The sequence below is a fragment of the Onychostoma macrolepis genome, chromosome 25 (assembly GCF_012432095.1).
Source record: "Onychostoma macrolepis isolate SWU-2019 chromosome 25, ASM1243209v1, whole genome shotgun sequence".
In the NCBI taxonomy this organism is placed as follows: Eukaryota; Metazoa; Chordata; class Actinopteri; order Cypriniformes; family Cyprinidae; genus Onychostoma; species Onychostoma macrolepis.
In genome coordinates this window covers 22,642,542-22,786,720 of record NC_081179.1, presented here as the reverse complement: position 1 = coordinate 22,786,720, position 144,179 = coordinate 22,642,542, and the positions used below count along the sequence as shown (strand labels likewise).

At 37.6% G+C, this 144,179-nt stretch overlaps 5 protein-coding genes across 13 annotated transcripts in view; 4 read left to right on the top strand and 1 right to left on the bottom strand.

Moving 5' to 3' along the window:
* dus2 (dihydrouridine synthase 2) overlaps positions 1-2,938 on the top strand; it is a 7,537-nt gene extending 4,599 nt beyond the window's left edge. For all 4 annotated transcript variants that reach the window (XM_058767136.1, XM_058767137.1, XM_058767135.1 and 1 more), the window contains 5 exons: positions 1-89; positions 308-451; positions 534-621; positions 2,098-2,171; positions 2,261-2,938. The exon at positions 1-89 is cut by the window's left edge and continues 33 nt beyond it. In XM_058767136.1, the coding sequence (XP_058623119.1) occupies positions 1-89; positions 308-451; positions 534-621; positions 2,098-2,171; positions 2,261-2,522 (657 nt within the window). In that variant the 3' untranslated portion in view covers positions 2,523-2,938. The remainder of the gene's footprint in view (positions 90-307; positions 452-533; positions 622-2,097; positions 2,172-2,260) is intronic.
* Positions 2,939-3,286: 348 nt separating this feature from the next.
* On the top strand, positions 3,287-19,268 carry nfatc3b (nuclear factor of activated T cells 3b). The gene is given in 11 exon segments (XM_058767103.1): positions 3,287-4,146; positions 7,510-8,400; positions 8,403-8,649; positions 9,848-10,010; positions 10,944-11,143; positions 11,459-11,631; positions 11,796-11,936; positions 12,092-12,147; positions 12,296-12,422; positions 15,811-16,620; positions 18,588-19,268. Coding segments are annotated over 11 exon segments (2,958 nt in total). The 5' UTR covers positions 3,287-4,064; the 3' UTR covers positions 18,656-19,268.
* Positions 19,269-19,645: 377 nt separating this feature from the next.
* amfra (autocrine motility factor receptor a) lies at positions 19,646-33,583 on the top strand. 4 transcript variants are annotated; one of them, XM_058767113.1, is made up of 14 exons: positions 19,646-19,716; positions 20,211-20,564; positions 20,654-20,746; positions 21,719-21,883; positions 23,347-23,499; positions 23,638-23,678; positions 23,767-23,899; positions 25,182-25,315; positions 28,613-28,723; positions 28,805-28,995; positions 30,288-30,391; positions 30,490-30,624; positions 30,722-30,912; positions 31,552-33,583. In XM_058767113.1, the coding sequence occupies exons 2-14, from the start codon at positions 20,313-20,315 to the stop codon at positions 31,727-31,729; spliced, it is 1,881 nt and encodes a 626-aa protein (XP_058623096.1). In that variant the 5' UTR covers positions 19,646-19,716; positions 20,211-20,312; the 3' UTR covers positions 31,730-33,583. The 4 variants fall into 4 exon arrangements, with proteins under 4 accessions (XP_058623096.1, XP_058623098.1, XP_058623095.1 ...); XM_058767115.1 differs by having other exon boundaries at positions 19,674-19,716; positions 20,244-20,564; XM_058767112.1 differs by having other exon boundaries at positions 19,702-19,716; positions 20,188-20,564.
* An 18,018-nt stretch (positions 33,584-51,601) lies between these two features.
* Positions 51,602-54,794, bottom strand: irx5b (iroquois homeobox 5b). Its single transcript, XM_058767143.1, has 3 exons — positions 54,335-54,794; positions 53,234-53,639; positions 51,602-52,429 (listed from the first exon to the last, which is right to left on the bottom strand). The coding sequence occupies exons 1-3, from the start codon at positions 54,554-54,556 to the stop codon at positions 51,912-51,914; spliced, it is 1,146 nt and encodes a 381-aa protein (XP_058623126.1). The 5' UTR covers positions 54,557-54,794; the 3' UTR covers positions 51,602-51,911.
* A 549-nt stretch (positions 54,795-55,343) lies between these two features.
* Positions 55,344-142,979, top strand: LOC131534311 (uncharacterized). 3 transcript variants are annotated; one of them, XM_058767139.1, is made up of 10 exons: positions 55,344-55,907; positions 56,586-56,635; positions 61,688-62,044; positions 81,142-81,318; positions 93,105-93,164; positions 105,171-105,293; positions 118,404-118,490; positions 126,504-126,576; positions 142,521-142,616; positions 142,762-142,979. In XM_058767139.1, the coding sequence occupies exons 1-10, from the start codon at positions 55,757-55,759 to the stop codon at positions 142,908-142,910; spliced, it is 1,323 nt and encodes a 440-aa protein (XP_058623122.1). In that variant the 5' UTR covers positions 55,344-55,756; the 3' UTR covers positions 142,911-142,979. The 3 variants fall into 3 exon arrangements, with proteins under 3 accessions (XP_058623122.1, XP_058623123.1, XP_058623124.1); XM_058767140.1 differs by lacking the exon at positions 105,171-105,293; XM_058767141.1 differs by lacking the exons at positions 126,504-126,576; positions 142,521-142,616; positions 142,762-142,979 and adding an exon at positions 118,819-119,270.
* Positions 142,980-144,179: the final 1,200 nt, after the last annotated feature.

Genomic DNA, 144,179 nt, shown 5'->3' with positions numbered 1-144,179 from the left:
AAATACTGCTTGTGCCAGATGCTCAGAGACAGAGTTGAGTCTCCGTTTGGAAAACGGTTGCATGCAGCTCAGACCAGCGAAGAAATATGGTAACCTCATGCATTGCACATGTGGATTTTTTTTTTTTAATGGTTTATTTGATGCACAAAACAGAAAACACAGTATTTAAGATAAATATGACACTAATGACTATGATAAAGAGTCTGAGATTTTATTAAATGTGCTTAATTGTCAAAACATTATAATAAAAAAAGTTGATTTCTTGTTTTCATGAAGTTTGACCCATTTGCGTGTCTGTGTTTTGCAGTGAGGTGTTTGGCATGACTGACTTCTACAACAAGACCAGAGCTGAACTGGAGGCCAGAAAAGCTGCTCTGCAGACCAACGGCGATCAGCCGCAGCTCCCGCGACTGGAGGAGGGTGTCCTCACAATGCCTGTCCGCTTCGAAAGGTGGAGTGACCCTTCGTGGCCCGTTAAAACAGACAGGACTTTAACATGTTGATATTTATTGTGTTGTGTCTGCGTTTTCCAGGCGAGATTACCCTCCTCAGATCACGCCAAAGATGTACCTGCTGGAGTGGAGCCGCAAGGAAAAGCTTGATCAACCTGTATATGAGACGGTCAGTTCTCAGCTAGAGATGAATTCAGATGATTCACAATAAGACAAAACCAGCATTAAAATAAATTATTTTAATTCACCACCTCAAAAACTAAATAATGTTATTTGTATTGGATGAATCCCCTGAAGAATCTCTAGACCACTCTAGGCCTTACTTACTGACCGTATTGACCCGAATATAAGGCGACCCCAGATGTACCTTTTTGAAAACCAAATCTTTTTTTTTTTTTTTTTTCTCTCTAAAACATTTTTTCTTAAATTATTTTCATATTGCATATTTTTCCATTTTTAATTTTTGTTTTGAAAGTATGGTAAATACTGGTAAAATGTACCAACAATGACATTTAAAAAGATATACACTTTTTGATATACCATAAAAATAACAGGTAGCCCATCTGAATTATATAACATTTAGGCTATCCATCTCATAGTAGCCTACCAAAATTTTATTAACAGTAGAAGTGAAATCTTATTGTAGTCTTCAAATCTGGGTATTGTCTTATGTTTTAAAATCACTTACAGAGGAAGTTTGGTTCTGAAAAACAATGCTACAGTCAGTTATTCTCCTTTGATAATGTGCATTCAGGCCCGGAATGTCTGTGTTTGTTATGGTTTGTGAAACCCGCCCACTGCCAGTTTACCCAATTGTATTTCAGCACCGCGGGTTGCCAGTTGGCAGAAAACGCAGCGTATTTAATTTCATTCATTGGCATGTGCGCTCGTTTCTGTTGATGTCGTTAATCTGGCATCCTGCGTGTGTGTCAAGTCTGAGGAGGAGGCCGGGTGAAAAAAAACATCTCCAATATTTTGAATTTGGACTGCAATACCTAGTTCAACCGCTCGGTGTCAATCCTACATACAGCACATTTAACTTACTGACTTAACTTATTTACTTAACTTACTAACTTAACTTGCTGACTTACTAACTTACTGAACTTACTTACTGACTCACTTAACTTAACTTACTTAGTTAAGCAAGTAAGTTATATAACTAACTTACTTCCATAACTTACTCTCTTAACTAACTTACATTATTTGTTTTAGTGTTGTCAAGCGATTAATCGCATCCAAAATAAGTTTTGTTTGCATAATGTTTGTACTGTACACACACATACAGTATATATTTTGAAAATATTTATGCATGTGTGTGTGTGTGTGTGTGTGTGTGTGTGTGTGTGTGTGTATATATATATATATATATATGTGTATATATATATATGTACACAACATGTTCCATAAATATATACATGCATGGGTGGGTGTGTATTTATATATACAAAATAAATATACACGGTACACACACATTATGTAAACACAACCTTTATTTTGGATGTGATTAATCATTTGACAGCACTAATTTATTTATATTTATTTATTTAATCCATATCCAGTAAATCTTGATAAACTGGAAAAGTTTCTTGGCCTTAGGATATTAATCTTTGACAGGCTATTTAAACGCAGTTTGTTCCCTTCTCAGGAACAGCGAACTCAAGATCGAGCTTTTCAGTCTACGGTTATCTTGGACAATAAGAAGTACCGCTCTACTCTGTGGTGAGTTTGGTTTGTGATACAGTTACACACTGCAGTAATGCAGAGAGAACGACTGTACCATATTTCTGTCTCTGCTTTGCTCTCCTCAGGGAGAAATCAAAGAAGTTCGCAGAGCAGGCTGCGGCTATAGTGTGTTTACGCAGTCTGGGGCTTCCAGAGGGTAGAATCGGAGAGGAGCACAGCGGACTGGTAAATAAACGCAAGAGGGACGATAAAAAATGTGCAGCATTAGATGCCAATGAGTCAGCAGCACGAAAGAGACATATAAGTGAAGTCCCACAGGAAGAGGAAGAGGAAATGATATGCAGGACGAAAGTTGTGAATGGTGTCTGTGGTCAGACCACACGTTAACATTAGCCAAACACCATCTGAACTCACTATTAAAGACATGCATTCCCTTTCATTAAAGTGCAGAGTGCAGTTTTATCTGACAAATATGGGTGCACTTTGTATTTGCCTTTCATGTTTGTTAAATTCAGTGTTCCAAGTGCCATCTCTCTTATTGCACACTAGTGCTGGTTTCTTATTTGCTTTATGCTACTGTTTTTGCCTGGAAGAATGATGAGATTTTTATTAAACACACTTTTAAAATTATGGTTGACGGATTTCCACCCTTCACCAGAAGGGTGCAGTGTATCTCCAAGTACTGACTGTACAAGGAAGTACCAGAAGTGCCAAAACATTTCATAAAGCTTTATTTATTTTAGGTGTTTTTTTCTTTGTTTTTTGTTTTCAGCATTATTGTGAAATAAACCATTTTAACTATGCATTTCATTTATTTATTTTTCCCCCATGTACTGTACAGTGACTCACAAATGTCAAAATCTTGTAAGCTACATAAGACAGCATTTTGGACATTATAATACACATATGATGTCTGTATATATAGGCAGGCAGACCTTTATTAAAAAAACAAAAACAAATAAAAAGGTAAAAAATGTCAGCCAAAACGGCCTTCTATAGTAACTATTGTAACTACAGTGATATAATAGTAATAATAATGATTACACTTTTTAAGATGTCCTTAGTACAGTGTAATTATACATTTAAATACTGAGTAATATTACGTTCTTACTATATGGTTAGGGATTGGCTTAGGGTTACTTGCATGTAATTATGCATAATTTATTGTTATAATAATAGTAAGTACATGTTTTTAATGAACGAGTCTCGTCTAAAACGGGACCACTCCAACAAAGCATGCTTTGTGTTGAGACTTCGGGAGAAAGTCGCTAAGAAAGCTTCTTACACCGTTGTGAATGTGATACCATAATTTGCTGCTTATTTTACAGTATTAGCATGAACTGTAATGGAAATTATTTAAGCGGAAACTGTGGTTACCATGGTATTTTTCTGTTTAAAGGCGCTTCGTGTTTTGAGTCACAACCATATTCTGACCTTGCAAACGTAAGTGTGTTAACCGATACAATCCGCGCGCGTTCATATCGATTGAGTTAACCTGCTCTCGTCGTCTCGCGCACTGCTTAGTTACATTGTTGCGTGTGTTTGTGCGCGCGCTGCCAGTGTTTGTAGTCTGTCAAATGTCGTGACGTCACGTCTGGAGTCGCTGTGTAACATGTAACTTTACTATAGCGATCTACATGTGCGCGAGACTCCAGATCAACACCAAACCCAGCATGGGATTATTAAACACGGCGGGAAGTCTACAAAGTCCGAGAAGAAACGACATCAAAGGCTCGATCTAACCAACTTCTGAGGGGAAAAAAGGACATTTTGGACCGTGTGTTCCGGGTTTTGACACCATCTCTGTTTTGTCAACCAAAGTGACGCGCGCCCAGAAAGTTGGAGTGATATAGTTGCGTTTGCGCGCGCATGGACTTGTTTGTTTTTGTCATTTAATAGAAGAAAGTAGAGCTCCAGGTCTCTAATGCGATGACTGCTAACTACACAGAGGAGCTGGACTTCAGACTGATGTTTGGGGAGAGCGGTTATCCGTCTTCGCTGGGCCACGCAGGTTTGTACGATACTTTCACTGTACGCGACGCGACGATTATAATCAATGAAGTGCGTGCGAGCGTGCGCGGTTAACATGGGAGCGATAGTTGCGCGTCTCTTTGCGTCAAGAATGTTTTACTGAAGTGGCCATGTTTGGATCTGTTTGTTATGAATAAATGAAACTGTGTTTCTTAATACTAAAAGTCACTTCCTTATCTTTCGACATCAAATGTAGAAGTTCGTGTAGTTGACGCGCATAAAGAGGAAGGTCAAAGTCTTATCATGCGAAACATCTTTCAGAACCGTGCATGTATTTACTGTATGTATGAGAATAATTTCGCTGTTTTCGTGTATACAGCAGTAGAAGTAAAACTGCTATGATTGGCTTTGTATAGGCCTATTTGTTATTGGCACTGTAAGCATATGTTACTGTACTTCCCTACTGTAGGCTGCTCTTATAAATATTAATGCAAGTTACTCTGTCCACTGCAATCCATTGGTAGGTAAACTCAGCTGATATGGTTAAACTCACAGTAAATCACCTTTCAAGTTTTTATTGCTGGACTGTTGAAGCGTGAGTGCAATAAGGGTCTATAACTACATTATGTTAGACAGATAGTCTTATCAGTGTGACAGCATCCCTAGCTCGTGGATCTGTGTGAGTGTGATATTTATGGTTAGCTACTGTTGCACTTCTGGCAGCTGTCAGTTTGCTTATGTGTCTGAATGAGCCATAAGAGCATCTCTCGAAATGCATTTGCTCAAGTACCTACAGTATGCCAAGTACGTAACCTATGCGGCCTTGCTTTGTTGGAGTACGGTGAAGATTTCCTCATGCTCTTGGGAACATAATTTTCTTGGTTTTGGTTTGTCTGGAGGATTATTATAGTTTATTTATTTAAAAAAAAAAAAGAGTACATTTTGCAGCAGGACTTCACTGACTTAGCTTAATAAAGTTATTAGATTGTTTTTATCCTTACAGAAATCAAGTGGTACTGACCTTAAAAATTGTACACAATCCATCAGTGCATGTTGTAATAAAGTTTGTTTCATAATCTTTCAATAAAAATAAGAATTCAGTCCACCTCTTCATCTCATAAGTAGTCACGTCGTCACCGTAGGCTTCAGGAAAATGTTAAACAAAGTAGACACCGCTTGAGGGGTAATCATTTGGCACAGGAAAAAAAAAAAAAAAAACTTCACTGAGTAGGGGAGTCTGGAGTTGGGTAAGTTAGTCTTATCTCCTCTACAGCTCACTATGGCTCATGTCCTAATATAATAAGCCACTTTAGAAATACAAGCAATTGATCCTTCGCAAAAACCAGCCATGTGGCTCTCACACACATCATGTTCTCACGCAGTGAAAAATACCTCATGGTGCAAAGAGGAAACTGACAACACGCCGTCAGACAAGACAGAGCAGTTACTTCTGGTATGAAGCATCGCCTCAGCTTTCAAATTTTGCCATTTTGTAAGAAATTCAAATAATAAATACCATTTTGTGGCTCTTTAATGTGTCGTGACAGATCGCTGTCAGATCTGCTGATCACAGATCGCTGTCACTCAAGCTCTTTGCAAAGGGTCAATTCCCAATGGACAAAACAAAGCCTAACTTCAATACAAAAATAAGGGGATATACAGATGCTGGTCATATAATTAGAATATCATCAAAAAGTTGATTTATTTCACTAATTCCATTCAAAAAGTGAAACTTGTATATTATATTCATTCATTACACACAGACTGATATATTTAAAATGTTTATTTCTTTTAATTTTGATGATTAGAGCTTACAGCTCATGAAAGTCAAAAATCAGTATCTCAAAATATTAGAATATTACTTAAGACCAATACAAAGAAAGGATTTTTAGAAATCTTGGCCAACTGAAAAGTATGAAAATTAAAAGTATGTACAGCACTCAATACTTAGTTGGGGCTCCTTTTGCCTGAATTACTGCAGCAATGCGGCGTGGCATGGAGTCGATCAGTCTGTGGCACTGCTCAGGTGTTATGAGAGCCCAGGTTGCTCTGATAGTGGCCTTCAGCTCTTCTGCATTGTTGGGTCTGGTGTCTCTCATCTTCCTCTTGACAATACACCATAGATTCTCTATGGGGTTAAGGTCAGGCGAGTTTGCTGGCCAATTAAGCACAGGGATACCATGGTCCTTAAACCAGATACTGGATACAGGTGCCAAGTCCTGCTGGAAAATGAAGTCAGCATCTCCATAAAGCTTGTCAGCAGAAGGAAGCATGAAGTGCTCTAAAATCTCCTGGTAGATGGCTGCGTTGACTGTGGACTTCAGAAAACACAGTGGACCAACACCAGCAGATGACATGGCAGCCCAAATCATCACAGACTGTGGAAACTTCACACTGGACTTCAAGCAACATGGATTATGTGCCTCTCCACTCTTCCTTCAGACTCTGGGACCTTGATTTCCAAATGAAATGTAAAATTTACTTTCATCTGAAAAGAGGACTTTGGACCACTGAGCAACAGTCCAGTTCTTTTTCTCCACAGCCCAGGTAAGATGCTTCTGACGTTGTCTCTGGTTCAGAAGTGGCTTGGTAGCCCTTTTCCTGAAGACGTCTGAGCGTGATGACTCTTGATGCACTGACTCCAGCTTCAGTTCTCTCCTTGCGAAGCTCTCCCAAGTGTTTGAATCGGCTTTGCTTGACTGTATTCTCAAGCTTGCGGTCATCCCTGTTGCTTATGCACCTTTTCCTACCCAAATTCTTCCTTCCAGTCAACTTTGCATTTAATATGCTTTGATACAGCACTCTGTAAACAGCCACACCTTTCAGTAATGACCCTCTGTGACTTACCCTCTTTGTGGAGGGCGTCAATGTTCGTCTTCTGGATCATTGTCAAGTCAGCAGTCTTCTCCATTATTATGGTTTCAAAGAACAAGAGATACCCGGAATTTATACTGTAGGGATGGTCATTTATTGAAACTCAAATGTAAATATTCTAATATTTTGAGATACTGATTTTTGACTTTCATGAGCTGTAAGCTCTAATCATCAAAATTAAAAGAAATAAACATTTCAAATATATCAGTCTGTGTGTAATGAATGAATATAATATACAAGTTTCACGTTTTGAATGGAATTAGTTAAATAAATCAACTTTTTGATGATATTCTAATTATATGACCAGCACCTGTAAATCACGTCATGCAATCAGAGTCTGTGCCCATCATACGCTCCATAAAAAAATGGAGTTTATGGCTCTGACTTTTGCCAGCTGTAAATTGAGGCAAGAATCTGTGCAAAAGTCTGTAGTGTATTCCCACCTTAAGTAAAATGTCATATGGCATAAACCAGGATAGGCATATTAAGTGGTCTTGTGTTAAAAATAACTTTTTCCCTGTTACTCTAGAATCCAGATCAGATGATGATGCCAACTGCTACCCTCTCTTTCCTCCTGGGCCTCACCATCCCCCAGAACAGCAGGGCAGCTATGCAAACCCGTCTTATGGCACCCCTCACCCTGGTTCCCTCCAACCCATGGAGTCTCCCAGCAGGGTATTTGACTGTCCTAGCATCCAAATCACCTCTATCCCAGCCAACTGCCACCAGGACCTGGGCACGCACCAGTTGGACGAGTTGGCAGGTGCATGTGGGGAAGCCGGTGCTGGGTCTCTATCAAGGGACCAGCTCTTTCTGCCATTGGATGCTTCCTACAGAGACACGTCCTCACTTTGTCCCAGCCCCTGCAGTAGTTTGTCCTCCCGCAGCTGGTTGTCTGATGCCTCGTCCTGCGAATCCTTCTCGCACATCTACGATGACGTGGAGGCAGAACTGAATGAGGCAGCCGCTCAAGTTCTGCTAGCTTCTCCTCTAGTGTCACCGCTGGCGTCTCCTCTGCCGTCCCCACTTACTTCTCCCCAGGTGTCTCCTCAAGTTTCTCCACTTGTGTCCCCCTTTGGTTCTCCTCTGGCTGCATATGGAGATGACCCTTGGTGCCGTTACCAACAACATCATCAGCAACCTCTACAATATTATTACCCCCAATCGCTGTCACCGTACCAGTCGCCCCGCACCAGTATCACTGAGGAAACTTGGCTCAGTCCCTGTGCACAGTCCTCATCCTCGCGGCCCTCTTCTCGGCCAACCTCGCCATGTGGAAAAAGGCGACATTCCAGTGCAGAGGTCATTCCCTGTTTGGCATCTCCGCACCTTTCCCCCAACATAACACCGTCTCACTCTCCTCGGGGAAGTGTTACTGAGGAGACATGGTTGGGAGGTGCCACATTTGCCCCCTACCAGAACCCCCACTGGAGGTAGACATCCCGTCCAAAACGAGAAGAACGTATCAGACCAACCACAACCAGCATCAAGTGGCTCTGTTGCCAGAGGACTCAAGTCTTCAAGACCCAGGTCTTGCAAATCCATTACTAAACTCAGGCATAGCCGTGTCCCTCCCCAGCTTAAAGAAAGAGGATATAGTGGAACATTTCTTAGCCGTCCCAACACACCCTTGGGTTAGACCCAAACAAGTCAGCACTCCTTTATACAGGTAAACTGCATGTGCATATTGGACTCAATTGTTCACCTTTTGGTTTTGAACAAGTGCCAGTTACATCAGGGGTCTCCAAACTCGGTCCTGGAGGGCCGATGTCTTGCAGAATTTAGCTCCAACCCTAATTAAACACACCTGAATCAGCTAATCAATCTCTTGCTAGGCATGCTAGAAACTTCCAGGCAGGTGTGTTAAGGCAAGCTGGAGCTAAACTGTGCAGGACACAGTTAACTGTGCAGGAGTTTGAAGACCCTGTTGAAAAAAACAGCATATGCTGTGTAGGTATGTTTTGAAGCATGGCTGCTGGTTTGAACTGGTTTAAGCTGGTCAAGTGATGGTCATGTGCTGGTCCTAAGCAACTAGCTCCTGCTTAGGATCGGCACATGACCAGCACTTGACCAGCTTAAAGGGTTACTCCACCCCAAAATGTTGTCATTAATCACTTACCCCCATGTCGTTCCAAACCCGTAAAAGCTTTGTTCGTCTTCAGAACACAGGGAGGCTTTTGACTGTCCCATTGACTGCCAAACAATTAACACTGTCAAGGCCCAGAAAAGTATGAAAGGCATCGTGAAAATAGTCCATCTGCCATCAGTGGTTCAATCTGAACTTTGAGGCGATGAGAACACTTTTTGTACGCAAAGAAAATAAAAATAACAACGTTATTCAACAATTCGTCTCATCTGCGTCACCGTAGCACCATTTTGGAGAATATCCCGTGGACGCAAATAGTGTATGCTGTTCTGTCAGCTGCGCCACACGGAAAAGTAAATAATACTGTCAAGGCCATACTTCTGGGCCTTGATAGTGTTAATTGTTTGCCAGTCAATGGGACAGTCACAAACTTCCCAGTTTTCATCCAAAATATCTTAAATTGTGTTCCGAAAACGAACAAAGCTTTTACGGGTTTGGAACGACATGGGGGTAAGTGATTAATGACAACATTTCCATTTTGGGGTGGAGTAACCCTTTAAACCAGCTAAGGACCAGCAGCCATGCTTCAAAACATACCTAACCGGCATATGCTGTTTTTTTCAACAGGGGACCCCCTGAGTTACATAAGTTTTTGGCCTTGTTGTTCCATCATTTATGAACCTGTTAGGGCTATAACAATGGGTGTTCTGTTTCATTGGCCAATGTTCAAAAACAACAGCCACACTTGTTTCAGCCGCTGCTGTTACTTTTTCTTACTCAGGTCCACATCTTTACCTCCACTGGACTCTCCTCTGCCCAGTCAGTGTGGCCAGTGTGAGTTAAAAATGGAGCTTCAACCTAAACCTCACCACAGAGCCCATTACGAGACGGAGGGCAGTCGAGGGGCCATTAAATCAGACTGCGGAAGGCACCCCGTTGTAAAGGTCAGACTTTACAACAGATATCAGATTAGCCTTTTATGATTTCCCCCACAGTTGACAATGGTTTACGTTTGAGGCCTGGCCACCTGTTTTTCTGAAAAATGGAGTGAAAGCCATTTGGAAACAGTCATTTTTACTGTTCCATTTGGTGTCGCTAGTGAATTATACATGGAATTTCTTACATGTGATTTATTGATTAAGTTTAATTATTGATGGAGTATTTCATCCATCATTACCTACTGTTCTATGTTGTTTTTGTTCATCACACAGCGTACAGACTGTATTGTGCGCAATTTGAACAGTCCACTGAACTTGCACAGCGGTTTTCATTGTTCTGATAAATTGAGAAAGGGTTCCATACCTAAAGGTTTGTTGCTCATCTGACATCTGCTCTAGTACAAGACAAAAATACCAGATTGTTGTTTGGGTGCATTTAATTATTTATATTAATATTATAATATTAATTAACATTATTCTACATTATATTTTTAAAGCTGTTTTAGATATTACTGGATTGATGATACTAGAATCTACCTATGAGAGTAGGAGAGCTATGTGATTCATGTGATAAATATCAGCCAGTCTTTTGATCCAGTCAGCTTGTGGTATTTTTAACAGGGTACAAGCTAATGTTACATGTGTTGGACTGTTTGTTTACCCTAGCTACCTATGACACAACCATTCCTGACATTAAAGGAACAGATGTTGCGAGCTTTTCAGGGATAATCGAATGTAAAACTAGAAAAGGGAAGATCCGTCAACAAACTTTGAATGTTGGTTTGAAATGTCAGTCTGATATGGGCTGCTTTGAATACTTTAAGAGCTATAGAGCGTTAAAGTTTTGATGGATGATGGTTAGGCAGATACATCTAGGAACGATCCAGTTGAAATAACCGGTTAAATGTTTACTCATATCGTTTCTTCTTGTGTCTGCAGCTAATAGGGTTTAGTGAAAAACCCATCAGCCTGCAGATGTTCATCGGGACAGCGGATGAGCGTTACATCAGGCCACACCCATTCTATCAAGTGCACAGGATTACTGGGAAAACTGTTGCGACGCCGAGTCAGGAGACAGTGATATCCTGCACCAAAGTTCTCGAAATTCCTCTCCTGCCTGAAAACAATATGTGTGCCAGGTACCTGTCGAACAAACCTCTGATTTACATGCACCCTGCCCTGCATGCACTGTAGACAGAGCTTTTTTGCATAAACGATGTATTGACATTGCTGACAGTTCAGTCTTTATATCAAGAAGATGTCAGCGCTAAATGGAAAATATGTGAAATTCAGAACAGTTTTAAAGGTGCAATCTTTTCAATTTTACTATTCAAGAAGTGAATACTACTTTTAATAAATATGTTTATATTGATTTACACTCAATGTTATAACTCTAAGTGCAATTTTATTAAATAAACACAATTGAACTGACTTTTATCATCTTTCCTTGAAAGCATTGACTGTGCTGGGATCCTGAAGCTACGTAATTCAGACATCGAGCTGCGGAAGGGAGAGACGGATATCGGGCGTAAAAACACACGTGTGCGTGCGGTGTTTCGTGTTCATATCCCTCAACACAATGGAAAAGTGCTGTCACTGCAGGTGGCGTCCACACCTATAGAATGCTGTGAGTTCTTCAATGTAAACCGTTTTGGTGGAGCATTTTTTGGATACAAAGTGCATATGCCCTTTGAACAAGATGATATCGCCATGATTTTGAAAATGTTACCAAGCCATATTGATGAACATTTCCTCAGCAATTTACAGCCATTTTCTTTCTCTGTTGACTAGCTCAACGATTAGCTCAGGAACTTCCCCAAATCGAGAGCTTTAGTCCCGCCTGTGGTTCTGTGACTGGAGGAGAAGAGATGCTTATAACAGGCCAAAACATCAATCCAGAGTCAACAGTTGTCTTCCTAGAAAAGGGCTCTGGTGAGTGAAATCATCTATTACATTAACTGTTCTCACAGCTAGTTCCTCTGCTGTAATTAGAGGTGGTTGTTAGATCAGTAGTCTTGCAATAAATTTTGGATGACAGTTTATGTAATAACAAAAGAGCCTTTGTTGTCTTTCTTTTTCCATTCCAGATGGTAAAACACAATGGGAGGTCGATGTGAGGGCTTTACAAGAAAAGAGTCAAAATGTAAGCACAGTATGTTATTGATTTTGTAATAAAACACTAAAATTCCTCAATTTATTTTAGCATCATAACTTATGTTAAATACACTTCCCATTGAGATCTGTAATTACAGGTGTCTCTGACGTTTTCTTGTGTTCCCATTCCTGTTTAGACAAGCATAGTGGTAAAGATTCCTCCGTACTACAAGAAAACCACGGCTTCCTCCTCCCAGGTGCAGTTCTATGTTAGCAATGGCAAGAGGAAGAGAAGTGCCTCACAGTTCTTCAACTATCTTTCAGGTATTTACCACACTATCAGCAGTCGTCTGGTCCACTTTGGTGGCAAGAACTGCCAGTTATGGCGCTTTTCCACTGCATGGTATGGCACGGTACGGTTCACTTTTGGGGGGTTTTCCACTGGGTACAGTACCTTGTACCTGGTACTTTTTTTAGTACCACCTCGGTTGAGGTTCCAAGCGAACCGTACCATTACCAAAACGTGACGTGTAAACCCTGCTGATCGCTGATTGGCCGGAGAAAATCGTCACTGCCTGCACCACTGAACTTGCGACACGAGACACAACAGACCCGCTAGCTTTAAATCAGCACAGCCAGCAAAGGATCGAACACAACTGAATGAGCGCAACTTTTTTAACAATCAAAAAATGTCTGTTTCGTGGTTGAGGAAGTACAGATGTTCCTCTCATTGATAGCCAAAGAGCGGATCCAGCGAGAGCGTGATAGAGCGACGCGGAATGAAAAAGTTTTTCAGGAGTCACGGCAGTAGAGGCGGCGCAACTGTAACGACATGTAAATAATCCCGACCAGTCTAAAGCGTACTAAGCTGCATTGGAAACGCAAACTGAGCCAAGCCGAGCCGAGTCGTACCACACAGTGGAAAAGCGCCATTAGATAGCAAGAGGAAGTCCAAGTAATATCAAAGACCAACTACAGTTAAAAATCAACAATATCCAACTGGTTCATCAAGGCAGTAGCTCATTCAGTCTCTATGAAGGTTTATACAGTCTGCCCAGAAGCAATTAGTCAAGTCAAGTCACCTTTATTTATATAGCGCTTTTAACAATACAGATTGTGTCAAAGCACTTAACAGTATCAAATTGGAGGATAGAGTGTCAGTAATGTATAATGATAAGATTAAACACTCAATTTTCAGTTAAAGGCATTTCATTATTGAATTCAGAGATGTCATTGTCTAGCTCAGTTTAGTTTAAATAGTATCTGTGCAATCAAATCGGCGATAATCGCTAGAAATTAAGTGTCCCCAACTGAGCAAGCCAGAGGCGACAGCGGCAAGGAACCAAAACTCCCTCTGAGACAGAATGGAGAAAAAAACCTTGGGAGAAACCAGGCTCAGTCGGGGGTCAGTTCTCCTCTGACCAGACGAAACCCGCAGTTCAAAAGTTTATATTTCTATTTTAATTTTGTTGCAATTTCTAACAATAGTAGTATTATGTAGTTAGGTATTTTATTATATTTTAGTTATTTTGTTATTTTTGGTTGATATATCTGGGGATATATCTCTGGGGGTCATCTGGGTGTCCTGGTCTCCGCTGACGATCAGGGCTGTAGACATCATCTCTTGGTGCTGATCCACCATCTGATTGGATACGGACTGAGAAACAGAATAGGAAAGAAACAGACAAATATTAGCGTAGATGCCATTCAACTTACGATTCAACTGTATGAGACATAATCCTTATTCTTTTATCATTATTCTTTTGTTTTTATTCAGCCATTATCAGCCTTTCAACTGGCAATAAAATGTTTACCAAGCCACATCGCTTCAATCCCAGTATACATTTACCCAACTATTATCAAAAGTATTTCTAAATAAATACAACAAAACATTTATTGCGTCCTTACGTGAAGTATTATGACAAAATGCATTATGAAGAAGAATTGGACCTGTTCTGCAGGTGCATTAAAGCTAACATTAGCATCATGCTACATAAGACTATTTATGAGATTAATAGTACACTTTTACTCAGAACTCACTTCAAATCACCATCAAGTGTTTGTAATAACTTCCTTTTACGATCACATGTGGAATTTGGTCGTTTAATGTTGTTGAAATATGCTATTTATAGCCTTTTATATCGCTGCACAAATTAGCATTTCAGATGTATACATTCATCTCGAGAAAATTGCATACAAACCATATCCTATTGTAATTGTGTGTTTATTATCTTATATAATCTATAGTGGCTGTTGTCATGTTTATTTCTGCTGCTCTGGTTGAAACTCACGTTGTTTGTGATGTTACAACCGCCTCTTCGTTCTTAAGTTGTCAGGGATACATTCCAAGTATAATACACATTAGTAAAAGTAGTTTTAGTAGTCTATATACACTTTGGGCGGCCGTGGTACATTATAAAGTAGCCCAAAAAACCGCAACCCATGGCTTTGTAATTTTTCCCGCAACTGTATTTTCAAAATAGCCCACTTGGGGAAGTTGGGGTCAAACCTTATCAAACGATTAATTTGCGTTAAAAAAATATTAACGCGCTAATTTTTTTTTTGATTAATCGCATGCGTTAACACCCTGAAAAGTTTAGCTCTAATCAAACACACCTGCAGCAGCTAATCAAGGTGTTCAGGATTTATAAGTAACAGGCAGATGTGTTGGACCAGGGATAAGATCTGCATTAAGTTTGTGAGTGGCTACCAGTGTAGAGACAAACCCAGGGCTGTCCAAACTTGTTCCTGGGGACACACTGTCGTGCAGAGTTTAGCTCCAACCCTAATTTAAAGGCATAGTTCACCCAAAAATGAAAATTCTGTCATTAATTACTCACCCTCATGTCGTTCCAAACCCATAAGACCTTCTTTCACCTGCAGAACACAAATTCGAGAGCTCTCTGATCCTCCATAGTGCACAAAGAAAACCAAAAAACGACTTCAACAATTCTTGTGCTCCTCATCCCGTCTGCCATTGTGGAGAGGGCATCACGACGTATGCCCTTGCTTCCTCTTCATGTAAACGATGCATGCGCGTGTCCAATGTAAGTGTCAGCATGCACATTTCATTGTTTATATGAAGAGGAAGCAAGCACATGCATCACGATACTCATAGTCATTATTTCTGTTTTCTTTGTGCACAAAAAAAGTATTCTCATAGCTTCGTAAAATTACGGTTGAACCCCTGGACTATTTTACCAATGTCTTTGCTACGTTTCCGGGCCTGGGAACATTTCATTTGTGTTGCGGTCTTTGCAGAGTCGGAAAGCTCTCGGATTGCTTCAAAAATATCTTAATTTATGTTCGGAAGATGAACGAAGGTCTTTCAGGTTTGGAACGACATGAGGGTGAGTAATTAATGACAGAATTTTCATTTTTGGGTGAACTAACCCTTTAACACACCTGAAGCAGCTAATCAAGATCTTTAGACTCACTAGAAACTTTCAGTCAAGTGTGTTTAAGCTGGTTGTAGCTAAACACTGCTGGACGTTGGCTCTCCAGGAGCACTCCTGGGCTAACCAATCTGTTATTTTGCAGTTTGGATTTGTTTGTGTGTATATTACACCATGTTGTCTGAGATTACCGTAGAACTGGACTGATTTAGGTCTCAGTTGGTCAAAATGGTATATCAATTTTCAAATGTTTTCAGAGATGAAGAAATGCTCATAAAGCTTTTCTGTAATGTGCTGAATGCCCTTCTTCCAAGCAGCGCAGGTCAAGCAGGAGTTTGGCATAAGGACGGACCTTCACACCAATGACCTTGCAGGGCGGCATCCTACCACCTCCCCAGCAGGTCTCACCACTTTTGGAGACCCAGTTGCTTCGGACGAGGTCCAGCCTCTCGAGCAGTGGCTGCTGTCTGAAGGGACAGTATGTGCTCCATCTTCAAACCATCTCATTTACTCACCTCAGGATCCTCTGTATCTGAGCCGCTCTCATCCAGCAGACAGAAGCCTCAATGCTGGAGCAGACCTGCACCCTATGTTCCACCCCTCATTGGTGGATTTCAACAACTCTTTGTTCCAGAAACCTCAACAGGATCTGTCTTACAAAGGACAAGCTAGTCTTCCAATGGCTAGTGGTTCACTGCAAGGCTGCAAGTCACTCCAAATCTTACCAAGGTCTCAACTAGGCAAAGGATACCAAGGCATTCCTTCAGAACACAATCATAATCTCCACAACCTTGGGCATACCTCAGTGTCCAATACACCCATGATAACTAGCCCAAATGTGAATACATCTGGTCTGCATGCAGTGGAACCGGTGCAATTCCCACAGTCCTCGTCTTCCCAGGTGCTTCCTCTTTCCCATCAGCCTACTCTTGACAAAGTGCCTTCTAACTCACCATCTGCCGGAGAGAGCTTGATGGACCCTCAACCTTTAGGTGCATCTCTTCAGGAGTCCAGCAAAAGTCACAGTATGTCACAAGGAGAACGCCTCAACATTAAACGGGAACCAGAGGAAGAGAAAGAGCTAGCCTTCCGGTCCATAGGCCTACAGGATATCACTCTTGATGATGGTAAGACTCCAAGGAGAACCATTTTAAAGCAATGAAGATAACTGGACAATGTTGATTACCACAGATATTTGTTTTGACAAGCAAAACTAGTCTATAGAACGGGGGTCCTCAACTCTGGACCTCGTGATCCGCTGTCCTGCAGAGTTTAGCACCAACTCTAATCAAACACACCTGAACAAGCTAATCAAGTTCTTCAGGATTACTACAAATTTGCAGGCAGTTCGGAGCTAATCTCTGCAGGAAAGGTCCAGAGTTTGGTAGAACAAGGGATTCTCCAAAATACATAAAATTAAAATTGTTTCAAAGGTCTAGGCATAAGAACTAACACCAAGTTTTCTTCTAAGCCACCTGAAACAGTAATCCCAATGCTAAAAACAAGATTTAGACAATTTTACTGCCGAAGCAACACATACAAGCTTCACATTTCTGCTTTTAAATTTGGTAATCAAGATTATGCCAAAGATGTTGACAAGTCCTCCTTTAGTGATCCAGAAATAAAGGAAACCGTTAACATTTTCACTTCAACACCAACTATTATTATGATTTGGATCTGTTTATTCCAGACCATGTTATCTGTTTACATGTAATACACCCTTACTGTGTCTAATGCTGGGTCAATAACTCACCCCAAGCTGCAATACCAAAATATGCGCTAGCTTTGTGGCATATGCTAACCAAGCTTTTTGTTTACTCTCAAGAAAAACTAGCAGCTGCCACCCCTAGTGTCTGGAAGCCTGTTTAGTTTGGGCCTAATTATAGCCCACTGTCCCGCAGTGCAGTGGGAAAGAGGATACTGGCATTGCATGGAGTCACCGAAAGAGCTAAATATACCTCGAAGGCTAATCCACCGCTAGTTTTACGCAGCTGTATTGTGACAGTCATACATAGGCTACTTCACATAAGATGTTGCTGCCATTAACCTAGAAGAAGAAACATGGAAGAAGCACATGGCCTTGACTGAACTTGATCTTTGATAATGAAAGCTGTCCATTCCTTGCGTTTATTTTTCTATGGATAGGTTAGCATAGAATGCATTTATTAAGTTACTAGTTATTCATTTTTACCAGAATGAGATGCATAGTAGAATATACTTAGATGTTATGAATAAAAAAATACATAACAAAATCAAATAAATTACATTTTAAAATGACATAATGAAAATAAAATTATTATTATTTTTTTAGATTAAATATTAAATTATATATTGTACATTTTAATCATAAATGTTTACGCTCATAATTATCCAAACCCTAGGACAGACTGTGTTATTTTTGTTTGTAGCACTAATTTTTTTACCTGGCCCACTGTTACTATGTCTCAGCACTTATCCGTGTTAGAGAGGACAGGTGCAGTGGACTGGAATACCCCTGTTGAGTGAGTGCTGTTGTCCGGCATCATGCTCCCCTCACTGCCAGGGTGTGTGTGTGTGTGTGTGTGTGTGTGTGTCATCTTCGCTCAAACAGATTCTTGTCCAAATGCACAGCTACCTTTTCTGGCTTAGATATATTTATAGCCCAGACTGTATACTCTGTTTCCCATTTCACATGCTTAATGGATGCCATGTTGTAAATAACATCTTGTGTATTTAAAGTGTATTAATAGATTTGCTTGGTTATTGAAAAGTCAAAGAAACTAGTGGTATTTCAGAAGCTAGGTTTGAGGTATTAAAAACAGCACAACAGTCTACCGTATTAGTTGAAACTCAGTTTCAGCATTTGCGGTTTAACACCTCTGAGCGAATGCTTAAGTGTGTTTTGAATTAGAATAAGACCTGCAGGAAAACCTCTATGTACAATGCTGCCCTCAGATGGTTTTAATATACTGTAGATGGGCAAAAATTATTTATGCATTATTAAAATTAGTTAGATGTTATATGTGTGTGTTTTATATACGTTTGTGTGTGTGTGAGAGAGAGAGAGAGAGACTAAGCATTTTGTATTAAATTGTTTGCTGTATTTCCTTTGCAGTAAGTGAGATCATTGTAAGAGACTTGTTCGAGACTCCAGATTCAGAGAGTGCCAACGGTGTGCCGTAGCTTCACTCCTGGACAAAATGCCCCACCAATCAGAAGATCGATGGAAATGGTGCATGTTGCATAGGACATCACTGATAATCAGAGAACTGGACATCTCATTGTAACTGTTTTGGTCTCAGCATCTTGCATTACTGCACATGTAGAAAAGATTTGCTATGAGCAATACCCTGTACATAAAGTTTTCAGCCTAATAGAGGATGCATTCAATCATTATTATTATTATTTTTATTGTTATTATTATTTAGTTTTGACTGAACATATCAAATGTGAATGTAAAATATTTACCAGTCATAGTTTTTGATTCAATATGTGCCTTAACCAGACAAGCCTTTTATTATCATTTTGATAATTTGATTGTAAATGTAAAATCTATTCTTGAAATTTCTGATAATCATAAAGCTTAGAATAAATTCTTAAAACAAAAATATGCAGAATCGCGCATATAAAGCACAATCCCATGTTTGAATCTGCTGAGTTTTCACTTTATGGAACTGTTACCTGTTTGGCGTTTCAGTAGTTCTGTTTCTCAAACTTTTACTGTTGCTTAGTCTTTTGAAATGTCTTTGTATTTATGAATTTTTACTGAACATAAAATAAATTTTGTGACAATCTTCATTGCTCATGGACTCCTAATATATATGTATGTATGTATGTTTTTTTTTTTTTTGGACTATACACATTCGTTTCTATGGTTTTAAAATGTATTTAAAAAGCTATATATATATATATATATATATATATATATATGTATGTATGTATGTGTACACACACACAGACAATTTAATTTGAGTTTGCAAACAATGAGCTTCTAGTTAAAACATTGTCCGTTATTTGTGTGAGAAGTACCATAGTGATATTTTAGTCCCAATACCTGTTATATAAACAATAATACATAATACCTAGGCTATTTTGACAGGCCTTGAGTGTGGTTATGTGTTGTAAGGCTAATGTGGCTTGTGCTATTTTAAACGTTTCATATTTGTTTACACGAGAAGAAGGGCCGCCTTTCGTCACATAATCACCGGAAGTGCACAGAATGACGTCAGAGGCAGCGGAAACAGGTATGAGGGACAGAAAGTGCCAGAAGCAGCCAGAGAAACAGACCTAAACATGATATTTCACCGTTTTGTTTAAACCAAGCCGATATCAGACTGATCGTCGAGCAGCACGGGGCGGATTTAAAGACCGTCTGTTGAGTTCATGACACCGTTTATCGTGTTTTAACGATTACGTAGCCGAAGCAGATTAGCTTCCATGCTAATGTAAAATCATAATATGCTCTTTAAATATAAACATTGGTTTTACGAATCAAAAGAACTGAACTGTACCTGCCGTAATGGGGTTTAAACACAATACATAACGATATATTGTCTTTTCGGGTTTGTTTATAGAGTCTCGTGCATGTAAACAGAAAAGGACACGTAGCTACAACAAGAGAGCAGTGCTTGTATTTATATAAACAGCCTTTCTGTTTGAGCTTCCTGTGTGTATTCATAAATGTATTTAAGAGGAGTTTCAATTTGATTGTGAAGGACTTGTTGTCATCTATAATAAGGACACCTGGTTTCCTCTGCACTGGGATTGGTAGATCAGAAGAGGAAAACTGCTTTGGTTTGGACGGTTAACCCTATAAAGTCGAAGCTGAGCAGCAGTCAGGATGCCTCTGCTGTTTCTGGAGCGCTTCCCCTGGCCCAGTTTACAGACATACACAGCCCTGAGCACAGTTCTGCTGGCCGGGGCCATATTAAGTGCCTACAGCACAGTCAGAGACTCAGAGTACTCGTCTGCACTGACAGAGGACTCGCACAGCGCGCCTGATGAGGAGCTCAAGCTGGACCAGCTGGACCACATCGGGAGTGTGGCCACTAAAGTGCTGCTGCACCTCATCATGGACAGTCTCTTCGTCTGGGTGCGTGAGACTCGAGTGGTGCAGATTTAAAACCCACAAGGGTCGATCCGTGTCTTTCTTTTGTTAAAGAAGTTGTCATGTTCCCACAGGTGATGGTGAACACGGCGTGCTGCATCCTCATGTTAATAGCTAAAGTGATCCAGTGCATTGTGTTTGGACCGCTGAGAGTCAGCGAGAAGCAGGTAAGAGTCATGTTTGAGGAGAACACTGTTGCAAACGACCATAATGCATCTTGTGTTAGGCAATAAAATGCAGTCTGTCTTTGCTGCAACATGTTTAAATAATAAATAAATGGAAAAAAATATGTAATAACGACATCACAACATCCTTGGTTACTTTGTCGGTTCCATATAGATACATATAGTCAGTCTTCATTATCTTGGTGCTTTCTTAAATTTATATTAATTAAGTCATTGTTTATTTATTTTTTTTAAGTTGAATTTGTTGTTTTTAATGGTTGAATGACATGCTTTTCAGTGACCGATGGAGACTATGCTCAACTAATATAATGCCAGGGTTTACATATTAAAACAGAAGTTTATTAATCACATATTGTTGTTGGTAGACTTTGAAACTGTAAAGGGGGATTTAACCATTCAAAACAATGCTGTAGTTACAGACAGAAGACTATAATCTAATATACGACAAAGAATAAGCATAATAAATAAAAAAAAAAAAAAAAAGAAATCAATGCTTTTATTCAGCGAGGTTGAATTAAATTGGTCAAATGTGACAGTACAAAAACCATATGGTTCCCACACGCAACTGTTGAACACTGACAGAAATAATAAATGTTTCTTGAGCTGCAAATCAGTATATTAGTGATTTCTGAAGCATCATGTGACACTGAAGACTGGACTAAATTGTAATCACAGGAATAAATTACATTTTAACAATATATTCAAATAAATCACAGCTATTTTAAATTGTAATAATCTTTCACAATTGTACTGTTTTTACTGTATTTGTGATCAAATAAATGCAGCCATGTAGAGCAGAGGAGACTTCTTTGAAAAACATTTAAACTTTTGATCACTAGTGTATATTTTTGTAAGTTCCTGTGAATTTGAAGTGTTCAGCATGTAAAGGGTATATTGCCTGTACTGAAGATGTCTTGATGTCGGTCTGCTCTTGTGCTCTTCTCTGTCCGACAGCATCTGAAAGATAAGTTCTGGAACTTCATCTTCTACAAGTTCATCTTCATCTTCGGCGTGCTGAATGTGCAGCGGGTGGAGGAGGTGGTGCTGTGGTGTCTGTGGTTCTCCATGCTCATCTTCCTTCATCTGATGGTGCAGCTCTGCAAAGACCGCTTTGAATATGTGAGCAAAACGTCTTTACCACATCAATAAACACTTAATGTTCGTGAAGAGTGGAAGCTTTTATTTTTAGTAGTAGTACTATTAGACAAATTTATTCAGGAAGCCATTTACTTCACATGACATACTTTCATCATTTCCTGTTTTGACAAACATTACCATTTGCTTAACTGCTAAAACATTCACTCTGAAAAGCAAAATCTCAAGATATCTTTTTTGAGAATCTGAGTACAGTTAAGACATTTAATTTAGTTTTTTCTTGGCTCAAAATATTGATTTAATTACCTAAGTTCCGTCTTTCCTTACCCGCTTCTTTTCTTACTTTCTTTCCTATGTCCTTCACTTCCTTATCTGCTCTCTTCCATCCTGATGTCCTTCTTTCTCTCCTCCATTCATGCTAGTCTTCTTCCTTTCTTATTTCCTTCCTTCCTTCCTTCCTTGTTTCCATCTGGTTCATCCATTCACACTTCCTTTCTTGCTTCCTTATTTACTTCACATCTCTTTCCTTCATTTCTTCCTTCCTACCTAAGTTTATTCCCTTCCTACTTCCTTCCTTTCTTTCCTCCTTTACTTTTAATTTATTCCCCCTGCTTCATTCATGTTTCTTTCTTTACTTCCTTCCCTCCTTTATTTTATATTCTTATTTACTTCCTGTCTTACTAGATTTATTCTTTCCCTCTTCTATTCATCCTTCCTATCTTACGTCCTTATTTACTTTGTGTTTTTCCCTAACCTCCTCCCCCTTTCCTTACCTTTTTATTGACTTCTTTCATGTTTCCTTCTTTACTTCCTTCCCTTTACATTCTTATTTACTCCCAACATTTTCTGTTTTTTCTTTCTTGCTTGCTTCCTCTCCTCTTATTTACTTTTTTCATTCCTTTGTTCACTTTTATTTACTTCATTCCTTTCTTGCTTCTGTCTGTCTTACTTCCTTCCCTCCTTCATTTGCATTTACTCCTACCTTCTCTTCTCACTTCCTCATTTCTCTTCTTCTTTTTTTTGCTTGCTTCTCTTCTTCCTTCGTTTTGTCCTTCCTCTACTCTTCCTTCCCTTTTTTCTCTTTCCTTCTTACTCACTTCCTCGCTTCCCCTACTTCTTTATTCATGTATTTATATAAGTGCTGTCAAACGATTAATCCCTTCCAAAATAAAAGTTTTTGTTTAAATAATATATGTGTGTACTGTGTATATTTATTATGTATATATAAAAACAAACGCATGCATGTATATATTTAAGAAAAACATGTTATGTTTATATATTAAATATTTATATATATATATATAATAATATCTAAATGTATATACAAGTAAATATTTTCAAAATATATACTGTATGTGTGTGTATTTATTTTTATGTACATAATAAATAAACGCAGTACACACACACATATTATGTAAATAATGCGATTAATTACGATTATTCGTTTAACAGCTCTAAATGATATATTGTGTTGTTCTCTCTGGCAGCTGTCGTTTTCTCCCACTACTCCGATGAGCAGTCATGTGCGAGTGTTGGCTCTGCTGGTGTCTGTTTTGACGTGCTGTGGCGGTCTAGCAGTGCTCTGCGCTCTAGTCGGGCATCTTCACGGCATGCACACTGTCGCTTTCATGGCGGCTGAGGTAAGAACTCTTTGCAAACCCTTCTAAGTGACCGTAAAGAGAGACATAGTTGCTCTCATTTATTATTCCGCATTTTGGTCGTCTCTTTTTGACAAATGCGTTCTGAATCAAGCCCAAACCTTGTCTCCTGTCCTGCAGTGTTTGCTGGTGACAGTGCGCACAGGACACGTCATCATACGGTGTGTGCTCTGTTGAGAATGCCATCAGATTTCTTCATCGTGAGGGAGCAGAAGCATGAATCTGAAGGTTTTGATCTGTTATTTACAGGTATTCCATTCACTTGTGGGACCTGAACCATGAGGGAACCTGGGAGAACAAGAGCTCATATATCTACTACACAGACTTCGTCATGGAGTTAGCCATCCTCTGCCTAGACCTGATGCATCACATACATATGCTGGTGAGAGAAATACTCGTGAATGGACAAACAGGGTTACATACAAGGAGGAGTGTGTGACTGGCCCATAGCGATTGATGAACCTGGCCTGATAGGACTCATTTGACTTTTATTAGAGTGCTGAATCTAACATAATGTTCACTGATCAGCTGTTTACAGTTATGACCTTGATTTGGCATGTGATTTGTGGCCCAAACGTCCCGTGATTTCTTTCTCCTCTCACTTCTGTGTTTTATCTTCAGATGAGTTTTTTTAATAATTCAGAGTAGCTCTGGGCGATATTTTCAATTGTCAGCCTGTGAGATCGCGATACATGATATTATCGTGCTGATTTGTTTATGTATTTATGTGCTTAGTTTCATTATCGGAAATTCCAGCGTAAGGCTAAAAGCAGTCTAATGTTTTTAATATGACTGAATTTGTATTTAACATGATCATTTAATAGAAGCACTGTAAGGTTCTAATTATAAGGCTTACATTTCCTCAGTTATTCAAACAGCAGCTACAGAGAACGAGCAAAGAGCATTTACATTACCAAAGAACTTCTCTGACTTCAGTCTAGTGTGACTTTATGCACTTTAAAAAACACTCCCATTTAATCAGTGAGGCTGTTTACATTGTATGATGAAAAAATCTTATACTTACTTCGCACATACAGCCCTTTGTTGTTGATGGTGAGAGAATTTGTGACAGAGCTGAATTGTGACCCTGGACCACAAAACCAGTCTTAAGTCGCTGGGGTATATTTGTAGCAATAGCCAAAAATACATTGTATGGGTCAAAATTATCCATTTTTCTTTTAGGCCAAAAATCATTAGGATATTAAGTAAAGATCATGTTCCATGAAGATATTTTGTAAATTTCTTACCATAAATATATCAAAACGTAATTTTTGATTAGTAATATGCGTTGCTAAGAACTTAATCTGGACAACTTTAAAGGTGATTTTCTCAATATTTTTATTTTTTTGCACCCTCAGATTCCAGATTTTCAAATAGTTGTATCTCAGCCAAAAATTGTCCAATCATAACAAACCATACATAAATGATTATTTATTCAGCTTTCAGATGATGTATAAAAATCAATTTTTAAAAACTGACACTTAAGACTGGTTTTGTGGTCCAGGGTCACAATTCAGTCAGCACGCGCTAAACAACAGAACTCTGGTGTTTCAGCGATGACTCATCTGAATGCCACTGATTGGCCACTGCATTTATAAACTCAGCAGAATCATAATTTAGAGTATCTGTATGATCATGTGTTGTTGTTTCTCATTCCCTTGCAGCTCTTTGGGAACATCTGGTTGTCCATGGCTAGTCTTGTGATCTTTATGCAGCTGCGCTATCTCTTTCACGAGGTGCAGAGAAGAATTCGCCGCCATAAAAACTACTTGCGTGTTATTGACAATATGGAGTCCAGGTGAGGAGCCTGATGCTTTCAGACTTACTAATAAAACAACTAAATTTCTACAGGCACTGAATTATATTGCACAACTGGTAAGTAAAGATGCTGAAGTAGATAACTTGTGGCTAGAAACCAGAAGTTAGCACAGGATATCACCACTTGTCTTTGAAAAGAGATTTTACCTTTGATAAGCTGCTTTGTATGTTTGTGTGACTACTTAGTTACATTAATATAGTTAATGAGATTAATTCTCCAGGTTGTGTTTTCCTGAAAAATAGAAGGATTTTTATTTTATTTTTTATTTTAATTAAATGCATCATGGTTTCTACAGAAATATTGAAACTGTTGTACAGTAATTATCAGCATTGATAATAATTGTTTCTTGAGCATCAAATCAGCATATTAGAATTAATTAATTACACTAAGGCCCGGTTTCACAGACAGGGCTTAGACTAAGCCAGGATTAGGCCATAGTTCAATTAGGACATTTATGTAATTTTTATAAACGTGCCTTAGAAAAAAACATTACTGGTGTGCATCTTGAGACAAAACAAAGGCACTGATATGTTTTAAGATCAGTCAGTGCAAGTTTCTTTCAGTTGAAACAGCTCAGACTTACATTTTAGTCTAGGACTAGGCTTAAGCCTTGTCTGTGAAACCGGGGGTAAATAAAGCTGCAGTCCGTAAGTTTTGCCTCTTTGTCGTCATCTCTGTTTGAAAACCTGGAAAAAAATAAAATAAATTACTTTCCAAAATATACAAAATTTTAACCAATTCAAATAATACCATAACTTTACCAACAATCAAATGGGAAGAAGACCTTTCTATTGCTCCTGATACCGATTTCTGGACTCAAATCTGTAAAAATATTTATCCCATGACTAAAAAACGCCAACCTTCAGCTCATACAGTATAAGACTCACCACACTGGGGAAAGGCTGTCTAAAATGGGATTCACATCAGAAACTTGCTCGCACTGCTCACAAAATTGTCCGGACACATATCCACGCCACATGGCACTGCCCACCCATTAAACACTTTTGGAAAGATGTCACTGAATCTCTATCCTGCCTCCTGGGCTGCCGCATCCCATTACCCCCCTTACTCTGTCTACTACTGGGTGATCTATCAACTCTCAATCAGGAAATAACAAACAAAAGGATACTCCTCGTAGCTTTAGCCATCGCCAAGAAAACTATCTTCTTGAACTGGAAATCCCGAAACACTGTTCACATAACGCATTGGAAAAATTTGCTCACAGACTACATCTTCCTAGAATATTTTTCACCTCCTTACAATACTTCGGAACCACAACACTCCAGATCAGGCCTCATTCAACTCTTACAAATCTGACACACTGATTCTAATTATTTATTTATTTGCATATTATTATACATATTTATACAAGGTTTTAGTAATACTATGAGTGTTTTCATTACTATTATTATTATTATTATTATCATTATTAATATCATAGAAACATTGAGCAGTAATAAGATTATGTTGATTGGATGATGTTTTGTATAAGGACGGTAACGGTTTAACGAAGATCATAACACTAAATATACTTAAAATATATAAATATAACTAAATCAAATCTGTACCCAACATATACCACACATGTTTTGAATGCACCGCATGCTGATTTTAATGCACCACACCCTTCTTTTAATGCACCACCTCAGCTTAGGCATACATACATATACTTACTATGAATGGCAGGAAAAAAAAAAAAATCACTGACACAGAGGCTAGGATAGATGTGGTATGTGTTGGGTATGTGCCATTATTACATTATTATTATTACTATTAATATTAGTTTTATTGTTATTTATATTACTGCTGCCGTCATCACAGAATATTATTATCATCATTACCCATCTTTAGTATTATTATTATTATTATTATTATTATTATTATTATGCATGTTAATACTACTTAAAACTACTATTATTCAGATTTATCATTGCTGTTATTATCATTGCTGTTCTATTGCTGTTTTAGTGTTTTTTGTTCAACGTATGTTGTGTTTTGCACTCCTAATAAAAAAGAAAAAAAGAGAAAAAATTAAAACCTGGAATTGCAGTTATTTGCGCAATTTGAACAATTGTGTCATTGTCATCTGAACAAGTAACAAGTCTGCCACATTTGTTCTGCCCAACTGAGGATTACAATAAATCGCGCTACCAATGGTGATTTAATCTAAAGATCAGTTAGCTCATATCACATCAAACCGTGCAAATCATTATCATTGTTATACTTTATTCTCAAATAATTAATGTTAACAACATCAGCATTGCATGACTACGTATATATATAGTGTGCATGTAGATTTCAATTTTTGCACAGTCTAATATCTAATTGTCATACCATTCGAATTTCATATTAAGAAATTTAAAATTGGAATATAATTTAATTTCATTTACATGTGTTTTATAAACGCATAATCCTTTTTGGATTACAATCAGCCATCAAATGATGCATTTAATCATTCTAGCTGCTGTGAGAAAAGGCTATAAACGATCCGCCACCTGCAGGATCCTCACATGCGATAGCATACGAGCCGGGACAACTTCTTTATGTTTACAGACGTGACGTAATGACACAGCAGCATGCTGAGATTTCCTGCAAATTCCTACCAGTATCCTCAAATCAGAAAACATTATTATAAGCTAACTGTTGTGAATCGGGCTAAAGTAAGGCGATAGTTGTGATTATGTACTTGCTCAAATATTGATTTCAGATCATTTTTAACCAAAAAAAAAAAGTTACGGACTGCAGCTTTAAAATGTATTAAATTAGAAAAGTTATTTTAAATTGTAATTGTTTCAGATTACGTCCCCCCCCCCCCCCCCCCTGTATTTTTGATCAAATAAATGCGGTATTGAGCAGAAGAGATTCAGATTTAAAAATCTTACCAACCCCAGAAACAGATGAACAATTTATTTGTTTGTTTGTATTTGTTTGTTAGTGTGTTCCCTTGTACATCGTCTCACTATTTGTTTAATATATTTAATTTATGCTGATTTTATTTTATTTTTTTAAATGTTCCGACAGGATTATTTTCATTACTATATTAGAGAACCTTTGTAATATATTACAGTTAAATAATTGGTTTAAAATGTACTTAATTATCATGAAAATAATCAGTTTCCACAGTGCCAGAAAGGTTCTAAACATAGTCTTCATGTGTATCATATGTTTGAATGTGTTATTCGATGTATATTATGAATCAGAAGTGAGCAGACTGCTCCATTGGCTGATAAAAACCAGACCTTGTGTGTTGACATGAACAACTCTCCTTGTGCGCAGGTTTGCTGTGGCAACGCCTGATGAGCTGATGGCTAATAACGATGATTGTGCCATCTGCTGGGATTCAATGACTACAGCACGCAAGCTGCCCTGTGGCCATCTCTTCCATAAGTGAGCAATAACCAGCTATTGTCAGCACTCTAGTGTTGTGATATTTGAATGTTAATCTGACCATTAATTGTTTATGTCCAGTTCCTGTCTGCGCTCTTGGCTGGAGCAGGACACTTCCTGTCCCACATGCCGTATGTCACTGAACATTAATGAAGGCGGGAGGGAGAGAGAGGAGGGCCAGAGGGAGCCGCTGGATGATAACATTGCTGCTGGACCAGGAACAGAGGCCCGACCGCACATCAACCAGCATAACCACTTCTTCCACTTTGATGGTGAGACGTTTACATATTCACGCAAAATCCAGACCATTTACTGAAGGTTAGCTGTAGCAGCTTATCCTTAACTTACAAAATGCCTATTCAGTGCTGAGCAAGTTGATCCGCCCTGATAAACAACAGTGAACAAAGTTTAGCCAATCAGTCATAGCAGAATACATTTACTTATTGAAGTCTTATTGGTACAGTAGCAAAAAGCCTGTTTATATGGATAGTTAAAAAAATGTAAATACAAAACTGTATGACTGCAAAATATCTATCTATGGTTTAATATTGATACCGTGAGATCCAGGCAGACGAGTAATGGCTGTGTCAGAGATCAATTTTCAAATAAGGAAAAACTTATTTATTAAATAAAATTGCATTAATACAATAAAAAAATAAAGTAACTATGAAAATTATAATAAGATGTCAATTTAATTCTAATTTTATTCAATATTTTATACTAAAGTGCAGAGTATTCCAAATTGTTATATCTAAGGGACAAAGTAGTGAATATCAGAAGAAAAGCCCAAAAGAAGTAAGATGTAAGCAGAATGCAAGGAAAGGGGAAAAGCAGAAGAAAGGGGAGAAAAAAAAGAAAGAGTAGAAGTAAGCCATCATAGTGGGCACAAGGAATATATGAAGGAAACTTGCATCCCTCATTAAATGGTGTTTATATCTAATAAGAAAAGGTCAAATAAACTTATCCATTATGTCACTCATCTATTGTGTCATATGTTGTTGTATCAATCATAGGTCAGGTCAGGCTAAGTTATCATAACCAGTCAGATGTTGCGGTAAAATAAAAATAGAGGTGTGGCAAGACAAGGATTTCACACCTTTAGAACAAATACAGCAAAACTAGCACTGTCAAATATCATATCTTACATATTACAAACACAGTTTCTGGAAAAGAACATCTAGTACCGTTAATGACTAATTGTCATAGTTGAATGATGTCCAATATCTAACAAACACCAGTAAAGAATATATATGTGCATAACATACATATTTTTGGAGAATACGAACATAAATCAAACAAAAATAAAAGATAAACATAAATGAGTAACGGTAATGAGTAAATATATTAATCCTCATCAAATATTCACATTTAAGTTAAGAAGCATAAATCAATAAACAAGTAATAAATTAATACATGGATATGAAAATCAAAGAAAATATAACAACATCGATTATTGGATGCACCAAATATATTATTCTTATTTTTAATAACCTCTAATAAACAAATAGGCTTACGGTAATTAAAGCATCATATGATATATTAATCTCCACTCATTCGCCCTCAGGGTCCCGCATTGCCAGTTGGCTGCCAAGTTTCTCTGTGGAGGTCATGCACACCACCAACATCCTTGGTATCGCGCAGGCCAACAACTCGCAGCTCAATGCCATGGTGAGTCCTTCTGCTGGCATCCAGCATGTTTACAAACAGCCTCATCTGTTCTCCACAAGTTTCCACGTTATAAACCTGACTTTCCTTTAACTTCACAGGCCCATCAGATCCAGGAAATGTTTCCACAGGTTCCTTACCATCTGATCCTGCAGGATTTGCAGCTCACTCGCTCTGTTGAGGTCACCACTGATAACATCCTGGAGGGCAGGATCCAGGTACCTTTCCCAACACAGGTGAGGTTAACACCTCTACCTAAAGGTGTTTATTAGCTGCTGAAGTAGTATGTTGCTTGCATAGAAACTAATTTAAAAGCATGTTTCTCTCCTCTAGCCTGTGGAGCGCACCCCCATACAGGTAAACACTGCTGCTGAAGATTCAGCGGGTGCCAGCAGCAGTTCAGAGGTCGCTGCCCCTGAGACGGAAGACTTTGAGGTGCGGGGGAGCCGCTTTTCCAAGTCCGCAGATGAGAGACAGAGGATGCTACTGCAGAGGAAGGAGGAGCTACTCCAAAGAGCTCGCAGGTGAGTCTCCCTATAACTTCTTAACAAGTCTGAGCTGAACAGCTTATGCTACCTTGCTCTATTTTGCATGAAACGGTTAAGCCATCTTTTCACTATCGCCATCTTCATTCGCATTGTTTGCTGCATTTCACCCCCTAGTGGCCTTTGTACAGTTCTGTTTATTCACTGTGGTTGAATTAATTATCAGTATATCCACACAAAACAAATGTCCACCAATACATTTGAAGTAGCAGGTTTTCTAGGGCTAATGTAGGTCACAAATTACTTAATTGTTTTGGAAAAAGTTATTTATAACCACCAATTTTTAAAGAAATATTGTTTGTAGAATAACAATTTAGTGGGAAAACACCAATAATTCTTATCTGATTAGATTACGTAACATTCAGTTGGGTGGTCACATATGGTCTAGCAGCAAAAGTTCAAATATTTTAACACAAACAAAGCTCACATTGAGTCCGAGAAAATTCTGGTCCACGCAGCACTGGTACTACTCCGTTGAAAATAAATGACTTCCAGTCTGTCATATGTCAGAGATAGTGAAAAGCTTTACAGTATCTTCAATGATCAGTGGGAGTGCCCCAAGTCTTTGTTTTAGGTCCGGTTAAGTTTTAATATAACACTCTGTTCTCTCTTTGTTAGACGTTATCTACACAGAAAATCTGATGAAGGAGATGTGTTTTCTGTTCCTGCCGCTGATATTGATGATGCCATGCCCTCCATGGAGGATGAAGACTCCGATTCAGTGACCTTGAGGCGCAGACGACTGGCGGCCGCAGCAGAGAGACGCATGCAGAGGCAGGAGCCTCCCCCATTTTGAATCAAGCAAAAACATGCATGATGCGCCTATGGTACAGCCATGCCGTCATACAGTTTTGAGCTGATCAATGCACATTTGTGCTAGATGCAACTATACATGTACCCATCAAACATCAAATTAAAAAGACACATGCATCTTTCATTCATGTGTCTTCCATAGACAATTTTTTTTTAAATGTTAGTACCGAAACAAGAGCATGGTTTGGAGATCTGTTCATACATGTAAAACAAACAAACAAAAAAATTGGTTTTGGTTCCTGAGTTTGCACTTCTTAAACGTCTTTGTACAAATCAGACAATTTTAATAATGTTATGTTGCGTACTAACTGTTCGACTCTAGAGCTTAAGCAGCAAACAACATGCTGGGATTGATCTGTGTTGTGAATTTTGAGTTTCTTTCTTTTGCCAGCGAATATCCACACGATTTTGCTGCTGTTTAGCATTTGAATCTGCCTTTAAGTCGGTTGGCTCATGCGCTCGAAAAGAGACAATCTTGCGAGTTGGAGTTACGCTTACAATGCCACCCCAGCATTTTAGAGTCTCCGAAGACCGTTTAAAAGGAAAGTGGCATAGATCCTAGTGTCTGTTCTCGCATTGTTGTGACAACAAATTGCTCTGTGCATCATAAAAGGTGTTCATTTTGTCACATGATCTTGTTTCTCTAGTGTTGTCATTCAAAACAGACATATTTAATTCATCTCTTATTCTAAACTTGTACTAGTGGTTAAATAGTGAGAAAATGTTCACTTCCTCCCTCTGTTTTGTGCTGCAGTAAAGGAGAAGCATACGGTCAGGGTAGATGTTGTGTTTAATTTAGTGAAAGTCTGTTCAATGTTGTCCTGGTGTCATTTTCACAAAAACTTTTTCCGTTAGGGTCAAATTAAATGGAGCATCTACTCTGACTAAGGTCCTTTTGGTTTGTTCACACATAACACCGTTACGGTCATTAGGTCGGTTTTGTAGCTTTTTCATCAGCGTTTTATTCTGTTTGTATTTGAATGGTTTTAAAGACATATATTACTCTGCGTACTAATGCTTATAAATGCTTGTTTTTTAACTGGCCCATAGCATTTATAATGTATTTTCACAGGATAATTTGGCATGGACGCTGCAAACAATTCAGAATCTTGCATGTTGAGTTTGAAGTGTACAAGCTTTTCATGTAATAGCACGTGACTTTTAATTTGCATTTGCCTTCTGTTAAATAACCGCAATCTCAAGTTGAACCATCATAACTATGGCCACTTATACAAGAACTTATTGGCTTGATAGCCTGTTTGTCGACCTCGAAAAAGAAGTACATCTTCAGAATTGTCTGATGTTTTACACTGTGAATCTATTCTATCAAATACTTGTAATGTCACACGTGGATGATTTGATCACTTTTTTTTTTTTTCTTCTTTTTTAACCTTTCATGTGGGTGTCTTTTTCTATGCATGAAATCACTGACACTATTTGTTTCCTGATCAACTTTCCCAAAGACTCTCCTAGTGATTATAATGAAGCTGGTTGTTGTGATTGTAATGGCCGCAGGTCGATGTAGAATATGTTTGTTTTGGTTGCACAGATGCACCTTTCAGCAGTATTTCTTAAAAAAATGCATTAATTAAATGTCCACTGGAATGATTCAGATAATAATTTGTGATTTGATGGGCGGTCAAGCTGTTTGCTGGAAACCAGAGGGAAGCATTGGATTGCTTTATGTACACAATTCATTCATTTGTGCCTCAAATCTACAGTGGATCAATAACAGTTTGATTTGTGTAAATAATTTTGTAATAAAGACTGTAAAATACATGTGAAATGACCCTGTACAAAATAAAAGTCACAGCTGCTTTAGAAGCTTTTACCCACATTTCCCAGTGTACCGGTGTGTTTTCTGTTCAATATTTACAAAAACACAAGGAACATATAAAAACATTACAGGTGGCAACCCTGAGATACAATATTCCATTTTTTCACGAGTCAAGTCTAGAAAAAAAAAAATGCAATTTTAATTCAGCTTGACTGTTTTTAATTCATAACACAACAAAACAGATTTACTTAAGAATAAATTATATTTTGAGGTGAATTTATATACTAGCAGTCAAAAAAATTGAAAGTATTTTGAATGTTTTTTTCTTTTAGGAAAATAGAAAACATTACAAGTTGATATATTACAATAACTTTGCAAAGCAATAACGTTTCAAAACATTAGCTTTATTCTGTATAGCTTTAACCTTGGTTACCATAAAATACCATACAAATTTAGAACAACGCGAGGTGAATAAATGATACTAGGTATTTTTTTGTTTGTTTGTTTTTTTGGTATTATTGGTATTCATTCAATCGCTATTATTTTATTTTTATTTATTTATTTAAATAAGGGCATGTAAACAGTGTGAAACTGTGTCGTGTGTTCATTGGCACTAGAGGGCGCCACAGATCCATCTGCGAACAAAACCTGCCATTTAATCTGAACCCAATGTTTGCAGGAAACTTCAGATGGGCACCAAATCACCAGAATATATACTTAAGATAAAAAGACACTTAATTGCATTATTTTATATTCCGAAAGTAAATAAGATTAAATGCAATTTACAAATCTAAAGCTAAAGCAAGCTAAGAGCACACCTAATTCCAGTGATCAATTAATTTGATGAAGTGTTCAGCTGTATTCATGTATTGACTGAGCTCAGTCTCTAATGAAGAGTTCATTGATTAACACTTTAGCAGCCATCAGTTCTGCTCATAAAAGAAGAGCTTTAGCTTGAGGTCATTGATATTTGTTGCTGACATCAGTTAAGCCCTAACTAACTCTAAATACAGTGGTGTGATTGAAATAGACAGTCATGTGGGTTTGGAGCAACACGAGAGTGAGTATAGGCTAAATAACCATTTGCTTTCATAAGGAATAGTTCACTTTGGGGTCAGCCACCTTAAATGGTTAAGTTGAGAGGTTTAAGGCAGCAACATCTTTCTTTGTTTCATTATAAACACACTAGCATCACTCTATCACAGATAAATCTATATTTACACTATATAGGCCTAATGATCTTGAATGAATGTCATATACAGTCCCTTAAGTGCTATTTCATAATTGTACACTTTCTAGGACTAGTCAAGGACAAAAAAAAAAAAAAAAAGGCATACATGGGTTAAGTGCTTTTGCTCTTGTCTGCATACATTGTGGTGGTAATTAATGGGTTTGTTCATTTCCAGCGAAGATCTCAAGAGGATTTAAAGTTAGTTAATCAATAGTCAGTTCAATTATGTTTAATGCTTACTGCACTTACATGAAGTTGCATTTTTGTTGTTGTTGTTGTTGTTAATATGTAGATGTTTTGAAATGCACATTTTCACATTGATGTTATTAAAATGAACTGTATCTGAATAGCTAATTAAAACATAGGTGTCCGTTTGCCCAGGCCAAAACAATGTTGTTTTTTTTTATTTATTATTTTTTTGTACTGTTTAAATTTTGCTGAAAATACTATTTAATGTCAGGTTCCTTCTAACAAGTTTGTGGCATGCTGTCAGAAAAAAATAATAATAATAATAAAAAATAATAATAATTTATATATATATATATATATATATATATATATATATATGGGTTTATTTTCTTCAATATATATATATATATATATATATATATATATATATATATATATATATATATTTTTTTTTTTTTTCCCTTTACATAGATTAACATTCACAAATAAACCTACCTTTAAAAGTACTCAATGAAGTAGAACAGTGACATCTTGCTTGCTCCACTCTACAAATGCCTATTTTATTTAATTTTTTTGCCTATATTGGATTGGAAATGTGTTCACATTTAAAACAGTGAATATTAAAAAAATAAAAATTACTAGACAAAAAAAGGAAAGAAAAAAATCTGCATTTAACTCCATTTAATACTGTCGTGATTTTTAGATCAGACAGCTCCACTGAAAAATGCATGTTTGTGTGACGTCAGACGCATCTGTCATAACGCTCGGAGATGTTTGAGCTCGTTGGCGGGTTGAAATGTTTCCCCTGAGTGCTTTTACACCGGCAGAAATCAATAGCGGCTCTGCTGTCACCCTCTCAGCTCGGCGACTGCTCTTCAAGCAGGTTTGATGTGTCTCTTCAGCGCTTCTCACGGGGACTAGCGAGAGCCGTCACTAAATCACGGCAGGTTTCTCTCTCTGATTTTCGCGGCTGTTCTGTCGCTTTTCCCGCGCAGCGCGGATGGGACGTGAATCAATAGCAGCTTTGATTTCGCGCCATCTGAAGTACCAGCGCGCAACTTTGAATGCTTCCATTACCTCGATTTAACCCTTTTTTTGTGCTGAAAGCATAACTTTGAGAGGCAGCTTTTTCTCTCTGTAGGTTTTAAAGTTTTAAGAAGTCAGTTAACATCATTTTGTAGAGCAAGCCACACATCAGAGTTCAGAAATGATTGACGTTATAAGGCTTGCTTGTTCACCCTAAAATGAAATGTCATCATTTATTCATGTCGTTCAAACCCAGTATTATTTTCGTTCTAATGTAAAACATGATGTCCAAGCATCTCTTTCATAAAACAAAAGTGGATGGGAGGCCCATAAGGTCATAATGACTCATATCAGTATTCCTGTTTGTATTAATCATGTTCATGTCCATAAAGGGGTGTGAAAGACAACAAGGGCTTCTCTGTTCTTGCTCTCAGCACCTTGCAGATGTGTCCTTTATTTTTGCAATGTTTGATCAACTATTGGGACACAGGATGGAGAACGGAAAAGTAAAGAAATTAGGAATCACTACAGCTCAGGGGAAGTTATGAGTTTACCAAACCTACTTAAAAAAGGTATTGACTCCTGTTAAGATACTCTTAAAGTGCTCATCCTTGGAAGAAAGAAGATGGAACAACACATGGGTGAGTGAATTATTAGAAATATTCATTTCAAAGTCATGTAGTTGTTTTCTTTTCAGAATATCAGATGTGAAATATTGTTTCTAACTGACAAATATCACTGACAACAGTGTCCTTGAGAAATCACTTCAAGCTCTTTATACAGCTACGAAAAGAGTCGGGGGGAGCCCAAGCATTTTTAGCCAATCAGAAGACTAGCCAGTTACAAATGCTTCTGGCTGTTGGATAGAGGACTTGTTGTTGAGCCTATGTGAAATAGTGGAAGTTAGCAAAATGGCAGAAACCACTTTCAAAACTTTTTGTTTGTTTGTTTTTCTAATTGGGCATGTTTGACTTAAATTGTCTTGAATTTTTGACTTGAACTTGCTTTTTTGAGAAAGCAACGAAACCAATTAATGGGAATAACATCATCATCAAGCTAGACATGAGCTAACTTGTTCAATTAAATTCAATTCAATTTGGGTTAACTTGGTCGATTATCTATTTTTCCTTATACTGACTAGAGGTGAGCTTCTTCGCTATGGGTCAAAGGTTAATAAAATCCTCCTTTTCCCATCCCTGCTCTGACTGATAAAGCCCCAGTCCAAACTAAGCCTCTAATCACAATATTATTAGAGAAACCCCATCTGATCAGTATATAAATCTCTCCATCCAATTACAAGATGTAATATTTCTGCACTCGAGCTGGTAATGAGCTCTAATGCCTGTGCTGGAGTTAATCCCCCTCGGATGCAGCACAGATCAGATGTTGCCTCTGTAATTAGACTGGCAGAAAATCATTATTTCATGTTTGAGGAAAGAATGAAGTCAAAGGAGAGGTAGTCTTTCTGCCGCTCCTTTCTGAAATGTAAATTGCTGTTTAATGTTTTAATCTAGAGTGTTGAGTGTTTGCCGAACGCTGTAGAATGATAGGCGTAGACTAACAGAGGAATTATTTCAATCAAATTGATGTGAATGTGAAAGGGAGGCTTCTTTTAAGTCAGAAATGGAGAAAATGTTAGTCACACTTGTGCGCATCTCCTTAATATTCTAACTAAAATGTACAGTTTAGGCCCAGATAAGAAGTCCTTTGGATGAAACAATATGAGCAAATGTAAAATATAAAAATGCAGTAGTTAGACTGTACTTTTAAAAAACAAAATAAAACCCACATCAGGATATTCAGCAAGAAAGAAAAAGTGTATTGCGAATTTATTGTAAACATTGTGATACATAACACAGTAGGAGCCAGGAGAGAAGGCCGTGGCAAACCAAGCCAATGGTTGGTCGTCGCCAGTGTCAAGCCATTGTTGAGCTTCCGTCAGATGAGTTTTTGTGCTTTGTTCCACAGGCAGGTGCAGAAAATGTTTGCTAGTTGGCCATTGGTGGAAATCTTTGCGCTGTATTCAAGCGCAAATTTTGGCCCAGACACAAGCAACTTGAGGCAACACCACAGAGTGCGACTTTCATCACAGCTAGTTCTTTGAAGTTGGTTCGGTTTGTCTGGACCTTATTAAATGAGAGAGCTTTGAGTCATCAGTTGAAATGCAAAGTTCTTTGAGATGCTGGGAAATTTTCACCTCAACATCCAATATGGTTACATGTCAATAACATTAAACCTTACTGGTTCCCATGTTAATTGACTTAACGGAAGAACCAGTGAAGATTTATGTTATTGATGTGTCACCATACTGGATTTTAGCGTGATTACATGAGTTTGCCAGTGTTTTGACTAGATTAAACCACTGGTGTATAGATGATTTATATGCTACCGTTATATCTTTCTGGAGCTTGAAACCTTTGGACTCCATTGACAAAAACAGCTCAGAGGTTCTTCAAATACTTTACTTTGCGTTCCACAGGAGAACTATAATCATACGTTTTTTGTTGACATGTGGGTGAGTAAATGATAACAGATTTATTTATTTTATTTTATTTTCATTTTTGAGTGAACTATCCCTTTAAGCACATCCATGTACACAAGGTGATCTTAGCTAGAGATTTTCAATATGTTAGCCATCAGACGCTCTGTAGTATGTACTGTCTTAAGAGACAGGTGCAGCATGCACTCTTGTGTTTGCATCTAAACTGAGGTCATGGTCTCCACTCGCTGTATGGAAGAGGGTTGGGAGGCCAGGTTCAATGAGCATTCCAGCGGCTTTCTCTCCCTGCAGAGGACATAACAGATGTGGATTTACATACACCCCCAGCATCCCACTCTCTGATGAGATTATCCGAGAGTGCCGAGAAAGACTCATACTTAATACACGCCTCGAGGAGGGCCAGGGGAGCCAGGCCCTCCGAGAGCGCAGGGGACAAAAGCAGAAGGGGAAAATGTCAAGCTTGCCAGACGGGAACAGGACAACAAACTGCTTTTGCCGCTCCTCATGCTCTGTCCCTGACAAGAGGGTGGCTGGATTAGCATCTCATAAAGGCTGTGGCAATGCTGTTGGCAATTACTACAAGATGAAGGCTCTTAATGCATGTATTCGAGAATTCTGTCTCGGTTTGTAACCGCATTAGGATCTTCTTCTTTTTTGTGAGCAAAAGTTTTTGATAGGTTTTTATTTGCAGTATAATCGAATCAATGTTATAGCCTGATGCATTTTTTTTAGTTCAAAAGTGCCGAGCGCTGTAAACAGCTCTGTTGTGTCATGCCAATTCTTGAGTCAGTCTTCTTATGGTAATTGAACTGGTTCATGGTCATGTCCACCAGACATTGATCAGACACATTTTGCATTCTAAAATGGCTTGTAGACACATTCTAGAATGTGTTATTTGAACCATTTCTTAACTTGGCACACATCTTGCTCATAGCGTAAAGTGGTGGAAAACTATCGTATAGTCCTCACAAAAATCATTGACCCGTGTGTTACAAAGTTGTTGCTCTGGCTGTAGCAGCAGTAAAAGGGATATCAGAGGGAGTTATACACCATGTAGACTGTCAGGTAAGCACAGCATGTTTCAAGTACCTTCAAAGCTTCTTTGAGTCATCACCTCTAAAGCATCACCATGAAAAATATCAAAATTTTTAGTAAATGATTAAATTATCCTTAATCCTAGGCATTATTCCTTGGGAAAGAAGAGGACATTATTTTAATGGCAAATAAACACAAGTTGGCCACCACTCAGCAATCCCATACTACATCTGATGCCCTGAATTCATGTATTGGAGGCTCTCACCATCTACCGTTGGGGTCTTAAATTATGCAGTAGGCTTTGTGTTGGGCGCCTGAACCTGTCATGGTCCTGTATGGCTGTAAGCTTGTGATTCATAATTAAACTGTTTGTGAGGCCTGTGTTCGAATATGAAAGCTGCGACAGAGTGGCCTTGTCCAGAAAGCACATGCTATATTGATTTCTCTTCCTCGGAGATACTTGGCCTTGACATTTTCCAGCCGTTTCCCACATTGTTTTGTAAGTTTTATTTGTTCCGCTAGCATGGGCTCTCTCTCCCACCAAGGGCATGCCCTGGCAACCCTAAATTAATCCCTCTTCTTCTTCAAACTCTGGTTCGATATGTATCCATGAGTTATGTCTATCTGCAGAGAGTCCAAACTCATCATCTCGAGAGGAGGTAAACGTGGCTTATAATTATGGGCTGTGTTCATTTACATGTGTTAATCACTCAGGTGATGGGCTGCTCATCCTGATACCGGCAGGTCAGGCCCCTGCGGACACAAGAGTCAAAACCCAATTATATGCATGATTAACTTTATCCTAAGCTGTTTCCCCACAGTCAAGACTCTCACTGGATAAGAGGACAGGGTAGTGATGTGTGTATGTGCCTGTGTACTTGTAGAAGGGTTGAGTGGCATATGAATTACAAGTAGTTTAAAGCTTGTTTAATTGCTCTTGAATGGTAATTTGGTTTTGGCAGGTCTGAGAAAGTTATATGATTGTAGTATATCAGAATTTCCACAAGTATCCATAAACACTACTCCATTCCATTTTGACTCTGATGTGAACACATGTTTAGATATGCAGAGCCAGTCAGAATGCAGTCTAGTTTACCTTAAATGTTATTATAGCCTAGAACCAGTCACTTCTGACCAACATGTAAAGTAAACAAACCACTTTTATGTGCTGTTCAGAGGTGGGTTTAAGAGAAATACTTTACATCGTGAATGTGGATATCATTTCATAAATATTATTTCGGTAACACTTTAGTATAGGGACCAATTCTCACTATTAACTAGTTGCTTATTAGCATGCCTATTATTAACATATTAGCTGTTTATAAAGCACATATTCTGCATGACCATATTCTATATCTCTAATCTTACCCAATACCTAAACTTGACAACTACCTAACTAACTATTAATAAGCAGCAAATTAAGAGTTTATTGAGGCAAAAGTTGTAGTTAAAGGCTTATTAATAGTGTGAATTGGACTTTAAAATAAAGTGTGTCCATTCTTCCTGGTTCTTTCCTAGTCTAGAGGAGTACGCTAAACCAGGAGGTAGATATCTATTCTCTTACTGTTGTCAGTTTCAGTTGTAATGGAGAAGACTTTTTCTCTAAGCCAAAAATGCCAGATCTCAGTTACCAAGATGTCCTGGAGTCTCTCCAATATTTTCTAGTTCATAAACATTATCCCTTTCTTTGGTTTGGTGAACCATTGGATATCCCAGCAATGGATGACGGGAGACGGTGAAGCACAATTATATGGAAAGTAGACCATTTAAGACTTTGTTGATTTATATATCAACAGTAAATCCAGGCCATTGTAGACACAGACCAGCACCCTCATTCCACCCAGTTCAACAAATCTGGCTGTCTACAAGCGCTCTCTACAACTGAGGATGCCCTGGAACCACACATTCAGTCCCAGGTATGTCCTTTTAACTTCATTGGAAAAAGTAATTGTTTCATATCAGTTACATCTCTTTGTAGAATATCTTCTGAAAGCTGTGGCTCCAAATGAAACTTATTTTGTAAACCTCTAGACATCGAGACTAGCCCATGTTTAGTAACCTTATTTACTCAAGGCTATCCTGGATTCCAGACAGTGTCAAATGTTCTATCTAGTAGACTCGAATGGCTACAGTCTTCGGGAATGTTCCCGAGAGGTTTAGGTATTACAGATCCATCCATAATACTGGATTTCCACTATAATCACAAAATTCCCTTTCTGCTGAACCACTATTAAGAGCAAGGAGGTGGAGGTTAGGGCACTTGTACATGGTGAGGCTTGTAATCCTCCCTAATGCCAGAGGTGTATCAGTCTTAATGGTCATATGGCCGTTCCTATAATTGTGACCCTGCTTTAGTCGATGTCTCCGAATATGACTCTTAATTCTACTGCAGTCGAAAACATTGTACTTTATTTATACCCTTTACACCATTACACCATTCATTAGGGTAATACGATGCTCATTATGGTCTCCAAAGTAGGAGCCACCTGCATTCACTGATCAATTAAGTGATGTTCTATTTACATAAAATCTTCCTGAGAATTATTGTTACAATCTGTACTCTCAATACACAAGAAAGTCCATGTGAGCCCTCCTTTTGGCACTGACAAGAATTTGACTGAAGAGCGATATTTTAAACAACATTTAGTGATCTGCTCTGTCTAGTCTCCTTCTTTTGTGAAAACAGAACAAAGAAATCCCCTCTGTAGTGAATTCAGTGGGAAAATGTTTTATTAATTGCCATATGCCTATTGATTCCTCTTTCAAGCCTATTCTTTTGTTCTTCCTTTCTGGTGGCAGCAGAAGGATCTGTAAGTTATGTGGAGTGTCAAAGGTGTCCTTTTGATGTAGATGACAGGCCCCATGCTAAGTAACACCTGTGCCGGGTCTGGGCTTGTCTGCTCAGGTCTATTTGCATCTGAACTGCCGGACAGATCAACCCATCAGACAAAACTAATTGAGCCCAGAGAGGCATAGCTTTGGTCATTGTTTCTTATCTAGGACATCTCGAGTGTGGGGATATGTGTCGTAGTTTTCAGACTTGATAGTTAATCCACACACATACAGTTCTTTGTTTTATGTGCAGTAGATGTTTATTTCTATTTATCTCTTTATCTTATCTTTCAAACTCTCTTAGTATCCTTTAGATAATGGTATACTGTTCAGCAGAAGGTGCAGCTATCAGCAGGGAAGCCAGCATCAGCGAGTACCAAAAACCACAAATGCCGTGTACCTTATAGTGGACCCCCTCGTTGCCGCCCATGGCACTTGGTACCTACTGTGTGATCTTCAGTAGAAGAGGGTGGTATATTCACCACCCCCATTGACAGACTAGCAACACGGCACAGCTAGACGCTCAAAATGCCAAGGGTTAGAAGGTACAACACACAATACACAAAAGAGGGCCTCAAATTGAAAAGACGCAGAGGCAAACATAAACGGTGACCTATCATTATTTCTCAAAGGCCTGCCTTTCAGACGGACTCAAGAAATGTCTCTCTGGTTATATTTGCACCCTTCAAATTGCCTTGCCCTAAAACCTTGATGGTTTGAACAGTGCAGCCGCATATTCATTATGATAGATGTCTACCTCGCCTCATTCTGAATTTATAAGCTTTAAAAACTCCCATGACATACTGACGCCTCTGCTTAGAACAGGTGGTACATTATTAAAAACTCCACACTTCTTTGGTTGTCTTTGATATTCCTCATCTCATCAAGGATTCACTTTTTAGATGTAAATACCAGGAGTCGAGGGAGCTGTTACTAGGTAACACCCACACGCTCTTGCTGTCACTTTAAATTTTTTAAAACAGACAGATGTGAAAAGCGGAATAAAAGGGAAGAGCTGCGAACTGTCCTTCCCATGGCAGGTGTCCACTAGCTATGCAGATGGAATCAGTTGGAAGCCAAATGTATAATAGATTGTGATCAGTTGCCACTCAAGAAGATGGTAAACTGCCAAACTCTGCATTTATTCACACTCTTAGATAACAATGCAGGTAGCAGCTTTTAAATACATCTCCTGACCGGCATTATGCAATAATATTATTTTGTGCAGCAACTAGTAGTGTAACTAATTACTAATAGTTACCATCCATAAAACAGCTAGTTACAGTACTTAGATAATTTTGGGGCCTCAACCCCTTTGAAGTCCAACAATCCAATAACTCCTAGATTTATTTTCATAATTTTCATGACTCTTGGACACATGAAGTCACCGGAGCAGCAGGCAAGCTTGGAATATGGAAAAGCTTACATTTAGCCAATGTAAATATTGCCATTACAATGATTTTAAGAGAAGTAAAGATGATCTGAACACCAATGTGTAAGTTGTGGCATTACTCTACTCTGGCATTACATGACTTGCCCACCAACGTCACTCTGATCCCGATATAAACTGTATTACTATAATTAAAAATCTTTTTACAAAACGAAACATTTCATAAAGAACTTATGCTGTATATTTTGATAAATTGCGTCATGAAATATAATCGTATGCGGTTAACAGAAAATATAGCTACAGTTAGCTTCAAGCTATGACAATTAATGAGGTTAATACAACACTTAAAAGTCACTATTATCATTGGTTTTACTTTATTTTAAGGTGCCCTTGTTACAGTGCAATTATACATTTAAGTACTGAGTAATATTAATTAACTACATGTACTCACTATATGGTTAGGGTTTGGTTTAGGTTTACGTGCTTGTAATTATGCATCATTTTTTGGGTAAGATATGCAATTACAACAACTGCGGGGCTTGAAGGAAAAAGTAATGTAACTAGTAGTGTAACTAATTATTGTTGCCAGAAGGTAATTTTTTTGGAGTAATGAGCCCAACATTGTTGCTGGCACCTCTTCTTTGGTTTGCTTTTATCAGCAGCTTTTGTTTCCTTATAGTCTCTCCCAAGATGATGGTTTAGAAAACCATTAATGGATAATTCAGCAAAAAAAAGAGAAAGAAATTCCTGTCACATTTACTTATCTTTATTTCTTTCCAAACCTGCATGTCTTCTGGGGAATGCAAAGAAAAGTATTATCTTTATCTGTGTTTCACTAAGAATTGTCATCTCTTCAAGATGTTTTATGTGTATATTTGATGTTCCATCTATATAATGTGTGATTTATAGTGCATGTTGGCATCTTCTCAGTGGCTCAGGCGACTGCAGGGCAAGATCTCTGGTGTATGAGCGAGTAGCGGGTTACTGGAAAAACAGTGGTGTGATAACATATGTCACTGCCAGATCCTGGAGAGAGTTGGATGGAGGGGCATCATAGGGGGTATGTTTGTGATAATAGTGTATGTTTGTGATGTGATGTCGCCAAACACCGAAAATGTTCACTGCAGGTTGAGTCCGCGATTAGTATGTGGATTGCTGGAGGTGACACATCAGAACACTAGGATGCAGTTGGTACAGATTAGGGGCAGTTGAGATGGATTATTGGGGTGAAAAATGACTCCGAGATGGAATTATGGGAAGGCTGGCTGGCAAAGAACAGATCCTGACAGCTGTTGGTCCTCGAGCTTCTCTCAGCAGGAGATACTCGCAGACATGACCGCAGACGCCTACCGCAACAACAGCCAACAGGCGGAAATATTATCCTACACACAAACAGACAAGAAAAAATGACTTCACAATATTTTAGTTATATGTGGAGCAGTTACAAAATAGAGATGAACAGTAATACACCAAAGTTATTTATTTTATTTTTTTAACCGAAACACCAAACTGAAATGGTTAATTTGACCCAAAATCTAAAATAAATTTTCAGTAACTAATTTGGGTAACTGAACTTAAATTCAGGGTGTCATGCTCAAAGGTGATAAACCAGGCATAGTAAAGTTCTCTGGCAATGAGCCGCCTCTCGATATATTTTAGCTGAACAAAATGTGCATATTGCTACTCTGTAGCATGGGTTTTGTCCACGGTGGAGTGCATCCACATTGCTGACATATTTACTTGCTGTAGCTTAGGTGTGAATGAAATAGACACTGGTATGCGTCAAAACGCGTCATCGGAGAAGAGCTAACTCGTTCAGTCAATGATTTTGGCTAAAACCAGCAATTCTTCTTTGTTCCCCCCTGAATGTTTGTGGTTGCCAGAATGTTGGTGTATTACTAGAGATGAAGTTATTGAAGACAATATAGAGAGCGTCTATTTTATTTTATCATAGAGAGCTATTTTAAGTTGGACAAGTAAGCAATAAACTTAGCAATGTGTTAAAACCCCTCAAAACTCCTTAGCATACAAATAGCAATGCCTGGAAAACATCCTAGATTTGTGGCAGCAATTTTTGCACAGGTAAAAACTATACATATTTTTATTTATTTTTTATTTATTTTTTGGAGTCATATCTACTTTATAAGTAGTTCTCATTAAGACTGGCTTTTAACAAAACATTAGCATAAAACATTTCAGGAGTGTTCCCAAATGTCACATTTTCAGTTGTACATGGCATATGTGACCCTGGACCACAAAACCAGTTATAGGCCTATGGGTAAATTGTTTGAAATTGAGAGCTGAATATATCAGCTTTCCGTCGATGTATGGTTTGTTAGGATCGGACAATATTTGGCCGAGATACAACTATTTGAAAATCTGGAATCTGAGGGTGCAAAAAAAAAAAAAAGTAAATATTGAGAAAAACGCATTTAAAGTTGTCCAAATGAAGTCCTTAGCAATGCATATTACTAATCAAAAATTAAGTTTTGATATATTTACAGTAGGAAATGTACAAAATATCTTCATGGAACATGATCTTTACTTAATATCCTAATGATTTTTGTCATAAAAGAGAAAATGTATTGTAGGCCATTGCTACAAATATACCTGTGCTACTTAAGATTGTTTTTGTGGTCCAGGGTCACATATGCGTTTTATCTAAATATATTTACTCGCAAATTTCCATATAAAACATAAACTTGATGAATCTGATGGTTTCTTTAGGAGACCTTTCTCTCACACAGGGTCCTCGATCCAAAGCCAGTCTTTGAGGTTGCCAGATCCTTGTTTTCCATCGAGGTTTATAAGGGTAGAGGTGACAGGGCTGCTTTCTGCAATTCCTATGTTTTCATGCATGCGGTATCTGGCAAAGTTGTCACGAGCTTGGCAACATCACTCTGACGGCTTCCAAACGCTTTTTGATTATTAATTCATCGCGGTTTCCTGCCTGGTTTGTTTGCTAAGTAGTCTCCCTATGTGACTATAACTTGAATCGAGATGTTTGGAAAAGGCTGTCTCCATTCAGTAATAATTCATCTATCCATTGCCTATAAGTAAAAAAGAAAAATTGTTATAATAAAAACAGCTGGGCTGATATTAAAATGGATGAGCCGCTGCTGGTAATACCTGCAACCTCAAATATATGTAAAACTTTTATCCGCAGTATTTACAACAAATCACCTAAAGCGCTTTCAGAATAGATCAAAATGTAATCATATATTTGTGTCTTTCCATTTCAGATGAAGGGATCCATTCACTAGCGCAGTCTCGCTTTCCGAGCCATTATTCAACTACAAAGCAAACCATATTCATCATTGTGTTTTAATCACATCAAAAAGAAATATAGCGCTACCCCAGGGTGCTGGCAGGAGTATGGAGTCCTCCATGATGTTATTGTTTCCAGCACTGCCAAACAATCTCAAAAATTGACTTAGAATAAATGTATTTTTAATATGATAACTCAACCCTTGTGAATACAGAGGCACTCTGTCAATTGTTCTTGCTGAATGCGTTGCTTTACAGATGTAATGCGGGAGTGCTTGTGATATAGCGATATTAAACCTGCGAGCGCTGCCTTTCAAACTTTGTTCCGGCTTTCCGGATAACATTCTCTTTCCTTCAGCTTAACTAAATGCTCTAACAGATGAGATGAATGCATTGGTTTACAAAGTCAGCGCGTTACTGCAAATGCTTCGTGTGTTCCTCGCGGTGTTAAGATGCGCGCTAATCAGATCTCGGATGCACTTTTCGTGCACTTTATATTAATGTGATTTCAGCTCAGTGCTGTTTAAAGAATATACCTGCACCTACATGAAATAATGCAATCAGACAGAAAAGAAGACATGAGCTGATTATGAGTAGAATAGACTGGGGCTAGTTGTCTCACAATGGGATGTTGTCAAAAATGCATACATCTAAGTAACTGGAAGATTCAAAACTCCAATTACGCTTGTTTTTCTGTAGTGCGTTTGTAAACACCTAGTTCAAAAGTGCATAAATTCGAGTACATTTTGTCAGTTTTGTCCTCCAAACATCATCATATCATAAAATCCCAACGTTGTATTTTTTATGATAGCTGCTGGGTAAAGAAGTGAACACAATAAGAACTATACAAGAGAAAAGGTTGAGTATTTTTCATAAACCTCAGATTGGGGCAGTTTGTCACAATTTTATGAAGGTGGATAACATGCTTTGCATCTTTAAACCTATTTATTACAGTTTATGTTGGCCAAAACTATGATTTGATCCTTTTCTTCATTTTTTGGATTTCTCTAATGAAATATTTTCTTTCTTAATCAGTTTATTGTTTACATCTAATGGCTGATTCCCATTGTGACAATTTACTCCAAAAAGTGTGATGATGACATGCTTTAACATTGATTAAATTAACTTCATTTTCCTTGGAAATCAACCATTTTCAATGACAATCGATACTTAAAGGTATGTACATGCCAATGCAGATTTTACCTTGAGAAATATTGAATGGAGTTAGTGTGACAACTAGCCCCGACCTCCCTTGCACACTTTTCATTCTATTGTAGGCAATTCTAACTGTTTTTCAGTTATTAACCTGCTGGACACAGGCCATTATAATGCTCGGCTCAATTCACTTCACAAATCATCAGAATTGGTATTCCTTCCCATCACAATAAACAAGGCGTATTGTTTTCTGTCTCCAGGTGTACTAAATTATTCACAGTCTTTCATGTAAATAACCAAACGAGCCTTGGCATCCAAAGACAATGCGAGGTGGCATGTCTTAATTAGCCAATCATCCGTCAGCACACAATTATCCGTGCGTCAGGCGCTCTTATTGAATGTGGCGTGCGACGACAGCGGGCTTGTGTTTCGTTTGTGGCTTTGTGGCGAGCGATGCACGTTATTTGCGCGGCGAGGACTGCAGTTGCTAAGGGACGCCGAGGCTCCTAATGATCCTTTCAATTAAAGAGGAGCCCTGAGGCTGTAGCACAGCTGTCTGTTTAAAACGCCTCCTCTCTTAATGCCCGCCTGAGCCTGCTCAGCATGCGGGAGTGTTTAAGTCAATATTATTTTAGAGACTACCTCCCATCTATTATTAAGTAAATTGAGCCATCAGCGTCTTTGGCCGTTTTGAACCCTAAATGAAATCTATTTGCCAAAGGCCTGGAGGACTGTCAGTGTGTAATGCAATAATACACTGGATGGCGTGCTTGTTAGGAGAATGAGTAATAACTGCACAAATAATTCACCCTTAAATCGGAAGATCAGTCGTTCTCGACTGGATTTGCTTTGGAACCCAGATTTTACATTAGATTACAAGAAGAACCTTGAACATCCATGGAGCCTTTTCTTTGCACAAAAGGGGAAAAAATGCTCTTTGAATTGTTCAAATGTTCTTCAAATTCTTAAAAAAAGGTTATTTCAAAAACTGTTAGCTAAAAAAAGCTTCTTTGTTGAACACAGAATGGTTCTTCGGTATCAAAAACCTAATTTTGCAAGCTTTTAATCTTTACGAGTGTCAAACCAAAAATGTTTATGTACAAAAGGAGAAAAAAATAAATAAAATCCTTAAAATGAAACATTGAGATGTACTGTACAGACCCAACAAAATGCAGAATTGTTTGCATGACATAAGCTCAATTTTCTAAATTAATACATTTTGACAATGTTTGTCTTTTGAATTTTGAGGGTTTCATGTTCTTAACAATTCATATAAAATACATTTTCTCAACACAAACCATGTTTATTGTAATTGCGAGTGATTTTAATGACCCCCCCACCTCAACTGTCTTAAATCCCATGTGCATCATTTGACTAGCTTTTACCAAATGACAGATGAATTTGATTGGAAAGTGCAGCATTGACAACACAGGAAAATATGGGACTCATTCATAGCCTAACTATTCACAGTTGGCCAGTTGCATTTACATTCATATTAGCATTTTTTGGTCGCTTCTGTTTGATATCAGAACAGTTCTGCGACCACCCACCAGCTGAGAACCACTAATTTACATTATAAGAGAAAAGCTTCAGATTAATAAAAAGAAACAAATTTCCAATGCATTATCAAATGTAGAACATTTAATAAATGTCAGCCAGGCAAAGTTAAGAAAACTGTTTCTAAACAACTGATTTGAAATTCTGTAGTTTAACTGCAGAGTGAAGTAGGCAAGTGTCAATATGAACAACCCGGCTCTCAATGACCCACAATTTGGCTCGTGCTGTCTGGCTCATCAGCGGCCTGTTAATGCCTTCTCACCATGCAGGAAAACACTCCCTCAGACCCCATCGATCTGCTCCAAATCAATGCTTTTAAAAGCCTTACATAGCCTTTAGTTAAGAGCAAAAGCGTGCATGCTTGAAAACGGCCCACCTATATTGATTAGGGTGTGGAATGAAGAGTGGATGAGCTTTTCACACATTTTCTCTCACTCTAAATGAACTGTCCACAATTCATAGACTGAAACATACAGTGTGATAGAAAATGTTATCAATGCAGCTTTTTTGGTTGCTATTTGAGTCATAATGGTATAAGAATGTGTCATCTTGGTTACATTTTTGACAGGAAATTTGATCCACAAACTAGGTTTGAAGTCATTGGATTTAATTGTCCCTAATGTATAGTATCAGATTTTGAAACCTTGCCATTTGAAAAAAAGGAAATATATATGAAATATCGTTAAAATTACAGAAAGCAATATGTTGTCTCTTTATAAGAGGTTCAACATTTATGCATTAAAGCATATTTAACAGCTGGCAATAACAGAACTAGAGGAAAGATATTTTGGAACGAATGTATCAGCTGCATTCAGAACCCATTTTACAGCAATTACTAGTGATATTTTGTGTTTACACGTCTAGAAAAGAGACAGAACGAAAACTCATCTCTAGCAGCCCCAAAACCCCCTTGTAAAGCAATAAAAAGATAAAATGACTGCGTTGAATGTGACATTGGTCACAAGATGATTGGATAGTTTGGATAGTTTCGCCAGAGCTTCTTCAGTTACAAAGCTTTGAATTCAGTGAATTGTGAAATAGCATTGCGCCGAGTATAAATATATACCCGAACTTAGAATTTACTGGAGGGATTAGAGAGCTTTTCAAGTCCTTGCAGCCTCTTTTCATGGTTTTGTGTACAAAAACGTTGTATTACCCCTGTAAGCCAAGGGGCCTGAGTCGCTTCTCTGATGTTTGTTGATGTCGGACTCCGCTATTTGAGCAGAAATGGGGAATCTGTGGTAATCCTGTCTTTCTTGCAAAGAGTTTACTAAATTTTGAATTTACACGTTTAATACCTTTTAAAATGCTCTTTGAACATTTTTAGCCCCTCGCTGTTTCCGCATCACAGGAAAAAAGCAACACACATTTCATGAGAAGATGCTTTATGGAGCATAAATTTAATATCTCCTCCACTTAAGAGTACTGTCCCATAATCCCCCTGCAATAAATGTTGACTTGTGCTATTTAAATTTACAATTTATCCACCGTATTATGCCCAGGAGGCGAGTTTTACAGCTATTGAGTGTGAGTCCATGTAGGTGTAGCACAGTTGTGAGCAAATCAGGAAGGCACTGCACACCATTCTGCAAAGAACAGATGATAGAATAATCCATAATGTGTCAAAATACATGTAAAGAATATCTTGGATGCAATAACATTGCAAATACTAAATTTTCTTGACTGATGTCTTCAGACCAGGGAGAGAATTTCCTGATGCCAACCCTAATATAGTTCCTCTTCGAGCATATAAAACTCTCAATTCTCACATATCTGTTTCAACATTTCTTAATAAAATGGGTGAGATTTATGTATATATATATATATATATATATTTTTTTTAAAGTTTAACATGTGCATAATTTACTATCCACAACAAAACCACTGATTCTAGAATATGCATTGCCAAATTTGCTTGAAAATCCAAAATGGTCCAAGTACAGCAAAAAAATGGCACAGATGATCAATATGAGTGAAGATCCGTTCAAACAAGGACAATCGAAATAATTTTAACAGCTGATAGGAATTACAAAAAAAAAAAAAGTTTTAAATTAGTGCTTTGGCCTCTTGCACAAATATCTCACAATAAACAATAGATATGTCAAGAAAAGAATGTTTCCCTTTTAAGTAGTATAAAAAAGTTTTATGCTTCGTGGAAAGTTCAGAAAGAGTGTGCCATTCGTCCTACAGATGATAAATAGAAACATTAAATATTCGCCCTCTTGTGCTCGAAGGTGAGTTCTCTGCACATCTCCAGAGTCAGTTTGCTGTCTCTCGCTCTGTGTAACACAGCCTGATTAATTCCGCTCAGATGCGCCGGGTTTGAACCGTTCAGGTTTCCGAAAGCGCCATAGTTCGTGAAGCCCGCATAGAAAGGAGCTGTGTAGTATAAGTGTCTGGGGGGAAAGGGGCACTGCGCTGGTGACCCGGCGGGCGATAACGCCCCTGATGGCTGTGACGCTTCGTCACTCCTCTTATCCGACGTAGCGATTTCGGCCAGAGACCAGAGTTTGGGTTTGGGGGTCGGGTTTGCGGAATGAATGACAGATGTGGGTTTGCAGTTCTCGCGGAGGGGCTTCTCGGTTTCTCTCAGCTCGTCTCGGGGAGAGGAGGTCGTGGGCACCGGAGACTCCGTCCGATGCTCCTCTTCGTCTCCGCAGTCGATGATGACAGTATCCGCCGCGTCCTGGTCTTCCGCGCGGCTTTCTGTGCAGTCATCGACAACTGCGATCAAACGACAAGAGGCTTATTAGTGTTAGAAAAGCCTGTTAGAAACAGACAGATAGCATGGAATATATGCCTACAACATTTGTAAATGAGAAAAAAAGATTCTATAATATATAGGCTATATAAATACTACGTAACAATGACGCTCTTTTTCTCTCAATCTATCAGAAAAGACAATAGCTAGAATAAATGTGAGAAGCTAAAGGTTTGTGGGAACTTGATTGTAAAAAAAAAAAAAAACCTTTTCTTTTAAAATATTGTTGTTGTTTTGTTATGTGTGTCCCTAAATCAAAGGCAATATGGTGTAACCAAGACACTGGGGTTATTTTGTTATCATGTGACATAAAAAATATAAAACAGTAAATTATATTTTACAGAGGACCTCTACAGACCCTCATGACGGGGTGGCAAGGTCATTATTTATTCATTTGTTTACAAAAAGAAAAGAAAAACGTTTTTTTTTTTTTTTTTTTTAATAGGCTACTTTTTTCATGAAAAGGATCTAAACCCTTTGGAAGCTTATTAATATTCATACCTCAAAAGCTCATGAATTGTATAACTATTAGCCTATTATTATTGTTATTATTATTGAACATAATATTGAACATGATAAGTTGTATGCATTGTGCAATAATGCTATTGCATTAGTTAACCACAAAATATTTCACCTTTTTGCCATCTGATAGTATTTAACATTTGTTCAAACTTATATTTATTTAAAATAAAAATGTTAATACAATATAAGAAATATAATAGCAACGCAACCACGCGCATGACATAACAAGGGAGAAAAATGAGCACCTAAATCTTTGGTCGTCTGTGTTGTTTCGGCTCTTTTGAGCGGCTCATCGTCCTCATCATTTTTCTCTAAATCAATGCTGTCTTCCTCATCTTCATCCTCGCTCCGGTTCCGTGGCGTCCAAGTCATTTTATTCTCTTTTTTCAGTCTTCTGCGGGCGTTGGCGAACCAGGTGGACACCTGAGTGAGGGTCATCTTGGTGATGATGGCCAGCATGATTTTTTCTCCTTTGGTGGGGTACGGGTTTTTCCGGTGTTCGCTGAGCCAGGCCTTCAGGGTGGCGGTGGCATCTCGTGTGGCGTTCTTCCGGTAAGCGGGGTCTCCAAACGGGTACGGGCCCAGGGGACCAGCATACGGATGATAGCCTATAGAGCCAGTCATGCCTGGAGAAGGGTCATATGGGGAGCCCTGGGCAATGAATTAATAAAGATTACAATTTAGGGGGAAAAGCACAGCAAACTATCTGTTTTCCATGAGGATCCGTTGGTTTTTCTTAACCGTTTCCATTGCTTAGGCTACTGTTAAACATTGTCAGGGTACTTCTGAAATATTTCGTTATTAACTCTGTATTATAATAATAGCCTAATAGTAAACTTTAATCACAGTCAAAATATTCGATGTATATTGATCTGATGAATTTTATATGAAAGCTCACCACACAGAGACACGCACAAATATAAGTATTCGTAAGTCAAATTAAATAAAAATGAATATTCTGAACAAAAGAATGTAAATTCCGCGATTACAGAACACTATTCGTTATCTATATTTTAAATTGGTTATGTTCACTACGTTTCTTGATAATTTATGTTATCGCTAAGCTTAACACAAATGTAATCGATTTCATATATTTTGACAAATGTTTCATAGCCTATATTTGGCAAATTATATTTCTTAAAGCTATTCACTTAGGCTTCAAGAAAACACTACATTTTGTAGTGCAATAGCCTACAGGAAAACAAAATATAATAGCGATAACAATACAAAGTTCCTGTGGGCACTGGCATGCTGGCGATCATGATGTCATAATATAATAATCATAATAAACCTCCAGACTGCTCAAGAATAAATAAACCTTGGGCTTTATTATGAATGAAACTCACCCCATATGAAGTGAAGGGGGCTGTGGATTCGGGACTGTACTGGAGTGAGTTGAAGGCTGTGGTGTTTGTGAAGGCTGTGGACGCGTACGGGGCGAAAGCAGATCCGCTAGAGGACCGTCCCAGATCATCCGTCCGCGGTCCGGTGATCGCGCTGGAGCCGTACGGAGGACACGAGTACAGAGACAGCGACGACTGGTACAAGTATCCTTGAGGAAACGCCATGACCAGACTACCGCTACAGTCTCCTCACGAGCCCAAGAGTCAACGCACTCATCCTAGGTGCCATCGAAGGAGAAATCGAAGATTCAAAGCTGATCAACTCCCGATATTAGGAAATTAAACGAGGTCGCTCGCATGACCGGTGTCTTCGGTAAATTGGGTAGAAGAGTATCTCGAGTTCCGCGAGCTTCCTCAAGGAGAGTGAAAGAAGAGCTCAAGCTGAGTTTTCCATCTCTCTCTCTCTCTCTCTCTCACTCTCTCTCCCACACACACACACACACACACACATTCTTTTTAGCGCCCACTCAATTTCTCAAGTTATCCTCTTCATTTGGTCTTGACATAAGAGCCGTTCACACACGACGCGTTGCGTTCGGTCTTTTTTTAAATGTTTAGTGCACACCTTGTGTCGAGTCTGCCCCCCCCCCCCCCCAAACATCTCTTACTACGAGCGCTGAATTTTTAAGATGTACTGTCTAGTTAAAAACAATAGTGCACCTTTAGTCGTTTTTTTAATCCTCTAAGTAAATGTGAGATAGACTTTGTTTTAGCCTATTTGATAGTTGACACATGCTGTTTTTAGTATGCCATAAAATTCACCTCGTAAAATTCGGTCTAGAGAGTCTGCTGGTGTATTTGTAGTTTTGAACGGTTTTTGAACTAGTCCTGTGTGAACTGGTCACATATTATTTTATTTTTTTTTTTTAACGGCCTCAAATCTGTTGTGTTCCTATTGCATTGAGTCGGACTGTTTTTGGGCGCGAGGATTTCGTGTGAACAGAGCGCTTTTAATTCTGATTGTTTATTTTAATATAACATGACATAATATTAACATAATATACATAGCCTATTTAGCCTGTTATAATTCATATTGTTACAAGGAGTTTCAAAAGGATGCTTTACTGCTATTTTAGATTGTTTTACGATTGTTCCAGTTTTAGTAGCCTATAGGCTATATGAGAGAAAATATAAATAAAATCAATAATCCCTTTAGAAGTCATATTTCTTTTGAATATGCATTGCGCATTTATTCAGCGCTCCAAATGCGAACCGCACTGGAGGGTTCCACGCGCCATACTGCACTGATTCTAAAAGTTTATTTTATGGAGTTCTGCGTTGCGGAGCGTTGCGTGTTTGTTGCGTCGCGTCGCTGGAGGACGCAGGTGAGTTAATCCTCTGAGCGCCGAGATCCGCGGCTCTGACATGACGCGCTCAGGAATCCCTGCACTATTAAACATGACTTCTGCGAATCACACTGAAGCAGAGCGGGAATGTTACGACCTCTCGACTGCAGATGGAGGAGCACATGATACTCACACTACACACGAGCGACACGACACGCAGCCTGGTGCAGGTAAAGAGAGCAGGTGCCCATATACAAACTCTTTGTACGCGAGCACCTGAGCGTGTAGGCAGGCTAGGTTATTACATTAAAGATGCTCGCCTAAACTATTTATCTAGACATCTCTTATCTCTTTAACAAAACATAAAAGTATCGCTTGAATTCCTTGAACAATTTAAACATGCAGAGAGGTGACTAATCTCATTTGCGAGCTCTATTAATAGACTTAAGTGCTTGCTTAATGCAGCATGACTCTATGCGAGAAGTGTATCTGAAGTCTATATATAAAGCAGGTGTTCTCGATTTATACATCAAACCTTTAGCCCAGTATAACCACATAGTTGCACTTTCAAAGAGGATAATGCATTAGGCTTATTTAATATAATCCTTGAAACAGTGTGTTGATGCACTACTCTTTTATATCTATAATGCATCATATCTGTGGAAGAAATTAGTCATGATAACAAAAGATTTGTGTGTATACGACATTATGCATTTGTTAGTTACAGGCTTCACGAAAAGCATTGCCAATGTAGATTTTCACATTTTGTCTATAGACACCTGTTGTCCGTTGGGACATTTCAACATTTTATTATCTTTAGGTGTGTTTATCATAGTTTTATTTGTTGAGTTCTGATTTGTTCCCTTGAGCATTGTAACGAGTATATTGATTTGTGGTTTTTAATCTAGATGCTGGTTTCATGGATCAAGAAGGACCTGTATTTTCAGTCAAGGAAAAGGTAGTTGTAAAGCTCAGTAGACACAAAAAGTGATAATAAACATGCTTTGCATTCAACGAAGATATGTGCTGGTGTGCAATATGTAATTATATGCAAATTTGCACTGTTAAAATGATGAATAGCACAACAAGCCGCTCTTTCCAACACCCCAACCCATGTCTAAAGTTTGTTTTGGTCCGAGAGCAGCCCCAATCCTTTTCAATAGCTGATAAACCTCTAAAATGAGATCTTCATTAGCTTATTAATCATTTGAAACGTCTCGTCCCAAAAAGTGTTATACATAAAATGCAGAGAAACATGATTTAAGGTTTAAGTACCATAATTTCCTGAAAGTAAACGGTCAGGAAAAAGGTCAGGAAATGTAAAAAGTCCATTTTAAAAGTTAAAAGTCCAAAATAATATTTAATATGAGAGAATCACCTTTACTACATTGGGTTAAACCAACAAAAGTCACAGATCAGATCAGATCAGGTGGAAATAGCTGCACATTTTCACTTTTTACAGTCTATAATCGTTTGTCTCGGAAGATTATACTTTTATTTTGAAAGAGTCAATAACTCCAACTACTAAATGAACATTGATTGACGATAACGGTGCATGAATAATGTTCTCTTTCCACAAAACGTTATCAGATTTGATGCATCACAGTCAGTTTTATGGTGATATGACTTCATTATACAGTTGCTTTGCTCATAAAGACGGATCCAGTCGGTTGCATTTATGCTGTTTGCTCGCTTACATTCCTCTCAGGAATGTGGATAAATTTAGTGCTTTCTACACTCAGTAAAATTGTTTGTCCTAACACAATGAGATATCTACGGTTAAGCTAGAAAAAGAAGTGATAACAGCTGTGATGTGAGTAAACCTGTCCCTGCAGTCACTGGAGTAATTGGTGGCCGTTTTAACCAAACATCGCTCGATTGTGTTATTTATATCCGTGTTTACCAATTGCTTGTTTATACAGAATTCCTTTCTGCAGTCTTCAGGGAATTCCTCAGCTTAACTGAGCTTTAATGCAAAGATTAGTCCTGGCCCGCTTGTTTCTATTTGCCCTGCAGTTTTACGTTTATCCTGTAAGGTAGTTCTTGTTTGTGAATTCGTGTCGTTTCCTCTTTGGTGTCCTTTTGCCACTCCTTGCTGAATGAAGCCTTGTCCCATGCTGTGTTTTGACCCCAGGTGGATCCTGTGGCTTTGAGCCTCGTAGTATTCAGACTCTGTTGTGGATATCACATGTCAGTAGATGGAAATGGACACACCAAAGCTAGAAGTGGATTAGCTAAAGCAGCTGCAGGGTGAACATTGTGGCACATTTTTTCAGAGGCTTGTCATAGTGGTATAACAACGGGTCTGATTTCCCCGTTTGTTGCCTGCTGTTATAATAAACTTTACAGAACATTAATGAAGTTGTTTTTAGCTAAAATGTGTTCTGTGCTTAAAGGAATGTTCTGGGCTTAGTACAAGTCGAGCTCTGTGGATGTCTGTGACATACTGTCGATCAGTGTTGGGGGTAACGCATTACAAGTAACGGGAGTTACGTAATCAGATTATTTTTTTCAAGTAACTAGTAAAGTAATGCATTACTTTTTAATTTACAAGAAAACACCTTTACAAAAAAGTAACACCAGTTACTTTGTTTTCTCATTTATTGACTGACAAGTCTCCTGTCCCCATGTTGAGAGAAATGAGAAGTACAGAGGCGTTGTGTGCGCTGTGTGAATGAATTAAAACAGATTTGAAACAGTGAATTACTGCAGTTAAACCTGAAATAATTAAATATGTTAAATAGCACAAATGTATCTAATCCCATTATTGTTAAAAAAATGTCTTTGATGCTGACCTTTGATGATCCAGTTCAACCATACTAATGAGCAAAAAATTACTTTAGATAAACTAACAATTGTGCTTCATTGTTTTTTTAATTGCTGAAGAGTGTTGAACCTTCTACTCCTGCAATTTACTTTTCTTCAGCCTGAGGTTTATTCATTACAATTTTTGGTTTGAAAAGGTTTTTACATTTGCTATAAATAGAACTTTTTATATGAAAAACAAACAATCAAGCCCTGCTCATATTTAAAAATTAACGTAAAAGTAACGTAACACATTACTTTCCATAAAAAGTAACTAAGTAATGCAATTAGTTACATTTTTAGGGAGTAACGCAATATTGTAATGCATTACTTTTAAAAGTAACTTTCCCAACACTGCTGTCGATTACTTGTTTGTCATATTAGTTTGTAAAAACAAGCACAGCTTACACTTACAGTGGGAGTCTATGGGGCGAGGCATTCAGTTTTAAAGCAGAAATGTGCAGCTATTTTTTTTTTTTATAATTATTATTAGTTAAATTGATCTTGCAATTGAACTACTTTTCTGTGCAGATGAATATCAGTAATTCCTAGTCTTCTTTTGAGCATTGTGCAAAAAGTTAAGAGATTTTGTTTGTTTGCTTGTTTATTTCTTGATTTGTTTTTGGGATTTATTTTGCTTTTGTGTTTTTATTTTAATTTTTTGTGTGTTTTGTTTTGGGACTTAGTTTCTGTTCTGTTTTGTTTTGTGTCTTGTTTTGTTATGTTTTGTTTTGGGGTTGTTTTTTTGTTGTGTTTTGGTTTTGTATAGTTGTTGTGTTTTTTTATTTAATTTAGTTTTTTGTGTGTTTTGCTTTGGGGCTTTTTTTTGGGGTGGGGTGGGGGTTGTTTTGGTTTTGTTTTGGGTTTTGCTGTTTTGTTGTTGATTTTTATTTTGATTTTTGAATTTTGTTTTGTTGTTGTGTGATATTATTTTTTTAGGTTTTGGTATTGTGTGTGTGAGTTCTGTTTTGTTTTGTTGTTTTGTGATTTGTGTGCGTGTGGGTGTTGTTTTGAGTTTTTTTTTTTGTGTGTGTGTGTTTTGCTTTTGGGTTGTTTTGTTGTTTTTATTTGATGATGGGAGATTGTTTTATGTTTACAGAAGGACATCTTTTAACTTTCATTCTGGTTTTCTTCTATAATCAAAATAAAGCCACTCAAAGTAATGTTTAGTCTACATTTCGTTCAGCTAGATCCAAAAAGCCTGTTGTTGCAATACCGAATCTTCAGCTTAATTAGATTGCTGTAAAGTTTAACAGTGGAATGACTTCATCACTCAAGTATTCGGAAACATCAAATGCTTTACATTTTCTGCAGTCCAAGACGAATCAGCCATTGTCCAGAGAGAGCCGAAGTACAAGTGGCCACATGCACACAAGTGTTTCTTAATTAATTGCAAATGGCTTGGATTACACATCCGACCATTATGTATAGGAAAACAATTCCTTGCCAGTTACCAATCCATGTGTAATGAATACCCATTGGAGCTGACTGTTTAAACCGACTTGAATGGGGGGACATTTTACTGAGACATTCTTGTCTAATGAAAGACATGACATGCCAGTGGAAATGGAGGCAAGAACAGCTGTGACATGTGGAAAGCTGGGATATTTTAATGTGACGTCTTATTGAAGGGAGCTTCACCACTTGTCTGATTGATTTCTGCTTTCTGGCATTATAGGAAAAAGATAACACAGTTTGGATGAGGATTTTGTTTGGATATGCAAGTAAAAATGTAGTTCACTTTTTACAAAAAAGAAAATCATTACAAGCTTTCACATGATGTGTAGCACTGAAATATACATGGCCACCACTGAGGTCTTAATGAACATGAGCACTGCTATAAATGACACAAAGCCCGCTGGGATTTCTCTTTCCAAATGAAGTGTAGTGGAGGTTGAGTATGGACTGAAGTCTGACAGATGAACTGTGCTTAATGGCCACTTCCAGAGAGGTCTCATCTCCACTGGGCCGTGTACGCACATCAGCAGGTGACTAAAACAGCCACTGCTCTTGTCAAACTGTCACATTACAGCCTAATGAAGAGTAATCATGCCAGAGTTGAGTGAAATGTTATTCCTCAGCTAAAGGGTATTTGTGCTTGTCAACCCGTTTTAGATTAGCACAAAAAACGGCACATGATGCAGTTACGGTGAAGATAAGAGGAAGTTAGTGCGGTAATGTTTGTTTAATGATGGCTTGGTGTGACTTGAGCAATAAATATGCCAGAATGGGTAACAGAGTTGCATATTTAGATTAAATTAAGCTATCACTCAGGTTTGTAAATATTGATAATCATTTATTTATTGAATATGTCAAGATTTTATGGAATGTTTATTTATTTATTTATTTATTAATAGGATACACATCAAGTTTATGGTAATTTTATTAATTAATTAATGGGACAAAATTAGGACTGTGTTTGATTTTACTTGTTAGATACACTGAAGTGGGACAAAACTAAATCACAATTTATAAATACATATTGTAAATGTGTTTAAAACTAGTTAACTTTATGTTTGATTATATAGCACATTTAATAGTTCTTTTTATAAAGAATATTGGATTTTATTGCTTTCAGAAGTAATAGAACAGCATATTGAACATTATGCATGAAATGTCCCGTTGTTTTAAGAGATGGACCTGACACTTTAAAATAAAATAATAAATGAGATATTTCATGTTTTATGATTCATAAATAAGCATCTAACAGCTGCATTTATGCAATATTGTGCCATGCAAGTATTCAATTGAAATGGTAAAACCGCTAAATAAATAAAATATTTATATATTTCCTTATAAATATTTGTATAAATGCAAAATACAAAGTAAAATATATGTCCAATGTATTGTTTGTTAATATAATGTATTCATTTTTTTTAATTCTTCATCTTGATATATATATATATATATATATATATATATATATATTACCAAGGTTATTAAAAAAAAAAATTATATATATATATATATTTATTATTTTATTTATTTATTTATTTTTTTCAATAACCTTGGTAATTAGTGCTCTTTTTGATCTGACCGTTATTCTCTTTCACTGATGTAACCTGTTGCCCAGTGATTTATGATATGAAAATAAAGCATATTGACATTTAATTATCATATAATGTAATTATTTTTCAATGAATTGACATATCTGCAAATGTATTATAAATATGGTCTGCTTTTTGTTTGTTTGTTTTGTTTTCAGGAGTCTGATTTTTTGGCTCATGAGTTCATATCTTCATCGCACACTTCAGGATCAGACCAGCACATTTGCGAGGGGTTCAAATATCTCACTCAAGAGGGACTAGAACCAGACGTCAAGACCACTGCACCAAAACCAGCTCAGGCCTTCACCGATGAGTCCACGGCCGGTCAAAGTCAAGATCAGGGGCTGGATCCCACTGTGAAACTCCAAGAACCAGAACCTGAACAGATCCTGGAGGACAAGAGGTCTGATCAGGAGGACCTAAAGCGAGATGATGAGAGTTTCATGACACAGAGAAGCTGTGAATATGATCCAGAGGAAGGGATGCCAGCCTTGGTGGTCACCCAACCTGAAGAGGTGAGTGGAGACCAGAACATTTCATCACGCCATGTCTTTCAAAACCAATATGACTTTTTTTGTTTCTTCTGTGGAATACAAAAAGAAACGTTTAGCAGAATGTCCAAGTTGCTTTTTACCATACAATGAAAGTCAGTGGTGACCGCAACCAGTGTTGCGGAAAGTTACTTTTAAATGTAATGCAATACAATACAGAATAGAACAGAATAAAATATACTTTATTGTCCCATTTCTGGGAAATTCGTCTTGGACTCCATGACATGGCCAGTACACAATACAACTCACATAACACAGTACAACAATCAATAATTTACACATAACAAATACATTAAAAAGCTACAATATTCCAAACAACCACTTCCTCTTTGCAATTCTCTTTTCAATAATTTCACCTCAGTTGGCACAAAATAATTTTTGTAGTGATTTGATTTACATATCAAAATCCTTAAGTATCTTCCTGAGGGTAACATGTTAAAATTCTCATATACAATATGTGTATCATTGGCAACAATTTTCTTAGCTTGTCTTAAAACAGATACCTTGTACATCTCCTGAATTTTTAAAGCGGTATGTACAAGTCGAGCAAGTTTCAATTTTGATTGAACAGTCAGATTTCCATACCATGCTGTGATACCATATCTTATCAAACTCTCAAAAAATTAAATCCTCTGATTTACCCCGAATACTTTTAAACTTCACAAAAAACATAACCTCTGCTGCAGTCTAGAACACAGACTGTTGATGTGAGAAGACCAATTTGTCCAAATAAACACCCAAGTATTTATGAGATGAAACCTGTTCAATTAATTTTCCATGTATCGTTACAGGACTATGATCCTCTACAGATCTAGGATCGAAGATCATTTCAACAGTCAATATTGCGTTACTCCTTAAAAAAAGTAACTAATTACGTTACTTAGTTACTTTTTATGGAAAGTAATGTGTTACATTACTTTTGAGTTACTTTTTAAATCTGGGCAGGGTTTGCTTGTTTGTTTTTAATATAAAAATGTATTATTTTACAAATGTAAAAGCACTTTTTCAACAAAAGTGAAATGAATACGCCTCAGGCTGAAGGAAATGTAAATTCACATCTGTACAGTATCGCAGCTCAAACAAATCACACGAAGAATATGACGAATGAGAAGAAAGTTTAACACTATTCAGCAATAACAAAAATTAAACACAAATGTGTCGTTTTTGCTTGTTAGTATGGATGAATTGGATCATCGAAGGTCAGTAGCAAAGATATTGGTTAATAAAATGAGATTAAATACATAAATTATATTGGTCTTATTTAACATATTTAATTATTGCAGGTTTGTACAATATTCTGAGTTGTTTATTTGCAAGTAAGATGAGTAAATACATGTTCATATTTAGTCTAGAAGTAACATCATGTTCACACACAACGCTCTGCACTTACTGATTTCTCTCAACGTGGCAGCACGAGAGCTGTCAGTCAATACATGGGAAACAAAGTTACTGGTGTTACTTATTTGAAAAAAAAGTAACTCAGATATTTCCTTCTAAATTAAAAAAAGTAATGTGTTACTTTACTAGTTACTTAAAGTAATCTGTTTACGTAACTCACGTTACGTTTACCCCCAACACTTAAATTTCAATCTATTTCAACACAAATCAATTAATCAACCACTGAGACCTCAATTTGTAATAACAATGGAACATTATTCTTACTTATAAAACACAAACATTACGAAATCAAAATACTTATATTATTCTGATCCGATAATTATATCAATCTAACTTGGACGGATCACCACACCAAAATGCAATGCTTTAAACAAAAGACTGTATTTAATAGATGACTTCTATTTTGTATTTATTTCTGTGATTAGTATTCATGCAAGCTGACTGCTTTGTGTGCAACTTGAGTGTGTTTTTCTCAGTCTCTTTGTTCTGCTATATGTGTACAGTAGAGTCTCGCTCTCACATACAGTCTTTGTTCTTTGTGTAAATGTTATCTCTGATCATGCGCTGCTCTGCATCCCTTACACATTTTGTTCATCACAGATGTTTTTCTTCTCACAAATGAAACAGTTCTCTTGATAAGGTCTACATTTCTTTCATTTAATGTATGCAAATTATTAATTTACTTCTTAGATGGGTGCTGGTTTTACAGCTGTTGTCGTATCAATATTTCACTGAGACAACTGAAAGTTCACTGAATGTCGTAGTGAAAAGCTTTGAAACTTTGTTTAGAATAAGAAAACAAATATAAAGGTGCATTTGTAATTTCTACTAACAAGACAGGACTGTAAACCAAAAATATTATTTATGACAGGATTCCCATCCCTTCACTTCAGCTCTTTCCAAGCAGTTAAAAATTAAGATTAAATCAAAATTATGCTTTGTTATTTTTTGTTCTTTAAATTCTTAATGACATTTTAGTAACCCAATGGAAATAAATCTCTGGTATTGTTCACTTGGGGGTCACACTTGTATTGTTCGCGGTCAAAACTGACCAAACACCCGAAATATAACTTTTTTCATTTTCAGTAAAATCAATGTGATACATTTTTGTTCCATAATGTGTGTATATATATAGAGAGAGAGAGAGAGAGAGAGATTAGATTTTTTTTTTTTTGATTTGAAATGTTAGTTTTTGCATTAATTTTACTACATTCAAACCTGAACACAGAGAAAGGCATTTTGTTACACATAACATCACAATTCAACAAAAATGTAACAAAAATGAACAGGAATGCTTTATCAGAGATTAATCAATCTGATTTTAACCTCTTATTTGAGTTTTCTGGCTCAATTTTGCCATATTGTTACAGCCATATTGTGTGTGTATAATAGTGTGTTCTGTGTGTGCGTCTGTGAGTGTGTGTTTGAGTGTGTGTGTGTGTGTGTGTGTCGGTTTTGTACTCTTGATGTTTTAGTGTGTAACCCCTTCCTTCGTGTCTGTGTTTTGACTGGATTTTTGTACACAAAAAAAATTATCTGTATTTTCGTATTTTTGCGTATTTCCCATTCAGTTCCAATGGCGGTCATTTCTGACCGCGAACAACACAAGTGTGACTAATTTTTTTTTACGGCCATTTAGCATTTTATAATCAAGTCCACAATTGTTTTTTTTTTGGTGGTCACATAGCGACTGCCATAAAAGTCATCAAGTTTCGTACCATTCCGATAAGCGATTTTTAACAATTCAAATTCATTTTTTTTCCCGGTCTAAAATGACCGAACAGCACCAGAGGGTTAAGACTTAATTGTGTTTACATAGTTTAGCTATCTTGGATATCTTGATTGATTGATTGATTGATTGATTGATTGATTGCAAAAAAAAAGAAAAAAAAAAGAAAGAAATGAATCCAAAACAACACATTTCTGATCTTATTTTGAACATTATTTTGCACATCCTTTCAGATTTTTGTATCAAAATCTATTACTAAAATGTCATTACTTGCTATGGGGCTCTAATAACTTTGATCCAAAAATGAAAATTTTATTATTTACTCACCTCAAGTTGTTCCAAAACCTGCTTTTTTTTTTTTTTCTTCTTTTTTGCAGAACACAAAAGAAGTTCTTTTGAAGAACTAACCATTGACCTCTATTTTATCGGAACAAACAAACAAACAAACAAACAAACAAACAAACAGACAGACAAACAAATAAATCTGAGTGTAATTTCTTCACCACAAACAAGACAGAATTGGAAACCAAAAAATTAAACATTATTGTGCATATTCTTCCAAATGTCTGCATCAAAATATCTTACCAAAATGTAATAACTTGATCTGCCTCTCTAATAACTTCCACAAAAACAATGAAAATTCTATAATTTACTCACCCTCATGTCATTCCAAACCAGCATGCACTTTTTGTGGAGCACAAACAGAACGCAAAAAGAGATATTATGAAGAACACTGGGAGTCAACCAACACTGAATACTATTGACTTCTGTTGTATGAACAAAAAAAGTCATAGCATAGAATTTAAAATAAAAAATTATAACAACTATTGCGCTCATTATTCCAAATGTTGGTGTAAAAATCTATTACCAAAATGTAAAAAAAAAAAAAAAAAGAAACACTGAGACATTTCTCAAAATATCTTATTTTATGCACTGCAGAAGAGTCATATATATTTGTAATAACAAGAGGGAGAGTACATAATAACAGAATCCCTTTCATTTCGTGACGAAAGTGACGTCATGAATTTCCCTTATTTCTCAACCCTTCCTGCCAACCACTCCACTCCATTCTGCTAAGTATAGACCACTCTTGACAATCCAATCCAATCAAATCTCAAATGGATCAAATCCCACTGTTAAATTTTCAGTAGTGACCTCTGTAACAATAATACCTCAATAATGCGGTATTATAATGTGTCATTTTTTGGTTTTGTTGCATACATTTTTTTTTCTCCTTCAGCACAAACAATATGCATTTGTGGAGCAGTACTTGATGGGTGCGTTTGTTCAGACACACACCTGTTAGTGTGGACGTGTGTGCGTGCGGCGCAGTAATGATATCGGCTGTGCAGGACTAGATTGATGGCTCGGCTGGATGGGCTGCACACTCTAAAGTGCCCCTGGGGGAGCCAATAGATAAATCAGTTTAAGCCCTGGACCCCATTTAAAAAGGCTTTGGCAGGTTAATGTGATATCCACTCCAATACATTATAGCAGCCTCTCATTCAGGTAAATAGGCACTTACTCTGGCCTGACCCACACTCTCTGCTATCCAATTGTGTTTATTTCATTAGCTCATCCGTACAGAGTTTCCAATGACACAGGATTTCAATTGATCCTGGGCTGAAGATGATGGCTGGCATCAGGTGGCTGTGATGTGTTTAGGAAGTAGAAGGTGTCTGATGTGCTGTGACTTATGGGTGACGCTCAAGTGGCTCTGTACTGGGGCGGATGGATTTGGATCGGGACGGTCTGTAGGTCAGGATTTATCGGGGCATTCCTGTGGGTGACTGCCAAGTGTTCAAAGACTGTTTACAATCTTAATCATTGATAAAATGGCCTTTAGCGCCTAGCCACCAGCCTAGACAACATTTTTAGGCATTATGGCCAGTATTGGGGGTAACACGAGTTATCAGATTACTTTTTTTTTTTTTTTAATAAAGTAACGCATTACTTTTTTAATTTGCAAGAAGATATCTGAATTAAGGTCCTTGCACACTAAGTCCAAAATTTTTGTATGCGTTTTTCGTATTCGTCATCCTTTCCTATCAAAATGCTTGCTATGGAGGCAAAAACGCAGAAAATCGACACAACGTGAGGTCGTATTTATTTTTTAACATGTAAAAATTTCGTACTCAGTGTGCTATGGCCTTTACTTTTTCAAATAAGTAACGCAAGTTACTTTGTTTTCCCATTTATTGACTGACAGCTCTCCAGTCCCCATGTTGAGGCTTAATAATTTTGGTGTCAAAGGGCTTTTACATTTTCCAAAAATATAACTTTTTATTTTAAAAATCAAGCAAGCCCAGCCCTGATGAGAAAAAAGTAACGCAAAAAGTAACACATTACTTTCCATAAAAAGTAACTAAGTAACACAATCGGTTACTTTTTTTTAGGTGGTAACTCAATATTGTAATGCATTACTTTTAAAAGTAACTTACCCCAACACTGATTATGGCTGTGCTCCTGATTCAAAGTGCATGTTATGCTGCATTATACTGTACCTCATTATGGCCCACAAATTAATTCAGACAAATTTGCGAAATGTTTCATCCAAGATTGCAGATGGGGACAAGAGAAATGTCAATTTCAGCTGCATTATTCAGAATTTTAAAAAAAAATGATAGATATATTTTTAATTATTAATATTTTTATTTTGTTTTCACACATTTTGTGTTTATGTATTTTATAACACAGAATCCTTATATTAACATCTCATTAAGGGGAAAAAAAGTATCACAAGTAAGATATGCCTAAGTCTGCAATCAAATATCAGTGATCTCAATAAAAACTTTGTGAAAAAGAAGCCTACATTGTAACACTCTTTAAAGGTGCCATAGAATGGAAAACTGTATTTACCTTGGCATAGTTGAATAATAAGAGTTCTGTACATGGAAATGGCATACCGTGAGCCTCAAACACCATTGTTTCCTCCTTATGTAAATCTCGTGAATGCAAAAGACCACTGAAAAATAGGTGAATCAGAACATAACACCGACTGTTACGCAACAGTCGGGATCACTTATAGTTACGCCCCCAACATTTGCATATACTGGCCCATGTTCTAGGCAGCTGCCAGCCGAATCATCAGAAGTTCAGCAGGTATTGTGGAGAAACAAGAGAGGACAACAGTGAAAATGGCAGATCGTGGAAATAAATAATAATAATAATGATAATAATTCATTACGTTTATTTTGCGCTTTTCTGCTTTTCTAAGCACTCAAAGCGCTCTACATTGAAAAGGGGGAATCTCCTCATCCACCACCAGTGTGCAGCATCCACCTGGATGATGCAACGGCAGCCATATTGCACCATAACACCCACCACACACCAGCTTACTGGTGGAGAGGAGACCGTGATGAAGCCAATCAGCAGATATGGGGATTGTTAGGACGCCATGATGATCAGAGGTGTGACCAATGCCGAGCTCCCACCTCTACTCTTTTGGAAAGACATCCAGGGATTTTTAATGACCACAGAGAGTCAGGACCTCGGTTTAATGTCTCGTCCGAAAGACGGTGCTTGTTGACAGTATAGTGTCCCCGTCAAATGTTATGTTCCAGGATATGCAGGGATGGGTTGGTGTCTGTATTTAGAAAGGCACGGAAAACAAATAATGTGTTCTAATAAAATAACGCAAGCCACTAAAGGGACATGGTTAACTGCTTACTAGCAGTAGCCTGTTACATTACAGTACATAAGATTTCACTTACCACATAAACAGAGTAAGGAGAGATGACTGAGGATGATGGCAAATCCTGAGCACCACTGACAAGCATCTGATCTTGTGAAATGTATGGTAAGTATTGCCGCTCCATAGTATAAACAGAGTATGTGCGATCGCGAATCTCGAAAGTGAAAGTGAAACTAAAAAGCGATCGTTCATTCAAAAGCAGTTTCAATGCCCAGCATATTAATAGGCTCCCTGATGCCTGCATTTTATTTACAGTATAATTGCCCAATTATATAACTGCGCGAGAAAGTATTGAAATATATATTTTCCCTGTGTTTCCTTTCTGCTGTGTGAGCTACTGAAATGAGCCGCACTGTGAAAGAGCCAATCAGAGCAGAGCTCAACATTATTATTCATGACCCTTCCAAATAAGGTAATAACAGACCATTTCTTTCTATGGACAAATCCTAGGGTTTTAAATGGACATTGTAGTTTAAATGTATACTAAATATAGTTAGCTGACCTTATTTCATAATTATACTGTCTTTGAAATATGGTTAAAGTAATGTGTGCTTTTGAATGTACTGACTAAAATATTCTTTAATATAATTTCTACTGAAACTTGTATGTCATTGTAATAATTATAACTGTAATTCAGTTGTTATTATTTGTATGTACTTTACATGTGCTTTGGTATGTTAGTCAACACATCAGAATAAGTCCACTTCATTACAGCATAACAAAATATTTTTAAAACATTGTAATTTAAAATGTAAATATGTAAATTTGGCATTATTACAAAGTGTGCTTTTTAGACGTCTATAGGGTGTAAAGGAAAACAAATAGTCATGAAAGTGTCTCTTTAAGTACATATAAGTGCCTTTTATTTCATTAATATTATATTATCCACAAGTACAGTTTTTACAAATAGTTTTAAGATTTGAAGTACAGCTGCACATTCAATACAATTTCGTGCACTTCTTTTTCTCACAAGGGAATATTTTCAGAAACTTTTTATTTCACCAAAGCAGTTTAAGGAAAAACAACTAATAACAAGCGGAGACCTACATGAATCAGAAATGAAAATTACATTAAGTATCGTGAGCTATAAAAGCAATAAAATGTTCCTAGTTAATGCTCATTCACTATTTGGGTAGGCTAAATGTATTAGGAACTTTATCAGCGTAAGTCAAAAAGTGATAGTCAAATAAAAGTGACCATTATACTGATAAATAAATAAATACATAAACTGTCTAAAGAAAATATCTGCCATAACTCATTAATTTCCTTAACTCACATAAGTGGAACATTTAGCTTCAGAAATGATTTCCTCCTGAACTCCATGTGGAAAATTCCTCACATGAAGTCACTAAAATGAAAATATGAGGAAGAAAATCACGATGTCTTGACGTTTTTGTGACAGGTGCAGTTTGACTGAGAAACTTGCTCATGTCATGTGATTCCATGAGTCACATAATAGCCTGCACTGTTTGTCACACAGGTGCAAGGGAAAACTGCTAAATAATTGCTCTGTCACAGTTGTGATGCAGCGGACTAATATTTGGCACAATTTTATACTTTCACAGCTTTCACATGCTGTCCTGAGTTTGACACTGCTGTTTCTTTATTTTAGTTAATACAAGGACAATAAACAGAAATTTGAAATCACACAAATGAACACACACATACAGTATCTGCACTTTGAACTCATAAACACGACCATGAAGCGTTTCTGTAGGGGGAGGCTCCGCGAGTCCAACGCTCGCCCAAGCTCTGAATATATATTGAATATTTGAATATTGTAGGCACTCGTTTGCATCCAAATGAGTTCTGCTTGTCTGGGTGATGGACAATTTCAACTTGACCCCTGTCTCTTTGTATGCAACCTACAGTTTACTGTCAAAAGCATCTCATTGTCTTCAGCTCATTTTTGTGTTTACCTCTGGCAACCCCACATTTCTCAGTGTCTCGAAAGTATGGATTTTGTCTGTAAACATTGTATTTTATACCCCAGTCACACTATTGTCTGGGTGAAGTCATCTCCGTTCTATTGTTTAAAACCTGCATTCAGAAGCCATTGAGGTAAAGAGATATGTGGGAAAAATCTGACTTTGTTTGAAAATATGTTCCAAATAAGCAATTAGAGAGTCACAGACCATTCGTTGGTTGTGTTTGGTAAGTCAGATACACTATAAAAATGATTTTTCAACATTTGTAAATAAAACAAAATGATTGGAGTACATTTTACAAGAAAATACTATTTCAGTCTTTCTACTTCAAAATTTCACATTTAATTCGAGGCGTTACTTGCCAGGGTTATTAAATTTAAAGCCAGAAAAATAAGTAAATAATAATAATAAAAAAAAATATTAAAATAAAATAAATGTAAAATAAAATAAATATTAACTAAAACAAAATAAAGTTTTATTTCAGCTAATTGACAATTTTCATTAAAACAACTAAAATAACACTCTTAATTGCCCTTTTTGAAATTTACTAGTAATTTTTAAGTGAAAATAGTAAATCCAATGACATTTATTTATTTGTTTGTTTGTCTGTTTGTTTACTTTTAATTACGTTTTATTTACTTTTAATTTAATTTAATTTAATTTGACTATTTCCCACACAATATTTTAATTTTCACAATTCCTAACTCTTTTCCCTGTTCTTCTTATCTGAGCTTCTATTACGCAAGGTACAAAACTAATATAACAAGACCAAGAAACACTTATTATATATATATATAAAACCAAAACATACTTATGACTGAGTCAAATAGTCTACTCAGTAAACACACAGAGATCAATTTGAACTTGCACATTTACATCCAGACTCTGGCAGATTCAACAGGCACAAAGACGCAATGCAGTCGGCGGATTAATTTGGTGACTGCTAGTCTATGACGGGCTCCATAACCCGTGTGTGTGTGTGTGTGTGTGTGCTTGTCCAACTGAAGCCTCTCCAAATGACTTCACCAATCACTTGTGAGAGCAGAGTGTATTTGAAAGCAATTGCCTTCTCAAATGAGAAATATAAAGATACCAATATTATGCATGAAGTTATTTTGGACTCTCAGAGGGCCACTAAAGAAGTAATTCCCCTCGGATGGAGATACCCGGTAACTAATATGAATGCAAATTGGATTAAACGCCTGCATTAGTGTCTGATAAACAATTTACGTTGCCAAGTGCTCAGAAGGGATGCAACACTTTAACTCGAGCTCTCATTTTGATAGACTGCGTGATTGAATTCACTTCTGTGTACTTTTAGTACTTAAAGACTTATTACTTAACATATGCTATGAATTCTTTAGAAATACATTCTTAAAGAATAGATTCTTCTCAGAAACAGACAGCTCACGCATATAGTGCTGTTGGTTGTGTTTCAAAGGCTTAAATCACTTGTAAACCGCAATGCTTAAAAACACATGCAAATGATAATTTTTCCTGACCATGGCGCACATCAACGTGACATGAACACACTAAATAGGCTAAAGCTTGCCGTAAAGCCCCAGCAAAAGTTACAATGAATGTGTCAAGGGGAAATAGTAAGGAGATATTTGAATTATTTATTAATAAACTAGTGTTTTATGAGTCAGTGTCGCAAAGATGAAATTGATGATCCTGACTTGCCATCTTATCATTGTATGCACCTTTAGAAACAAATGCACCTTTACGGATTACATAATGAAAGAGTTTTTGTTTTGGATTTGAATTATTTATTTTTGTAGTCATTTAAAGCTTTCTATAGATATATTCATCATGTCTGTAAGGAAAATATTCGCTGAGTTTCGGTTCATCATTGTGAAGTGCTCAAGACATAGAGGACAGAAATCGCGGCCTATTAATTTTCTTTATTTTACAAAAGCACAACTTTTTCTTGATATTGTGAGTGCACACAAATAAAAATAGACCCTTTACAGTTCCGAACGATGTATTATTCTTACCTTTATGAGCAAAAAATTATGGCATATTTAATTTCTTTCCACTGATGTCCTGAAGCACGCTTCAGCTTCCTCTCTCCGCACGAACGATTGGATATGCGCCTAATAGTGCACATTTATCTAGGTTAAATGTTTAAACTAACATTTTGATATGCTTTAAGTATTTTATATCTATAGATTTTATTGTCAGCTCGCCGTAATTACAACATCGTATGACATTGTCTCATATGATGCTCATAAGTTTCTTCATATTGTGTTAGTATCTGATAACACCAAATCAGTAAAAGAATAAAAATTGCACTACAAATGATTTCCCATGATTAGCCTGTTTTTGCATTTGCTGTTTTTCCTGCTTGAGAATTCCTGTCCAGTGAATGGATGACCTTAGTACACGTGTGGTTTTGTTTTCCAATTTCTGGTTCACTTGCAAAAAGGGCAGTGTGAAAGCGAACCGCATCAAACAAACATATTTGGTCCAGACCAAAGCAAGTGAACTAGCGGACTTTCCTGGTGTGAATACACCCTAAGACTCGTCAACTCCTTCCTAAAATGCATTATTCAAACGCCCCCACATATCTACATCACAGTATTTAAGCAAAGAAAGAAGGCATAACTTTTATTCTCGCTGCAGTGTTGTTGTCGTGGAGACACTGTGTTTTTCCAAATATGGTAAGGGGCGTAACATTTCCGCCACACGCTTGAGGTATTCGGCTAATCCCAATGCACTAGATAACTGGCCAATCAGAGCACACCGTGCTTTTCAGAACAATGGGCTTTGTGAAAATCGGTGCGTTTCAGACAGGCGGGGCAGAGAGGAGTAACAATAATACACGTTATGTGGCAAATAATGTGTTTTTTGAACCTTAAACTGTGTAAACACATTGCATTGCAACAAATACACAAAATAATGTTATTTTTAGCATTGTCATATGACCCCTTTAAACATTATAAAGGCTTTTATATTGGTGTAACACTTTTTATCTTTTCACAAATTATAGTACCCATGGTCACAGTACATTATAATTTGTTTTCATTACAATCATGTAGATCATAAAATTTTCTCTAAATTCTGATTGAATGAGCCAGACTTTAAACCATTGTGAAATGGCAATAAACACGTCTGATGCACTGAGTAGCTCGGCAGCTTTAAACCAAATTTACATTTAAAAGTAATGCATTACAATATTACGTTACTCCATAAAAAAGTAACTAATTGCATTACTTAGTTTTTATGGAAAGTAATGCATTATTTTATTTTGCTTTACTTTTGAAACCTGAGCTGAGTTTGCTTATTTATTTTTAGTCATTTAGCAGACACTTTTATCCAAAGTGACTTACAAATGAGGACAATGGAAGCAATCAAAATCAACAAAAGAGCAATATGCAATTTTTAATAACAAAAACCCAAAAGTGACATTAATAAGCCTCAGGATGAAGGAAGTGCCTCTTCACCTCACTCCATAACTCTATTTCACTTCATTCACTCTTACTATTTCCTTATGAAATTAAAAGTAAAGCATTACCTTTTTAGTTATTTGAAAAACTAATCTGATTACGTAACTCAGGTTACTTGTAATGTGTTACCCCCAACACTGATTTTTACTATTAAAATAAATATTTTCATGTATGACTGCTACAGTTACTATTATTTACAGGAGCAGAATTTTTGAAGATTATTTATATAAGCAGTTCATTAGTTTTTAAAGCAGCTATTGAATCATTCTTGTGAGAGTAGATAATTGATTAATTCTTTGGCAGTGTGTGTGTGTGTGTGAGAGAGAGAGAGAGAGAGAGAGAGCTAATTAAAGGATAAGAGGCTTGTCTATGCTTTACTGAGAGGGCAGTTCATTGTGTCGGCCCCTCTTGAAGCATTACATGCCAAGAGTTGTAGAATTAACATCTCTCACACTGCCTTCTAAATGTTATTACCTCTTTCAATGAATACTTCAGAATTTTTAACATTTAATGGGTTGTCATTTGAGGATAGTCAGCACGTATGGGGATCTGAGTATGCATAACACTACTGGTCTATATCGCACAGTGCTGTATGCACTTCCGTATAGTTGCCATTATATGCTGATTACAGATTATATGCTGTAACTTAGTGCAATAGTAGCTTTTTTATTATTATTTATATTTATATTTATTTGGTTAGTTGATATTTATCTAATTTTTGCTGTTGTTGTTGTGCAGTTCATGAGGCCAAATTCATTCATTTTTGTAATTTATAAAAAATAAATAAAAATAAAAAATCAATGCAATGCCATGAAAATTAACAGTGACAGCAAATATGTTTAAAATTGTGAAAAACGTTAAATGATTAACCGTTTCAGCACTTAAAATATCACTTTTTCTTATAAATTCAAATAGATTTTGTAAATATAGAAATAATAAATAACTATGCTGCCTTAAAAATCAATCAATCAATCAATCAATCAATCAATCAATATCACTGAAAGGGATAGTTCTCCCAAATATGAAAATTGTGTCATCATTTTCCAAAGCTGTATAAACATATTTATACAGGTTTGGAAGATATTTATTTACTCTTTTAAGGTGTCCTTGTTACAGTGTAATTATACATTGAAGTACTGAGTAATGTTAATTAACTACATGTATTTACTATGTGGTTAGGATTAGGGTTTGGTTTAGGGCTTCTTGCATGTAATTACACATAATTAATTTTTATTATAATAGTAAGTACATGTAACGTGTAACAAAGACACCTTAAAATAAAGTGTTACCGATATTTTGAAGATATTTAACATATATTTTGAAGAATGTTGCCATGGCCACCAGAAACTGTTTGGTTACCCACATTTTTCAAAATATCTTATTTTATGTTCAACAGAAGAAAGAGACTCATACAGGTGTGGAAAGACATGAGGGTGAGTAAATGACGACAGAATTTTTATTTTTGGGTGAACTATCCCTTAAAATGTTTCAGTATTGGGCATAACAAAATAAATTCCTAAATTAAAAGAAATAAAAATAAATTAGTATTAGTATTTAACAAGTTATATATTTAAAATATTCTGTAACACTTTATTTTAAGGTCTCTTAACTAGTTGCTTATTAGCATACATATTACTAGAATATTAGCCATTTATTAGTAGTAATTAAGCACATATTAATGCCTTATTCTACATCCCTAATCCTACCCAATAACTAAACTTAACAACTACCTTATTAACTATTAATAAGCAGCAAATTAGGAATTTATTGAGGGAAAAGTTGTAGTTAACAGTGAGTAAGTGTTCCCAAATTCTTACAATTTTTGTTAAACTTTAATCAAAATTAAAATTATAGCGATCAGTCTCAAGAATGACTACACGTATGACTGATATTTCATATCAATATAATTGTCACACACAAATCTGATTTAAAAACAAGAAAGAAAATAACTGATTACATCTCAGGTTTTTTTTAGAGTTTGTGTTGAAAGTGAACTACAAAAATAGTACAGCATGACATCACAACCATGAGCTCATTAGCATATTACCACAAACATTTACATATCAACATCTATTCAGTACTCAGCACTGTTGAGTGACAATGTGAACCGTGCTGGAGGGTAACCTGTCATTACAGAGGTCATTTAAATTTAGATGTCTTAAAGGTACAGTAGCAACAACAGAATTTACTTCTATGGCTAAATTACGACCTCACTGTTGGAAGAGACCTCGGCTAAGTTTGTAAGTGGACTTCAGGGAAAAGTAAATGCTGTAAAAGTGCAGTGTGTTACCTTTAAAGGTTTAGGAGCGATTGTGTGTCTCTGTAGGGTATTTAGCAGTAGACTGCTAGCGGGGTGCAGCGTCTACAGGACATGACGTGCTATTATGACAGCCTTTCAGGTGTGAGTGGTAGTTTCTAAAACGCACGCAGCATTTCAGCAGAGCTCGAGGTAAAAATGCTCTCAATGTGCCAGATTCACGCTGCGATGTCACCGCATATTTAGCGTCGCGATTGTAAAAAGTTGAGTTTAGTAACTCGGAGGCTCACCCGGAGTCGTCGCCTGTCAGAAACGCCTTCGCTTTGGCTCTCAGCTCGGCCTGTCAAGGTGTGCGCGAATCACAGCGTTGTTTATTCTCTTTGATTTGTCGCAGATGTATGCAGCGCTGTTGACACGAGATTCTCTTGTTATTTTACGTTCGACATCCTCCCCCCAAGTTTATCTCTCCCCTGTTCTCATTCGAGCAATTCAGTTGACTCTTGGATCTTAAAACGTGTGAAGAGTCTTTAGAAGTGTAGCGCTACATGATCATCAGAGATAGTCGTTATGACAATGTTCCAGTTGTCGTTCGCACTTCTGCTCACTCCATGATACTGATCAAAACCAGCAAAGTGAAGCTTTAGTTTCCTTCTCGCCAGTACATGAATACTTGCACAAAGTTAATTAGGCCTCAGACTGAATGTGTCCGCAGAGTTTTTAGAGGCTTTTTGACAGGACAGCAATAAAGAAGACGAGAGAGATAGTAATGTTTTCCGGTAATGTTAGATGTAATTTATCTCAGCTGTGCACGTGCTGCTTGGATGATCCAAAATAATATGAAGATGAAGAGAAGTGTACAGGTGACACATTTGCATGTTTTGGAGACAAATGGAGCTGTGGTGAAAAGAAACTATTACCCTTTTGTCCCTGTAATCAGTGCCACATTAATCAGGGCTGTAACTCCCTGCACACTTTCATTTCACAGACTATGTGTAGACCGAATCTTTACACCTGAATGTAAAATTAAACTGTGAACTAAAAACGGAAACGTTTTTCCTTTGACTTTTGGAAAGTTTTGCTTACAGATGACAAAGTCAAAACGATTACTGTTCACTGGGATCTGTGAAAACGAGTAAAAACACTGTATTATTCCTGCCAGACTAGTAGGTGGCAATGTCACTTTGTAAGGAAACAAATTCCTAAAGACTGACCACGTAATATGCATGATGTCACCGTTTTCGCAACTTCACATTTTTGTAGTTTACACAATAACAGTATTGTTTTCAAAAACTTGCACATTGTTGTGTAAATGAACGACCAAAATGCATAAAACGTTTTCTGTTTTTATTAGAAAACATTGTCGGGTAAACATGCCTTGAGCATGAATTGTGGGGTGGGATCTGTTTGTCCAACTAGTGGACAACGTGGGAGTGTTTGGGAAATTGGTGGAAGTTTTACAATTCCACAAAGACACTTTACCTTTAACCAGGTGAATACATGACTTCATCCAAAAACGATAAGAAAACAAATGGTTTCGTTTAGTTTTCATTTTCTGCATTATGGACTTGTATTTGTATTTCCTTGTTTGCCTTTTTTTTTTTTTTTTGTCATTGTTACCTATTGTTCTCACCTGTGTTCTTGTTTAGTATTGTTTCCTATGTCTTAATTCTCTAAAAAAAAAAAAAAAAAAAAAAAAAACAACAACAACACATAACCAGTGTTTGCCAGATATATATATATATATATGTATTTGTTTGTTTTAGGTTTTTGTTTTTGAAAGAATTAACTTATGCTCAAAAAGGCTATGTTTGTTTGAAATACAGAAAACTGTACTGCTGTGAAATATTAATGCAATTAAAAAATAATTTAAGTTCCAATAGATTTAAAATAATAATTTGTATTATCCTTTAGTATCATTCTAATATTGCTGATTTGCTGCTTAAAATAATTTCTTATTTTCAACAATGTTGAAAATAGTTGTGCTGCTTCAAATATTTGCGTAAACATGGGGCCCCCATGACTCTTTGATGATTAGACAGTATAAAAGAACAGCATTTGAACAGTAGTGTAACATATATATATATGTTTTTTTTTTTTTTTTTTTACTGATGTTTTCATTTATGTTGATTTTAATCAATCAATAAATCAATGTGTCTAGACATGTCCTGACTGTACAATATTTGTACTAACAATTTGGCAGGTAAATATTTTTAATTGTCATAAAAATAATTTCACAAAAATATTTCATATTGAATATTCAACATGAAAAAAAATGCTAATTTTTTGTGGGGGACAAAATGTTGATCTGACATTTCTTTGTGAGATTCACTTGTCTTTTTTGTGTATTTTTGAGTCCTCTCATAGTTACATTATTTGTGATTATCAATCAACTTTATTCTGATGGCTGTCAGTAAGAGGGTTAGGCCATTTTATAGTGTAAATTGGTGTCATAATTATGTAAAGATGCAGCAGTGCTGTTTCTCAAGAGTAATTACCTGCACTGAACTGATTGATGTGTCTCTTTTATTGAATGGCTCGAGAGTGTGTGTGCTTTACTGCTGGAGGAGAGTGTTTTTATAAGCGGTTTGTGTGATGAGAGTGTTTCAGTAATGAGGTCCCGCGGGACTCTCACGGTAATTACAGTCTCTATGAGATATTAAACTGTTTCCTGTGTCTTTTTGTTGGGCTTTAATTGCATGCAACAAGTAAGGCGAGTCTTTTCATTCTCTTCCATGGCACAAACGGATGTAACTCACATCATGTCTGCAAAAGAATTGTTTTATATGATAAATAGCTTCACATAAGGGAATTTAAAGAGATGTCATGGAGAGCTGAAAGACTTCATGTTCTATTGAAATTGATCGCTGAGGTTTGTTTCATGTTGAGGATCTGTGTTGATGTGTTGGGGAATCACACTGGTTCTGCTCTATTCTTGTTTGAATAGATTTTTTGAAAATATTCATTTGAACTGTTAGCACCTAGACTGATAATTCAAAGTAAGCACCTAAACTAGATACTTCAAAATAGTGTCCATCATTTTGATGAACAGTATTTTAATACATATTTATATGTCAATGCTTTTGCATTCTCTCACAAGACGTTTATGTTCAGCTGAGAAACTTTGCGTTCACTAACAAAATATTTGTAAAAGTACTGGAAAACTGTATTTCAGTGCTTTTGTGAGCAAACACAACATTTCTCAAGGGAAATGTAATAGTTTTGCAAGAGAACGCAAATATTTTGTGAGAGAATAGAAAGTTTCTTTGAGGAACACAAACGGTTTGTGAGTGAATGCACAGTTTCTCAGGGGAAAACAATACCTTTGAACATAACACTTATATCAGAGTGTAATGGATTATCAATAAAGGAATTTGCTCCTTCCATTGCTTGTTGAGCTGTTTTTAACATGTCCATTGCATTTAGAAATGAATGTGAGCTTATAGGCGAAAGTGGAGTGGTAGGGTTTTAGCAGGAATGCATGATTGTTAAGCATATGTCACCAAAAAAAAAAAAAAAAAATGAAAAAATGAAAGAAAGAAAGAAAAAGCCTGTTGTTTTCACTGGAGGATCTAGTTATTACAATTTGATTGAAGTCGGCATGAAATGGAAGTTACAATCGTATTCTCTATTGTGACATGATTATTTTTTTTTTTTTCATTGCAATATTCCACAAAAATTACAATTTAAACATTACAAGGTCTAATATAATGGCAAATCTGAAAAATATACAACCAGTGAATCATTCACAATAATATTTATAAAATTCATTTACAAAATACACAGTCACTGAATGAGTGACACCTTGTTCACATGTTGGCTTCCAAAACCTTCACCCTCTCTGTTCCTCTCTGGTGGAACCTCCGCCTGAACTGCTGAAACCATCACGACTCTCAAAAAGCAAGAATGTTCATTTCATGCCGTTTAAATACAGTATATTGCATTTAATTTGCTAAAAGTTAATTTTAGATAGTAACAGAATTAAATAGAATAGAAACAGAATTGTAACATGAATTCAGTGTATAATTTCTCTGTTTTTGCTGACATTTTGAATGATGTTTTATTAACAAGGATCGGGAGGAGCACGATCAGATAAACAACTGCCGCAGGTGCAACTAGTTTAGCTAACCATCCTAACGAGCACAATACGTATATATATATTCCTGTAGCTCAAATAGTAGAGCATGGCAGAGGGCATACTCAAATAGTAGAGCATGGCGCTAGCAACGCCAAGATCATGGGTTCGATTCCCAGGGAAAGCAAGAGCTGATAAAATGTAAAAACTGTAACTTGAATGCAATGTAAGTCGCTTTGGATAAAAGCGTCTGCTAAATGCATAAATGTAAATGTAAATGTAAATATATATGCAGCCTACCTACCTCTGTCCAGTGACAGTTTTCCGGCATTCCTCCTCCACCCCAGCTCCTCACCCCTAATCTATTTGTATCCCATATTAGGGATAAGGGGAGTTCTCTCGGTTCAGGCCATATTCTGGGCTGGGAGCCCTCCCCCAGGACAGCACGCCAAAATATTTGCTATCATATATACTTATTTGCTATCAGATTAGATGTAAGTGTAAACTCGTGAAATGTGTATTTGTGTATTTCAGGTCTCGTCAGACCAGGCGGATGACATATATTTATCTGTGACGCTTGAGGACATGATTCACAGTGATTCCAGTCGCAATGCGAGTCCCAGCGATGGCACTGAACTCAGCAGCAGCGACCTGCTGGCCTTGAAGAGTGACACCGTATCTCTACTCAGTGAAGCGGCCATCTCATGCAAAGTTAGTAAACACACAAACAATGTCTTTTTTTATCCTATGCCGGGTTCACACTGCATGATTTTCTAAGGCTGCTCTTCTCACACCGCACGACTGTCTGGGGTTCCATCTAGTTGCTTTTGTGTGCACATTACACGACGGACTGGATTGTCAGATCTTAGCACGTTTATAGACCTCCTGATTTGTGTTGACATACTCAGCCGGTTACAGGTTGGTTTGTTTGTTGCCTTCTATGGTGTCACACACTCTCATTGAGGGACAAGCTTAAAAGAGTGATTTTTTTTTTTTTAATCAACATGAATGTCTGGCATGAAAATTCAGTCAAATATTTGCATCTGATTTGTTTGTCCAGATCAATGCGAAGTAACATCAGATGAATGAAAATGCAAATTCACTCTCTGACAGTAGGTGGCGCTTATGGAAAGGCAGAAATACAGTAGTAAACAAATGAAGCGTTGCACAAATTTCCGTTAAGTGGTATTCAGGTTTTCAAACATCTGTTTGAATTTTTATATTCACTGTGTGTTTCAATGAAAAACAAACACAAGAGTTATTATGACTTTCCCTTGCCCTGTGTCATGCTCTCTTATTGGCTGTAGGTTGTTGCCGATGTCATTTCCGGTCAAAGCACATTTCACACTGCAGGACTATGAGTCACGAACAGGTCCAAATATCTCACGGGCATCGGCGACGCACTGGTACTTCTCTTAATGTGGGCACACACTGTGCGATTTTTTTAATAGTCCTTTACAATTGTTGCTCGTCAGAGTGTACAGATATGATGATTATGTCACACTGTGGGATCTCTGTTGTCATTAATGTCAGACTGTACGACAGTACAGATGCGTGTGCGCAAGAAAACTTGTCCAGAGTTTTACATTATCAACCTGTACACGTATGCCGGAACAGCTTCCGCGTATGACAGTCAGCAGAATTGAGAGAAAAGTGTTTATTACGTTTGAAATATGGATATTTTTATTACAAAAAAGGCATGGATTCGCTACAGGAGGCCTTTACTCACACCCTGGAGCCATGTGAGGCACGTTTTATTACGGATGCGTGCGCTTTATTTGACATCTTGTGGACTGTTGAAAAAAACACCCACCCATTGCAATGACAACGCTTGGAATAGCCAAGACAATTTTTTTATACAATTCCGATTGGATTCATCTGAACGAAGAAAGTCATAGTCACTTAGGATGCCTCAAGGGTGAGTAAAACAGAGGCTAAGCTTTAGATTGTGTCTTTGACAACTCACTACGCGATTGTCACTCGCATGAAAGAAAATCAATTTGCCACTGATTTCAGGGCATTTGTTAGCAATTTCCCCAAATATGTCGTCGATTGAAAATCGGGGTTAAAATCCTGCAGTGTGAACCCGAAATTAAACTGATTCCCTCTGCCAACCAAACAGCAGCACACTAATAATCACTCTGAATAACTTACCAACAGCATAACAACAACTTAACAACCCTTGCAACTCCCTGGAAGACAAACACAACATTATATTGTGTTTGCGAGTTTTTTTTTTTAATAGTTAAGCACATATTAAGAAATGTTAAAAAAATCCAGTTTTCTTCAGTAGCTCTGGGTTTCATCTGATCAAACAGCATATGCTCATCATTACATACTCAAGTGCATCTCTGGCTTTGGCTCATCATGTTTTCTCAGCTTGTCTTTTGTAATCCTCTTAGAGGCTCCTGCTTGTCCTGGCTCAGGGAATGTCTTAACCGTACAGTGAAGATGGTCACCCCGTTGATGAGGTCAGCCCGGTCTGCCCTCCTGTGTCAGATCTTAGCACGTTTTTAGACCTCTTGATTTGTGTTGACATACACAGCCAGTTACAGGTTTAAGCATGGTTTGTTTGTTGCCTTCTATGGTGTCACACACTCTCATTGAGTGATCCGAGTTCAATATAAGTTCAGTTCAGTACTTAAAGAGTATTTATGGCATAACATATGTTATCATTGAAAATAAATTTTATTCTGTTTTATTTTTAATTTGCATTTTTTTAATCAACATGAATGTAAATTCAGTCAAATTTTGCATCCGATTTGTCTGTTCAGACCAATACAAAGTAACTTTCCTTTAAAATTCCTTTTAAATGGTTTGTTAATGGTTACAACCCGAATTCTGGAAATGTTGGGATGTTTTTTTTTTAATAAAATGAAAAGTAAAATACTATCAAATCAAAACTATCAATATTTTATTCACAATAGAACATAGAGAACATAACAAATGTTTAAACAGAGAAATGTTACACTTTTATCCACAAAATGAGCTAAATTCAAATTTGATGCCTGCTACAGGTCTCAAAAAAGTTGGCACGGGGACAACAAAGGGCTGAAAAAGCAAGAAATTTTGAAAAAAATCAGCTGGGAGAACATCTAGCAACTAATTAAGTTAATAATAACATGATTAGCTATAAAAGGGATGTCTTAGAGAGGCAGTCTCTCAGAAGTAAAGATGGGCAGAGGCTCTCCAATCTGTGAAAGAGTGCGTAAAAAGATTGTGGAATACTTTAAAAACAACGCTCATCAACATCAAATTGCAAAGGCTTTGCAAATCTCATCATCTACAGTGCATAACATCATCAAAAGATTCAGAGAAACTGGAGAAATCTCTGTGCGTAAGGGACAAGGCCGAAGACCTTTGTTGGCCCTTCGGGCCCTCAGACGACACTGCATTACTCATCGGCATGATTCTGTCATTGACATTACTAAATGGGCCCAGGAATACTTCCAGAAACCACTGTTGGTAAACACAATCCGCCGTGCCATCTGCAGATGCCAATTAAAGCTCTATCATGCAAAAAGGAAGCCATATGTGAACATGGTCCAGAAGCGCCGTCGTGTCCTGTGGGCCAAGGCTCATTTAAAATGGACTGTTTCAAAGTGGAAAAGTGTTCTATGGTCAGACGAGTCCAAATTTGACATTCTTGTTGGAAATCACGGACGCTGTGTCCTCCTGGCTAAAGAGGAGGGAGACCTTCCAGCGTGTTATCAGCGTTCAGTTCAAAAGCCAGCATCTCTGATGGTATGGGGGTGCATAAGTGCATACGATATGGGCAGCTTGCATGTTTTGGAAAGCACTATGAATGCTGAAAGGTATATAAAAGTTTTAGAGCAACATATGCTCCCCTCCAGACGATGTATATTTCAGGGAAGGCCTTGTGTATTTCAGCAGGACAATTCAAAACCACATACTGCAGCTATTACAACAGCATGGCTTCGTAGTAGGAGAGTCCGGGTGCTGAATTGGCCTGCCTGCAGTCCAGATCTTTCACCTATAGAGAACATTTGGCGCATCATTAAACGAAAAATAGGTCCGAAAACCAGTCAGTATCTGGTGTGACCACCATTTGCCTCACGCAGTGCAACACATCTCCTTCGCATAGAGTTGATGAGGTTGTTGATTGTGGCCTGTGGAATGTTGGTCCACTCCTCTTCAATGGCTGTGCGAAGTTGCTGGATATTGGTAGGAACTGGAACACGCTGTCGTATACGCCGATCCAGAGCATCCCAAACATGCTCAATGGGTGACATGTCTGGTGAGTATGCTGGCCATGCAAGAACTGGGATGTTTTCAGCTTCCAGGAATTGTGTACAGATCCTTGCAACATGGGGCCGTGCATTATCATGCTGCAACATGAGGTGATGGTCGTGGATGAATGGCACAACAATGGGCCTCAGGATCTCGTCACGGTATCTCTGTGCATTCAAAATGCCATCAATAAAATGCACCTGTGTTCGTTGTCCATAACATACGCCTGCCCATACCATAACCCCACCGCCACCATGGGCCACTCGATCCACAACGTTGACATCAGCAAACCGCTCACCCACACGACACCATACACGCTGTCTGCCATCTGCCCTGTACAGTGAAAACCAGGATTCATCCGTGAAGAGAACACCTCTCCAAAGTGCCAGACGCAATTGAATGTGAGCATTTACCCACTCAAGTCGGTTACGACGACGAACTGCAGTCAGGTCGGGACTCCGATGAGGACGACGAGCATGCAGATGAGCTTCCCTGAGATGGTTTCTGACAGTTTGTGCAGAAATTCTTTGGTTATGCAAACCGATTGTTGCAGCAGCTGTCCGGGTGGCTGGATGTGGAGGTCCTGGGCTGGTGTGGTTACACGTGGTCTGCGGTTGTGAGGCCGGTTGGATGTACTGCCAAATTCTCTGAAACTCCTTTGGAGACGGCTTATGGTAGAGAGATGTACATTCAATTCATGGGCAACAGCTCTGGTGGACATTCCTGCAGTCAGCATGCCAATTGCACAATGCAAATAGTAATAAACACATAGTAGACTCATGACTAGTATTAATGAAGTGAACTGTAAAACTGTCAACCCTGTTACCATCAACCCTGTTTGCCACATTTCTATCCCAGTATGTGTTTATATATATATTGTGATGGGAGGAGCAAACGACAGACACAGTGGGTGTGGCGTCAGGCCTCTGAGAGGCTTTTATTAAACAGAAATAATAAAATAAAGTGTCCAAAGGGGATAAAGAGTCCAAAACAAACAGGGGATCTGGTGACCTCGTCGTGCTGCGGAGTTTGTGAAGGAGGGGCAGTGTTCTGGAAGGGAGGGTCCAGGTAAGGGGCGGAGTCCGGCGGCCGCACGCGCTCCCCTCTAAGGTCCGGGGCGCGAGGGACGGTGGCTTCTCTAGCGACTTCGTCTACCTCTTGGCCCATGACATCACGACGGGACTTGGTCGGGTCCGGCAGCTCACGTCTCTGGCGGCACGGAAGTCCCTCCACGCTCCCTTCCTGGACCCACAAGGACACCAGTGTGCATGCACGGGGAAAGAGACCGGTCCCTCGAGGAGAGGCGTACTCGGTATTTAAACAGCGGCAGTGATGAGGCTCCATTCGGTTCAGGTGTGCCTCATCACACGCCGCCAGCCCTAGCTGTTTCAGCGCCCCTCCTCTCTCACACACCCACTCCCGTCGTGAGCCTGGTGAAGGGCGGCGAATAACGGACGGGGTGGTGATGATAATGAGGGGGAGGCAACCAACTCGTCACAATATATATATATATGTCACAAATCTGGTCTGCACTCCCGGTCACTCACCACTAGAGGTCACCACATGGACTTTCACACCACACATCACATGGACTCCAATTCCCATCATCCCACTCTGATCATAGCTGTCACCAATATCTCATTGCACCAATCACATGCACACCTGATCACACAGCATCACCAATCACACACACTATTTCAACCCTGGACATTCTCTCCCCCGTTGCCGAGTATCGTATGCACTATCGCTGCCCTACAGAGCCCGTTAGTTTTCCTAGCCTTGCCTTGCCTTTGTTGGATTGTGTTTTCCCCTGCCTGGACTATCGCTGACGTTTTTGGTTTCCCTCTCCTGTCTTGCCCTTTGGATACTGTTCGCTGATCGTCGACCCACGCTTGCCCTAAGTTTACTCTTTGTCTTGTCCCTGCCATACCTGTTTGCCATTGTTTCGACCCTGCCTGTATCTTTGACCATGCCTGTAAATAAAAGCCTGCACATGGATCCGCACGCCTCTCGTCTCGTCAGCCCTGTTACAATATATATATATATATATATATTAATTTAGCTTGAGATAACAATATGCAAACATGTATCAACATTGTCAACAAAGACATTGCCTGTCTGACACAATATTTAAAATCATACAGAAATCTTAAAAATTACATTATAAGAATTTAAAAGGTCCATCAAATTGCAAACTAACTGCCACCTATCAATCTCACTGCCTTTTACCTTCCACCGATGCCTTAAGGATGGTGCACACTGTATAGTTTTGCCATCTGAGACACATTTCTGGGATCGTAAATTATTTATATTGTCGTAGGGAACAACTGACATGTTCACCAATAACAATGGTCTTTGTGGTGAATCTTAGGCTCTGGTGAAGAGCTATTATTTATATTGTTATTAATATAAATAATGACTTCAAGCTAGACTGGAACAGTGCATGTTTGTGCATTTTCAGTAATATATTATATCAATACAAAATATAACAAAGATGGTGTTTTTTTTTTTTTTTTTTTTTTAGTTTTCAAACTCATTAACAACACATTGTTAATTACTGAAGTGAACTACCCACTTTTGCTTGAGAACACAAATAGAGAAAGTCACGTCTGGTGTGCAACTAACTTGTCAACAATGAATCACTGGAATGACTAGATGTTAAAGAAATTCTAAAAAAAAAAAAAAAAAAATTGTGCAGTGTATAGCAGGCTTTAAAAGGAAAACATCTTGTATTGCGATGACATCCCCACTAACATCCTGCTGAAAGAAAATATTAGGGCAGCCGTGGTAGTAATCAAGGCTGAAACAACAGATATTCTTCCTTTATCCTGTGTTTTCACGCTTATCCAAGCCTGACCTCACTGCCACTCCTCGTAGAAAGAAGTTACAATGTTTCTTTATATTCCAGATCAATGGCCTAAACCTACGACTCCATGAAACTGTTGGTGTCAGGTGGAGCCAAGTCATTTTCTCTTAACTAAAACATCAGTGTTTTGCCATGCCACCTTCAATGCACACATATATGTAAGAGATAACACATTACCAAATGAGAAAATGGCCCTTCTTAAACAACTAGCCAGTAAGCCGTTGTTGCTTGACTCTTCAAACAAGCGCAGTGAGAGGTTTCCAGGTGACCTTGCATGCCGTCATGTCACTTTGACAATGCCGCAGAACATTGTGGGGCCACAAGGCAGACGGGATGTAAATGGGAGTAAATGGGTTTTTCATTTCTAAATGCCGTCTGATAATGGAAGTGGGTGATGTGTCAGATCACACACATATGAGCCTCTGTTGGAGATAAGGCCATTTGTACAAGAGCAGTGTGTGTGTGTGTGTGTGTGTGTGTGTGTGTTATCTTCACCCCTCTGTTTCCACAATTTCTATTCTGTTCCTGAAAGACTCATTTGAATTTCCTCATCATAACAGCCCTATGCTTGAACCTCAATTAATATGTTAATGTTGCTGTGCAAGGTTTTTAATTAGTATAAGATGAATCACATTGCATTTTGGGGGCCTGATTATCGCTCTCAGATGCTTTGGGGGTGTCATTTTGTTGTTACATGACGCTCGTAATGGTATTGTTCAGGGTAGAAATTTTCAAGCTTAAAGTATTTAATTTTCTAAATAGTTATGGTTTATTCCTTCAAGTCTTATTTATTCATTTATTTACACAAATATATTATATAAAAAAAAATGGATTAAATCACTGGATTCATATGGACTACTTTTACAATGCCATAATGACCTTTTTGGAGCTTGAAAGTTTTAATTACCTATCAGTGGGTAGACAGAAACCTTCAGAATTTATTAACGACTCTGCATAGACCGCAACACAACTGCAATGTTCAAGGCCCAGAAAGGTAGTGAGGGCATCATTAAAATAGTCCATGTGACATCTGTGGTTCAACCTTATTGTTATGAAGCTACTAGAAAACCTTTTTGTGTGCAAAGAAAACAAAAATAATGACTTCGTTCAACAATTTCTTCTCTTCCATGTCAGTTGTCGACACACGTTCATGTTAGTACCATGACACATTTTTTTTTGCTTTATTAAAACACATATGCATATGTGGTGTTTCTTCATTGGCGTCTCTTCTATCCATCCTTCTCTCTTTCTCCCTCCCTCCCCCACTCCACTGCCTGTTTTTTGTCCACTGCTATTATTTCCGTCTCAGTAATCTGTTGAGGTACATTTAGTTTTGCGAGCGAGTTATTGAATCATAACTATGATTTTAAAAGAGTAATTAAAGTTAAATGTGGCCCTGATGAGCTACTCCTTCAGGAAATGTTGTGATATTAAATTATTTATGACTAGAGGGTCTCTGTACCATATGTAAATCATTTAGATATGCAAATGGCCCGCTAAATCTCATAGATTATGAATAAAAATGTACTATTCCCATGTTTAGCTCTGGGCTTTTAATCACAGAATTACTTTTCTTTTTGTTCATGCCTGAAGTCATATTAATCAAATGCTCGAAACACTGTAAAGAATAAGACGCCTTCTATTATGTGTATAAACAGTTCAAAAGACAAAACCAGTATAATACCATTTTTTATATTTTGAATGCTGACACTAGAGTGACATCACAAACTGCACTGTCTAAAACATAGTCTACACAGATATGTGAAAACAGAGTTCATGTTAAAACAGCTTAAGTTCAAATGTGTTGCCTTCTCAGTGCCACCACAAGGGGAGCCGTTACTGTTTTTCTGTCTTTAAAATGAAAATGAATTATTTTAACTCGAACGCTGCATTTTTAGAATGCCATGTCATGCGCAAGACACTGCAAAAGATGCTAACACAATGGTCAAAGATGTCCGTATAGTGAATGTTTACATAGAAAACAATGGTTATTGTGCAAATAGCACAACATAATACAAAAATGTATTCTGTGTGAACGCGCCTAAAGGGCCACATTTGCCGTCGCTATGCAACATTTCACTAAGCAGGAAAGGGGGTGACAAAATACCATAAATTATACCATTATAATACTGAAATGTAGTGATGCAGTAGAAACCAGCACAATGAGCTTTGCTTTTTTGCTAAGTTACGAATCTTTGTCAGACAAAGGTCACTGCTGAATCAAGAGGCTTGCTATTGGTCGGCCTACAAATGTGTCAAAGTTGTGAAATTCACATGCATGGTCACATGTGTGTTATTGGCATTTTACACTAACTTCAAATACAGCTCATCCTCACTTTAAATCAAAGTTTATGTTAAATGATTAAATGTAAATGTAAAAATATGTAAAAATGAATATGACCTCAGTTGAACATTTTCGTACAATCTCCTCTTGCTCCATGGATGTGTAGGTTTGGGAATAGATACTATACAGGTGCTGGTCATATAATTAGAATATCCTCAAAAAGTTGATTTATTTCACTAATTCCATTCAAAAAGTGAAACTTGTATATTATATTCATTCATTACACACAGACTGATATATTTAAAATGTTTATTTCTTTTAATTTTGATGATTAGAGCTTACAGCTCATGAAAGTCAAAAATCAGTATCTCAAAATATTAGAATATTACTTAAGACCAATACAAAGAAAGGATTTTTAGAAATCTTGGCCAACTGAAAAGTATGAAAATGAAAAGTATGTACAGCACTCAATACTTAGTTGGGGCTCCTTTTGCCTGAATTACTGCAGCAATGCGGCGTGGCATGGAGTCGATCAGTCTGTGGCACTGCTCAGGTGTTATGAGAGCCCAGGTTGCTCTGATAGTGGCCTTCAGCTCATCTGCATTGTTGGGTCTGGTGTCTCTCATCTTCCTCTTGACAATACAGGTCAGGCGAGTTTGCTGGTCAATCAAGCACAGTAACACTATGGTCATTGAACCAGCTTTTGGTACCTTTGGCAGTGTGGGCAGGTGCCAAGTCCTGCTGGAAAATGAAATCAGCATCTCCATAAAGCTTGTCAACAGAAGGAAGCATGAAGTGCTCTAAAATTTCCTGGTAGATGGCTGCGTTGACTGTGGACTTCAGAAAACACAGTGGACCAACACCAGCAGATGACATGGCAGCTCAAATCATCACTGACTGTGGAAACTTCACACTGGACTTCAAGCAACATGGATTATGTGCCTCTCCACTCTTCCTCCAGACTCTGGGACCTTGATTTCCAAATGAAATGTAAAATTTACTTTCATCTGAAAAGAGGACTTTGGACCACTGAGCAACAGTCCAGTTCTTTTTCTCCACAGCCCAGGTAAGATGCTTCTGACGTTGTCTCTGGTTCAGAAGTGGCTTGGTAGCCCTTTTCCTGAAGACGTCTGAGCGTGGTGACTCTTGATGCACTGACTCCAGCTTCAGTTCTCTCCTTGTGAAGCTCTCCCAAGTGTTTGAATCAGCTTTGCTTGACTGTATTCTCAAGCTTGCAGTCATCCCCGTTGCTTGTGCACCTTTTCCTACCCAAATTCTTCCTTCCAGTCAACTTTGCATTTAATATGCTTTGATACAGCACTCTGTAAACAGCCACACCTTTCAGTAATGACCCTCTGTGACTTACCCTCTTTGTGGAGGGTGTCAATGTTCGTCTTCTGGATCATTGCCAAGTCAGCAGTCTTCCCCATTATTGTGGTTTCAAAGAACAAGAGATACCCGGAATTTATACTGTAGGGATGGTCATTTATTCAAACTCAAATGTAAATATTCTAATATTTTGAGATATTGATTTTTGACTTTCATGAGCTGTAAGCTCTAATCATCAAAATGAAAAGAAATAAACATTTGAAATATATCAGTCTGTGTGTAATGAATGAATATAATATACAAGTTTCACTTTTTGAATGGAATTAGTGAAATAAATCTACTTTTTGATGATATTCTAATTATATGACCAGCACCTGTATATATATATATTTTTATTTTTATTTTTTCCATTTTTTTTTTCATACAAATCACACATTTTTATACAAATCACAATGCAATTGTACAACATTGGATCAAAAGATCAAAACTTCAGAGTCAGAACTACCTTAGAAGTGCAGACAAACTAAAGTGAGATAAACCTTTGGAGAAAAAGGGGGCTATACATACTGAAACTTTCACTTTTCCCTATTTTTCTCAAATGAAGTGGAGTATGTTTCAGATTCAGAGAGGACTCTCTGTCTGACAGTAGAGCGGTGTGAAACTGCAGGCCTTTCTAGCTGTCACAGCCCCACATTTCACCACTGTTTGACAGGAGAAAGAGAGATAAACTGGCTGTTTGTGTGGAGAAGGAGAGAAAGACTTTGTGCTAAAATATGGCCATTTTGTTCAGGGATAGATGCACATTATTTATTCTGTTCTTTGTTTTTTTCTTCTTCTTTTCATATTCTGTTCTCATTTGCCTATCCTACTAGAAATAGAGGTGGATGGATGTGGATGTATTTACAAATACACGATACAGTATTTAAAGTACAGTATTTTTGTAATATGAATTGGTTTAATCCATAAATTGATAGTTTGGTTAAAAAAAAAAATTAAAGGATATGGCAACAGAAAAAAAAAAAAAAGAGGTAGAAAATATAAGTGGTTAATCACAAATTCATGTTGATTATATTTTTGTTCGCATTAACCTTAAGTATAAACAAAAGCAATAGTGATATTTTACTAACAAACAACAATAATAAATGTTAGAATGTTAGTTTTAGTAATACTCAACTTTATTATAGTTGTGATTAAAGAATGTGAGTTTGAGAAAGTGAAATCCCTTGTTTCCGCTATATTCTCCAGCGATTGCTCATCTGCCATTTATCTCACATTTCCTGTAGTGTCTGGATGTCCATCATAACATCAGGAGGCTCCACATAATGAGACACAGAGAGATGAGCACTTGAGTGGCATCATACAAGCTGTACAAGCACAGAATTATCTGTCATTTTCCCTAATGTTAGTCAAGGTTTTTACACTAAAAACAGTCATAATTACCATATACTATATGTTTCAAGACCATCTTCCACCCTGACCCGTGTAATCAATCAGACCATTTTTGCTCTTGTACCTTCAAAATGTAAATGCAAATTAGGGTTGTCATATGTTAATGAGCTCATGGTTGTGATGTCATAACCACAAATATTCCTGAATGAGTCATTTTTACAGTTTAATTTCAATGGACAGGCTTTATGAGGGTTATTTTTTATTTTTTTACATAATACCTCTCTATGTGATTTAAAAAAAAGACCCCTTTGAAATATGACTAATATTGATGCAATAATTTTGCATTTTGAGTTACTTGTCTTTGTATGTGTTGTACAGAGTGATGATCAGGAGGGACCTGAGGAGGACACTCGGAGCATCACCGCATCTTCAGTTATGGTATTTCAATCAATTAATAAATCAGTGGTATTTAATTATTTAACTATGTGGTATTTTGAGGTTTAATTACTCCAATGGTAGAAATGATGTAAAATTTCGATTATTATTTTCATGTACTTTATGTACGAGTTAGGCAGCAATACATTTATTTATTTATTTACTAGTTTAGCAGACACTGTTATCCAAAGTAAAAGTTAACATTTTATTTTAGGGTCTCATAACTAGTTGCTTATTATCATGCGTGTTACTAGAATATTAGCCATTTATTAGTAGTAATTGAGCACATATTAATGCCTTGTTCTACACAAACTTTTTCTATATTCCTATACCCAATACCTAAATTTAAGAACTACCTTACTAACTATTAATAAGCAGCAAATTAGGAATTAAAAAACATTACAAACAGTATATATAAAATCATCAAATGTGGTTACGTTACTTTGTATTACATCACTCTGTATTGTATATAACGCAGCAGGATCCATAAATCAATAAACCATACCACACATTGTTTTGGGAAGAGGACTGAGCTCTATTTCAGGCATTTTTTTCTCAAAGCATTTCCTTGCAGAGTATACAAACAGTCTTCTCCCAGAACAGCATGCAAGCGGTTGAAGGACAGCCCCCTCAGTGAACGCTTGCGTTTTTTAATTATCGTGGAGGTGACACCTCTTCCCCGAGCATCTCTCACCTGAGCTGTAAACAGGGCTGTGAACTTTGCCGTCAGCCGCGCGACCCTGAGTGTCATTGATGAAGGGAAAAGCTCATTAATACACACCCAGCGAGAGACAACACAACACGGCCAGCTGAGAAACCCTCAACATGCCCATATAGCTCATTTCTGAAGCATCTTTACAGCATTTCAGAAAGATGCTGTTTCAGTTTAGTGAGCATGATAGTCTCACAGATATGTCTGATTAATTGCTGTACTGTTATTTCCAACTTTTGTGATATTATTATGCCTTGGTTACAGAAAGCATTTGAGTGTTTACAATTTAACACAAGCTTACAGTGACCTGGATGTGTCAAGCTTTAAAAACCAATCACAAAAGCACCATAACAGCTGAATAAAATTAGTTTATAAGACGTGTGTGCTATATTCTATGTTTTCTGAGGCCATACAATAGCGTTGTGTGAGAAACGGACCAACATCTAGTCATATTTTGCTGATGACATAGCTAATTTGCTAATTGCATAGCTCTCCAATCTCACACCTGCGTTTGCATACATTCAAAACCTCAAATTTGCCACTTTTAGAAAGTTTGTGTATGATTTGAAGTCAGTGATCATTGGCTGTTTGTGGCGTTCAGGTCCTCCTGGAAAGTCTGTATTTATGAGTTAAGAAGTCATAATTTTGATGTCAGGCTTGTTCAAAATTATGTTTTTACATCTTTATGTTATTTACAAAGGTGTAGATTGAATCATTGTATATTATATTGCAATTACATTGAACACTCCTGGGATGTGGATGGCATGAACGGACCTCAGATGCTTCTGACTCCAGAGGAGGAGGTGGCGGGCGAGTTGCGATATGCGACGGGAGCGTAAACCGCCTTGCTGGTTGATATACACAACGGCCGCAGTGTTGTCCATGCGGACCAGAACGTCCTTGCCCCCGAAGGCGCCCTCTGAGGCGGCTCAGGGCAAGGCATACTGCCAGCAACTCGAGGCAATTGATATGCCAATGCAGTTGGGGACCCGTCCATACCCCTGACACTGCGTGCCCATTGTACGTGGCACCCCAGCCAGTGGCTGAGGCATCCGTGAATACCACAGCATGCCTGGATACCTGTTCCAGGGGCACTTCTGTCCGAAGGAACGAGGGATCTGTCCACGGGCTGAAGGTTCTGTGGCAGGCCGGTGTAATCTGAACCCGGTGAGTACCGCGTCGCCACACCCACCTCGGGACTCGGCCATGGAGGCAATGCTGAAGCGGTCTCATATGGAGCAGACCGAGCGGAACTACCACCGCAGCTGCTGCCATATGCCCCAGGAGCCTCTGAAAGAGTTTCAGTGGGACCGCCGTCCTGCCTGATAAAGTCTTGAGGCAGTTCAGCACCGACTGAGCACGTTCCTGGGTGAGGCGTGCTGTCTGGTTGACCGAATCCAACTCCATGCCGAGAAAAGAGATCCTCTGAGTTTGCTATTTTCCCAGTTGACCCGAAGACCCAACTGGCTGAGGTGTCTGAGCACCAGGTCCCTGTCAACTGATCGCGAGACTGTGCGAGTATGAGTTGAGGATGCACACCCCCCGTTCTCTCAAGGGAAGAAGGGCTTCCTCTACTACTTTGGTGAAGACACAGAGTGACAGGGACAGGGCAGGACCTTGTACTGAAATGCCCGACCCTTGAACGCAAATCGCAGGAATGGCCTGTGTCACGGGAGGATCGAGACATGAAAGTACGCGTCCTTCGGGTCGATCGCTGCAAACCAGTCTTGGGAACTGATGCACTCGGAAATGCGTTTCTGCATCAACATCTTGAACGGCAGCTTGTGAAGCGCACGGTTCAAAACTCGCAGATCCAAGATCGGTCGTAACCCACCGTTTTTCTTGGGCACAATGAAGTAAGGGCTGTAAAACCGTGACCTCATATCGGCTGGAGGGACCAGCTCTATCTCGTCCTTTGCCAGCAGGACTGCGATTTCCGCACGCAAGACAGAGGCATCGACGGCCTTGACTGAAGTGAACCGGATGCCTCTGAACTTAGGGGGACAGCGTGCGAACTGAATTGCATAGCCGAGTCTGATGGTCCGTAGGAGCCACCGGTACGGATTGGGGATTGCTAGCCAGGCTCAGAGAGACATACCCGCGGTGGGGCAGCGTGGTGAAACACAGGAACCCGGCTTGAGGCTTGTGACAGCCCGGCGTGTGATGACATGAAGCGGGGACTCGAGTGTTACAGCCCTTACCCGGTTCCACGAATGGGCAGGAGGGGTGCTCGGACAACCCACTGCGGCCAGCTGGTGAGAGAGGAGGAGGTGGCGGGCGAGTTGCGATATGCGACGGAGCGTAAACCGCCTTGCTGGTTGATATACACAACGGCCGCAGTGTTGTCCATGCGGACCAGAACGTCCTTGCCCCGAAGGCGCCCTCTGAGGCGGCTCAGGGCAAGGCATACTGCCAGCAACTCGAGGCAATTGATATGCCAATGCAGTTGGGGACCCGTCCATACCCCTGACACTGCGTGCCCATTGTACGTGGCACCCCAGCCAGTGGCTGAGGCATCCGTGAATACCACAGCATGCCTGGATACCTGTTCCAGGGGCACTTCTGTCCGAAGGAACGAGGGATCTGTCCACGGGCTGAAGGTTCTGTGGCAGGCCGGTGTAATCTGAACCCGGTGAGTACCGCGTCGCCACACCCACCTCGGGACTCGGCCATGGAGGCAATGCTGAAGCGGTCTCATATGGAGCAGACCGAGCAGAACTACCACCGCAGCTGCTGCCATATGCCCCAGGAGCCTCTGAAAATATTTCAGTGGGACTGCCGTCCTGCCTGATAAAATCTTGAGGCAGTTCAGCACCGACTGAGCACGTTCCTGGGTGAGGCGTGCTGTCTGGCTGACCGAATCCAACTCCATGCCGAGAAAAGAGATCCTCTGAGTTTGCTATTTTCCCAGTTGACCCGAAGACCCAACTGGCTGAGGTGTCTGAGCACCAGGTCCCTGTCAACTGATCGCGAGACTGTGCGAGTATGAGTTGAGGATGCACACCCCCCGTTCTCTCAAGGGAAGAAGGGCTTCCTCTACTACTTTGGTGAAGACACAGAGTGACAGGGACAGGGCAGGACCTTGTACTGAAATGCCCGACCCTTGAACGCAAATCGCAGGAATGGCCTGTGTCACGGGAGGATCGAGACATGAAAGTACGCGTCCTTCGGGTCGATCGCTGCAAACCAGTCTTGGGAACTGATGCACTCGGAAATGCGTTTCTGCATCAACATCTTGAACGGCAGCTTGTGAAGCGCACGGTTCAAAACTCGCAGATCCAAGATCGGTCGTAACCCACCGTTTTTCTTGGGCACAATGAAGTAAGGGCTGTAAAACCGTGACCTCATATCGGCTGGAGGGACCAGCTCTATCTCGTCCTTTGCCAGCAGGACTGCGATTTCCGCCGCAAGACAGAGGCATCGACGGCCTTGACTGAAGTGAACCGGATGCCTCTGAACTTAGGGGGACAGCGTGCGAACTGAATTGCATAGCCGAGTCTGATGGTCCGTAGGAGCCACCGGTACGGATTGGGGATTGCTAGCCAGGCTCAGAGAGACATACCCGCGGTGGGGCAGCGTGGTGAAACACAGGAACCCGGCTTGAGGCTTGTGACAGCCCGGCGTGTGATGACATGAAGCGGGGACTCGAGTGTTACAGCCCTTACCCGGTTCCACGAATGGGCAGGAGGGGTGCTCTCGGACAACCCACTGCGGCCAGCTGGTGAGAGAGGAGGAGGGAAGCGATCTCATGATTCACAGCTCTCAACTCTCTTTCTCTTGAGACCTAGAGACTGAGGAAACCACTCTTTTATTGAAGTTTTGGGCTTCTGGGCCAGCGGCGGAAAAAAAACAAAACGGAACAAAAGATTCTCCAACCGGCCCGCCTCTGGGGGAGGGAGTGAAGCGGTCATCATCTCCCGATGAGCAATCTCCTCCATGTCTGGGTCGCCTGTCTAAGGGCCTCTTGCGCTTGGCGGGGGCCTGAACGGGCTGGGCGTCCTGCCTGCGACCGGCTCCACGACGCTGCCAGGTGGAGGGGTGCTGCGGCTGCGTGGGAGCGGCGGGTGGTGAGCAGGCTGAGGGGCTGCAGCCGGGGTGGAAGCAGTAGGTTTGAAAGCTCTCGACAGCGTCGCCGAAGAGGCCGGTCTGCAACACAGGAGCATTCAGGAACTGTACCTTCTCATACTCCTTCATGTCAGCTAGACACAGCCAGAGATGGCGTTCCTGGACCACTAGCGTGGACATCGCACGACCCAGAGACTATACCTTCATCGCTCAAAATGCGAGGTCTGTCGCAGCACACAGTTCATGTAGAACCGCCAGGTCATGACCACCCTCGTGCAGGTCTTTCAGGGCTTTGGCCTGGTGGACCTGCAGTAACACCATGGTGTGGAGGGCTGAAGCCGCCTCCCCACAAGCTCTATAAGCACTGCCAGTTAGACCTGACGAATACTTACAGGCCCGTGAGGGGAGACACGGGTCATCCCGCAGAGTGGTAGCGGCTGTTGGACACAGTTGCATGGCCACAGACCGCTCCACCGAGGGGATGCCCGCATACCCCAAAGCGCCCCGACAATCAAGGGTGGTGAGGGCGGAGGAGCTACAAGAATTGTTTCGGGCTGTAAAAGGTGCCTTCCACGATCTCATGTGCTCCTCATACACTTCCGGGAAGAAAGGCACCGGAGGGGGTGCTGAGAACCACTGCAACCCCCACTGAGAAACCATTCCTCCAGCCTCAAAGGATCGGGACGCGGTGGAGGATTCCACATGAGCCCGACATTCTCAGCGGCCCAGGAAAGCATGGCACTCATCTCTGATTCTGGCTCGGTCAATGCTACCACAACCGAAGGGGGCAACGCAGCCGAGTCATCATCCTGGAGAGAGAGGACTCGCTCTCCGATGCAGCAATCATCATCTGGTCGTCAGAGGAGGCACCGAAGGAAACGCGTGGTGTACTCTGTCCAGCAGAGGGCCCAGCACGCTCCGTCGGTAGCTCCACCATCTGCGGAGTGCTTGAGGGGTGAGGAACTCCACTTGGGGAAGGCCTCACCATGATTCTCAAATCACCTCTGACTCCACCGGACGCAGCGCTGCCCCAGGTGCCGGGACGAACGCTGGATCGCAGCAGAGGCAGAGGGACTCCCCTATGTTTCACATAGCGGAGTCTTTTATTCAATTGGCTATGGGTATGGTCATGTCCCCACAAGAAGAACATGAACCATCCACGAAAGCTTCCTCAGCGTGCTGAATGCCCAGACACGTGAGGCAGCGATTGTGACCATCCTGAGGCATCAGGAAATGACCACACCCAGAAACGCACAGGTGATAAGACTTCATTAATAAGACGCGATCACCCGTGTTACTCTTTTAGAGATTGCTCTTTTAGTGCTGAAGCACGCAGGGGAACTGGCCACTGCACATTCCTGGTGTGGCTGTCTGAATGAAGACGATCTTTTTTTTTTTCTCCCGTGAGACCATGACAACCGCTGCCGCACCGTAACACCCACACTCGTCTTTCTTGCAATCACTCGAAGGAGGAAAAAGCAGTAGTGATGCACCACCGCTTGGCTCCGACGCGAAAAGATGAATTAATGAGGTGCACCTGCTGCCCCTTATACCCGCGCTGCGGGGTGTGGCAGCCAGATGAAATACCGCATGCCAATGTCCATTGGCTCGTTTAGTTACACTTGAAGTGTATTGGTCTCTCTGGCGGGATCCCAATTCATTGGTCACCGACGTGACTCGGAGTGACCGACTGAAAGGGAACAATCGTTATAGAACTGAATTAGGATGAAACTCATGGAGTAACTTTGAATGTATGCAAATATTTACATTCATTAATCAGTATGAAACAAGCCTTAGAATATAGAGTACAAGTCTTTTATATTTTAGATCAAATCTTTGATGTGAAGGTGTGTAAAAGATGACTAAAATTAAATTTTTTGGTGAGGTATTTGTTTAAAACCCAAATTATAAGTGTGCTTGTAAATATCGTCATCAGCATGCTTACTGTATTTGTACAGCCTGATTTTTTTTTTTTTAACTTGTGCAATTAGTTGATTCACAAGGGGGCAACGCTGGCTGTCAGAAAAGCAACGGAAAAGATGCAACAACAACAACAACAACAAACTACTGGAGACTGCAGCATACACATCAAAACTTAAGTATACTTTGGGCTTGAGTTAACAGGCAAATCTCTATCTTCAGGCTTCCATAATCAGGCAATACAGAGAATCAAATACAGAGCATTTACGATTTATGCCCATGAGTTTTGAGGCCACGTAATAAACTACATCATAAACTTGCTGCTGGAAGCATTTCTTTCAAAATGGATGTCAGAAGGCAATGGAGCCATAAACAACCAGAGACATTAATTTCAGAATAAACAAGGGGAGTTTGTCTCTTGTAAACTTTCATTTTAACTTTGCTGTAAACTTTATTGGCTGGGTACCAACTGGCCTGCCAATTACAGCTCCTTTCTCTTGTTAATTTTATGTTGGGGTGATAAATTCTCAGCAGGGCTCAAGTCCTGACCTCAACCTTACCTACTTCATTCATGAAGAAAACTCCTTCAGCACACCCCATTTGGAAAAAAAAAAAAAACGGACTGGTGAAGGCATCACAAAATATGTCAGAGAACCAATTTGTTAATGTGCTTTTAATTTTTTAGTGGTACATTTACACCCATGCTATTCTTCTTTTAGTTTAGATAAACCAAGCTAATGAATCAGTAGCTGACTCACAACACTGACTGTGTGTAGTGAAAGCTACAGCATGCTTCTCCTCCATCCCCGGTGTCCACACAAAGGGCACAAAACTTGCTGATATTGTATCTCTCTCCCAGTGAGCGGGACACTGACCTAGCTGTCTCATTCTGCCAATGCTAACAGAGTGAACGCCCCAGATCGGCCATTTCTATGTTAGCATTCAATGTCTGAACAGGCACCTTCAGTGAGACCACGCTGAGACGAGTTCACCAGGCCATTGGGTTTGGAGCGCCAACACGGCACTTCCCATGTTCAAGAGTAGACCTGACTCACCTCCAACTCGGTCGTGATTTAGCATATTGTTATTGTTAGCAAAAATATTGCATCTTTTATACAACCCACACAGACGTGAATAAAATAATTTGCATTCCATGCAGAACATGCATATTTTGTCAAAAAGCTTAAGGCGTTTGCTCTGGTCTTCATGTCAAAAGATGAAAGACATGCACATGTTAAATAATATAGGCTTTTGTTGACACCATTAATGACCATTCCTCAATAAAAGAACATGGTTTAAGAAATTTACATGAAATGATGTGCACTGGTGCTGGCTATCAGTTTTCTAAAATTTATGACATAAGAATTGATATTTTAGTAATTTACGGTTACTGTTATTGGTCACACTTTGTTTTGGTAACACTTTATTTTAGGGTCTCTTAACTAGTTGCTTATTAGCATGCATACTACTAGAATATTAGCCACTTATTAGTAGTAATTAAGCACATATTGATGCCTTATTCTACATGACTGCATTCTACATCCCTAATCCTACCCAATACCTAAACTTAACAACTACCTTACTAACTATTAATAAACAGTAAATTAGCAATGTATTGAGGGAAAAGTCATAGTTAATAGTAAATAAGTGTTCCCTATTCTAAAGTGTTACCCTTTGTTTTTATGTCCAATTCTCACTATTAACAAACCATTAACTACAACTTTTGCCTCAATAAACTCCTAATTTGCTGCTTATTAATAGTTAGTAAGGTATTGGGTAGGATTAGGGATGTAGAATATGGTCATGTAGAATATGTGCTTTATAAGCACTAATAAACCAGAGCCAATATGCTAATAATATGCATGCTAATAAGCAACTAGTTAATAGTGAGAATAAGATGCGTCAGAAATGATAGCCTCGTCGGAAGCACTCCGATACACAATGCAGTTGTGCGAGATTGAATCTCTTTTCTGAATAAATGCAAAAATGGCAAAAGGACCGATAATGCAGTGTCAATGAATTGCACTGTGCTATCTCAAAATAAAATATTGTTAACACTTTATTTTAGGGTCTCTTAACTAGTTGCTTATTAGCATGCATATTACTAGAATATTAGCCAGTTATTAGTAGTAATTAAGCACATATGAATGCCTTATTCTACGTGACCTTATTCTACATCCCTAATCCTACCCAATACCTAAATTTAACAGCTACCTTATTAACTATTAATAAGCAGCAAATTAGGAATTTATTGAGGGAAAGGTCGTAGTTAATAGTGAATAAGTGTTCCCTATTCTAATGTGTTACCAAAATATTTAATTTTAATATTTGACAGGATATAGTTATACTTTTAGAAAGGTAACAGGATTGACAGGGTTAAGGTTTACACAAAAGGTCATGCACTACAAGGTGCTTATTAGAAAGATTAATTTGGTAGCATTTCCAAAATTATCTACTTTTCATTTATCAAATATTTACTACACAAAATCATAGTAACAGGGTTGACGTTTTAAGATTATTCTCTGCTGACAATTCTAATAAAACATAAATTGTTTAAGTTGAAGTGATAAAAAGTGGATAATTTTGCTTGTATTTGAAGAATTCACATCCTGAAATGATACAAATATTTTATGCAATAGTTTATTACTTTAAATAGCACAAATATAGTGGTAACAGGGTGGTCGCATAGTGTGGAGGGACATCTTTTATGACTTCATTAATAATAAATTTTCAACTCAAATCCAAATAAGAAATTGATAAGAAATTATAAACTCATATCTAAATAAATATATAAATGGCTGCAGTTTTTAGTGAATCCCTCTTTTGTTCTTTGCATATCAATGACATATTTTGTGTTTAATGACTGCTTTAAAGATGTTCACATGGTTGTCCAATAATAATGGTCTCTTAGAGACTTGAGGCATGTAAACCTGAAGAAAACAACTAAAAAAACACCTGGAGTGGAAAAACAACGCACTGACATCTGATCCGTCTGAGAGCGAGAGTTTGGATCCTTTCATGTGTCTGTAAGAGCTGAAGAGAAATACCTCGCAATGTCCATCACTGCAGCAGTTTGTCTTCATCAATCATCTCGCTGTTTGTTGACCATAGCAACAGGATGTCACAGTTATTTTTATAGATTTTGTTATTGGGGTCTGCCCTCTCACAGCAGGAATTTCCTCCGCACAAAGCATCATGGGATATGGACCTGAGTGTGCTTATGACGTCTTTGCAGGGACCATCTTTGTTCTCTCATGGATTGAATTATTACATCATTTCCATGATCAAATAAGTAAGCCGTAACATTTTGAGCATGTTTGAATGCTCCCATGATGCCCAGCGATGCTGTCAGACAGCATTTTGATTTCACACTTTAGATTGTGGCATATAAGTGTTGTTGTATCTGGTTGTCTTTAATTAGCAGTTTATGTTATCTGGCATTGGGTGTTACCAGCAGACAGATGAATGGAGCTCACATCAGTGTTTTCTCGTCTGGAGACGCAGCTGAAGGTTAAGAGTCAAGGTCACGCAGACCTGTCACCTCCTTTTGATCTGCAGACGCTTTCCTCCGTCTTTCTGCATGCTCTGCCTTTAACACGGGGTCAGAGGTCAAAGCAGGGCAAGGCCGCAGGATCCCAGCCTCCTTTTCCTCTGCTAGTTTTCCTTTCTGGCTTTGTTTGTTTCTGATATCGCCCTGTGAAGTATTTGTTTATTTTAAAGTTCAGATCTGTATTTTCCTTTAGCTTTTATAAGATACATATGTCAATCCATGCTCCACGCTCCACGCTCGGCCCCTGGTCCCAATTGGCGGCCCCTCAGTTGCCATGTTGAATCAATGTTTTGAACAGAAATGCAATAATGTCAGGACCTTCACGATGGGGGTTTCAATTTGTCATATCATAAACAGGTGCTAAACATGAGGATTAGCGGTGTTGGGATCCACGGTCTTCCCTTAGATCATGTTATCTTGGTATTGGATCCCTGACGCGTTCTGTCAGATTGAACAACGGAGCCCTTGTGCTGGCCACGGGCGTCTGCAGGGCCCCAGACTTGGTCACAGGTCATTGATCAGTGTGACAAGAAACCCTGTCTGGTTCTGTTTAGAGGGAGGCTGCCTGGAACCGACCCCAGATTAGAAATGAAGAGAGGTCAAAACAAGAAGGAGCTGAAGGCTAGTGTTATAACTTATTTTCACAGTGCAGGAATGGACAGGCAGTCAGATGAATGGAATACTAGTATACTTAGTATGTTCTGCATACTAATTCTTTTTTTTTTTTGAATACTACAATTATTTGTCCTATTGATGTACTTATGTACTCTGTCATTTGTATGTAAATAGTGCACTCACACTCACACTTCGCATGATGGATGATGTGCTAATCATACTTACATAGTAGAAGTAAGTAGTAGTACGTAGTAAGTAAGTAATAAGTAGTAATATGCCATACACTAGATGGTAGAATACAGCTTTATGGTCATGCTTTAGTTTGGGGAACAATTCTCACTATTAACTAATTATTAACTATGAATTATGCATCAGTAAACTCCTAATTTGCTGCTTATTAATAGTTAGTAAGGTAGTGGTTATGTTTGAGGTGCATTAATATAAATAAAAAATAAAAAAATGGTCATGCAAAATATTAATATGTGCTTTAAACTGCCAATATGCTAGTAATATGCATGCTAATAAGCAACTACTTAATAGAGAGAACTGGTCCCTAAATTAAAGTACATAGAATACAGTACCTCTTTTGGGACCCAACTATAGTCTGTGCAATGATAAATGTCACAAACAGCAGCATGCCACCTTGTTGACATGAATTCAGTGAGTGCGTCCAGTTTTCATCTCAGAAATAAATTAGATAATTTATAAATATTAAATCCAACTGTAGTCAAGTAAGAATAAAGATATTGCTGCTCATATTACTTCCATGTTGCAAGCATTTGACAGAGTAATCAGCCAGTAATCAGTGCAATGGAGGCACTGCTTCCTGTCACATGACTTTTAACCTGTATTTTGATGTTCGCCCTTCACATTCACACCACACTTTAGAAACTCAGTGATAACACAGTGATCTGGTGTTGTATGCCGCATTTACTTAGACAGTGTTACTTTAGGAAAAAGAGAAAAAAATATTTTAGAACACTATTTAGTCTCGTATTCCATAATTTGCTTTATACTTCAATTTGTTTTACAATCTTTGTCTTGCCTCCTCAGAGACAAAGTACATACTACTTATAGGTCTTACAGGTGAACCCTATTCTTGCATGCTCCCTTGTCAGGTCTTATGTCTTCCATGTCTTGTTTGTAGTCACTGTTTCATCGGGTGCAGATGGACCCCATTGAGAAAGAGTGGCTGCGTTGCGCAGCACTGGGAAACGCTACTACCCTGTACCTGCTTCTTCAACAGGACACTACACTTGTCTCCAAAAAGGTGAAGCTTCACCATTGCATTTTATTTGTAAAAAAATCAAATGTTTCCATAACTAAAAGAAACATTATTTAATATTTTGTGTATAGAGTCAATCATTTTCCTGATTACTAGTAATTTGTGTAGTGACTGGAGGGTTGCAGTTGTGTTTCCTGAGTTGTAAGGGTCAAGCTAATTAGGATGAGGATTACGTTACTGCACAGAACCAGAGAGTGTCTCTTTTGAAGATTTAGGGCAGGATGAAAAGACTCTGACAGGAACTGATTGTTGTTTGACCAGGAGCGTTTTTTTTTTGTTTTTTTTGATAGTGTTAGAGGAACAGAGCGGGTCTGCTTTAAAGGTGAAGAGAAAAGAAAATAAAACACGCTGACGACTTCCAGATATTGTTTGTCCCCTGGATGCAAGCGCAGCCTGTATTGGCTTAACTTCAGAAGCCTTTGGCCCCAAGGCTGTGTATTCTGCCACTTACGCACACTTCCGAAACAAGGGAGATGGTTGAACACAGAAAACGGAGAAGAGGAAAAGGAAAGGAAGGTGGCAGACATGTGTCTGGTTGTAAATCATCACATATGTGCCTGGCAGCAGCAGCGGGTCGCGGCTCTACGGGAGTGAGGCCCAAAGCAGCAGCTCTTATTAAATTTCCATGAAGTTTAGTGAATTTACGCGGTGAACGAGGATGACAGGGAACGGCTGGAGCTGCTAAGTGCTTGCAGCATTGCTGTAGAGCAACTGGCAAGAACACTTACCACCTCTGTAGCTACTGCTAATGCTAATAGCTACTTGTTTTACTCTATTATAACCAGTTGTCAGATATTAATGGAACATTCTCAGAAAACGGTGCCATTTGTGTCCAAAGATTTCAAGGAATTACTTTGAAACAGTTACTCTTGAACTAAGTGCTAAAGCACCAGTATGTGTTTACAGACTTGCAGTGCAAGAACCAATAGTTATTTAATGTTACTAACCCTGAGTCTAACTCTAGTTGAGTTGCATGTTAATTAGTAATTAATCAGTAGTAAATCATGGCCCAAAAATTCCTGCAAGCTACCCTTTTCTTAAAACCTACATGAAATAGTGTTTTTAAAGCAAAGTTAGTTTTACTTTTTTATCAACGTCAACAAAAACTGAAACATTGTTTATCATTATTTCCACTAGTTCCAAAGTCAAACGGATTTCATAATCTTTAGTTGCATCTACCAAAGGGTGAATGTGGTCCAGCGGGATTCTGTTTCAGCCTAGTGTAAGTTTGTGGACCTGCTACCGCAAAAGAGAACACTTTAAATCATGTGTCCACTAGCATGCTAGTGCTGATAACACCAAAATGTTCTTTTGTGTAAGTGATGCTAACTTAGACAACAACAGGACATTTCCAAAGAGCACGCAAGGTTTTCTTCTGTACCCCACAATACATTTTTCAAACAAGGAACCGGTTCAAATGCATCTTCATTGTCTTTAAAGATAAGATGGGACATTCTCATCAGATCGGACTTCAGATGTGGCAGTCAAAGATGGACATTTTTAGTGGACCTTTTTTGCTCATCCAGTCCCCCCAGGTCAACAGTAATGGCCAATGCTCTTAACCAGGATCAGATAAAAGCGATAGTGTTGATGGGATAGACAGCATCTTATGTGGCCATCACGATTGAGAGACAAAAACTCATAGGAAAGGTTAATCTCAGGCCCTTATCAATCAATTACATTTGGCTTTGTGGAATTAATGGCATGGCTGGAATTGCTTGGCAGGATTGAAAAGGGTTTGTGGGCTGAACTTGGCATTGGCGTCTCTAGGGGAATGAAGCTCTTTGTGTTTGAAGCATCACAGCCAAATGGTTCAAACCCCTCTCATAGACGCAGATACAGAGCAAGATAAGAGCTTCTGAAATTAATTAGTGCCTCCTCGTTCCCAATCAAACGGTTACCTTGAATCCCTTGTGAATCCCTGCAGAAAACGCAGCTCCATTGAAATTGCAATGTGTGACTTTGTGCGGTACATTCTTTGACCATGTTTGATTTATGTGTCCGTGATGTCTACAATCTCATTAGATTTGTTTCCTCCTTCTTTTCGCAGGACTTTGTCACCGTAAGTACATGAGGACTCTACCTATACCCCTTCATCCTCGTCTTCTGTTGCTTCTGCTTCATGCCACTAGAAAGAACTTGTGCAAACCCAATTATCAGTTTTTCGTGTAATTCTTAGTTTTACCCTAATCTATCTGTTGTCTGCAATTATATTCAAGTGTTGTTTCAAGATCATCATCAATTGTTATCTGAGGCTGGTTGGGATGGGGACTATAAGCAGTGTTGTGCTGCTTAAAATACCAAAACTGCCAGCTTAACTACAAATTTCAAAAGGATAACAGTTTGTTTTCAAACAGAGTAGCTGTCCCATTAAAAAGTTAAAAACAATAACTAGTGGCGTAAAGAGAGTAAAATACATTGGGAACACAGTGGTATGCCCAAGTGTATATTCAAGCCTAAAATGCCCACCTTCTATTTCATATTAACCAATTTTAGGTCAAATTCATTTCATTTAAATAGTAAACCTAATCTCATGAAATAAAGAAGCGGAATAGTATGTTTTGAGGTCGCGGTTTCATACAAATTTGTGCAATGTGAAAATGTATGATTTGTGACAAAATAAAAGTAAACTTCAAACTAACCCCACTCCTAAACCTAACCCTCCATGGGGCAAGTAAGTTGTACAAAAATGTGTAAATGAGATTGTACAAATTCATACAAATTTGCCACCAAATTGTCAAATATAATATTTACAAATTGTAATGCAACAGTTTTGAAAATTGCAGAGTTCATTTAAATTAACCAGTCTGTGCAAAATTAGATTTTGAATTGTTTTGTAGTAGAATGCAAATACCATCAATACGGTTAGCCACTTTTTATTAGTAGCTTGTTCATCTAGCCAAGTCAGCCATGACAGCCATGAAAAGGAAGTCAAAAAAGACAGCAAGTTTGGGGGTGTTTAGATAAATGATATGCATGTATGAGTAGAGACTCCCACTGGTCAGTTGCATCCATCGCAATGCTGTTGTTTACTAGAATATGACACCAGGGAAATCAGATTTGCAAACAATAACATCCAAGGGCTTGCTAATCTTCTTAAGAGAAATTAATGAAGGGGGTGGAAATGAGAAGGGGGTGTCTGTGGCCAGGTTGGACACTGATCTTAAGGCGATCGAATAACAAGGGAAGATGAGACCAGGATCTGGGGATTAAGCTGAGGAGATCCCAGAGGAATCAAATGAGAGTTTAGCCTTTAGACTCACAATTTCTCAGCTTAGAGCCAACCACCCCCAAAACTTCAAAAACGGGAAGCTTTGAAATGGGAGTAGGTGTCCATAATCCCCTCTGTGAATGCTAATCTATGTATCTAGATTTGGTCCTTCCCTTAGCTTGAGCTTCACAACAATGCTCCTCTCCTCTTGGGCTGGCCAACTTTAGCCTTGTGATGTGTTGATGAAGGTAGAATGGATTAGGTGTTCTCTGTAGAGTAGTTCTTTCATTAGATCTCATTAGCTCTCTTGACTAGAATGTAAAGGACACTTGCTTAGAGTCCATTGTACAGTATTTCATTTGCATCAGGACAATGTTTGATCCATGTTGTCTTCAATCACTATTGTCTTCAATGACTTCATTGGATTTCCAGGGGGTAAGCATGCTCTCTAAGAGTCATTTTTGTTATATCAAGTTTGTTAGCGGTGTTTGCTAAGGCAAGCATTCCTATGGTGGAGGAGGGACCCGGGTCATATCTAGGGACCAGAGTATCACAGAGACTTTTGGGTGGGCTCTTTTGATTTAGGCCAGTAAGCAACCACAAAGACTACGCTAGCAACAACATAGCAACATACTAAAACCATCCAGAATACCTCCAGTGCCCTGGTGACCACCCAAAATACCCTAACATAGGTGTCAAACTTTGTAATGCCAAGGACCGCCAAATATGATGATCCCTAATAGTTTGTTCACACCAGAAGTGAAGCGAATATTCGCATCGCGTTGCTCACTCTAGATTTCTCGTGAGACGTTTTTCTCGTAATTTTTTTATGCGAATGAAAACATGATAATGCTCTCCCTCCATTTTCTTATACAATCGGTTGTGTCAAACAAGACGCATCGATAAGCTCTTTGCTGATTGGCTTGCACGACAACGTGTCATGCAAATTTCCTGCTCGAGTTGAAATTTTTCAACTTGCGTGGAAGACGCGATTGATGCAAATATCGTCCATATTTGGCATGTTGCCAAAATCGTCTAGTCACCTGGCACAAATTCGTGGCTATTTGCATCTTTGCATTGACTTTGTAATCTACATGCGCAAATAATTACATTCGCTTTTGCTTGTAAATTGTTGATGAAATTGTAGTAAAACTTCGCCTTGTGGGCAGACATGTAGCGCTGTTGTGCTTTGGGCGTCCTGAGTTTGAGTCCCGACTTATGGACCTTTCCCGATCCCACTGCGCTTCTTGCCAACTTGCTGTTCTATCGAGATAAAGGAATAAAACACCAACAATACATCTTAAAAAACAAACAAACAAACGAAAAAACTGCTCAATTTGAAAATCGAAGCAACGTTTGCATGGTTAAGCAACCTTATTCTTTAGAAAATATAATTTTCAATTTCTAAAATCTATTTTTATTATACCTTTTATATTTCAAATGAGCACAATTGATTTCATACAGCACTGACAAACAGTAATGCAATGTGCATATATCACTGCTTTTCATTGATATTTATTAATTCAACTCACATTAAAAGTCTTTGCCTACATTTTCAAGAGTGCACAATAAAGAGAAACCAGTGTTAATATATGAAAACATGGTCATGGTGGTTTACACCTTCAGGCATCTTCATGCAGGAGTTGAGCACTCTTGTTCAACATTAATAACTGCAATGATGAAGTATTTAATTCATGTTAATGTGTGTGTCTGGTATGCGGCCCTCTCTACACGCACAGGCAGCCGAATGATCATTGTGTCTAATTATAGTGTAATGACACGGCAATTATTAGTTTAACAAACAGGCACTGCTCCAGCCGCCTCGGGGCGGACATGCACCTCTCCGCATCTCTCAGCCAATAGGAGTGGAGGATTGAGCTACTGTGGCGTAAAAGGATTAAATTCATGCTTAAGTTTTAGGATAAGAACAGGCTCTTTACATCTTTTTATTGGCCTTTTGTATGTTTACAAAAAATTTCACAGTGCTGCAGCGTAAATGTGGTGGGATTTTAACAGTTTTTTGAGATGAGAGGTAAAATATACCTTAAAAAGTCAGTAATGTTTCGTTTCTTTTTCAATTATTATGATTTATGAAAGCCGACAGAGGGCTTGTTCTCATCTGCTAGTGTAAGATTTGCTATGTACTATACACAAACCTTCTAAGGCAGCATCCTATCTGAAATGGACCTTCATAAGAGGGATTTTATTAATTTATACAAGCAGAAACTCTGTATCATACAAATAGACCTCTTTGCTCAAAACACACCGTAGACGTGACTCACACTTGAGTTCAATAGAGTTTAACATTAGCATGTTGCTAAACAAAACACTTGATACTCTAAAGGATTCCTCCAGGGGTGGTGTATTTTTGTAGGCCAAATCCAGAAACAAATTATCATTTTAGTACTTTTGGTCTCATTGACACAAAGTCAGTCATTTATTTGAATAGGATTTTGGTGTAATTTGCCTGAAATATGACCTAAACATTGAAGTCATGTGACTGTAGCGTAGTTAGTTCAGTTGCATTTAGCTTTTTGCTTCTAACAATTATGTTTAGTTTTCAAAATTTAATAAATAAAATAATAAAATATCCCAAAAGCCAGTGGAAGAATCCTATTGGGTTTTGTTCAAGGGAACCAGGGTGATGCTAACTTACAACAAAAACCCATCAATGCAGTGCTCTATAATATAATACAATACATAGCACTGCAAATATTGAGTAAAATTATTAAATTTTGATGATTTTTTAAAATATTATGAATGAATGTTCGTCTAATGCAGTGGTTCCTAACTAGTGGGGCACGACTTCTGGTATGGTCACAGATAGTAGGGACAAACTATATAAATACAAATAATAATAAGTGACTATCCATATAATTTTGCATAGGAAAAAAAATAGGGTTTTAAACATTTAAAGCATAGGAGAAAACTGTCAGTCGAACTATAATGACTAGTAAACCGCATTTCTGATGTTTAAAAAATCCATGAAATTGAGAAATCAGTCTAGGTAATTTTAAAAAATGTGCATATTGGTGAGATTATACAGTTGTCTTTTATGCAATAAACAATTTTGATATTGTGTTGGATCGCCACTTAATGTCTAATGTAAAATCTGGGTCCTGAAGCAAAACCAGTTGAGAACAACCCCTTCAATTCTATCTGAAATTGAAAATATTCAAAGCTTTCAGTATTATCAAACCTCAAATTTGAGTGATAAGGTCATAAAAGGTATGTTTGTGTGTGTGTGTGTGTGTGTGTTTGTGTGTGTGACTGCTCTCCCTGTGCAATAATTCAGTGTTATCCCAGCAGTCATTGTAAGAGGCTGTTAATGTTGCTCTTTTGTGTGGGGCTATGGCCGTTTTTAAACAGCTCCATATGGTGACAAGCATCAGGCTTTGAGTGAGAGTGTGTGTGTGAGGGTCTGCTCTCACCCTCTCTATTGAGCCTGACCACAGTGGAGCACTATAAGCTGTCCTTTCACACTGCCAATAAAAGACAGAGCCTCCATCTGGCACACACTAAACCTCTCTCTCTCACACACACACACACACACACACACACTGACTAAACCGACCCGAGTTTTGCCCCATACATGAAAATTACATTGCTTCTTATGCCTGGCTTGATCAGACTGGGGGAATATAAATCTTTTGTTTGAGGATTTTTTTTATTTTTTATTTTTTTAAACATCTGATGTAGATGATAAACACTGGATTTGACAAATTCAGAGATGTAGTATTAATAATAATAATAATAATACAAATTTACATTTTATTTTTCCAAGATTAGTTTGAAAGGCTTTATTTAACAAAATAATTTCACTGTCCATAAATATATAAGCATCACCACATTATCATATCCATACTTTTTACACCCATATTATTGTCCACAAACTGTAAATAATTTTGAAAAGTAAAAATAAACTCCACAAGTCTGATTTTAGGCATCTTTCATGTGCGATTACCAAACGGTGCAAAATAAATATATAAATAAACAAACAAACAAACACTTTGTTTTAGGGTTTGTGCAAATGCCTTAGCAAACACCTCTAAATTATATCTTTGTGTCATATTTCTTTGTGAAAAAATTCCCCCAAACTGTATTGAATGTGCAAGAAAAAAGTACTTACATATAATATAATATTAACGAAGTAAAAGGCCACTTAAGTGTTTTTAAAGACTTTTAAAAAGTGTATTTTAGTAATAATGTCAAAATAAATGTTTTACTGCTTTAAAGAATTAAGCATATTTCGATGTTTTGACTAACATACTGTACTAAAGCACATGGAAAGTGCTTTACGATTATAAGTTTAACTCTAGTGTGTTATTTGATATTTGATATAAGCCAGCATATTTAAAACATGCTAAATTGCAACTTCATAAAGATGTGTAATTACAAATATATTTAAATACATGACATATAGCATACACTTTAACAAAAATGACATTAACTAAATTACACTAATTAAGTGGTTCAAAAACACTCTAGAGTTCAGCTCATTACATTTAACATAAATTGAAACATTTTAAACAAAGAAGTTGCATTTAAGTGTCCAAGGTTTTTACGTTCAGTTCGCGCTTAAGTATAAACTATATTAAAAGTACTATTTTTAAATGTATTTTAAAGTTAAAATTACTACTTATTTTTCACATGGCTATGGAAACTTGATGTTTAATGCTCCAGTACGTTCTGCTAACATCTTAGCTGCACTAGGTTTTGCTTTTCTGCAGACTGTTCAGTGGATATTGTTTCATTGCACATTGTTTACTAAACGATCATAGACCTGGGCAGATTGCTGCTCTTCAGGACGGGGCACAGACTGGCCAGAGACCAACAGAGAGGAGGACATTTCTCGACGGATTGTATGTGTGTGAATAAAGCAGGGGCCTGTCCGCCCAGCGAGGGCTCTGTAAGAGACGGCTTATGGGGTCAAGGTGGGCTGCCAGCTCTTGCGTGACAAGATACATAGGGCTTTTTGATTCGCTCTTTGGCAGATTACAGGTTGCTATAGTTTCTCTAATGCTCAAATCAAGCATTCAGCTAATCGGCTCAGAATAGGTTAAAGGCTGCCGCTGATTTTGAAGAGATAAAACTTGGTGACAGAAAATTGGGGAGGAGAGTTTGACAAAAGCACGGCTGCACCAGCTTTGATGTCCTGCTCTGTGTGAATGTGGACGGGGACCGGAGAGACACTCGGCGCTTTTGGCCAAACACGCCGATGTGACGAAACACAATGGCGACTATGAAGAGCAACATGGCCCAAAAGAGTTGTGTTATCCTATTACTGATGTTGTTTTCTTGCTTTCTTTCTCTGTCTCACTCCGGGAATCTCTGACACACACAATGAATAAAAAATAACACTTGGAACTCCTCACTTGGACCCGAAGTTTGTAAGTAGCCTGTACTTTCATCTGTATTCATGCATAATTCGAAAGTTTGTGCAGTCTAGAGGATATTTGTGTTTAGAAAAGCATAAAGATCACTGATAGCAATGATACATGATACCAATATCTATATCTATATCTATATCTTTCTGTATACAGTGCCCTCCAAAAGTATTGGAACAGTGAAGACAAAATTGTTCTGTTGGCTGTAGAGTCAAGACATTTGCAAATATGATGAAAAGATGAATATGAGACAAAACTACAGAATGTCACATTTTATTATTAACCATTTCAACACATACATGTTTTACCAAATAAAAAGAAAAGCACTTTTAGAGTTCATCCCACTCATTGATATGAGCATAAGTATTGGGACAGTTGAACATAAGGCAGATATAAAAGATTAAAAGCTATTATTTAGTTGCAGATCCCTTGCGCACAATCACAGCAGTGAGTCTGTGACCCATAGACATCACCAGACTCTTGGTCTCATCCTTTGAAATACTTTTCCCAGCCTTTAATGCAGCCAATTCCAATTGTTGCTTATTTTGGGGAGTTTCTGCCTTTACTCTCCTCTTCAGCTGGTGAAATTCATGTTCAATCGGATTTAAATCTGGAGATTGACTTGGGCAATCTAAGACTTTCCATTTCTTTGCCCTTATAAAGTCCTTGACTGAACTGGCAGGGTGTTTTGGGTCATTGTCCTGATGCAATATGAAGCACTTCCCAATGAATCTGGTGGCATTTTCTTGAATATTGGTAGGCAAGATGGTTTTGTACCCTTCCAAATGAATTCTGCTACTGTCATCATACATTAAGTCATCAGTAAAGTTGAGAGGGTCTGTTCCAGAGGCAGCCATGCATGCCCGTGCCATGACACCACCTCCACCATGCTTTACAGATGAGGCTGTATGCTTGATATCATTGCAGTTCCCTTTTTTTCTCCACATTTTTGCTTCCCATCACTTCGATAAAGGTTCGTCTTTGTCTCATCGGTCCATAAACAGTTCCAAAGTTCCAAAACTCTTCTGGCTCACCTTTGTGCTTTTTTGCAAACTCTAATCTTGCCTTTCTAATTTTGGAGCTGGTCAGAGGTTTGTATCTTGCTGTGTAGCATCTGTAATTCTGTGTCAAAGTCTCCTGAGGACAGTAGATTGTCAGAGCATCACCCCAGCTTTCTGGAAGTTGTTGGTGATTTTACAGACACGTCTTTTAGGGTTAATTTTCACAGCTTTTATGATTTGTCTGTCATCAACTACTGTTGTTTTCTCAGCCGATCAGGTAGTTGTTGGTTGCTGGTGTCGCTGGTGGTTTCCAAACTCTTGATTTCTCCATGCCCTTTGTTTTTGCTAGAGCTCTAACTGACTTCCTCTTTTCTTTTAGCATCCAAATTGCTTGCTTTTCTCTCAAAGTCAGCTCCCTCGTCTTCATCCTGGTTTGTGTGCGTCATCATCGAATGCAAGACTCAGAATGCAGAAGTAATGGATATAACTGATACGACACATTCCCTGCTTTTAATATCTGAAGAATTAATGCAACAGGACACAGCTGATCACTTAGAAAGACCTGGAGGCAACTGTTCCAATACTTATGCTCACATCAGATCGAGGGATGAAACTCTAAATGTGCTGAACTTCTGAGCTGGTAAAACATTTATGTGTTGAATCACCCAATAATAAAATGTGACATTCTGTAGTTTTGTCTCATATTCATCTTTTCATCATATTTGTAAATGTCTTGACTCCACAGCCAACAGAACAATTTTGTCTTTACTGTTCCAATACTTTTGGAGGGCACTGTATATTATTGTGATATAATTTCTAATTCAGGCCTGGGTTATTATAATGAACTAAAAGTAAATAATTAACAAACAAACAAATAAATGGTAAATGATATGAATAAAATATTTGTAAAAAATTGCCAAAACAACATTTCTCATTTTCACTTAGTGCTGTACTACAATAACTAAATTGAAATTGAAATGTAAATTAATTAAAAAAAAAACTACATCTAACATCCATATGTAAATAAAACCAATAAAAATGACAAAAAAAGTACATTTAAATAAAAATTAAAACAGTTAACAAAAATATAATAGTATATCAATAATACTTAAGTAACACTGAATTAAGCTAAATCTGCAATCTTGTTGCTTACTCCCCCCCCCCACTACTTAGCAGTGATATTACGTATAAAAAAAACAATTAATAAAAACATGACATAACTTTGAAATGAGAAGCACATTATGTATTCTTCACCACCCGTCTGACGGGAAGCACAGTTGAACAGCAGTTGAGTTGGCGTCCTTGAGTTTGGCTCTTTTAGTTTGGCCTCAGTGAGCTAACATTGTGCTGAATTAGCTGCTATGCAAATGACTCAAGCCTGTTCTCATTCATTCATATGGGGCCAAATCTGCTTATGCAAATGAACCCAAACACAGCTTTGATAGGTGCTTCATAAATGGGCTTCACATACAGTAACCCAAAATTTTGGACTTTTATAACACACTTAAAAATGTGTAAATGTCATTGAATAGATAAAAAAAAAAAAAATAACACTGTAGTTGTTTAGTTCTTGTCTGATGACACTATATTTAATTTTAAGTCAATGGACATAAGGCTGTAAATGGTTTATAACGGGTTTCACAGTTTTAGGTATTGTCAAAGTGTTTATAACGATTATATCACTGTTTCTGACAGATTTTCAATAGGTCTCTAAACTAATTAAAGTCAACATCTTATTTAAGTAGTATGCAAAATTAAATGTATTTTACATTTTATGTTTTAATTTGGTCAGAACAAAAGCAGCAGATATGCTAATTATTCAGATGACATATTTTCGGATATATGCCGTATTTGGATGTAACATGACAGAAATGCTCTGATGTAGTGATCACTGATTCATCCATGAATTTATCAACTTCCCAAGTAACTTGCAGTTGTATGTTTCAATAAGAAATGGCAATAAAGAGAAAAAAAAATAAGATAAAGAAACCCTTTTGTACTAAAAAGAAAGAAATAAAGAAAGATAGATGATAAAATTATAAAATGATAAAATAACTTCCACCCTGTTTTTTAATGCATATCACTGGTGTTAATGTGTGTGATTCATAAGTTACGGAAGCCCTGAACTGCATGGTAAGTGCATGTATGAAAAAAAAGAAAAAAGAAAAGAAAATTGAATTGAAAAAAACAAAAAAACATTAAAATGTAATTTACATTTATGTAACAATTTTACACAATTGTAACAATTTTTAGCTTTAGTCTGCTCACTCTGGTGTTTTTTATTTTTATTATAGAAACTATTATTATTGTTGTTAATAATAATAATAATAATTTAGTCTACATATGAAACCCTGTTGCTCACTTGGGTGTACAAACAAACAAACAAACAAACAAATAAATAAATAAAACCTGTATTATTGGTAACACTTTACAATAAGGTTCATTAGTTAACTACATTAGTTAACATGAACTAATAATGAACTGCACTTATACAGCGTTTATTAATCTTTGTTAATGTTAATTTCAACATTTAATAATACATTATTAAAATATTGTTGACATTAGTTAATGCACTGTGAACTAACATGAACTAACAATGAACATCTGTATTTTTATTAACTAACGTTAGCGAAGATTAGTAAATACAGTAACAAATGTATTGCTCGTGGTTAGTTCATGTTAGTTAATACATTAACTAATGTTTAACTAATGAACCTTATTGTAAAGTGTTACCGTATTATTTATTATTATTATTACTTTACAAAAATGCAATATAAATAGTAAGGGTGATAAATAATACATTGTAAATCGATAAATCATGTATAGTCACAGATGCACTGCGTTGAAATTCACTAAAAATGTATATCTAAAAATGGACCACAAAATGGATTTAGTTTACAAAAATGGGCCTTGCAAAAGGTTTTATACAAAGAGGAAGATCTTGGTAATTTTGGTAACACTTTATTTTAAGGTGTCCTTATTACACGTTACATGTACTTACTATTATAATAACAATAAATTATGCACGGTTACATCCAAGTAACCCTAATCCTAACCCTAGCCATAGTAAGTGCATGTATATTACTCAGTAAATGGATAATTACACTGTAACAAGGACACAATGTAATCAAGATTGTCAGTGAATAACTATTTAAATTCTGGTCTGTTCCTTACAAAAAGTCTCTCTTTTGTGTTCCACAGAAAAAATAACAGCATACAGGTTTGGAACAACATGAGGCTGAGTAAATAATGGCAGAATATACTCATTAGCTTGAATTATTCCTTTGAAGAAATCAATAAAACCAATCATATGAAGCAAAACGCACACAGTGTCAATATGATCTTTGTGCATGAGTAAAAGCAGGCCGCTCAGATGAGTCCAGTGCTTGCGGTGGCTCAGCGCTGCTCTTCTGAAGCCCAGGAGCACGTCACATGTGTGATGATTGACAGCGGCGTGGTGATTGACAGCTGCTGTGTTTGCATGTGTGTGTTGCAGACGGCGCTCCACTGGGCGGCCAAGCAGGGCCGTGTGGAGATGGTGGACATGATGGCGCGCTCCGGAGCGGACGTCAACCAGCGAGCGGTGAGAGCTGACAGGAGCCAGCGCCCCACTGACACACTCACATTTACACCTCTGCAGGGGCCCGCGCACACAACACACACCCAAACACACACACAAATTAACACCTCCTCCCGCCGCTCAGCCTTCCCGTATAATGTGTGTGTTTGCGTATAATTAAAGCGTAATTTCTCTTTAATACGAGCCCTTAGGTCACAAACTTCCTCGCCTATGTGATTCGACGTGGCTAATCAGCTAAATTTTACTATTAATCAAACACACTCGCAGCGAGGGCTCGGATTTGAAGTGGAGTGTGTTTGCATAAACATGACCTCATGTTTATTTATTCCAGATCTGCTAACAGTCGGGCAGTGAATGCTTTGGCCTTCCCCTCAGTTCATGCATATTATAATGCACTGTATCTTATCTCGTCATATTGAGGGTTGGTGAAGTGCAAAGGAAATACTGACAGGATCTTTGTGCCTCTGGCAGCACACCTCCCTCCCTCCCGACCCCCAGCCTTTATTTGGAGGTCTATTTTCCCTCTATCACCCACAGCATCGTGGATCCTCTCAGAAGGTTATTTCAGATCAGATCCTGCTGCAGTTTAAAGAGTCCAATTCAACCCTTTGCAAATTGGCTGTTTATATAAATGTGAAGATCCAAGAGTGTTTGTTTGTGGGTAAAGGACTAAAAAGAATGTCAAAAATGATTAAAGATGATTAAAAGGAGAAAGCTTTTACATTTTTTATAGTATTCAAGTTGGTTTTACACACATCATATATATAATTTTCAACAATGGTTTTGAATTAGTGATTCTGAAATTGTTAAGAGGTGTAATCAAAAAAAAAAAAAAAAAAAAAAACCTTTCAGTGTGTAATTTATTTTTATTTATTATGTAATTTATGTATTTATTTTTATTCTCTCTCTCTCTCTCTCTCTCTATATATATATATATATGAACAAACTTTTCTTTTCAAATATATTATATTATATTGTAGACTGATAATTACAAACTACTGAAGGCTTTTGATTCTATTTGTTACCATCTTTATTACATTTTCTTATATTCAAAGTTTTATTAGTTGTATACTAATATTGAATCTTCAAATAAATATATTAAAAGTAAATATATATTGGGGGAAAAAATAATCTCAGGACATAATTAATAAGACAAGTTCATTTCAACCAACTTGATCAAAAATAAAATGTTTAAATAAATACTAAAATAAAATGTTTTACGTTATATTTAATAAATAAATAAATAAATCTAAGGACCAATAAATAATAAAAATAATTCCAAACTACTTAATGTTATATAATGTTTCAAATTTATTTATTTATTTATTTATTTATTTATTTATTTATTTATTTATTTATTTATTTATTTATTTATTTATTTATTTAATTTTTATTTTTATTTTTTATTTTTTTATTTGTTTGTTTGTTTGATTGATTTTTATACAGTTTTTAGTTACAGCTATTCATTTTTTTTCAGACTGCCAAAACATCAAATTAATTTCAATTTAAAACATGTAAGAATATCCATCATAGTAGAAGTGTAGATTTATACATTATTTATTTATTTGTTTGTTTGTCTGTTTGTTTGTTTGTTTAAAGTTACAGCTATTTAAATTTTTCAGACTGCCAAAACATCAAATTAATTTCAATTAAAAAAATGTAAGCATGTCCATCATAGTAGAGGTGTAGATTTATACATTATGTATGTATTTATTTATGTATTTATTTATTTATTGTTTTTTGTTGTTGTTGTTTTTTAAATTAACAATAAAAATATAGTGGTAAAATCCAAAGAGGGAAAGTATTGTGATTACTTAATGTTTTCTCTCACTTTTTCCACTTCTCTAATCTCCCTCCTCATTCTGTCTGCAGCGACGTGCTCATTGAAGATAATGTTTAAAGCCTTCACGAGCACAGTCGAGCACACGCGCACTTTTTATTGCCGTCATAATTACATAATTAACTTTTGCTCTCTAATCGTTATGGGGCTAATGGTGCTCTTCAAGTGCAGTCTCCTCTGGGCAGAAATGGAATAAAAAAATCAATAATCCATGCAGCGCTGTCAGGGTCTGAATGTGCCTTACTATGATTCACAAACACACGAGGCGTGGATTTCTCTTTTCATTCGCTGTCTCATTTCATCTTTTGATAGACCTGGTGTTTCACCACTGAAAACAAAAATTGGTGAAGAATTTTGACTAGTAAATGCTAGCAAATTACACAAACAATTACAAAGAAATGGCAAGTAACAGTGAATTAAATATGAAGTTCTGAAGTAGAAAAACTTATATATTCTATCTTTTAATGTTAATTGCTTATAAGTGAATTTACATCTGATCGGTGAAATTGTCAATTCCTTTCATTTTGAAATTATTTTAATGAATAATTTAATAAGTTCATGTTAAATATCTGCCTGTTTCTTTCTTTCTTTCTTTCTTTTTTCAATACCGACACCTGGCTTTTTCAGCATGTAAGTGTACACCTGGTTTTATTCAGTTTCACATATTCAGAAAATGCATGTTCTGATAAGCATACTGTAAATTATCACAGTCGATTCTGACATTACTTTCTCTGTGAAGAATACATGTAATGTTCCCATAAAATTTGGCCTAAACATGATATCATATCTACACTTTAGAGCAGTCTTGAGGTTGGAAGTGCACCCATGATTCTTTGAAATGCCGTAGGCGGCTCAATAGGTTTTTTAGACTTAGATTTATGCTCTTCATGTGAAGGAAATATTTCCTTCACAAATTGCCCGTGCTGTCAGTGTGAAATTAAGTTCTTGACCCATCTTGTGCTATGCTTATTCTGTTTCTGTAATCTTCTCTGGCTTTTGCTGGCAAATGGGAGCCGACGCTGGTCTTGATGACGGCCTGCTTTCTTCTTTCCTTCTGAAGGGGGTGAGTTTGATTTCAATACACCTGTGAAATGAAGCAGGATTTAGAAGAAATGTGCTTCAGATTCTGAACGCAGTCACGCCACACACTCATTGGCTGTCCAGCTATCAGAGGATTGCGGGACGGTTAAGAACTGGCACGCTATGGGACCAAATCCCTTTTCCTTGCCTAGCATTGAACAAATAGGTTTTATTAAACATTCAAAATGGAGATACTATGAGATTAAGTTACGAACCTTGGAAGTAATGGGGTTTTAATGCCATAACCATTCAGAGTAATACAGGAAGTACATGCAATAGTATGGTGTTTCTTAAGCTGAATATGAAAATTTTTATCATTTCATTTTGTGGAGCTCATTGCTATTACTGTCTGCACGGTTGGTATGTTCTAAATGGCATACTATAATGCTGTTCATAGTATATTATAAAGGATTAGGTATGCATATTTGGTATATGATACCTCGAAGAAAAACGTATTGATCAGAATGAATTAACTATAGAGTCCACTATACCTGAGGTGCACCTAGACCTTAAAATTTAATAATATACATTTCTTTGTTTGCCTTGAAAGTCAACAACACTACAGTTAAAATTGCAATCAAGTACTTTACATATGCTTTAGTATGTTAGTCTACACATCAAAATAAATGTACTTCTTTAAAACACAACAAATCATTATGAAAACAGTGATTGAAAGTACAAAAAAGTAAAACGCTTACTGTGACATTATTACAAAGTGCCCTTTTTAAAAGTCTGCTTAAGAAACATAGTCGTGAAAGTGTACTGTATTTACACTAAGTACACTAAAGTGGCCTTATTTTATTTCATTAATATTACACTACAAATGCACAATTAAGCACACTTCTTCTTCACGAGGGTCTGACAGCATTTGTCCATGTTCTGTGTCAAAGTGTTAGTCAGTCTCGTTAAAACCAAACTCACTGTCTTACCTTGATCTCCATTGGCTCCTTTGGCACCCTGGATAGTCTCTCCAGGGCCTTTACTTATACTGACGCTGACGTGAAACAGAGCACATGAAAGTGGCTGTGACCTTTCCAAAAATGTCAGTGCTAGGACTAGTGTAATAATGAGGAGTAGAGCAGAGGGAAGTCTACTTTAACCTTTAAGGGCAGCAGAACTACACTATGATAGTGCTGTGCTGTTAGCAACATGGCTACGCTGTGCTACACGCTACAAACACAGCCACCAGCGATCCTGGACTGATTCTAGGCTACATTACCTGAAAGAATGAAATAGTGACACCTTTACCTGGACATCTAGCATGTTTACACTCCATTTTATGCAATTATGCTACAGTACGTTAAGGACTACCCATAATTCAATCTCACATACTGTGTGCTTCTCTACATAAGTTCTGTTCCAGAATGTAAACGCTGTCTGCTGCTTACATAGACCTCATAAGTGACCTGGCACATTATACAACTAGTGCTTTTCACAAGACATCAACTGAAAACTCGATTCAAAATTGATTACAGTAGAGTTTGACGTTAGCATGTTGTTAGGCTAACAACAGGTATGTTTGCATGCACTACATTTTGAGAATTCAAATAAATCCAATCCGATTTCAGATCCTAAATGTTCTGCTTATGTGAACCCTAAACTTTGAATCTGATTCACATGTTTGTGCATTACATGTATCCAGTGTTGGGAGAAGTTACTTTTAAAAGTAATGCATTACAATATTGCGTTACTCCATCAAAAAAGTAACTAATTATATTACTTAGTTACTTTTTATGGAAAGTAATGTGTTACGTTACTTTTGCGTTACTTTTTAAATCTAGGCAGGGCTTGCTTGCTTGTCCTTAAGCCTCAGGCTGAAGGAAATGTAAATTAACGTCTGTACAGTAGAATGCAGCAGAAAAAAGTTCAACACTCTTCAGCAATAGAAAAAAAATTAAACCCAAATGTTATGTTTATCTAAAGTCATTTTTGCTTGTTAGTGAAATGGATCATCGAAGGACTGGTTAATAAAAGAAGTAAACATACTGGTTAATAAAATGTGATTAAATACATAAAGTATATTTAAAATATTTAATTATTGCAGGTAATATGCATCATATCCTGAGTATCCTGCATTTCACAGTTTTTATTGATTTTGAGGAATACTGAATCTGTTTTTGTGCAGTGAGATGAGTAAATACACGTTCACATTTAGTCTAGAACTACAGTAAGATTATGTTCACACAACGCTCTGCATTTTACTCCTGATTTCTCTCAACATGGCAACTCGAGAACTGTCAGTCAAGACATGATAAACAAAGTAACTGATGTTACCTATTTGAAAAAAGTAACTCAAATATTTCCTTCTAAATTAAAAAGTAATGCGTTACTTTACTAATTACTTGAAAAAAGTAATCTGATTACGTAACTCGCGTTACTTGTATTGCGTTACCCCCAACACTGCATGTATTCCAAACAAATCTTCCATAAATACGCAACGCTCAGTCATCCTGTTGAGAACCGGGATTTGTTTTTTTTTTAATTGAGGGCATGCTTAAATGATAATGATGTACTAAAAATGGAAAAGGTTTTCTTCTCTGTTTTTGAAAAGTTTTGAGAAAGAGCGATTTTACGATACTGTGCAATATTTAGGCTATTATTTATTATATATTTTATTGGCTATGTCTCACATTATTATTATTATTTTTTTTTTTTTGTTCGTTTTTCCCATTAATTTCCTATATCGTACATTTTTGACCGCGAATGTAACAAGTGTTACTTTTTTTATTTTTCAACCCTTTAATGTATCTGAATTATGTCCATGATTTTTTTTTTTTTGTGTTCACATAGCTAATGCAACAAAAGTCACCAAGTGTCATCTCATTCCAATGTAGCAAAAAAAATCAAAAGTCAAAAATCTAAATGTAAAATGTTTTGGTCAAACGTGACCATAGAAGCCTTAGATGTTATATATGACAACTTAAATTCAGGAAAGTTATTCTAACACTAAAACGCTTCTTACGTGTATTAATAATAATTGTTTTTCACCCATGTAGTTTGTAAGCTATTGTTCATGATTAGTTATCATTCAGTTGAATGCTTTAGTTCGAAAATGTTACATAATTAATTTGCACCTGTATATCAGTTTCATGCTGTTACGGACATTTAAGGACATTATCCATTTTTGTGTTTGGTTAATTTTCAAAATTGTCAAATATGGTCGATCTCCCCTCGTTTTTCTGTAATCACACGGCCCATTTGTGTTATGAGCAAGGAAATGGTAACTGTAAAACAAACGGACACCAAAGAGATATCAGGGATAGATGGAGTCAATCCGTTTGCAGAAGTGTCTTCGGATGATAAAGTCCCCCGTGGAACATTAATGTGCCATCATCCACACTAATCACCGCCAGAGCTCAGATCAGCACTAAACCGCAGTCACATTTCATCCATCCATCATCCTCTCACGTCGGCTTCACTAGCATACTATCAGTGTTGCCAGATTGGATGGACGATTTCCAGCCCAAAAGCTCACAAATACCCTCCCAAAACTTTAACAGTCAAAATAATGTGATAGAATGTAAATCAAGGTTGATAAGAGCCATTTTTAACTCCCTATAACAAAATAATGACGACAAAATAATATAAATATAATGCTAGATACAGATCGGAGCAAATACATTAAAGAGAATTACCAAATATGATTAAAATATGCAAGCATACACTGTCAAAACGGCAATCAAGAAATTAACCGATACCCTCGAAAAACACATGCATCATTTTCAATGTCAACAGTCAGAATTTAAATGCAAAAAAGTGCCCAATATAAGTGATCAGAATAAGCAATGTATGTCACACTCGTTCATGCACACACCATGACAGTCAAAACTGTGTCATTCTGTATGATAATCCGACAATAAAAATATTTAACAACAACAATAATGCTCTTACTTTCGTGTCGCTCTATAATTTTACACAGAACTAAGTCTTTCGTGAAGTTCATATTGAACATAATATAGAACTTTGCACAGTCAAAACTAACAAGTCCACGCTGTAAAAAAAAAGATTCTCAAATTTTGTTGTATAAACTTAAAACGACAAGTTGAGAAAACCCAAAAATCTGCTGAAGCTGGTTGCCTTAAAATTTTAAGTTGGCTCAACTTCTTTTTTTTTTTTTTTTACAGTGCAGCAGTTTTAGGATACAAATCTGGACCGTTTAAAAGATAAAAGACAGGATCGTATCTAAATAGATTTTGATTAAATCATTTAACTGTGCTCTGATTTCGGAGTTGCAGTGATATAGCCTTCATGTCATCTCCCTCAACAGGTGTAATTCACGTTTTGAGAGTTAACACACTCTCCACTCTTTACCATCGAACTTATATAGTCATTATGATCACTTACAGTTATACATTCAAAATCAGATCCATTATCGCGCTAAAAACCCATCGCTCATCAATCATCACATCTGTCTGCTGATCCCTAGTGACTGGCAAGAGTGCGGCCGCGACGTCAACATCAGCACCAGTCGTCTTTGCAGCATATGCGTGTGTGTTTAGTAACGTTGTGATGACTGATTGATTGCATGTAGTAGGCTATATGCACACTTGGACTTGTTTGTTAACCAGTTAGTCTATACAATTTATATGTTTTGAAAACTGCCAAACTGACCAAAAACCAGCCCCCCAAATTTTGTCCACCCGCCCAAGCCAATATTTACCTGCACAATCAAATTCAAAACCGCCCAATCTGGCAACACTGCACACTATCCTTCTAGGTTTTGATAGGAAGCACCACCAGGCTGCAGCTGTTTGAATCAGCGGTGGGTGACTGATGGGATCCTGGAGAGGGTTAGTCCCGTGTTAATGTGCGGGATGTACTGGAGCGATTGTCTCAGCGGGTCTCGCTGTCTGGTTAACTGCATAAATGCGAAACGTCGCCTGCACACAGTGGTGTGTGAAATGACGTCCAGCTGTTTTTAATAGCCCTTCGCAATCGAGTGACAGACACAACAGGAGAACAAGAATTGCTGTCATATTACTGTCCTCCCACACTATTAATATTTAGATATTTGCTTGTGTGTAGGATGCATATAAACTGACATTTCAGGACTTAATTTGACCAAATGCACTTATTTTTTATTTGTGTTTTTGCAGGGTTACACACCACTCCACCTGGCTTCTCTACATGGACATGACAAAATCATCCAGCTGCTAATCAATAACTACAGTAAGTTCACTGTTTCAGAATATTCCCGATTAACTACAACTTAAGATGTGTGGATGGCATCTGTATATGAGCCCAGTGGGCGTGCATCTTTTGCGGTCCAACCTTTGTCTCTGCATGTAAAATATGTTGAGAGGATAAACACTTGTTACTTCACATAACATTTTGGGGGTATGAAGTCATGTCGTGCAACAAATATGCAGGAAAGGAAATTATTTAGAGAACCCCTGAAGAACACTTAATGTTGTTTGAAAAAAGTACATTTTTTTTTTATTTATTATTATTATTATTATTATGAAAAATGTATTAATCAATCAATCAATCAATCAATTAATTAATTTGTTTATTTGTTTATTTATTATTTTGAATTCATTCATTCATTCATTTATTAAGATGTGTACACAATACTGTATACAATACTTGATGTTAATGCCTTTTACTTGATGGATACACCACATGACATTTCAGAGTCATTCAATTTAGAATTTTCTTAAATAGTATAGTATTTGCTAAAATAGTTTTTCTAAACTAAAATATTCATTCATTCATTCATTCATTCATTCATGCATTCAAGATGTGTACACAGTACTTGAAGAATATATACTTTAAGTAAATACTGTATGCAATACTTAAAGAAAACATGTTAATTCCTTTGACTTAGAGTCATTAAATGTACACTTTTCTTACACAGTATAGTATTTGCTATTTTTTTTTTCAAAACTAAAGTATTTATTTATTTGTTTGTTTGATTGTTCGTTTGTTTGTTCTTTCGTTCGTTCATTCATTCATTTACATTTACATTTAATCATTTAGCAGACGCTTTTATCCAAAGCGACGTACAAATGAGAACAATAGAAGCAATCAGACCATCGAGAGTGCAGCAGTATACAAGTGCCATGACAAGTCTCAGTTAGTCCAGCAAAGTAGACGTAGCTAGTTTTTTTTTTTTTTTTTTTTTAAGACAGACAGACATAATAGGTAAGTGTTAGTGTTAGTTGGTCAGGTGCTGGCGAAAAAGATGTGTCTTTAGATGATTTTTGAAAATTGAGAATTGAGATCAGGAGGTCATTCCACCAGATGGACACAGTCCAGGAAAAGGTCCGTGAGAGAGATTTGGTACCTCTTTGTGATGGCACCACAAGGTGTCGTTCACTTGCAGAACGCAAGCTTCTGGAGGGTGCATAAGTTTGAACTAGTGAGTTTAGATATATTGGTACAGTTCTAGTTGTCGTCTTGTAGGCAAACATCAGTACCTTGAATTTGATGCGAGCGGCTATTGGTAGCCAGTGCAACCTGATGAAGAGAGGGGTAACGTGAGCCTTCCTCGGTTCATTAAAGACCACTCTGGCTGCTGCATTCTGGATCAGATGTAGAGGCTTGATAATATTTGCGGGAAGGCCTGCCAAGAGCGCGTTACAATAGTCCAGTCTGGACAGAACAAGAGCTTGGACAAGGAGTTGTGCAGCTTGCTCAGACAGGAAGGGTCTAATCTTCCTAATGTTGTATAAGGCAAATCTGCAGTACCGGGCCGTTGTAGCAATATGGTCTGTGAAGCTTAACTGATCATCTATCACAACTCCAAGGTTCCTGGCTGTCCTGGAAGGAGTTATGGTTGACGAACCCAGCTGTATAGAGAAGTTGTGGTGGAGTGATGGGTTGGCTGAAACCACGAGCAGTTCTGTCTTGGCAAGGTTGAGCTGAAGGTGATGGTCTTTCATCCAGCTAGAGATGTCACTCAGACAAGCTGCAATGCGAGCAGCTACCATCGGATCATCTGGTAGGAATGAGAGGTAGAGTTGAGTGTCATCAGCATAGCAGTGATAAGAAAAGCAATGACCGATCCTAATGACGACATGTAGATGGAGAAAAGAAGTGGTCCAAGCACTGAGCCTTGAGGAACCCCAGTAGCCAGAAGTTGTGACTTTGAAACCTCACCACTCCAAGACACCCTGAAGGACCTATCTGAGAGCTAAGACTCGAACCACAGGAGCGCGGTTCCTGAGATGCCCATCTTTCTGAGAGTGGACAGAAGGATCTGATTCATTCAGCCATTCATTCATTCATCCATTTATTAAGATGTGTACATAATACTTGAAGATTACATACTTTAAATAATTGTATACAATACTTAAAGAAAATATGTGAATGTGTTTTACTTGATGGTTACACCACATGACATTTTAGAGTCATTACATTTAGTCATTAATTTTTCTTAAATAGTATAGTAGTTGGTAAAAATAGTTTTTCAAAACTAACTCATTCATTCATTCATTTAGATGTGTATACAATACTTGAAGAATATATATAATTTAAGTAAATATTGTATACAATATTTAAAGCTTAAAGAAAATGTCAATGCTTTTTACTTGATGGTTACACCCCATGACATTTTAGAGTCATTAAATTTAGTCATTAATTTTTCTTAAATAGTATAGTAGTTGGTAAAAATAGTTTTTCAAAACTAACTCATTCATTCATTCATTTAGATGTGTATACAATACTTGAAGAATATATATAATTTAAGTAAATATTGTATACAATATTTAAAGCTTAAAGAAAATGTCAATGCTTTTTACTTGATGGTTACACCACATGATATTTTAGAGTCATTCAATTTAGACTTTTCTTAAATAGTATAGTAGTTGGTAAAAATAGTTTTTCAAAACTAACTCATTCATTCATTCATTTATTCATTTAGATGTGTAAACAATACTTGAAGAATATATATAATTTAAGTAAATATTGTATACAATATTTAAAGCTTAAAGAAAATGTTAATGCCTTTTACTTGATGGTTACACCACATGACATTTTAAAATCATTACATTTAGATGGTAAAAATAGTTTTTCAAAGCTATTTTATTTGTTTTGTTTTGTTCAACAATTTGCTGTTTCCCTACAGTTCAAATGAACATTCACAACCAGTTTCCCCACAATTCAAACGAACATTCGCAAACTTACAAGGTTGGAACTACAGCTGCATTGTTTCTTGTAGTATAACAGGTGGACTTACATAGATCATGCTCTTGAGCATAATAAGCAAGCTAAAATACAATACATTCTATATCTGCCTATTTATATATACAAATTCCATTCTTCAGCTTTTAGCTTGTCAAGAGAACGAAAGTGTCATTTTTGAAGAGTGTGCATGCGTGAATATGTCCTCTGGAACTTGAATTGAATTAAACATCTGTAAATTAAGCAAAATAGTAGAGTACTAAATAGTAAAGTAGTTGTCAGACACCATGTTTGTTACTTACAGCAATAACCTGAAAATAATTTGATCTCAAACCAATTAATTAGCAAAATGTATTACTCCGTTATAAGAAAGAGGAAATCTAGCTAACAGACACAGATATGATCAGTGATGCAAAGCTGGAGTTACTGTGCAGTCACAAATGATAATTGGTTTTTAGGGGAGAAAACTCCAGTGACGGTCTCACACTGTGAGCTAACACTAGGTCCCGCTAATGAAGCTAACTAGGGTGTGTGTCAATAGAGTAATTCAAAAGAGCAGTCCCTCGAGATCTTGGACGGCGTGCACGCATGTGTGTGTGTAGGGGGTCTTGTTTGTAAAAGCCCCTAACACAGAATAGATGCCCATATGTTGTGTGTTAGGTGGCCGCTCGGCCCTGTTGTGTTTGTAATTCACTAAAACACATATGGTCCAGGTCAATATTAGATCCCACCTCCTCTGAACAAACCACAGAGTTTCCATATGGTGTGTGGAAATGGATACTCCATGGTTTCCCATCACCACCTACAGCTCACTTGGACCCTACGCTGAGAGACAGAGAGAGGGTTGTCCTTCTTTTTGTTCATTTTTTTTTTTTTTACGTACTGTGAATGTTCAGCCAAACTGTAAATTGCTCTCTTCACAGAATGACATTAGAGTTGAGCAGAGCAGTGACGTTTAGGTCAGTGGTGCTCAATTGGTTTTGAAATGTCATATTGGGCATATCCATTAATTATCAAATCCATTAATTTATTTAAATAAATAAATAAATAGAACAAATTAATTATTTAATATATTAATTAATTAATTAATGCAATGACTTAAAGACACCTCTTCTATTATGGTTACACTGCATGACATTTTAGAGTCATTAAATGTAGACTTTTCTTAAATAGTATAGTAGTTGGTAAAAAATGTCTTTCAAAAGAATTCCTTCCTTCCTTCCTTCCTTCCTTCATTCATTTAGATGTGTAAACAATACTTGAAGAATATATATAATTTAAGTAAATATTTTATACAATATTTAAAGCTTAAAGAAAATATTAATGCCTTGTACTTGGTTAGACCACATGACATTTTAAATTCATTAAATTAGACTTTTGTTAAATAATATAATAGTTGGTTCAAATAAATAAATAGAATGAATGAATGAACAAATGCAATGACTTAAAGACATCTTTTCTGTTATGAATTTTTTTTTTTTTTTATTATTATATGGTGCTGAGTAGTAGATGATAGCATGTAATCTGGATTACCTAATCTGATTCCAAAAATTAAGTACTTGTAATTGGATTACATTGCATTTTAAAATACTTAAATCTGATCCTTAAAATCAGTTACTTTTTAATTGTTTACAGTGATCAGTTATTCACACAGTAGCAATAAATTATTCATAAGTTATCAACTCTGCCTAATTCTTTCTCTTCTTTTAAATTCCCCTTTCTAAAATATGCTGCCGCCTATGCATTCAGAAAGCCTTCCAGTTTTGTGGACATTCACACAAAGACCAATCACTAGTCAGGTGGATATAATTACACAGAAAAAAATTGTGAGGCTGCACATCATTTAACTATTGGATTTACAAGAATCATTTCAATTTAAAAAAGGTGTTCTCTCAACAGTGCATCAATAAATTATAATCTTTTCATTAAACTCATGAACCCCAGTTTGTTGTGTCATAATGTTAATAACAACTAATGGAACATATTTTCTTTCTCTTTTAATGTTTTTATATCAGTATGGTAAAAGATAATTTAAATCAATGTGATAAATGACTTATATCAAAAGTAATCTAAAAGTAATCAAAAAGTACTCGGATTATATTACCTAAAATGTGTAACGTAATGGATTACGTAACTAACTACAGTTTTTGTCATGTCAGTTTGAATCATTAACGGACTACAATTTGTGAGTAATCTACCCAGCTCTGTATTGTGTTATAAATAAAAAAGTTCAAGTTGCTTATCACAATGAAGAAAAAGAGTTTGGAATAATCTGTTAGATTATTCAATTAATTAGATTAGATTATTTTTTTAGACTATTTCCTCTGAAAAAAACCCTTTTGTTTTCAGGATAAAAAAGAAAAAAGAAAAAAAGTTATTGCTAAATATTTTTTTATTAATTTAAAATATTTATTTATTTATTTGTCTGAAAATAATGCTTAAGATATTTACTGTGATGTAAAGAAAACATTACATTTTAGTTGATGGGTACATCACATAACATTTTTTAGAGTCATTAAATTTCAACTTTTGTGGATTGTATAGCAGTGGAGAACCATCAGGGCCCTCTACCCTGATAGCACACGTACATCAAGGAGACGTCTATTTGACATCTGCATTTACATCTGCAAGACGTATTTTTTAGGGTGTTTGCTCATCTGCAATACGTCTATAGGACGTCTCCTTTTAGATGTCAAATAGACGTCTATTAGATGTCTTTAAGATGTTTATGATTTAGAATGTATGTAAAACTGACATCTTATAGATGTCTGTCAGATGTTTGTAGACAGCAGATGCTTTCCAGATCAACAGATCTTTAACAGACATCTTGCAGACGTACGTGTGCTATCTGGGTAGGCCCTAAACCGTTGTAAAATCAATATTTACAATTTTTTTCAAATGACAGAAAAACTGACCAATCACATCTTCTAAATGGGCGGGCCTTGTTATCACTAACTTTGACAAGTTCTGCCCACTGTGGGGATCTCTATCGAGAAAAAAAAAAAAAAAACAGCACACGTACATCTGCAAGATGTCTGTTAAAGATCTCTTGATCTGGAAAGCATCTGCTTTCTACAAACGTCTGACAGACATCTTTCAGATGTCAGTTTTTACATACATTCTAAAACATAAACATCTTAAAGACATCTAATAGACGTCTATTTGACATCTAAAAAGAAACATCCTATAGACGTATTGCAGATGAGCAAACACTCTAAAAAATACGTCTTGCAGATGTAAATGCAGATGTCAAATAGACATCTCCGAGATGTACGTGTGCTATCAGGGACGCTGATAAATATTATTCACGATGGAAATAACTGCAAATAACACAAGTGAGGACATTTACTGGGCCGCTGCACCAATAATAATATTATTTATTATAAATAATGCTTGTTTGTCATGAAATATCTTTTGCTAATTTGTTTTGCTGGGAGTGGAGCGCTGTAATGATGTGCTGGCTTACACACATTAAATTTAATGTGCACAGAAAGGTTGTGTGATGATGCATTTGTAATGAGAATTTTCATTTGACTTAAATTTAGCTATGTTTTATTTTGGTGATATCAGTCACTCTCGCTGCGCTGATTTTTTGTTATATCTCTGAAACTCGGTCGCACACCGGACGAGAAGCGCAGCCCCGCGCCTCGTCTAGAGCAATTCACATATCGCACACTGGACGCGTCGCGTTCAGTTCAAGACCGCAGTCCAAAACCTTTAAGCTATCCTCCAAACAGTCAAAAGTTCACTTCAGGAATGAGCGTGTGGTGTCAATGAGTTTGAAATTCGGTGACTGAATGAATGAGAAAGTGTGATGTATTGCAGTCTATGAAGCACGGGTATTAGTGTCACAGAAAGACAAACGTTTTGCTGAAAAATGCACAATATATAATCTTCCAGCCAAAGATGAAGTCATTATATACATAAAAAAATAATTTGGGACAAATATAAAGTAATTTAATGGAAAACTATGAGAGTGCCGCTCTGTAGCGCGGCAGGATTTTGAAGAGCCCCAGATAGCACACGTACGTCTGCGAGATGTCTGTTAAAGATCTCTTGATCTGGAAAGCATCTGCAGTCTACAAACGTCTGACAGACGTCTTTCAGATGTCAGTTTTACATACATTCTAAATCATAAACATCTTAAAGACATCTAATAGACGTCTATTTGACAACTAAAAGGAGACGTCCAATAGACGTATTGCAGATGAGCAAACACCCTAAAAAATACGTCTTGCAGATGTAAATGCAGATGTCAAATAGATGTCTCTAGATGTACGTGTGCTATCAGGGAGCGCCCAGAGTCGCAGCTGGGATCCGTGGATGGTGTCCGTGCACTCATAGAAAACAATGAGTGTGAATATTAAAGACGTGGTGCGGCGCAACACTGCGCTTCTCGTCCAGTGTGTGATCGCATTAAGGCTGGATTATGAATTATCAAAGATGACTTTTAGAAGATGACACCATAAGCTGGGTTGGTAGTTTATTTTTATTTATTTTTTTCGATGAGGGTAGAGGGAGAGGGCCTAGGTTCAAGAGGCACGGTTTGCTTATTCATGTCAATGCAACATAAATACAGAGCATTTTTCTAAAAATTGGCACGAGTCAAGTGCATATAATTACACTGAAAACTGAGAGGCCACGCAGCATTTGAGCACTGGACACAAATCATTTCAATTTTAAGAATTTTCCTAACATTGCATCAACAAATTACTAGCCTTTCGTTAAACTTTTCGTTAAGCATTTCATTTTTCATTCCGTTAAGCTTTTCATTTTAAACCAGATGTTTATTTTTATTTTATTTTCCTTGGACGCTCTTATTTGTCATTAATCTATCTGTCTTTTTTCTAACTTCAGTTGGATTTCAGTTTGACCTTTGATGTGACGTCAACAACAAAAGACATGGAAAGCGTTTTTCTATTCTTTCACTATCATTCATTTGATCATTGTTATGATTTAGCATTGTTTCCCTTTGCTGTCAGCAAGAACAGACCTGCCAGTTGACAAGCACTGATCTAGAAGTATAAATCCAGACAGATTTGATGGCCTGAAGATAAAGACCCCTGGCTGAAAACATCTCACAGGTTTTGTGAACGTCAAGCTTTTCCCAGACTCACATGATTGTCATGAATATTTGAAGACGTGTCAAACAAAAGACAAAACCTCACTCTCATCAGCACACTTTACTCTATCTCCAAAAATTGAATTCAGTCACTAAACTAAAGATGTTTAGCTCTTTAAACATGGTATAACAGCTAATCTAAAGAGACAGTTCAATCAAAACGTTCAGTTCTGTCACCAGCTCCTCGCCCTCGTGTTGTTTCAAACTTCTGTGATGAACTGGTTTGGTCCACACAATGAAAATTATTGAGGTCCAAAATAGCATTGGACCCCACTGACTCTCATTGTATGGACTTTCAGTATGGGCTTTATTAATCAGAGGTATATAGCATGTCTCAGGCTGTCGCTGTGTGTATCCTGAGCGGCAGACAGTCTCCCGTCAGACTGACGAGATCTCCAGATCTCCAGACCTTCACCTGGGAACCTCCGAAGCAATGAGCCGTGCCTGGCCAAGCTGCCATCCGCGGCCCTTCGTCCCCCTCACTGTCACCAGACTGTTCACTGCTCACACATCGTCTACAGCGTGTTGATGCATTTGACTGCCTTATGTGTGTCTGTTCACCTCATCAACTTTAGGTAGTAGTTACAAAGATCATGCATTAATTCAATGGAATAGTTTGCACAAGAATGGATGGTCAAACAATTGACATTTGTTCTGCGCACAGAATTATTGATTATCACCCCTTTTTTTTTTGTGCCTAAACTAAAAATGATTAGTCATGGTAAATAAAAATAATACAAATAAAATTAAATAAAATTAAATGTTTTATGTTATGTTTTCATGTCAAAATAAAATGTTTAATCACAATGTTTATTTCAATATTTAATTTTTATTACAAATAGACACAACATCTTAATTGGGTTTGGTGGGAATAGTGGTGAAAATTATTTTGTTTTTGTTTTAATATAAAATGGCTGACTCTTGCTAAGGCTAGCATTTATATATACAGTATATATATAATTTACCATGACTAATATTTTTTTTGTTTAAGCAAAATAAATCAATAATTATATAACAAAAAAAAAAAAAAAAACACAACTGAGTGATAATCAAAATGCATTAAAATAAAATTAATTTAAATTAAATGTGAAATAGAAGTGGTGGTAAATTGTACATGGTTAAAAAAATACACCACAACTAAATGGTTGACATCAGTTGTAAATAATAATAATAATAATAATAATAATAATAATAATAATAATAATAATAATAATAATGGTTTATATCAGTCTTTGTATAGAATACCTTTTTTAATTAAATCAAGTCAAATTAAATTAAAAGGTAAAAGTACATGTAAAAAATGACACCAACTGAGTAATAGATGTATTAAAACAAACAAACAAATAATGTCAACAATAATGGTTTATTCACTCTTTCTTTAAAATTAAAATCTTTAAAATCTTTTTAAATTAAGTTAAGTTAAATTAAATTAATAATTCCACACATTTTCATATTTCATAAAGTCTGGACAACTGTAAAATAATAAAATCTATATATTAAAGCAATTTGATAATAAAATAAATGACGATGACAAATGGTAAAAAGCCATTATAATACCAAAGCCTATACCAAAAATAAAAAAGTTTACCTATGTTAATTTTTATCAAAATCAACCCCTGTAATGGAACAGTTTACAAAGTGCTTGTAGGTGCAGAAACACCCATGTATTAAAGTACCATGGTTTTACCATCTGATTCCATTACTGCACCATAGTACGCCCAGAGTGTTTTTTATATAAGGACTCTGAATCTATTTGAAGCGTTCAAACCACTGCACTAATGATTTCTATAGCACTCCGGGTGAATAATGCGTTATCTTATCACGGCGAGATCTGCGCGAGTGGTTAGGGAACTGCAGATAGTTTAACATAGTTACCAGCTGACTGCTTGCAGTGCCTTAAGCAATATAGTTGAACAGCGTTATAGGATTACCGCTTTGCGCCTGGAAACATAAGCCTCTCTTAGCGGCGTACAGCTTAAGACCTCCGCGTAACTCTATTAAAGCACACAGAATTCCTCCAGACACACGCCTAATCATATAACTCTGTTAAACAGCTCGCAGTTGCTTTGGATACAGTCGTGACTGGATTGTTGAAAATCAGCGTTAACGTCTCGCTCTTTATTGAAACTGCGGTTTTATTAGTTTATTGTTATCAATTCATGTCCGTCGTCGATATTTAGGCGCTGCGGGAGCTGCACTGTGGTTTTTTAGCATCTGGTTTGGTTGACTGTCCACTTCAGGATTTGAGCCGACAGAATACTTGAAGAAGTGCTGTTTTTGTTGAAGATCTTCCAACATGTTCTGCAATAGTGAAGCTGGTGTAAAACACATACTCTGCTTTAGGAGCTAATATATAATTCAATAGAATAAGTGACCGGGGAGACATCCATATACACTGATGTTGAGGGTTTGAGAGTGATGTAGGTTTAGCCTGTTGGTCAGAGAAGCCCTGAGGTCGCGTCTGCGAGGCCAGTCTTCCTGTAACGCCACAGTCCAACACTAGTTATAGTCTACAAACATGAACCCTCACTGGGCGAACCTCGCAGACACCAGTGTTGAGGGTAACGCAGTACAAGTAACGCGAGTTACGTAATCGGAATACTTTTTTTCAGTAACTAGTAAAGTAGCGCATTACTTTTTAATTTAGAAGGAAATATCTGAGTTACTTTTTCAAATAAGTAACGCTAGTTACTTTGTTTTACCATGTCTTGACGGACAGATCTCGTGTTGCCATGTTGAGAGAAATCGTGAGTAAATGCAGAGCGTTGTGTGTGAACATGATGTTACTGTAGTTAACCAATGTCTTTGCTACTGACCTAATATTTTAATCTGAATTGCTGAACTTTCTTCTCCTGCGTCATATTCTTCATGTAGTTTGTTTGAGCTGCACCCTCTACTGTACAGACGTGAATTTACATTTCCTTCAGCCTGAGGTATATTAATTTCACTTTGATGTTAAAAAGCTCTTTCACATTTGTAAAAGAAGAGTTTTTTTTATATTTTTTATATTAAAAACAAATAAGCAAGCCCTGCCCAAATTTAAAAAGTAACCCAAAAGTAACATAACACATTACTTTCCATAAAAAGTAACTAAGTAACATAATTAGTTACATTTTTTGAGGTGTAACACAATATTGTAATGCATTACTTTTAAAAGTAAGTTTCCCCAACACTGTCAAGAAACGTACAAGCTATATTGTATTTTTGTATAATAAGCTTTAAGCTGCATATCTGGCTGTTACTGGGGTTATTATCATGAACTAAAACTCAATTGGGTTATTATAAATAACTAAAAGTAAAGCCATGAAAATATTTTTGTTAATGGAAATAAAACAAACATTAATAAAAGCAAATATAAAAAATAATAATAAAATAAAATATTATGATATATATAATAAAATAAAATATTTAATTTTAATAAAATTAAAGTTATTTTATTTCAGCTCATTTTCAGTTTAACATTTTGTAGTAAAATAAACAAAATTGAAATAAAAATTAATAAAAGCCATAAAGACATACGTAAACAAAATAATAAAAACAACAAAAAACATACAACAAAATCACTAAAAATAAACTAAAATGAAAAGGAAAAGTATAAAAATAATAAAAATCAACATATTAATATAAATTAATTAAATATGATTTCAAAACACTCAAATCAGTATTTTTGTCCGTTCATTTAATTTATTTGGTAAGTAACCATGTAATAAGTGATTATGTACAGTCAGCCAAATAATGCAGTTGGCAATTATTGCTTATTGCCTACATATTTTCCACAAAGAACATGAAAACATTTTGAATTGTAATATTATTTTCATGATGGTTAAACACATTTAAATCCCCTCATTACCATAGAAAAATAAACAAATAACCTTATTTATTTATTTATTTATTGTTTGTTTGTGTGTGTGTTTGTTTGTTTGTTTGTTTGTCTGTCATAATACTTTCCATGGCCATTAAAATAATATGCAAAACAACATTTCTTTTAATTGTGTAGTACAGATGTAATAAATAAATATTTGATTGATTGATTGATTGATTTGCGATTATCAGCTTAATTTTAATTGTATATACATAACATTTGTTTGTTCGTTCATTCATTGATACATGCATCCATACATACTCATCATTATATTAGAATTATGAAGCCTGATAACCATTTGATTTTGAAGACTTGCAGTATATGCAGCTTTAAATGTCATCAACAATGCTTCGTTGACTAAAAAGAGCTGGTCAAAGCAGCTTGTCATTCACACACATTCATTTGTCAGGCAAAGCACTGATCTCTAAAGCTGAATCTCCAGCAACAGAATATGTCATTCATGAAAAGAGCGATGATTTTAAAAAGGCATAACAGGCTGTTGACACTCTACATAAAAATAGGAGATGTTGACCTTTAGCGCGTTCGGCCCCCTCTCTGTCCTGCCCTCGCTTTCCCTCTCTTTATGTTGCCTGGCCTCTTTTCAAATGCACAGTCCTCACCTCTTCTTTTCACTGTTATCTCAAATAATTACCCCTCCGTTTCCCCCCGAATCCCTGGAGGCCTGAGCTGCTCAAAAGGCCACTCAGTGTGTCCAGGCGCGGAGGGATTGAGATCAGCGCTCAGTTGCTCAGTATTCAGTCTCTAATTAACCGCCGCGGTGTTCCAGCAGGCTCCAGATCAGCCCAAGTCCATATGGCTGCTACAAGGCCAGTGTGATTATCACCATGTGCTACAGAGCAAGAGAGAGAGGGGATGACTGAAAAGAGAGAGCACTTGGGTGTATTATTTTTAACGACTCTCTGTTGGCAGAGATGACGGTGCGTTTTGTTATTTTTAGGCGGCAGTAGCCTAACCTTGACCTCCCACACACTCACACCTCTGTTTATGTGTTAGCAAAAGTCATTACCGAGAGTGTTTGTGTGTTACGAGTGCGAGAGAAGGAAAATGTAATCATATTTTATTCATAGCTTTGCAAAACAGTGTTGAATGTGAGACAACAGCGTTTCTGGTCAGATTTACTGTTGCTCTGTGAATTTTCGCAGACAAAATCCAGTCATTTCAATAGGAATCTACGCGATTGGGAGTTTCCCTATGCAGATTTCGCAATGGGTTCAAGGTGGTCGTACAAATTTGCCGGGTTGAAAGTGTGAGCTGACAATGGACCTTGTAACACCGTTTATAAGTTCAGGATGAAGGAGGTGTGAACCGGCAAAAGTTTAATGACAAAATAAACAAACAACCAAAATGAAATTCTGCAGAAAAGTAAACAAAACAAGCAATGTAAATGTCCTCTCTTGTCTTCCACTGCCGTCACTCCTCGTTTTATCCTTGCTGAGCTCCTCCATGGGGCTCATTAATATTCATGCCACTGGACTCGCTCCGCCCCCATGGCTCTTAGTCCTGCCCCATTCCTCACAACAGACCTTTTTTTGCTTGCTAATTTCGCAAAAATGTTGCTAATGTGACCGCACTTTAAAGATGCAATTCACCACTGGAAAAATAGGGTTTTATTAAAAGTTGGCTGTGCAGTGCAAAAAAAATTATTAATTAATTAAAAAATATATAATAATAATAATAATAAATCAATCAATCAATAAAATAAAAAAGCAGCTACATGCTAAATAGAAAACTATGGAACCTTGTTTCTGCCACTGAATGAAAAATAAAAAAGGTAACTGCTAAATTTTATCTCACTATTCTGAGGTTTTTTTGAGGAGTTGCAAATTTACAAAATTGAGTAAAATTAAGTTACATTTGCAAGTTAAAAAGTCAGAATTGTGTGATATAAAATCAACATTGCGAGTTACAAAGTCAAGTTGCAAATGGTGAGATTATGTCTCACAATTGACCATTTGCAAAGAGCTTGATTGACAGGCGATCTGACCAATCATGACGCCAAATCCGCCATCTTGTCCGACAGCTACAACCAGAAACTTACAATAAATATTTTTTTTTTACCTATTAGATTGTGTTTTATTAACATCTATACCTAACCCAACCCTAACCAAAATAATGCAAAAACAGTAATTATTGTTGTACAGCTTGAAAAATGTACGCTATATTGATGTGAACATGCCCAGGAGTCGCAGCTGTATCCCAACCACAAATCAGACAGGAGAGTTGATTAACTTTGGTGGACTTAAACTTGAAAAATGGTGTCTTGAAATAAATACGCATAAAATACGTTCTGATGTTCATTCATGTTTATTCCGCCCTTTAAGTAAATATGAATATGAAAATATGAAAAGTAAATATGATCGGTTCACGTGGAGCTTTAACTGAGGCAGTACAGTAATCTCTCATTAAAGAGCCACAAAACAGTATTTATTGTTTGAATTTCTTTAGAAATGACAAAATTTGAAAGCTGAGAGTCCTGAGACCTTGTTTCATACCAGAAGTAACTGCTCTGTCTTGTCTGTCGGCGTGTTGTCAGTATCCTCTTTGCTCCGTGACGTATTTTTCACTGCGTGAGAACATGATGTGTAGCGTGAGAGCGGCATGGCTTGTCGGACATAACAACAGTAACTAAGGAGGGCAGGTCTTTATGACGGTCAGTTTGTGAGAAAAAAGTCAGAATTGCTAGATAAAAACCTAATTACCTTTTTTTCGTGGCAGAAATGGGCTTCCATAGAAAACAGACAAAATGTGCTGCGGTGAAAAAAGGTAGGAAAATTGAAATACCCATAATACACTGCATCGATCAGACTATTCATGAGCGATGTTACAAAAATTGGGGGGAATAACAAAACATGTAAAACGCCATCTGGCAGACTCTTGACTGCAACAGGGGTTTTCTTAAAACTACAAATCACACTTCCGCTTTTTGTATCCCACTCAGTGACAGTTTTATTTAGCCCAGTGCATAATGGGTATTGGAAGTTTTCCTACCGTTTTTTAAAGCACTTTTTCTCTCTTTTCATGCAGCACCAAATGAATGAATGAATGAATGCATTTCTGAATGCATGGACAGCCAACTTTTATTAAAATCCCATCTTGTCAGCACCTTAGTCATGGTATCGAAGGTGGAGAGAGTGCTGTTCATTCACAATTCCCACCTTCAATTCCTGCCAGCGTGAGAATCGATCCGGCAACCTTCAGGTTACATGCCCAACTCCCTAACCATTAGGCCACGACTACCCCTAAAGGGGTGGTTGATTGCGATTTCTCTTTTTTAACGTTAGTTAGTGTGTAATGTTGCTGTGTTTGAGCATAAACAATATATGCAAAGTTGCGGTGTTGAAAGTTCAATGCAAACGGAGATATCGTCTTTTAAAATTCTGGCAGTTTAATGCCTACAAAAACAATTCGTAGGGACTACAACGAGTTACTTCCCGGGTCCATTACATCACGAATCCAGATAAACCCCTCAAGCCTAGAAAAACCCGTCAACCACCCCTTTAAGGCACTTTGCCCCTAACAAAGTAAAATTAACTGTTTAAAAAGGAATGTTCAAATATCTGTTGTTCATTGAATTTTTTACATGCCATTTTTTTTTCTGTTAACTTTCTGTATTCTTGAATGTGAAAGGGGACTGGAGCAAAACTGATAAGAAGCATCATGAAAGTAGTTATTATAATATGACTCATATGCTGTATTCCAAGCCTTCTGAAGCAATGTGACAGCTTTGTGTAAAGAACAGACTGAAATTTAATTCATTAAATCTCACTGAAAATCATGCCATCTATTTTTTATGGGTGAACTGTCCCATTAAACGAACCTGCATAGTAGTTGTGTGTGTGTATTTATGGAAATGCAGCACAGTGTAACACAGGTGACATTAATAACATGAGTTATTAATAACACCAGTGATTCAAAATGTTTATTTTGAAAGTGTTGCTGTACAATCTGAAACAGCTCTCTCTCTCTCTCTCTCTCTCTCTTCAGATGCCAAAGTCAATATAAGGGACTATCACGGGAAGATGGCAGCTCATTACTGGACTGGCAGCAAGGATATTTTTACCGAACACAGATCTCATTCTGGCACGTATTTACTATTCAATGTTTCACATTTACAGAAGCATGTTTAGAACAATGACTAACAAAATCATTCTGTGTATTGTGTCAACATCTCTCTGCTGCTGTATTGGTTGTCTGCGGTGATTGACAGCTGTTTTGCTCCACTCAGCTGGCAGCTGGCCGAGGGGGAGGCGGGCCCAGTGTTACGCGCAGCTGTCTGCCCTCCTGTCTCGCTCTCAGAGCAACAGAAACATCAGTGCAGAGACGTCCAGCAGTCCACTAGAGCTCCATCCCATACACACGTCACCCTCATCCTGATACACACTCAGTGTGAACCACTGTCCAGTGATGTCAAGTATTCATGAAATGAGTGATTAAATGATTAGTTCACACAAAACTGAATATGCTGTCTTCGTTTATTCACCCTCTTGCCGTTCAACTTGCATGCTAAGACTTAATCCTTTGGTGATCATTGATTGACTTTAGAGTTCTTGTATAAAGAATACCCTTGTATTGAATGTGCACTTGTAATAATATATACAGTATACAGTATATATATATATATATATACATATATTTTGGTTTCATCCATCCATTAAACTGTTCTCCAATAGTCCTCTGGCTTGTCCACATGATCTTTAGCAAGCAATTTTCTTTTTGGAAAACAGTGGCTTTCTTCTTGCAGCTCTGCCATGCACACCATGTTTGCTCAGTGTTCTCCTGACGGTGGGCTCATGAACATTAACATTAGCCAATGTGAGAAGCCTTTAGTTGCTTAGAAGTTACCCTGGGAACATTTGCAACCTCGCAGACTATTACACGTTCTGCTTTGGAGTGATCTTTGTTGGTTGACCACTTCTCGGGAAGGTAACAGTGGTCTTGAATTTCCTCCATTTGCACACAATCTGTCTGACTGTGGATTTGTGGAGTCCAAACTCTTTAGAGATGGTTTTGTAAGCTTTTCAATCCCGATGAGCAACATCAACTCTTTTTCCGAGGTCCTCAGTAATCTCCTTTGTTCGTGACATGATTCACTTCCACAAACATGATCAGACTTTGATAGATTCCTATCCTTTAAATTAAACAGGTCACATATTGACATTTGATAGTCATTGCACTGACTCTAATTTCACCTTTAAATTCACTGCTAATTCAAGAGATTCACATACTTTTGCCACTCACATATATGCAATATTGGATCACTTTCCTGAATAAATAAATGACAAAGACAATATCATTTGTTGATTGGGTTCTCTTTCAGGACTTGTGCGAAAATCTGAGTATGTTTTGGGTCATATTTATGCAGAAATATAGAAAATTCTAAAGGATTCACAAACTTTCCAGAAGCACTGTATATATATATATATATATATATATAGTACGTACTTTGCTGATGACGATACTCATGCAGTCACATTAGCGGAATTTTGGCAGAACATTAAGGAGAAAAACAGTCAATAGTGTAGTGATGTATGAAGCGCAGCTCAGTCAGAAGTCACTTTTAGAGCAAGTAGCTTTCTTTGGCTCAGCACGGTGAATTCACATGAGCAGCTGAACCAAAACATGCGCAAACATCATTGCTGTTAA

Excerpts from the sequence above, each read along its gene's own strand:
- amfra (XM_058767113.1), top strand. The coding sequence starts at position 20,313 with ATGCCTCTGCTGTTTCTGGAGCGCTTCCCCTGGCCCAGTTTACAGACA. Across the intron at positions 23,900-25,181 it reads TGCATCACATACATATGCTG|CTCTTTGGGAACATCTGGTT; the intron begins GTGAGAGAAATA and ends ATTCCCTTGCAG. Across the intron at positions 30,913-31,551 it reads CTACTCCAAAGAGCTCGCAG|ACGTTATCTACACAGAAAAT; the intron begins GTGAGTCTCCCT and ends TCTCTTTGTTAG.
- irx5b (XM_058767143.1), bottom strand. The coding sequence starts at position 54,556 with ATGGCGTTTCCTCAAGGATACTTGTACCAGTCGTCGCTGTCTCTGTAC. Across the intron at positions 53,640-54,334 it reads CCCCCTTCACTTCATATGGG|GGCTCCCCATATGACCCTTC; the intron begins GTGAGTTTCATT and ends TTCATTGCCCAG. Across the intron at positions 52,430-53,233 it reads ACAGACGACCAAAGATTTAG|TTGTCGATGACTGCACAGAA; the intron begins GTGCTCATTTTT and ends GTTTGATCGCAG.
- LOC131534311 (XM_058767139.1), top strand. The coding sequence starts at position 55,757 with ATGACGCGCTCAGGAATCCCTGCACTATTAAACATGACTTCTGCGAAT. Across the intron at positions 118,491-126,503 it reads CGGACGTCAACCAGCGAGCG|GGTTACACACCACTCCACCT; the intron begins GTGAGAGCTGAC and ends GTGTTTTTGCAG. Across the intron at positions 126,577-142,520 it reads GCTGCTAATCAATAACTACA|ATGCCAAAGTCAATATAAGG; the intron begins GTAAGTTCACTG and ends CTCTCTCTTCAG.